At 40.2% G+C, this 144,179-nt stretch overlaps 1 protein-coding gene across 2 annotated transcripts; it reads left to right on the top strand.

The window, feature by feature from the left end:
- Window positions 1-40,560: 40,560 nt before the first annotated feature.
- Window positions 40,561-138,651, top strand: PHF21B (PHD finger protein 21B). Of its 2 annotated transcripts, none has more exons than XM_063446732.1 (13): window positions 40,561-40,878; window positions 97,757-98,041; window positions 115,804-115,896; window positions 119,622-119,963; window positions 120,999-121,121; window positions 121,452-121,503; window positions 124,188-124,264; window positions 124,484-124,535; window positions 131,783-131,805; window positions 132,198-132,356; window positions 133,840-133,903; window positions 135,149-135,252; window positions 136,948-138,651. In XM_063446732.1, exons 1-13 carry the CDS (start codon window positions 40,861-40,863, stop codon window positions 137,176-137,178), a joined length of 1,623 nt encoding a protein of 540 aa, XP_063302802.1. In that variant the 5' UTR covers window positions 40,561-40,860; the 3' UTR covers window positions 137,179-138,651. The 2 variants fall into 2 exon arrangements, with proteins under 2 accessions (XP_063302802.1, XP_063302801.1); XM_063446731.1 differs by having other exon boundaries at window positions 97,754-98,041.
- Window positions 138,652-144,179: the final 5,528 nt, after the last annotated feature.

Raw genomic sequence — 144,179 nt, 5'->3', positions numbered from 1 at the left:
TTTAGAGAATCTACCCCCTCAGTAGTTTATAGAGAAACTACGCCCTCAGTACTTCATAGAGAACCTGCCCCCTCAGTACTTTATAGAGAAACTACCCCTCAGTACTTAATAGAGAAACTGCCCCCTAAGCACTTTATAAAGAAACTGCCCCCTCAGTGCTTTATAGAGAAACTGCCCCCTCAGTACTTTATAGAGAAACTGTCCCCTCAGCACTTCATAAAGAAATTGCCCCTCAGTACTTTATAGAGAAACTGCCCCCTCAGTACTTTATAGAGAACTTGCCCCCTCAGTACTTTATAGAGAACTTGCCCTCTCATTACTTTATAGAGAAACTGCCCCCTCAGTACTTTATAGAGAACTTGCCCCCTCAGTACTTTATAGAGAACTTGCCCTCTCATTACTTTATAGAGAATCTGCCCCCTCAACACTTTATAGAGAAACTGCCCCTCAGTACTTTATAGAGAAACTACCCCTCAGTAGTTTATAGAGAAACTGCCCCCTCAGCACTTTATAAAGAAACTACCCCCTCAGTAGTTTATAGAGAAACTGCCCCCTCAGCAGTTTATAAAGAAGCTGCCCCCTCAGTAATTTATAGAGAAACTGCCCCCTCAGTACTTTATAAAGAAACTACCCCCTCAGTACTTTATAAAGAAACTGCCCCCTCGGCACTTTATAGAGAAACTACCCCCTCAGTACTTTATAGAAAAACTACCCCCTCAGTACTTTATAAAGACACTACCCCCTCAGCACTTTATAGAGAAACTACCCCCTCAGTACTTTATAGAGAAACTGCCCCCTCAGTACTTTATAGAGAAACTACCCCCCTCAGGGCTTCATAGAGAAACTGTCCCCTCAGTACTTTATAGAGAAACTACCCCCTCAGTACTTTATAGAGAAACTGCCCCCTCAGTACTTTATAGAGAAACTGCCCCCTCAGCACTTTATAAAGAAACTGCCCCCTCAGTGCTTTATAGAGAAACTGCCCCCTCAGTACTTTATAGAGAAACTACCCCTCAGTAGTTTATAGAGAAACTGCCCCCTCAGCACTTTATAAAGAAACTGCCCCCTCAGTACTTTATAAAGAAACTACCTCCTCAGTACTTTATAAAGAAACTGCCCCCTCAGCACTTTATAGAGAAACTACCCCCTCAGTACTTTATAGAGAAACTACCCCCTCAGTACTCTATAAAGAATTTTCCCCCTCAGCACTTTATAGAGAAACTACCCCCTCAGTACTTTATAGAGAAACTGCCCCCTCTGCACTTTATAGAGAAACTACCCCCTCAGTAATTTGTAGAGAAACTACCCCCTCAGTACTTCATAGAGAAACTACCCCCTCAGTACTTTATAGAGAAACTACCCCCTCAGTAGTTTATAGAGAAACTACGCCCTCAGTACTTCATAGAGAAACTGCCCCCTCAGTACTTTATGGAGAAACTACCCATCAGTACTTTATAGAGAAACTGCCCCCTCTGCACTTTATAGAGAAACTACCCCCTCAGTAATTTATAGAGAAACTACCCCCTCAGTACTTCATAGCGAAACTACCCCCTCAGTACTTTATAGAGAAACTACCCCCTCAGTAGTTTATAGAGAAACTACGCCCTCAGTACTTCATAGAGAAACTGCCCCCTCAGTACTTTATAGAGAAACTACCCCTCAGTAGTTTATAGAGAAACTGCCCCCTCAGCACTTTATAGAGAACTTGCCCTCTCATTACTTTATAGAGAAACTGCCCCCTCAGTACTTTATAGAGAACTTGCCCCCTCAGTACTTTATAGAGAACTTGCCCTCTCATTACTTTATAGAGAATCTGCCCCCTCAACACTTTATAGAGAAACTGCCCCTCAGTACTTTATAGAGAAACTACCCCTCAGTAGTTTATAGAGAAACTGCCCCCTCAGCACTTTATAAAGAAACTACCCCCTCAGTAGTTTAAAGAGAAACTGCCCCCTCAGCAGTTTATAAAGAAGCTGCCCCCTCAGTAATTTATAGAGAAACTGCCCCCTCAGTACTTTATAAAGAAACTACCCCCTCAGTACTTTATAAAGAAACTGCCCCCTCGGCACTTTATAGAGAAACTACCCCCTCAGTACTTTATAGAAAAACTACCCCCTCAGTACTTTATAAAGACACTACCCCCTCAGCACTTTATAGAGAAACTACCCCCTCAGTACTTTATAGAGAAACTGCCCCCTCAGTACTTTATAGAGAAACTACCCCCCTCAGTACTTTATAAAGAAACTGCCCCCTTGGCACTTTATAGAGAAACTACCCCCTCAGTACTTTATAGAAAAACTACCCCCTCAGTACTTTATAGAGAAACTGCCCCCTCAGCACTTTATAAAGAAACTGCCCCCTCAGTGCTTTATAGAGAAACTGCCCCCTCAGTACTTTATAGAGAAACTACCCCTCAGTAGTTTATAGAGAAACTGCCCCCTCAGCACTTTATAAAGAAACTGCCCCCTCAGTACTTTATAAAGAAACTACCTCCTCAGTACTTTATAAAGAAACTGCCCCCTCAGCACTTTATAGAGAAACTACCCCCTCAGTACTTTATAGAGAAACTACCCCCTCAGTACTCTATAAAGAATTTTCCCCCTCAGCACTTTATAGAGAAACTACCCCCTCAGTACTTTATAGAGAAACTGCCCCCTCTGCACTTTATAGAGAAACTACCCCCTCAGTAATTTGTAGAGAAACTACCCCCTCAGTACTTAATAGAGAAACTACCCCCTCAGTACTTTATAGAGAAACTACCCCCTCAGTAGTTTATAGAGAAACTACGCCCTCAGTACTTCATAGAGAAACTGCCCCCTCAGTACTTTATAGAGAAACTACCCATCAGTACTTTATAGAGAAACTGCCCCCTCTGCACTTTATAGAGAAACTACCCCCTCAGTAATTTATAGAGAAACTACCCCCTCAGTACTTCATAGCGAAACTACCCCCTCAGTACTTTATAGAGAAACTACCCCCTCAGTAGTTTATAGAGAAACTACGCCCTCAGTACTTCATAGAGAAACTGCCCCCTCAGTACTTTATAGAGAAACTACCCCTCAGTAGTTTATAGAGAAACTGCCCCCTCAGCACTTTATAAAGAAGCTGCCCCCTCAGTAATTTATAGAGAAACTGCCCCCTCAGTACTTTATAAAGAAACTACCCCCTCAGTACTTTATAAAGAAACTGCCCCCTCGGCACTTTATAGAGAAACTACCCCCTCAGTACTTTATAGAAAAACTACCCCCTCAGTACTTTATAAAGAAACTACCCCCTCAGCACTTTATAAAGAAACTACCCCCTCAGTACTTTATAGAGAACTTGCCCTCTCATTACTTTATAGAGAAACTGCCCCCTCAGTACTTTATAGAGAACTTGCCCCCTCAGTACTTTATAGAGAACTTGCCCTCTCATTACTTTATAGAGAATCTGCCCCCTCAACACTTTATAGAGAAACTGCCCCTCAGTACTTTATAGAGAAACTACCCCTCAGTAGTTTATAGAGAAACTGCCCCCTCAGCACTTTATAAAGAAGCTGCCCCCTCAGTAATTTATAGAGAAACTGCCCCCTCAGCACTTTATAAAGAAACTACCCCCTCAGTACTTTATAAAGAAACTGCCCCCTCGGCACTTTATAGAGAAACTACCCCCTCAGTACTTTATAGAAAAACTACCCCCTCATTACTTTATCAAGAAACTAACCCCTCAGCACTTTATAAAGAAACTACCCCCTCAGTACTTTATAGAGAAACTGCCCCCTCATTACTTTATAGAGAAACTGCCCCTCAGTACTTCATAGAGAAACTGCCCCCTCAGTGCTTTATAGAGAAACTACCCCTCAGTAGTTTATAGAGAAACTGCCCCCTCAGTACTTTATAGAGAAACTACCCCCTCAGTACTCTATAAAGAAACTACCCCCTCAGCACTTTATAGAGAAACTACCCCCTCAGTACTTTATAGAGAAACTGCCCCCTCTGCACTTTATAGAGAAACTGCCCCCTCAGCACTTTATAGAGAAACTACCCCCTCAGTACTTTATAGAGAAACTACCCCCTCAGTACTCTATAAAGAAACTACCCCCTCAGCACTTTATAGAGAAACTACCCCCTCAGTACTTTATAGAGAAACTGCCCCCTCTGCACTTTATAGAGAAACTACCCCCTCAGTAATTTATAGAGAAACTATCCCCTCAGTACTTCATAGAGAAACTACCCCTCAGTACTTTATAGAGAAACTACCCCCTCAGTAGTTTATAGAGAAACTACGCCCTCAGTACTTCATAGAGAAACTGCCCCCTCAGTACTTTATAGAGAAACTACCCCTCAGTACTTTATAGAGAAACTGCCCCCTCTGCACTTTATAGAGAAACTACCCCCTCAGTAATTTATAGAGAAACTACCCCCTCAGTACTTCATAGAGAAACTACCCCCTCAGTACTTTTTAGAGAATCTACCCCCTCAGTAGTTTATAGAGAAACTACGCCCTCAGTACTTCATAGAGAACCTGCCCCCTCAGTACTTTATAGAGAAACTACCCCTCAGTACTTAATAGAGAAACTGCCCCCTAAGCACTTTATAAAGAAACTGCCCCCTCAGTGCTTTATAGAGAAACTGCCCCCTCAGTACTTTATAGAGAAACTGTCCCCTCAGCACTTCATAAAGAAATTGCCCCTCAGTACTTTATAGAGAAACTGCCCCCTCAGTACTTTATAGAGAACTTGCCCCCTCAGTACTTTATAGAGAACTTGCCCTCTCATTACTTTATAGAGAAACTGCCCCCTCAGTACTTTATAGAGAACTTGCCCCCTCAGTACTTTATAGAGAACTTGCCCTCTCATTACTTTATAGAGAATCTGCCCCCTCAACACTTTATAGAGAAACTGCCCCTCAGTACTTTATAGAGAAACTACCCCTCAGTAGTTTATAGAGAAACTGCCCCCTCAGCACTTTATAAAGAAACTACCCCCTCAGTAGTTTATAGAGAAACTGCCCCCTCAGCAGTTTATAAAGAAGCTGCCCCCTCAGTAATTTATAGAGAAACTGCCCCCTCAGTACTTTATAAAGAAACTACCCCCTCAGTACTTTATAAAGAAACTGCCCCCTCGGCACTTTATAGAGAAACTACCCCCTCAGTACTTTATAGAAAAACTACCCCCTCAGTACTTTATAAAGACACTACCCCCTCAGCACTTTATAGAGAAACTACCCCCTCAGTACTTTATAGAGAAACTGCCCCCTCAGTACTTTATAGAGAAACTACCCCCCTCAGGGCTTCATAGAGAAACTGTCCCCTCAGTACTTTATAGAGAAACTACCCCCTCAGTACTTTATAGAGAAACTGCCCCCTCAGTACTTTATAGAGAAACTGCCCCCTCAGCACTTTATAAAGAAACTGCCCCCTCAGTGCTTTATAGAGAAACTGCCCCCTCAGTACTTTATAGAGAAACTACCCCTCAGTAGTTTATAGAGAAACTGCCCCCTCAGCACTTTATAAAGAAACTGCCCCCTCAGTACTTTATAAAGAAACTACCTCCTCAGTACTTTATAAAGAAACTGCCCCCTCAGCACTTTATAGAGAAACTACCCCCTCAGTACTTTATAGAGAAACTACCCCCTCAGTACTCTATAAAGAATTTTCCCCCTCAGCACTTTATAGAGAAACTACCCCCTCAGTACTTTATAGAGAAACTGCCCCCTCTGCACTTTATAGAGAAACTACCCCCTCAGTAATTTGTAGAGAAACTACCCCCTCAGTACTTCATAGAGAAACTACCCCCTCAGTACTTTATAGAGAAACTACCCCCTCAGTAGTTTATAGAGAAACTACGCCCTCAGTACTTCATAGAGAAACTGCCCCCTCAGTACTTTATGGAGAAACTACCCATCAGTACTTTATAGAGAAACTGCCCCCTCTGCACTTTATAGAGAAACTACCCCCTCAGTAATTTATAGAGAAACTACCCCCTCAGTATTTCATAGCGAAACTACCCCCTCAGTACTTTATAGAGAAACTACCCCCTCAGTAGTTTATAGAGAAACTACGCCCTCAGTACTTCATAGAGAAACTGCCCCCTCAGTACTTTATAGAGAAACTACCCCTCAGTAGTTTATAGAGAAACTGCCCCCTCAGCACTTTATAGAGAACTTGCCCTCTCATTACTTTATAGAGAAACTGCCCCCTCAGTACTTTATAGAGAACTTGCCCCCTCAGTACTTTATAGAGAACTTGCCCTCTCATTACTTTATAGAGAATCTGCCCCCTCAACACTTTATAGAGAAACTGCCCCTCAGTACTTTATAGAGAAACTACCCCTCAGTAGTTTATAGAGAAACTGCCCCCTCAGCACTTTATAAAGAAACTACCCCCTCAGTAGTTTATAGAGAAACTGCCCCCTCAGCAGTTTATAAAGAAGCTGCCCCCTCAGTAATTTATAGAGAAACTGCCCCCTCAGTACTTTATAAAGAAACTACCCCCTCAGTACTTTATAAAGAAACTGCCCCCTCGGCACTTTATAGAGAAACTACCCCCTAAGTACTTTATAGAAAAACTAACCCCTCAGTACGTTATAAAGACACTACCCCCTCAGCACTTTATAGAGAAACTACCCCCTCAGTACTTTATAGAGAAACTGCCCCCTCAGTACTTTATAGAGAAACTACCCCCCTCAGGGCTTCATAGAGAAACTGTCCCCTCAGTACTTTATAGAGAAACTACCCCCTCAGTACTTTATAGAGAAACTGCCCCCTCAGTACTTTATAGAGAAACTGCCCCCTCAGCACTTTATAAAGAAACTGCCCCCTCAGTGCTTTATAGAGAAACTGCCCCCTCAGTACTTTATAGAGAAACTACCCCTCAGTAGTTTATAGAGAAACTGCCCCCTCAGCACTTTATAAAGAAACTGCCCCCTCAGTACTTTATAAAGAAACTACCTCCTCAGTACTTTATAAAGAAACTGCCCCCTCAGCACTTTATAGAGAAACTACCCCCTCAGTACTTTATAGAGAAACTACCCCCTCAGTACTCTATAAAGAATTTTCCCCCTCAGCACTTTATAGAGAAACTACCCCCTCAGTACTTTATAGAGAAACTGCCCCCTCTGCACTTTATAGAGAAACTACCCCCTCAGTAATTTGTAGAGAAACTACCCCCTCAGTACTTAATAGAGAAACTACCCCCTCAGTACTTTATAGAGAAACTACCCCCTCAGTAGTTTATAGAGAAACTACGCCCTCAGTACTTCATAGAGAAACTGCCCCCTCAGTACTTTATAGAGAAACTACCCATCAGTACTTTATAGAGAAACTGCCCCCTCTGCACTTTATAGAGAAACTACCCCCTCAGTAATTTATAGAGAAACTACCCCCTCAGTACTTCATAGCGAAACTACCCCCTCAGTACTTTATAGAGAAACTACCCCCTCAGTAGTTTATAGAGAAACTACGCCCTCAGTACTTCATAGAGAAACTGCCCCCTCAGTACTTTATAGAGAAACTACCCCTCAGTAGTTTATAGAGAAACTGCCCCCTCAGCACTTTATAAAGAAGCTGCCCCCTCAGTAATTTATAGAGAAACTGCCCCCTCAGTACTTTATAAAGAAACTACCCCCTCAGTACTTTATAAAGAAACTGCCCCCTCGGCACTTTATAGAGAAACTACCCCCTCAGTACTTTATAGAAAAACTACCCCCTCAGTACTTTATAAAGAAACTACCCCCTCAGCACTTTATAAAGAAACTACCCCCTCAGTACTTTATAGAGAACTTGCCCTCTCATTACTTTATAGAGAAACTGCCCCCTCAGTACTTTATAGAGAACTTGCCCCCTCAGTACTTTATAGAGAACTTGCCCTCTCATTACTTTATAGAGAATCTGCCCCCTCAACACTTTATAGAGAAACTGCCCCTCAGTACTTTATAGAGAAACTACCCCTCAGTAGTTTATAGAGAAACTGTCCCCTCAGCACTTTATAAAGAAGCTGCCCCCTCAGTAATTTATAGAGAAACTGCCCCCTCAGCACTTTATAAAGAAACTACCCCCTCAGTACTTTATAAAGAAACTGCCCCCTCGGCACTTTATAGAGAAACTACCCCCTCAGTACTTTATAGAAAAACTACCCCCTCATTACTTTATCAAGAAACTAACCCCTCAGCACTTTATAAAGAAACTACCCCCTCAGTACTTTATAGAGAAACTGCCCCCTCATTACTTTATAGAGAAACTGCCCCTCAGTACTTCATAGAGAAACTGCCCCCTCAGTGCTTTATAGAGAAACTACCCCTCAGTAGTTTATAGAGAAACTGCCCCCTCAGCACTTTATAAAGAAACTGCCCCCTCAGTACTTTATAAAGAAACTACCCCCTCAGTACTTTATAAAGAAACTGCCCCCTCAGCACTTTATAGAGAAACTACCCCCTCAGTACTTTATAGAGAAACTACCCCCTCAGTACTCTATAAAGAAACTACCCCCTCAGCACTTTATAGAGAAACTACCCCCTCAGTACTTTATAGAGAAACTGCCCCCTCTGCACTTTATAGAGAAACTACCCCCTCAGTAATTTATAGAGAAACTACCCCCTCAGTACTTCATAGAGAAACTACCCCTCAGTACTTTATAGAGAAACTACCCCCTCAGTAGTTTATAGAGAAACTACGCCCTCAGTACTTCATAGAGAAACTGCCCCCTCAGTACTTTATAGAGAAACTACCCCTCAGTACTTTATAGAGAAACTGCCCCCTCTGCACTTTATAGAGAAACTACCCCCTCAGTAATTTATAGAGAAACTACCCCCTCAATACTTCATAGAGAAACTACCCCCTCAGTACTTTTTAGAGAATCTACCCCCTCAGTAGTTTATAGAGAAACTACGCCCTCAGTACTTCATAGAGAACCTGCCCCCTCAGTACTTTATAGAGAAACTACCCCTCAGTACTTAATAGAGAAACTGCCCCCTAAGCACTTTATAAAGAAACTGCCCCCTCAGTGCTTTATAGAGAAACTGCCCCCTCAGTACTTTATAGAGAAACTGTCCCCTCAGCACTTCATAAAGAAATTGCCCCTCAGTACTTTATAGAGAAACTGCCCCCTCAGTACTTTATAGAGAACTTGCCCCCTCAGTACTTTATAGAGAACTTGCCCTCTCATTACTTTATAGAGAAACTGCCCCCTCAGTACTTTATAGAGAACTTGCCCCCTCAGTACTTTATAGAGAACTTGCCCTCTCATTACTTTATAGAGAATCTGCCCCCTCAACACTTTATAGAGAAACTGCCCCTCAGTACTTTATAGAGAAACTACCCCTCAGTAGTTTATAGAGAAACTGCCCCCTCAGCACTTTATAAAGAAACTACCCCCTCAGTAGTTTATAGAGAAACTGCCCCCTCAGCAGTTTATAAAGAAGCTGCCCCTCAGTAATTTATAGAGAAACTGCCCCCTCAGTACTTTATAAAGAAACTACCCCCTCAGTACTTTATAAAGAAACTGCCCCCTCGGCACTTTATAGAGAAACTACCCCCTCAGTACTTTATAGAAAAACTACCCCCTCAGTACTTTATAAAGACACTACCCCCTCAGCACTTTATAGAGAAACTACCCCCTCAGTACTTTATAGAGAAACTGCCCCCTCAGTACTTTATAGAGAAACTACCCCCCTCAGGGCTTCATAGAGAAACTGTCCCCTCAGTACTTTATAGAGAAACTACCCCCTCAGTACTTTATAGAGAAACTGCCCCCTCAGTACTTTATAGAGAAACTGCCCCCTCAGCACTTTATAAAGAAACTGCCCCCTCAGTGCTTTATAGAGAAACTGCCCCCTCAGTACTTTATAGAAAAACTACCCCCTCATTACTTTATCAAGAAACTAACCCCTCAGCACTTTATAAAGAAACTACCCCCTCAGTACTTTATAGAGAAACTGCCCCCTCATTACTTTATAGAGAAACTGCCCCTCAGTACTTCATAGAGAAACTGCCCCCTCAGTGCTTTATAGAGAAACTACCCCTCAGTAGTTTATAGAGAAACTACCCCCTCAGCACTTTATAAAGAAACTGCCCCCTCAGTACTTTATAAAGAAACTACCCCCTCAGTACTTTATAAAGAAACTGCCCCCTCAGCACTTTATAGAGAAACTACCCCCTCAGTACTTTATAGAGAAACTACCCCCTCAGTACTCTATAAAGAAACTACCCCCTCAGCACTTTATAGAGAAACTACCCCCTCAGTACTTTATAGAGAAACTGCCCCCTCTGCACTTTATAGAGAAACTACCCCCTCAGTAATTTATAGAGAAACTACCCCCTCAGTACTTCATAGAGAAACTACCCCTCAGTACTTTATAGAGAAACTACCCCCTCAGTAGTTTATAGAGAAACTACGCCCTCAGTACTTCATAGAGAAACTGCCCCCTCAGTACTTTATAGAGAAACTACCCCTCAGTACTTTATAGAGAAACTGCCCCCTCTGCACTTTATAGAGAAACTACCCCCTCAGTAATTTATAGAGAAACTACCCCCTCAGTACTTCATAGAGAAACTACCCCCTCAGTACTTTTTAGAGAATCTACCCCCTCAGTAGTTTATAGAGAAACTACGCCCTCAGTACTTCATAGAGAACCTGCCCCCTCAGTACTTTATAGAGAAACTACCCCTCAGTACTTAATAGAGAAACTGCCCCCTCAGCACTTGATAAAGAAACTGCCCCTCAGTGCTTTATAGAGAAACTGCCCCCTCAGTACTTTATAGAGAAACTGTCCCCTCAGCACTTCATAAAGAAATTGCCCCTCAGTACCTTATAGAGAAACTGCCCCCTCAGTACTTTATAGAGAACTTGCCCCCTCAGTACTTTATAGAGAACTTGCCCTCTCATTACTTTATAGAGAAACTGCCCCCTCAGTACTTTATAGAGAACTTGCCCCCTCAGTACTTTATAGAGAACTTGCCCTCTCATTACTTTATAGAGAATCTGCCCCCTCAACACTTTATAGAGAAACTGCCCCTCAGTACTTTATAGAGAAACTACCCCTCAGTAGTTTATAGAGAAACTGCCCCCTCAGCACTTTATAAAGAAACTGCCCCCTGAGTAGTTTATAGAGAAACTGTCCCCTCAGCACTTTATAAAGAAACTACCCCCTCAGTAGTTTATAGAGAAACTGCCCCCTCAGCAGTTTATAAAGAAGCTGCCCCCTCAGTAATTTATAGAAAAACTGCCCCCTCAGTACTTTATAAAGAAACTACCCCCTCAGTACTTTATAAAGAAACTGCCCCCTCGGCACTTTATAGAAAAACTACCCCCTCAGTACTTTATAGAAAAACTACCCCCTCAGTACTTTATAAAGACACTACCCCCTCAGCACTTTATAGAGATACTACCCCCTCAGTACTTTATAGAGAAACTGCCCCCTCAGTACTTTATAGAGAAACTACCCCCCTCAGGGCTTCATAGAGAAACTGTCCCCTCAGTACTTTATAGAGAAACTACCCCCTCAGTACTTTATAGAGAAACTGCCCCCTCAGTACTTTATAGAGAAACTGCCCCCTCAGCACTTTATAAAGAAACTGCCCCCTCAGTGCTTTATAGAGAAACTGCCCCCTCAGTACTTTATAGAGAAACTACCCCTCAGTAGTTTATAGAGAAACTGCCCCCTCAGCACTTTATAAAGAAACTGCCCCCTCAGTACTTTATAAAGAAACTACCTCCTCAGTACTTTATAAAGAAACTGCCCCCTCAGCACTTTATAGGGAAACTACCCCCTCAGTACTTTATAGAGAAACTACCCCCTCAGTACTCTATAAAGAATTTACCCCCTCAGCACTTTATAGAGAAACTGCCCCCTCAGTACTTTATAGAGAACTTGCCCCCTCAGTACTTTATAGAGAACTTGCCCTCTCATTACTTTATAGAGAATCTGCCCCCTCAACACTTTATAGAGAAACTGCCCCTCAGTACTTTATAGAGAAACTACCCCTCAGTAGTTTATAGAGAAACTGCCCCCTCAGCACTTTATAAAGAAACTACCCCCTCAGTAGTTTATAGAGAAACTGCCCCCTCAGCAGTTTATAAAGAAGCTGCCCCCTCAGTAATTTATAGAGAAACTGCCCCCTCAGTACTTTATAAAGAAACTACCCCCTCAGTACTTTATAAAGAAACTGCCCCCTCGGCACTTTATAGAGAAACTACCCCCTCAGTACTTTATAGAAAAACTACCCCCTCAGTACTTTATAAAGACACTACCCCCTCAGCACTTTATAGAGAAACTACCCCCTCAGTACTTTATAGAGAAACTGCCCCCTCAGTACTTTATAGAGAAACTACCCCCCTCAGGGCTTCATAGAGAAACTGTCCCCTCAGTACTTTATAGAGAAACTACCCCCTCAGTACTTCATAGAGAAACTGTCCCCTCAGTACTTTATAGAGAAACTACCCCCTCAGTACTTTATAGAGAAACTGCCCCCTCAGTACTTTATAGAGAAACTGCCCCCTCAGCACTTTATAGAGAAACTGCCCCTCAGTACTTTATAGAGAAACTACCCCTCAGTAGTTTATAGAGAAACTGCCCCCTCAGCACTTTATAAAGAAACTACCCCCTCAGTAGTTTATAGAGAAACTGCCCCCTCAGCAGTTTATAAAGAAGCTGCCCCCTCAGTAATTTATAGAGAAACTGCCCCCTCAGTACTTTATAAAGAAACTACCCCCTCAGTACTTTATAAAGAAACTGCCCCCTCGGCACTTTATAGAGAAACTACCCCCTCAGTACTTTATAGAAAAACTACCCCCTCAGTACTTTATAAAGACACTACCCCCTCAGCACTTTATAGAGAAACTACCCCCTCAGTACTTTATAGAGAAACTGCCCCCTCAGTACTTTATAGAGAAACTACCCCCCTCAGGGCTTCATAGAGAAACTGTCCCCTCAGTACTTTATAGAGAAACTACCCCCTCAGTACTTTATAGAGAAACTGCCCCCTCAGTACTTTATAGAGAAACTGCCCCCTCAGCACTTTATAAAGAAACTGCCCCCTCAGTGCTTTATAGAGAAACTGCCCCCTCAGTACTTTATAGAGAAACTACCCCTCAGTAGTTTATAGAGAAACTGCCCCCTCAGCACTTTATAAAGAAACTGCCCCCTCAGTACTTTATAAAGAAACTACCTCCTCAGTACTTTATAAAGAAACTGCCCCCTCAGCACTTTATAGAGAAACTACCTCCTCAGTACTTTATAGAGAAACTACCCCCTCAGTACTCTATAAAGAATTTTCCCCCTCAGCACTTTATAGAGAAACTACCCCCTCAGTACTTTATAGAGAAACTGCCCCCTCTGCACTTTATAGAGAAACTACCCCCTCAGTAATTTGTAGAGAAACTACCCCCTCAGTACTTCATAGAGAAACTACCCCCTCAGTACTTTATAGAGAAACTACCCCCTCAGTAGTTTATAGAGAAACTACGCCCTCAGTACTTCATAGAGAAACTGCCCCCTCAGTACTTTATAGAGAAACTACCCATCAGTACTTTATAGAGAAACTGCCCCCTCTGCACTTTATAGAGAAACTACCCCCTCAGTAATTTATAGAGAAACTACCCCCTCAGTACTTCATAGCGAAACTACCCCCTCAGTACTTTATAGAGAAACTACCCCCTCAGTAGTTTATAGAGAAACTACGCCCTCAGTACTTCATAGAGAAACTGCCCCCTCAGTACTTTATAGAGAAACTACCCCTCAGTAGTTTATAGAGAAACTGCCCCCTCAGCACTTTATAAAGAAGCTGCCCCCTCAGTAATTTATAGAGAAACTGCCCCCTCAGTACTTTATAAAGAAACTACCCCCTCAGTACTTTATAAAGAAACTGCCCCCTCGGCACTTTATAGAGAAACTACCCCCTCAGTACTTTATAGAAAAACTACCCCCTCAGTACTTTATAAAGAAACTACCCCCTCAGCACTTTATAAAGAAACTACCCCCTCAGTACTTTATAGAGAACTTGCCCTCTCATTACTTTATAGAGAAACTGCCCCCTCAGTACTTTATAGAGAACTTGCCCCCTCAGTACTTTATAGAGAACTTGCCCTCTCATTACTTTATAGAGAATCTGCCCCCTCAACACTTTATAGAGAAACTGCCCCTCAGTACTTTATAGAGAAACTACCCCTCAGTAGTTTATAGAGAAACTGCCCCCTCAGCACTTTATAAAGAAGCTGCCCCCTCAGTAATTTATAGAGAAACTGCCCCCTCAGTACTTTATAAAGAAACTACCCCCTCAGTACTTTATAAAGAAACTGCCCCCTCGGCACTTTATAGAGAAACTACCCCCTCAGTACTTTATAGAAAAACTACCCCCTCATTACTTTATCAAGAAACTAACCCCTCAGCACTTTATAAAGAAACTACCCCCTCAGTACTTTATAGAGAAACTGCCCCCTCATTACTTTATAGAGAAACTGCCCCTCAGTACTTCATAGAGAAACTGCCCCCTCAGTGCTTTATAGAGAAACTACCCCTCAGTAGTTTATAGAGAAACTACCCCCTCAGCACTTTATAAAGAAACTGCCCCCTCAGTACTTTATAAAGAAACTACCCCCTCAGTACTTTATAAAGAAACTGCCCCCTCAGCACTTTATAGAGAAACTACCCCCTCAGTACTTTATAGTGAAACTACCCCCTCAGTACTCTATAAAGAAACTACCCCCTCAGCACTTTATAGAGAAACTACCCCCTCAGTACTTTATAGAGAAACTGCCCCCTCTGCACTTTATAGAGAAACTACCCCCTCAGTAATTTATAGAGAAACTACCCCCTCAGTACTTCATAGAGAAACTACCCCTCAGTACTTTATAGAGAAACTACCCCCTCAGTAGTTTATAGAGAAACTACGCCCTCAGTACTTCATAGAGAAACTGCCCCCTCAGTACTTTATAGAGAAACTACCCCTCAGTACTTTATAGAGAAACTGCCCCCTCTGCACTTTATAGAGAAACTACCCCCTCAGTAATTTATAGAGAAACTACCCCCTCAGTACTTCATAGAGAAACTACCCCCTCAGTACTTTTTAGAGAATCTACCCCCTCAGTAGTTTATAGAGAAAATACGCCCTCAGTACTTCATAGAGAACCTGCCCCCTCAGTACTTTATAGAGAAACTACCCCTCAGTACTTAATAGAGAAACTGCCCCCTCAGCACTTTATAAAGAAACTGCCCCCTCAGTGCTTTATAGAGAAACTGCCCCCTCAGTACTTTATAGAGAAACTGTCCCCTCAGCACTTCATAAAGAAATTGCCCCTCAGTACTTTATAGAGAAACTGCCCCCTCAGTACTTTATAGAGAACTTGCCCCCTCAGTACTTTATAGAGAACTTGCCCTCTCATTACTTTATAGAGAAACTGCCCCCTCAGTACTTTATAGAGAACTTGCCCCCTCAGTACTTTATAGAGAACTTGCCCTCTCATTACTTTATAGAGAATCTGCCCCCTCAACACTTTATAGAGAAACTGCCCCTCAGTACTTTATAGAGAAACTACCCCTCAGTAGTTTATAGAGAAACTGCCCCCTCAGCACTTTATAAAGAAACTGCCCCCTCAGTAGTTTATAGAGAAACTGTCCCCTCAGCACTTTATAAAGAAACTACCCCCTCAGTAGTTTATAGAGAAACTGCCCCCTCAGCAGTTTATAAAGAAGCTGCCCCCTCAGTAATTTATAGAGAAACTGCCCCCTCAGTACTTTATAAAGAAACTACCCCCTCAGTACTTTATAAAGAAACTGCCCCCTCGGCACTTTATAGAAAAACTACCCCCTCAGTACTTTATAGAAAAACTACCCCCTCAGTACTTTATAAAGACACTACCCCCTCAGCACTTTATAGAGAAACTACCCCCTCAGTACTTTATAGAGAAACTGCCCCCTCAGTACTTTATAGAGAAACTACCCCCCTCAGGGCTTCATAGAGAAACTGTCCCCTCAGTACTTTATAGAGAAACTACCCCCTCAGTACTTTATAGAGAAACTGCCCCCTCAGTACTTTATAGAGAAACTGCCCCCTCAGCACTTTATAAAGAAACTGCCCCCTCAGTGCTTTATAGAGAAACTGCCCCCTCAGTACTTTATAGAGAAACTACCCCTCAGTAGTTTATAGAGAAACTGCCCCCTCAGCACTTTATAAAGAAACTGCCCCCTCAGTACTTTATAAAGAAACTACCTCCTCAGTACTTTATAAAGAAACTGCCCCCTCAGCACTTTATAGAGAAACTACCCCCTCAGTACTTTATAGAGAAACTACCCCCTCAGTACTCTATAAAGAATTTACCCCCTCAGCACTTTATAGAGAAACTACCCCCTCAGTACTTTATAGAGAAACTGCCCCCTCTGCACTTTATAGAGAAACTACCCCCTCAGTAATTTATAGAGAAACTACCCCCTCAGTACTTCATAGAGAAACTACCCCCTCAGTACTTTATAGAGAAACTACCCCCTCAGTAGTTTATAGAGAAACTACGCCCTCAGTACTTCATAGAGAAACTGCCCCCTCAGTACTTTATAGAGAAACTACCCATCAGTACTTTATAGAGAAACTGCCCCCTCTGCACTTTATAGAGAAACTACCCCCTCAGTAATTTATAGAGAAACTACCCCCTCAGTACTTCATAGCGAAACTACCCCCTCAGTACTTTATAGAGAAACTACCCCCTCAGTAGTTTATAGAGAAACTACGCCCTCAGTACTTCATAGAGAAACTGCCCCCTCAGTACTTTATAGAGAAACTACCCCTCAGTACTTTATAGAGAAACTGCCCCCTCAGCACTTTATAAAGAAACTGCCCCCTCAGTGCTTTATAGAGAAACTGCCCCCTCAGCACTTTATAAAGAAACTACCCCCTTAGTAGTTTATAAAGAAGCTGCCCCCTCAGTAATTTATAGAGAAACTGCCCCCTCAGTACTTTAGAAAGAAACTACCCCCTCAGTACTTTATAAAGAAACTGCCACCTCGGCACTTTATAGAGAAACTACCCCCTCAGTACTTTATAGAAAAACTACCCCCTCAGTACTTTATAAAGAAACTACCCCCTCAGTACTTTATAGAGAAACTGCCCCCTCAGTACTTTATAGAGAAACTACCCCCCTCAGGGCTTCATAGAGAAACTGTCCCCTCAGTACTTTATAGAGAAACTACCCCCTCAGTACTTTATAGAGAAACTGCCCCCTCAGTACTTTATAGAGAAACTGCCCCCTCAGCACTTTATAAAGAAACTGCCCCCTCAGTGCTTTATAGAGAAACTGCCCCCTCAGTACTTTATAGAGAAACTGTCCCCTCAGCACTTTATAAAGAAACTGCCCCTCAGTACTTTATAGAGAAACTGCCCCCTCAGCACTTTATAGAGAAACTACCCCCTCAGTAATTTATAGAGAAACTACCCCCTCAGTACTTCATAGAGAAACTGCCCCCTCAGTACTTTATAGAGAATCTGCCCCCTCAGTACTTCATAGAGAAACTGCCCCCTCAGTACTTTATATAGAAACTGCCCCCTCAGTACTTTATAGAGAAACTACCCCTCAGTAGTTTATAGAGAAACTGCCCCCTCAGCACTTTATAAAGAAACTACCCCCTCAGTAATTTATAGAGAAACTACCCCCTCAGTACTTCATCGAGAAACTGCCCCCTCAGTACTTTATAGAGAAACTGCCCCCTCAGTACTTCATTGAGAAACTGCCCCCTCAGTACTTTATAGAGAAACTGACCCCTCAGTACTTTATAGAGAAACTACCCCTCAGTAGTTTATAGAGAAACTGCCCCCTCAGCACTTTATAAAGAAACTGCCCCCTCAGTACTTTATAGAGAAACTACCCCTCAGTACTTTATAGAGAAACTGCCCCCTCAGCACTTTATAAAGAAACTGCCCCCTCAGTGCTTTATAGAGAAACTGCCCCCTCAGTACTTTATAGAGAAACTGTCCCCTTAGCACTTTATAAAGAAACTGCCCCTCAGTACTTTATAGAGAAACTGCCCCCTCAGTACTTTATAGAGAACTTGCCCCCTCAGTACTTTATAGAGAACTTGCCCTCTCATTACTTTATAGAGAAACTGCACCCTCAGTACTTTATAGAGAACTTGCCCCCTCAGTACTTTATAGAGAACTTGCCCTCTCATTACTTTATAGAGAATCTGCCCCCTCAGTACTTTATAAAGAAACTACCCCCTCAGTACTTTCTAGAGAAACTGCCCCCTCAGCACTTTATAGAGAAACTGCCCCCTCAGTGCTTCATAGAGAAACTGCCCCCTCAATGCTTTATAGAGAAACTACCCCCTCAGTACTTTATAGGGAAACTACCCCTCAGCACTTTATAGAGAAACTGCCCCCTTTATAAAGAAACTGCCCCTCAGTACTTTATAGAGAAACTGCCCCCTCAGTACTTTATAAAGAAACTGCCCCCTCAGTACTCAGTAAAACGGGACAGCAATGAGCTGTCTTCATAGCAAGCTTGTCTCTGTGCAAGGTGTCCGTTAACAGGGATGAGTCATCAAGGGTAAGGACAGAGGACAAATAAAGTCAGGTCCCATTGGGCCACATAGTAGGCACTAGATTTCTCATGCTGTCCGTGCAGTACCTGGGCAGGATGTGGGGCTATCCTCTTATTCACGGGGGTTGTTCTCCTTCCTTCGGACCCTTCTGTGGAGTGTTTCGGGCTCCAACTCTAGTCACCCCTCTCGGTGTCGGGGTCAGGTCTTTAGCAATTTCAGTTGCTCCTTGTGTTGGCAGTGCCATGGGAGGTAGCTGTAGCATGTTCAGGAGTTTCGCAGGGTCCTCTCCTGCAGACAGGATCAGCACTGATTCTCCGTGGGGCACCACCAAGGTTCCTGACGCTCCCCACCTGTATCTGACATTATGGTCTCGCAATGTTCTGGTGACCGGTTGGAACCGGCGTCGTTCTGCCAATACTGCAAAAGGTAAGTCTTCAAATATTTTTATCTGGCAGTTGTCCACTGTCACAGACGCTTGGCTTCTGGATCGGGCTAGGATGGCCATCTTGACCGCGATGTCTCTTGTCACCACTATTGTGTCTCGTGGTGCGTCCGCTGGAGCGGTTGGGGCCCTCCGGACCCTGAATGCCGTCAGCAGAGGAGGTGCCCTGTCATTCCCTCGCACGCCCAAAGCCTTGGCAACCTTATCAGCGAAGTCCATTAGGGCCTCCGGGTTCACAGTCTCTGGTATCCCTCGCATCCGCACATTTCTTTTGCGGTGCCTAGTCTCGAGAGCGGTGACTGTTCTAGTCAGGTTCCGAACCTGTTCGGCCATAGTTTCCAGCTGTGCTTGGGTCTCAAGTTGCCGATTGTCTCTCTCTCTCCTTCTCTGGTTTCTACGTCGTCTATACGGCGACCCAGTGCGCCGACCTCCGCCTGTACTCCGGTGAGGTCTGATTTCCACACTGCTCGGAGGTCCAGGAGCAGCCTCTTAATGTCCCCTTTAGTGGCTGGGGATGTGTCTGCGTCCGAGTCTGCCCTGTGGTGCACTCCGCTAGTCGCCTGTGAGGCCACGGATCCGTCTTCCCCCTCGTAGTCCTCCGAAATACTGGAGTCTCGTGGTCTGCTGGGGGCCATCTTGGATTGGGCCTGAGGCCTCGGCCCGTCGATCTGCGGATATCAGGTTGGTAAAGGCTTTCTGAGTAGGCAGATTTGCGATTTTTGCGCCCCATCTCTATTGTGGTGGTACTAAGCACAGTTCGGTTCCTGTTTTTGGCCTTTTTCGTGGCTTTTTATCTGTAATTAGAGTCTATGGAGCCGGAGCTCTGTATAAACGCGTCTGGTCAGTTGCTCCGCTGGCCACGCCCCCCTATTAGTACTTTATAAAGAAACTACCCCCTCAGTACTTTATAGATAAACTACCCCTCAGTACTTTATAGAGAAACTACCCCCTCAGTACTTTATAGAGAAACTGCCCCCTCAGTACGTTATAGAGATACTGCCCCCTCAGTACTTCATAGAGAAACTACCCCCTCAGTACTTTATAGATTAACTACCCCTCAGTACTTTATAGAGAAAGTACTCCCTGGCTCCCAGGCAGAGAGTGGAAGTACCCATGTATACAGGTGAAGAGAGACAAAGTACCCCTGACAACTGTTTTTTGAGATATAACCTACAAACAAGGTACCCCCCTTGCACCTAGGTGGATTAAATACCTCCTAGGCGTTCAGGCAGACAGAGAAAGATATAGAAAATATCCAGTGATACCATGGTTGATAAAACACTGACTGGGCAGATAAAATGAATGCCTTGTTCCCAAATATCTATAGAAAGTTCCAGCTGAAACCAAGGGCTTTACGGAAAGTACTACCTGCAGTGGGAGAGCTCTGGAATCTCTAGAATATTGTGCATGTTATCAGTGGAAATATAGAAAGTACCTAGCAATGTGCCCACCTACTATTGTCAAATTATAAAGAATATTATGCGAATAGTACTACATGAAACTGGAGATCTGTAAATATTACTACCGGGCATTTTTGGATTATGAATACTGCCTGGAAATCTATAGAAACTACAGATTAACCCCTTAAGACCGCAGGACGTATTATGCCGTCCTTAATTGGCCGGCTCTAAACGCCGCAGGACAGCATAGTACGTCCTGTGCGGTCTTACCCCCCACGTGGCCGGCGGCACATGGCCGCTGCAGATCGCGGTCGGGGGGCATGCCTGGCCCCCCAGGCAGCCCCCCTGTGCCTGGGGACCGCGGTCTGCAGCTTCTGATCGCAGTGACAGGCTGTCACTGCGATCGGTATTTACCATGTGTCAGCCGATTTGAAATCGGCTGACACATGGAGCCGGCCGCATTCTTCTGCAGCAGATCGCGGTCGGGGGACATGCCTGGCCCCCCAGGCAGCCCCCCTGGGGTCAGTGACCGCGATCTGCACTGTCAGGCTGCAATCAGATCACACTGACAGGCTGCCATAGCCTGTCAGTGCGATCAGTGTTACTATGTGTCAGCCTATTGGCTGACACATGTAACTGCAGCCATTAGCCCCCTACTAGGGTTTGGGCTAGGGTTTGTGCCCAAGTGGCTACTAGAAAAGACTGGACATACCCCATTTTGAATACCCTGGGATGTCTACTTTTTCAAATGGTATGCCATGATGGGGGTAATTTTCATTTCTTGGCTGCCATACGGTCTCAAAGGCAGCCTGGACACTGCAAACTAATCTGACAAATTTCAAGGTGAAAAAGCATAAATGGATAAGCCGTATATATGACCCTGAAACTTTCCAAAACCCCATAAAACCTATACATGGGGGGTACCATGGCGCTCGTGAGAACTTAATGAGCAGAACTAGGAGTGTTTCAGGGCAGTAAACTATATACTAACAATAATATTATTAGTGAAAGTACAGATTTTATGTGAAAAATGCAAAAAAACCAAACAAACACTAAATTTGGCTAGGGTTTGTGCCCAAGTGGCTACTAGAAAAGACTGGGCATACCCCATTTTGAATACCCTGGGATGTCTACTTTTTCAAATGGTTTGCCATGATGGGGGTAATTTTCATTTCTTGGCTGCCATACGGTCTCAAAGGCAGCCTGAACACTGCAAACTAATCTGACAAATTTCAAGGTGAAAAAGCATAAATGGATAAGCCGTATATATGACCCTGAAACTTTCCAAAACCCCATAAAACCTATACATGGGGGGTACCATGGCGCTCGTGAGACCTCACTGAGCAGAACTAGGAGTGTTTCAGGGAAGTAAACTATATACTAACAATAATATTATCAGTGAAAGTACAGATTTTATGTGGAAAATGAAAAAAAAAAAAACAAACACTAAATTTGGCTAGGGTTTGTGCCCAAGTGGCTACTAGAAAAGACTGGGCATACCCCATTTTGAATACCCTGGGATGTCTACTTTTTCAAATGGTATGCCATGATGGGGGTAATTTTCATTTCTTGGCTGCCATACGGTCTCAAAGGCAGCCTGGACACTGCAAACTAATCTGACAAATTTCAAGGTGAAAAAGCATAAATGGATAAGCCGTATATATGACCCTGAAACTTTCCAAAACCCCATAAAACCTATACATGGGGGGTACCATGGCGCTCGTGAGACCTCACTGAGCAGAACTAGGAGTGTTTCAGGGCAGTAAACTATATACTAACAATAATATTATCAGTGAAAGTACAGATTTTATGTGAAAAATGCAACAAAAAAAAAAAAACACTAAATTTGGCTAGGGTTTGTGCCCAAGTGGCTACTAGAAAAGACTGGGCATACCCCATTTTGAATACCCTGGGATGTCTACTTTTTCAAATGGTATGCCATGATGGGGGTAATTTTCATTTCTTGGCTGCCATACGGTCTCAAAGGCAGCCTGGACACTGCAAACTAATCTGACAAATTTCAAGGTGAAAAAGCATAAATGGATAAGCCGTATATATGACCCTGAAACTTTCCAAAACCCCATAAAACCTATACATGGGGGGTACCATGGCGCTCGTGAGACATCACTGAGCAGAACTAGGAGTGTTTCAGGGCAGTAAACTATATACTAACAATAATATTATCAGTGAAAGTACAGATTTTATGTAAAAAAAAAGAAAACACAAAAAAAACCGCTAACTTTGGCTAGGGTTTGTGCCCAAGTGGCTACTACAAAAGACTGGCCATACCCCATTTTGAATACCCTGGGATGTCTACTTTTTCAAATGGTATGCCCCCAATATACTATAATATCCCTTTACTATATTGTATACAGTCACTCCCCCATATACTATAATACCCATTTACTATATTCTATATAGTCACTCTCCCATATACTATAATACCCCGTTACTATATTCTATACAGTCACTCTCCCATATACTATAATACCCCGTTACTATATTCTATAATCACTCTCCCCCATATACTATAATACCGTTTTACTATATTCTATACAGTCACTCCCCCAGTATACTATAATACCCCTTTACTATATTCTATACAGTCACCCTCTCCCCATATACTATATCCCTTTACTATTTTCTATACAGTCATTACCCCATATACTATAATACCCCTTTACTATATTCTATACAGTCACTCTCTCTCCATATACTATAATACCCTGTTACTATATTCTATACAGTCACTCTCCCCATATACTATAATACCCATTTACTATATTCTATACAGTCACTCTCACCATATACTATAATATCCCTTACTATATTCTATACAGTCACTCCCACCATATACTATAATATCCCTTACTATATTCTATACAGTTACTCCCCCATATACTATAATACCCCGTTACTATATTCTATACAGTCACTCCCACCATATACTATAATATCCCTTACTATATTCTATACAGTCACTCTCCCCATATACTATAATACCCTGTTACTATATTCTATACAGTCACTCCCACCATATACTATAAGATCCCTTACTATACTCTATACAGTCACTCTCCCCATATACTATAATACCCTGTTACTATATTCTATACAGTCACTCTCCCATATACTATAATACCCCGTTACTATATTCTATACAGTCACTCTCCCATATACTATAATACCCCGTTACTATATTCTATACAGTCACTCTCCTCCTATATACTATAATACCCCGTTACTATATTCTATAAGTCACTCTCCCATATACTATAATACCCCGTTACTATATTCTATACAGTCACTCTCCCCATATACTATAATACCCCGTTACTATATTCTATACAGTCACTCTCCCATATACTATAATACCCCGTTACTATATTCTATACAGTCACTCTCCCATATACTATAATACCCCGTTACTATATTCTATACAGTCACTCTCCCATATACTATAATACCCCGTTACTATATTCTATACAGTCACTCTCCCATATACTATAATACCCCGTTACTATATTCTATACAGTCACTCTCCCATATACTATAATACCCCTTTACTATATTCTATACAGTCACTCTCCCATATACTATAATACCCCGTTACTATATTCTATACAGTCACTCTCCCATATACTATAATACCCCTTTACTATATTCTATACAGTCACTCTCCCATATACTATAATACCCTGTTACTATATTCTATACAGTCACTCTCCCATAAAACTTTGAAACTTTTTTTTATATAAGTCACTCTCCCATAAATTATATAAAAAAAAGTTTCAAAGTTTTTAAAAAGCACACCTCAAACTTCTCGAATTTTTGTCAACTACAGCAGCTCACCGTTTGTGGAAAACATCAAGGTTACTATATTCTATACAGTCACTCTCCCCATATACTATAATACCCTGTTACTATATTCTATACAGTCACTCTCCCATATACTATAATACCCCGTTACTATATTCTATAGTCACTCTCCCATATACTATAATACCCCGTTACTATATTCTATACAGTCACTCTCCCCATATACTATAATACCCCATTACTATATTCTATACAGTCACTCTCCCATATACTATAATGTGGTGGAATCTCGGTAAAAATAAATTTAGTAGGCCGAGATTACCACGTGGTATGTGTACGTGCATATGCTGACGTATCGGTCGGTTGGTTGCACGTGGCAAAGATACGATCAGTAGTGTACGGAGCATGTGCGAGAATACAGGATGTAGTATTCCCCTCCTCCATTGTGCTGGACAAGCCATGCGGTCAAGCAGGAAGTTAGTTCTTGTTCGTTTTGATTGGTTATGAGAATGTGCGGGTGGAGCTTAATATGGGAGGAGTTATGTGCCTATATAAGGAGCCTGCACTATTGTCCAGGGCTCAGAACTTGTTGTATTTTGGTGACACTAGTCCCTCTGAGTCCCGATCGGTGAACCGAATAAAGAATCTCTTTCTTCCTGAAGAAACCTGTGTCCATCTCTCTGTGCTTGGCTTCCGTCAGTTTCTCCGGTATCATTTGGTGCATTGGCCGGGAAGCTCATCGTTCAACGGTAGCTGAGAAGCAGAGGCGTGAGACGGTCTATCTTTGCCCACGTTCTCTACGGCTGCACCCCTGAACTTCTGCGTGGACCTCCCTTCGTCTCGGCGCCACTGGTCTGTTGTCCAGGAGATCATCGGCCTCTACGTAGTAAGTGCTGGGGTGTCCCCGTCGATGAGTGTGAACTCAGGTTCAGGAACGAGGAGGTAAGACGACCGCTGTTTTAGACGGCGGACCCACTAGGGGTATACCGATTGTGCGGTAGGCCCATAAGGGGTTTGAATTGTATACGGAATCTGCCCCCTCCAGTGACCTCCGCTCAATTGAACGCTCTTTAGTAAGAGTTTGGAGTCAGGAGGGGTTCTGTGTAAATAGCCCTAGCCGGACACCGGTGTCTTGTCTAGACTAGCGTTCTAGGGTGTATAATTTGTTCGCTAGGTCGGAGGGACCGGGAGACTAAGCGGCGTCTGTGTAAATTCGGTCCGCTAGCTCTCAACCTATCTTGGCTAAGTGGGAAGGCGTGTAAATTTGGAACCCACTAGACTTTTGATAGAGTAGATAGACTAAGAGGGTTCTGTTGTAAATTCCGCCCTCTAGTTCGCTATATGTGGTGCTTGGGCAGTGTGGCTAACCAAAACGGATGTAGATAGTTTTAGGTAGTCCATCAAGGTACTGGCCAATAGATTAGTTGGGATTGTATATGTGTTAAAGATTGTTTAGTAGCGTGTATATCTTGTTAGATAGCGTGAGCTCTGCCGTCTAGCGAGACTGTTAATAGTGTGTAGCTGTATTATAGTGCACGGTACCATAACCCTATATATTTACTGACACTGTATATGAATACTAATACTTGTCGTCTATTGCATGTCTAACACCATAACCACTATTAATTGTACTGTGACCTTAAATTGTACTTTGACCTATGCTAACCGTACTGTAACTGCTGTTTGTAAAGACAATGTTACTGGGGTATGTTATAGACGGGTAATTCATATATAGGGAATTATAGCGTGGGTGACTGTATAGTTTCACCAAAGGGCATAGTATCTATTATTTAGTGACTGGTGTAACAGCTGTGTGTGTACGGGAATTCCCTGAGTGTTTTTATTGTGTACGTTTCACTTGGTAACTGTACCACGTGGTGCTGTTGCCGAGGGAACGGGTGTGACCGTTGAATAGAGTGTGTGTATAGTATTCGTTGGAAACGACGCTCCATTGCTAAGTATGGGCGCGTCGGACTCGACGATTTTGGATCCCTTAGGATGTATGTTAAAGAATTTTAAAAAGGGATTTACAAAATGTGATTTTGGGGTTAAAATGTCTTCTGTACGTTTGATTACATTATGCACTAGGGAATGGCCTACTTTGGTTGCCGCATGGCCGCCACGTGGCAGTTTAGATCCAAATCTGGTACAGCGTGTACACGTGGCTGTATCAGGTAGGCCTGAACTTTACGGACAGTTTCCATACATTGATTGTTGGAGGCAGGCCGTAAACGACTCGCCAAGATGGATCCGAATATGCCACGAGGAGCAATGTCGCCTCATGGTGGCCAGGACTCGTTTGTCCACTAGGGCCATGGCTACGCCCATTTTGGACACGCCCCCTGAGTCCGAAATCCTTATGCCTCCCCCTTACTCCTCCTCAGGAAGAGGAAGAGGAAGTGATACAGGAAGCACTACACCCCTTTCCCCGTTGTCCCCATCTACTTCCTCCTCTAGTTCAGAATCCATCCCCCTCATTGCTAAACCTCCCCTTCCGGTACCAACCCCCGTTAAAACCACATATCCTGATTTGGCGCCATATCAAGATTCCGGTCAGGCTTCCTCTAGCCCGGCCCAGAATATTTTATTCACCGACCTTCCCCACAATAAAGCTTCCACATCCCCATGCCTTACTACCCCTCGACTGGAACCCCTAACCGACGCACCTCAACGAACCCCTATACTAACCCGACAACTGACTGGTACCCTAAAACCTAGACATTATCAAATGCCACTTCGTTTGACTCCCGGCGCAACATACCTTAATGATGAAGGTCAAATGGTACATGCTGACTCAGTCTTCGTATACGTCCCGTTCACAACTACCGATCTCTTAAATTGGAAAACCCATAATTCCTCGTACACTGACAAACCACAAGCCATGACCGACCTGTTCACCTCAATAGTCCAGACGCATAATCCTACTTGGGCTGATTGCCAGCAATTACTAATGACATTGTTTAACAACGAGGAGAGGACTAGGATAAACCAAGCGGCCATTAAAGCGCTGGAAGAAGAAGCCCGTACATTAAATCAAGCTAATCCAGCAGCATGGACCACAGCCCATTATCCTAACGCTGATCCCGAGTGGGATGTTAATGACGCAGATATGGTTCATTTAAAAGCCTATAGAGACGCTATAATTGCTGGCATGAAAGCCGGAGGGAAGAAAGCCATAAATATGTCTAAGACGGCTGAGGTGTTACAGAAAAGTGATGAACCGCCCAGTGTCTTTTATGACCGATTGTTGGAGGCATACCGCTTGTATACCCCCTTTAATCCGGAAGCCCCTGAGAATTCCCGAATGGTAAACTCTGCCTTTGTCAGCCAAGCCTACGGAGATATTAAGCGCAAGCTACAAAAGTTAGAAGGGTTCGTAGGAATGTCCATCACCCAACTAATGGAGGTAGCTAATAAGGTGTACATGAACAGGGAATCAGAGAGTAAGAAAGAGGAAGAGCGCAAGATGCGTAAAAAGGCGGATATGCTAGCGGTAGCGATCGCAGGCGGAGATAGACGGGGCCCGGATAGAGGCGATAGCAAGTGGAATAGGGAACCCCTGAGTAGGAATCAGTGCGCATACTGTAGAGAAGAAGGGCATTGGAGAAGCGAGTGTCCAAAAAGAGAGCAGTACGAGAGAGACCCACCCAGGGCAGGATATGGAAACTTTAGAGATAGAGCGAGAGGTAGAGGAGGTCCCGGAGGGAGTAATAGTAATAGAGGAAGTGTAAGAGAAGACAGATATTATCCCGCAGCGCAAAGGTCCCGCGATAGAGAAGACAGGGACTTTGTAGGATTGGCTGACACGGTCATGGATGACTATTGATACCGACCGGGCTCCATCCCCCTTGGCCGAGCGGAGCCTATGGTCGAAGTATCAATAGGGGGAAAAAGGAGTGCATTCATGATTGATACTGGTGCTGAACATTCGGTGGTGACTGATCTAGTTGCTCCTCCATCTGGAAGAACTATCACCGTAATAGGAGCAATTGGAAGAAGTGCTGCAAAACCGGTTCTTAAAAGTCGACAATGTGCATTGGGAGGCCACGTAGTGAAACATCAATTCCTTTATATGCCTGAATGTCCAGTCCAATTGCTAGGACGTGATTTGCTATCAAAATTACAAGCGCAGATAACGTTCCTACCAAATGGAACAACATCCATAAAGTTTAATGGACCTTCAGGTATTATGACTTTATCAGTACCAAAGGAAGAAGAGTGGCGACTTTATACAGCGTTGACTAGCTAAAACCCTAAGAGTGATGAATCCTTATTCAACATACCAGGAGTTTGGGCAGAGAACAACCCACCAGGACTGGCTCGCAATATTCCTCCCATTCGAATTGAACTAAAACTTGGGGTTTATCCAGTGAGCCTACGGCAATATCATATCCCGCAGAAGGCTAAGAAGAATATTCAATCTTATCTGGATAAGTTCATACGGTATGGTATCCTAAAATTCTGTACTTCCCCCTGGAACACCCCATTGCTGCCTGTTCAAAAGCCCGGTACAGATGAGTATCGCCCTGTGCAGGACTTGAGAGCAGTCAATGATGCGGTTGTAAGTATACACCCAGTTGTGCCCAATCCGTATAACCTGCTTGCTTTAATTCCGGGCGGGGCTACTTATTTTACAGTCTTAGACCTCAAAGATGCCTTCTTTTGCCTCCGAATTGCTGCAGAAAGCCAATGTATCTTCGCTTTCCAATGGGAAAATGCTGTAACGGGCTCGAAACGCCAGATGACTTGGACAAGACTGCTCCAAGGGTTTAAAAATTCACCTACCCTATTTGGTTCAGCTTTAAGTCAAGACTTACTGGATTTCAAGTCCATCCCAGGAGAGTGTGTACTATTACAATATGTAGATGATTTGTTGATAGCCGCAGTTACAAGGGAAATATGTCAGCAAGCAACACACGATCTACTACACCTTCTCTGGAAGGCAGGATACAAGGTGTCTAGGAAGAAGGCTCAGTTGTGTCTGCCAACTGTCAAATATCTGGGATTCCATATCTCTGAAGGTCAAAGAATAATGGGGCCAGAGAGAAAAGAAGCTGTGTGCCAAATACCAATACCCAGGAATAGAAGACAAGTGCGAGAATTCTTGGGGGCAGCAGGCTTCTGTAGGATATGGATTCCCAGTTATGCGATATTGGCGAAACCTCTGTATGCAGCTATCAAGGGTACAGAACACGATCCCTTCCTATGGACCCCAGAACAGCAAAAGGCATTTGAAGATGTGAAGAAGGCTTTGATGAGTGCCCCAGCATTAGGTCTACCTGATCACACACGACCATTCTACCTGTATGTACACGAGCAAAGAAGAATGGCTGTGGGAGTATTGACACAGTACTTGGGATCATGGCAAAGACCTGTTGCCTATATGTCTAAGCAACTAGATGCAGTGGCCAGTGGTCTTCCACCTTGTCTAAGAGCCGTAGCTGCAGCCGCCCTGCTGGTAGCTGAAGCCGATAAACTCACTCTGGGTCAAGAACTTTATGTACGAGTCCCACACGCAGTGCAGACGTTGTTGGATTACAAAGGCAATCATTGGTTTAGTAACAGCCGTATGACCAAGTATCAAGCAATGTTGTGTGAAAACCCAAGAGTGCATTTAGAGACTGTCAATACCTTAAATCCAGCTACCCTTTTGCCGCAACCTACTGAGAGTCAACACGATTGTTTGGAGGTGATGGATGAAGTATTTTCAAGTAGACCAGATCTTCGTGACTTTCCCATCCAGAACCCTGATGTCCAATATTATACAGACAGCAGTAGTTATGTGAAAGAAGGGATTCGCTATGCAGGATATGCAGTAACAACGATAGACAAGGTGATAGAAGCTCGGCCACTGTCAAAAGGAACATCAGCACAAAAGGCAGAATTGATAGCACTAACACGAGCGTTACAATTGGCTGAAGGTTTAAGAGTAAACATCTACACGGACTCCAAGTATGCGTTTTTAACCACTCATGCCCACGGAGCTTTGTATAAAGAAAGAGGACTATTGAATTCAGAGGGCAAAGAAATCAAGTACGCAGCTGAAATACTACAACTATTGGAAGCAGTATGGGAACCGAAAGAAGTTGGTATTATACATTGTCGAGCGCATCTGAGAGGCGATGGTGATGTAACCAAAGGAAATCGGATGGCAGATAATGCAGCTAAGCGTGCCGCTGAATCAGGAAGACAGGAATATGTAGAACATATAGCTGCTCTTATACCGGCTCCACTGTCTCAATGGACTCCAGTTTATACAGCTCAAGAAGAAGAGTGGTTAAAGACTGAACCTGGAAAATACCTGGAGAACAAATGGTATCAGTTAGAAGATGGGAGAATAGTTATTCGAGCATCACTAGCGGTAGAAATTGTCCAAAATTATCACAACGGGACACATTCTGGAAGAGATAGTACAGAAGAATCTCTCAGAAAACATTTCTACATTCCAAGATTGTCCAACTTAACTCAAGCCATTGTACGAAGATGTGTAACATGTGCTAAAAATAATGCAAGGCAAGGACCAGTAAAGCCACCAGGAGTTCAGTATATGGGGGGACTCCCTATGTCCGATCTACAAATTGACTATACAGTTATGCCTAAATCTGGTGGATATCGCTACCTACTAGTAGTTGTGTGCACCTATTCAGGCTGGGTAGAAGCATGTCCTACTTGTACAGAGAAAGCAGGAGAAGTTGTGCGATTCCTGCTACGAGAAATAATACCCCGATATGGACTACCCTGCTCTATAGGATCAGACAATGGTCCAGCCTTTGTTCATCAGTGCCTACAACAACTGACTCATATGCTTGGTATTAAGTGGAGACTTCATACAGCATATAGACCTCAGAGTTCTGGTAAAGTAGAAAGAATGAATAGAACTATTAAGAATCAGTTGGCAAAAATGTGTCAGGAAACCCAACTTAAGTGGAATTTGCTTTTGCCTATAGCTCTGTTGCGTATTCGAAGTACACCTACCAGAAGGATGGGTCTCTCTCCTTTTGAAATCATGTATGGGCGTCCACCTCCCGTACTTGGTAACTTAAGGGGGGATTTGAGTCAGTTGGGAGAAGGAATTACCCGGCAGCAGGTTGTAGAGTTGGGTAAAACTATGGAGGAGGTACAGAAATGGGTACAAGATAGATTACCTGTGAATATTTATCCCCCTGTTCATAGTTACCATCCAGGAGATCAAGTGTGGATTAAAGAGTGGAATAATATACCGTTAGGGCCTAAGTGGAGGGGTCCTTATGTTGTTCTTTTGTCTACCCCTACAGCAATAAAAGTGGCCGAAGTAACTACGTGGATTCATCACTCCAGGGTTAAACCAGCAGCAGTAGATTCTTGGCAAGCTACAACAGATCCAGAGAATCCCTGCAAGATCCGGTTAAAGCGCACGACTCAGTCGGAGTGACGAGGAAACCTTGTGGATTACAATTATTGTTGTTACAGAGATTGGTAAGTGAGTGTTTAGACGGCCATAATAACGCCTGTCCGCTCACCAACGTATTAAAAGCCAGGAAAGTCTCGAAGGGACCCCTGTGAAGACGAGCAGAACTCCATTCCCTGCAGCCCTTACATCCTGGAAGCTGAGGTGCCATCGCACGGACGAAGACTGAGGATGCAGCCGACGAAAGAAGTGTTGATAATAATGTTTGTTTATATGTCTTCTTATATTCAGGAAGGTAGAGGTACCGACACTCCTAGCTGTGAGGTTTGCATTAAGACTACTAGAACAGGTAATCATATTTCCCAGACCCTAATTTGGCATTCACAATATGAGTGTAAAGGTGATGTGTCTAGGTGTAGATACCTAAGTATAGAGTATAGTGTATGCCATTTAGGAGTAGGAGAACCTAAGTGCTTCAATCCGGAGTATCAACCCCGTACAATTTGGTTGACCCTCAGGAATGGAGATCCACAGGGGACCCTAATAAATAAAACTGAGTTAGAAATCGTACATTCTTCGGGTGTTCTGCTATTTGATGCATGTAAAGCGATATCAAGTGGTAGAAAGCCGTGGAATGTATGTGGGGATCTTAGGTGGGAGAGAGCGTATGGGTCTAACGATAAATATATTTGTCCCAGTAGTAAAAACAAGTATGTAAGTCCAAGATGCCCAGATAGGGAATATAATTATTGCCCATATTGGTCTTGTGTGGGGTGGGCAACTTGGGGACAGACAGCAGACCAGGATATGATTGTTACTAAGTTGCCTACTCAACCATACTGTAAGTCTATGGAATGTAACACAGTCCATATTCTTATAAATAATCCTGACCAATTCCTAGACAGATATGGTAACTTATTTGGGTTTCAAATATATGGGACGGGTTTGGACCCTGGGACAATATTGTTTATAGGAATAGAGACCGATACTGTAACATCCCAAACTCATCAGGTATTTCATTCTTTTTATGAAGAGATGAGTGTAGATAATAAGATCCCCCATAACGCTAAAAACCTGTTTATAGATTTAGCTGAGAGTATTGCTGGTAGTCTTAATGTAACCAACTGCTATGTGTGTGGAGGTACTAACATGGGAGACCAATGGCCTTGGGAAGCAAAGGAGGTAATTTCCGGTTCTGAGACAGTTGAACAATTAATATCTTCACAAGCCGATTATCAGATGAGTGTTAGAGGTAAATCTGAGTGGAGATTAAAAACCTCCATCATAGGTTATGTTTGCATAGCAAGGAAAGGAATGATGTTTAATACTTCTGTAGGAGAACTAACTTGTCTAGGGCAAAAAGCTTATGATTATGATACAAAGAATACAACTTGGTGGTCGGCTTCAAATGTCTCAGAACCATCTAACCCGTTTGCAAGATATGCCAATTTAAAGGACGTATGGTTTGATTTATCTATCACATCTAGTTGGAAAGCTCCAGCAAATTTGTACTGGATCTGTGGTAAGAAGGCCTATTCTGAGTTGCCACAGGACTGGGAAGGGGCATGTGTGTTGGGTATGCTCAAACCATCCTTCTTCTTGTTACCTATTGAAACAGGTGAGACTTTGGGAGTTAAAGTCTATGATGTGAATTATAGGAAGAAAAGAGGACCCATAGAGATAGGCGCCTGGGAAGATGATGAATGGCCTCCCCAGCGTATTATAGACTATTATGGGCCAGCCACTTGGGCAGAGGATGGTACTTTCGGGTATAGGACTCCAATATATATGCTCAACCGCATTATAATGTTACAGGCAGTGGTTGAGATAATTATTATTATTATTATTATTATTATTGCTATTTATATAGCGCCAACAGATTCCGTAGCGCTTTACAATATTATGAGAGGGGATTTAACTATAAATAGGACAATTACAAATAAACTTACAGGAAACAATAGGTGGAACAGGACCCTGCTCGATCGAGCTTACATTCTATAGGAGGTGGGGTATAAAACACATTAGGACAGGAATTTGCAATCAAATAAGGTGGACTGCCCTTTAGGAGAGGGCAAGAGACAGGTATGTGAGGTATTGGTTAGTCTTGGAGGCCATAAGCTTTCCTAAAGAGATGGGTTTTAAGGCACTTCTTAAAAGATGCAAGACTAGGGGAGAGTCTGATGGCGGTAGGCAGGCTATTCCATAGGAAGGGAGTTGCCCGCGAGAAGTCCTGCAAGCGCGAGTTGGCCGTACGAGTGCGGACAACGTACAGGAGGTGGTCACGGGCAGAGCGGAGAGACCGAGAAGGGACATACCTATGGATCTGTGAGGAGATATAAGAGGGGCTAGAGTTGTTCAGTGCTTTATAGGTATAAATAGAGTTGTTCAGTGCTTTATAGGTATAAAAGGTATAATACCCCCATAATTACTAATGAGACCTCACAAGCACTCAATCTTCTAGCGAAGCATAATACCAGGATGAGGACAGCAGTTTACCAAAATAGGTTAGCCTCGGATTACCTATTGGCAGTAGAGGGAGGTGTATGTGGGAAGTTTAACCTGAGCAATTGCTGTCTTCAAATAGATGACGAAGGGCAAGCAATAGCTGAGCTTACTAGCCATATGGTTAAACTAGCGCATGTGCCTACTCAGGTATGGAAAGGGTATAATCCAAGTAGTTGGTTTGGTAACTGGTATGAGCAGTTTGGAGGGCTTAAGGCATTGGTAGGCGGAGTCATACTGATTTTAATGTTGTGTCTACTCCTGCCATGTCTTATTCCTTTAGTAGTTAGGTCTGTGCAGAGCCTGATAGAAAATATAGTAGAGAGAAAGGCTGCAGCACAGATAATGGCCATATATAAATATGAGGCTCTAAATCAGGGAGAACCAATGCAGGAAGAGGAGTGTTGATGGATTCACATCATAGAAAAGTCTGGTCTGGTTCATGGTAACCTGAGGTATATGCAAACCAAGGTTAAGTGATGCCTCCGTAATTGTGAAATATCAGAGGCATCAAAGGGGGGAATGTGGTGGAATCTCGGTAAAAATAAATTTAGTAGGCCGAGATTACCACGTGGCATGTGTACGTGCATATGCTGACGTATCGGTCGGTTGGTTGCACGTGGCAAAGATACGAACAGTAGTGTACGGAGCATGTGCGAGAATACAGGATGTAGTATTCCCCTCCTCCATTGTGCTGGACAAGCCATGCGGTCAAGCAGGAAGTTAGTTCTTGTTCGTTTTGATTGGTTATGAGAATGTGCGGGTGGAGCTTAATATGGGAGTTATGTGCCTATATAAGGAGCCTGCACTATTGTCCGGGGCTCAGAACTTGTTGTATTTTGGTGACACTAGTCCCTCTGAGTCCCGATCGGTGAACCGAATAAAGAATCTCTTCCTTCCTGAAGAAACCTGTGTCCATCTCTCTGTGCTTGGCTTCCATCAGTTTCTCCGGTATCAATAATACCCCGTTACTATATTCTATACAGTCACTCTCCCATATACTATAATACCCCGTTACTATATTCTATAGTCACTCTCCCCATATACTATAATACCCCGTTACTATATTCTATACAGTCACTCTCCCCATATACTATAATACCCCGTTGCTATATTCTATACAGTCACTCTCCCATATACTATAATACCCCGTTACTATATTCTATACAGTCACTCTCCCATATACTATAATACCCCGTTACTATATTCTATACAGTCACTCTCCCATATACTATAATACCCCGTTACTATATTCTATACAGTCACTCTCCCATATACTATAATACCCCTTTACTATATTCTATACAGTCACTCTCCCATATACTATAATACCCCTTTACTATATTCTATACAGTCACTCTCCCATATACTATAATACCCCGTTACTATATTCTATACAGTCACTCTCCCATATACTATAATACCCAGTTACTATATTCTATACAGTCACTCTCCCATATACTATAATACCCTGTTACTATATTCTTTACATTCACTCTCCCATATACTATAATACCCCGTTACTATATTCTATACAGTCACTCTCCCATATACTATAATACCCCGTTACTATATTCTATACAGTCACTCTCCCATATACTATAATACCCCGTTCCTATATTCTATACAGTCACTCTCCCCATATACTATAATACCCCGTTACTATATTCTATACAGTCACTCTCCCATGTACTATAATACCCCGTTACTATATTCTATAGTCACTCTCCCATATACTATAATACCCCGTTACTATATTCTATACACTCACTCTCCCCATATACTATAATACCCCATTACTATATTCTATACAGTCACTCTCCCATATACTATAATACCCCGTTACTATATTCTATACAGTCACTCTCCCATATACTATAATACCCAGTTACTATATTCTATACAGTCACTCTCCCATATACTATAATACCCTGTTACTATATTCTATACATTCACTCTCCCATATACTATAATACCCCGTTACTATATTCTATACAGTCACTCTCCCATATACTATAATACCCCGTTACTATATTCTATACAGTCACTCTCCCATATACTATAATACCCCTTTACTATATTCTATACAGTCACTCTCCCATATAGTATAATACCCTGTTACTATATTCTATACAGTCACTCTCCCATATACTATAATACCCCGTTACTATATTCTATACAGTCACTCTCCCCATATACTATAATACCCCGTTACTATATTCTATACAGTCACTCTCCCATATACTATAATACCCCGTTACTATATTCTATAGTCACTCTCCCATATACTATAATACCCCGTTACTATATTCTATACACTCACTCTCCCCATATACTATAATACCCCATTACTATATTCTATACAGTCACTCTCCCATATACTATAATACCCTGTTACTATATTCTATACAGTCACTCTCCCATATACTATAATACCCCGTTACTATATTCTATAGTCACTCTCCCCCATATACTATAATACCCTGTTACTATATTCTATACAGTCACTCTCCCCATATACTATAATACCCCGTTACTATATTCTATACAGTCACTCTCCCATATACTATAATACCCTGTTACTATATTCTATACAGTCACTCTCCTCCTATATACTATAATACCCCGTTACTATATTCTATACAGTCACTCTCCCATATACTATAATACCCCGTTACTATATTCTATAGTCACTCTCCCATATACTATAATACCCCGTTACTATATTCTATACACTCACTCTCCCCATATACTATAATACCCCATTACTATATTCTATACAGTCACTCTCCCATATACTATAATACCCCGTTACTATATTCTATACAGTCACTCTCCCATATACTATAATACCCCGTTACTATATTCTATAATCACTCTCCCCCATATACTATAATACCCTGTTACTATATTCTATACAGTCACTCTCCCATATACTATAATACCCCGTTACTATATTCTATAGTCACTCTCCCCCATATACTATAATACCCTGTTACTATATTCTATACAGTCACTCTCCCCATATACTATAATACCCCGTTACTATATTCTATACAGTCACTCTCCCATATACTATAATACCCTTTTACTATATTCTATACAGTCACTCTCCTCCTATATACTATAATACCCTGTTACTATATTCTATACAGTCACTCTCCCATATACTATAATACCCCGTTACTATATTCTATACAGTCACTCTCCCCATATACTATAATACCCTGTTACTATATTCTATACAGTCACTCTCCCCATATACTATAATACCCCGTTACTATATTCTATACAGTCACTCTCCCATATACTATAATACCCCATTACTATATTCTATACAGTCACTCTCCCATATACTATAATACCCCGTTACTATATTCTATACAGTCACTCTCCCATATACTATAATACCCCGTTACTATATTCTATACAGTCACTCTCCCATATACTATAATACCCCGTTACTATATTCTATATACAGTCACTCTCCCCATATACTATAATACCCCGTTACTATATTCTATACAGTCACTCTCCCATATACTATAATACCCCATTACTATATTCTATACAGTCACTCTCCCATATACTATAATACCCCGTTACTATATTCTATACAGTCACTCTCCCATATACTATAATACCCCATTACTATATTCTATACAGTCACTCTCCCGTATACTATAATACCCCTTTACTATATTCTATACAGTCATCCCTCCCCTCCCCCACACCCAGCATCCCACCCCTCCCCCACACATAGCTTCCCTCCCCTCCCCTACACCCAGCATTGCTCCCCACCCCTACCTCCCATACACAGCACCCCTACCCCCCACACACACAGCAGCCCTACTCCCCACAGCACAGCACCCCTACCCCTGCACAGCAGCCGTACCCCCCACACAGCACAGCACCCCTGTCTCACTCACACACACACACCACCCCTCACACACACACACACCACCACTCATACACACAGCACCCCTCACACACACACACACACACACACCACCCCTCATACACACACAGCACCCCTCATACACACACACACACACACAGCACCCCCCCCCCACACACACAGCACACACAGCACCCCTCACACACACACAGCACCCCACACACAGCACCCCTCAATGCCCCTTAAACTACACCCCTCAATGCAGTATGTGTGTGTATTCAGCAGTCTGTGTGTGTGCGTGTATTCCGCAGTCTGTGTGTGCGTGTATTCAGCAGTCTGTGTGTGTGTGTATTCAGCAGTCTGTGTGTGTGTGTGTGTGTGCGTGTATTCAGCAGTCTGTGTGTGTGTGTGTGTGTGTGTATTCAGCAGTCTGTGTGTGTGTGTGTGTATTCAGCAGTCTGTGTGTGTGTGTGTGTATTCAGCAGTCTGTGTGTGTGTGTGTGTGTATTCAGCAGTCTGTGTGTGTGTGTATTCAGCAGTCTGTGTGTGTGTGTATTCAGCAGTCTGTGTGTGTGTGTGTATTCAGCAGTCTGTGTGTGTGTGTATTCAGCAGTCTGTGTGTGTGTGTATTCAGCAGTCTGTGTGTGTGTATTCAGCAGTCTCTGTGTGTGTGTGTATTCAGCAGTCTGTGTGTGTGTGTATTCAACAGTCTGTGTGTGTGTGTGTATTCAGCAGTCTGTGTGTGTGTGTATTCAGCAGTCTGTGTGTGTGTGTATGTGTGTATTCAGCAGTCTGTGTGTGTGTGTATTCAGCAGTCTGTTGTGTGTGTGTGTATTCAGCAGTCTGTGTGTGTGTGTGTATCCAGCAGTCTGTGTGTGTGTATTCAGCAGTCTGTGTGTGTGTACTCAGCGGGCTGTATGTGTGTGTATTCAGCAGACTGTATGTGTGTGTATTCAGCGGACTGTGTGTATGTATTCAGCAGTCTGTGTGTGTGTACTCAGCAGTCTGTGTGTGTGTACCCCTCAGTCTGTGTGTGTGTACTCAGCAGTCTGTCTGTATGTGTATTCAGCAGACTGTGTGTGTGTGTATTCAGCAGTCTCTGTATTCAGCAGTCTTGTGTGTGTGTATATTCAGCAGACTGTGTATGTATTCAGCAGTCTCTGTGTGTATGTATTGCATTTGTTGGAGATACTAATAAATATAAACTTAATTTGATCTATTTATATCATTATTTAAAATTTGTATTATTGAACTCTCTGCTGTTGTGTTCTTTTAAAACAAAAGTTGTTAATTAGTTCGGACAACAGTACGAGTTGTTTTTTCTAAACTTAAACCTCAGTATTGAGGTTTCATTGCCGTGTTGGCACTTTAAGGAAAAAAAAGTTGGCATGTATTGCGGTTTGGGCACTCGGGCTCAAAAAAGTTCGCCATCACTGCTATATTCTATACAGTCACTCTCCCCATATACTATAATACCCCGTTACTATATTTTATACAGTCACTCTCCCATATACTATAATACCCCATTACTATATTCTATAGTCACTCTCCCATATACTATAATACCCTGTTACTATATTCTATACAGTCACTCTCCCATATACTATAATACCCCGTTACTATATTCTATACAGTCACTCTCCCATATACTATAATACCCCTTTACTATATTCTATACAGTCACTCTCCCCATATACTATAATACCCCATTACTATATTCTATACAGTCACTCTCCCATATACTATAATACCCCGTTACTATATTCTATACAGTCACTCTCCCATATACTATAATACCCCATTACTATATTCTATACAGTCACTCTCCCCATATACTATAATACCCCGTTACTATATTCTATACAGTCACTCTCCCCATATACTATAATACCCCGTTACTATATTCTATACAGTCACTCTCCCCATATACTATAATACCCCTTTACTATATTCTATACAGTCACTCTCCCCATATACTATAATACCCCATTACTATATTCTATACAGTCACTCTCCCATATACTATAATACCCCGTTACTATATTCTATACAGTCACTCTCCCATATACTATAATACCCCATTACTATATTCTATACAGTCACTCTCCCATATACTATAATACCCCATTACTATATTCTATACAGTCACTCTCCCCATATACTATAATACCCCGTTACTATATTCTATACAGTCACTCTCCCATATACTATAATACCCCGTTACTATATTCTATAGTCACTCTCCCCACTACGATCACTCTCTCTTGACTTCCCCGGATTTCCAGTTTCCTTCACTTTCTTTACTCACATTTTCCTCCCAACGTTTTGCATCACTTTCTACTCCCCCCCCCCCCCCCCTCTACATCCATCTCATCCTCTAACCCCCCTCCCCTCTCCCCCAACCCTCATTCCCCTCCTTCTCTCTCACTTTTCCTCTCCCCCCACTCTTCTCCAATCTTGCAGCATCCTCCCCACCTCTCTCATCTCCCCACGCTTTCCCCATCTCCTCCCATTTTACCCCCCTCTCTTCCCCCACTTCCCATAACATTCCCTCCCCTGCTCTCCCCGCCCCTGCCTCCCCCCGGTGCCTTTTCCTGGAGCAGGCTAGGAGGATTTGGAAGTAATATTGCGGTGTTGCTGCTGGAGATTAGGACGAGGGTTGAATATTTATGAGCTATCTGGGGGGGGGGACGCACACTCTGTGTGTGTGTGTTTACTTGGCTTTGTTCCTCCCCATTTCCATCAAACTTGAAACATTTCCCCCCTTCTCCCTCTTCTCTCACTTCTTCCCGTGCTTGCTTCTTTCTTTCTTTCTTTCTTTCTTTCTTTTCTCGCTGTAGACTTTTTACTATTTTTTTTAGCTGGCTTTCCTAGATCCTCTCTCCCCCCTTCTTTTAGAAACTAGTTGCACAGATGAAGCAGGAGCCACAGGTAAAAACCTCGCATTATTCGTATTATTCTCTATTGGTACTTTGCTGCTTGCCATGATGTGCTGGGAGAGGAGAACTTTGTCCTTCAGATATAAAGAAATATCTAAGTTTAGAAATGGTGTGTTTCCCAAGGAGTATTCAAAGGGCAGCCAGGAAATCGGATAAAGTCATTAGATGGAGCTCCATCACCCGACTGTTACAATGTATCTGTAGCTAGAGTTCTATTAATGGAACTGGTTTAACCCCTTCCCTCCCTCGGCGACTTTCACAACTAGTGACACTATGTATCCACTGATACATTTCTGCTTTAACTCCATAGTCTGCGAAGAGCCAGTAAAAGTGTTGTTGTGTGTTTTGGTTTGTTGTGCTGCATTGTGTGCCCCCAGCCCCCCAGGCTCGGTAGGTGGGCAGGGAAGGCACATGACTTGCATGGATTCTTTGCTAGTTTTTGTTTTTCGTGGCGTCCATTTTGAGTTGGTCGACATGTTTTTAGGAGGAGGAGAAGCAGCACTTTCTCTGCTGTGACTTTGTTGCTTTGCAGGGATTGCTCAGTGATCGGGGTGGGGGGAGGGTGTTTGTGGCCCCTTTGTTGTGGACTTGACACCTGCTCCAACCGGGGAAAGTTCTGTGGGTTTTAGGTACTGGGTGCTTGGTTCTAGGTGCTGGGTTCTGTGGGTACCGGTTCCTGGTTCCGGCAAGGTGGGGATTTCAGTGAACAGATGCCATGGTGTACAGCCTCCTCCCCCCATGCTGCAGCTCTGACATTACTAGTGACAGGAGACAACTTTCATGTTGGGAGCTCTGTGTGTGTGTTTGTGTGCTGTGACACCCAGTGTGTGTGTGTTGGGATCAGAGTGCTGTGAGACCCAGTGTGTGTGTGTTGGGATCTCAGTATGAGCCTCTATGTGTGTGTGTGTTGTGATCTCAGTACTGTTTGTTAGTGTGTTGTGATCTCAGTGTTGTTTGTGTTAATGTATTGTGATGTCAGTACTGTGAGCCCTCTGTGTGTGTTGTGATCTCAGTATGAGTCTCTCTGTGTGTGTTGTGATCTCAGATTAGTTTTTGTTAGAATGTTGTGATCTCAGAACTGTTTGTGTTAGTATGTTGTGATCTCAGTGCTGTGTGTCTTGGAGAATGTTATGAGTCCTGTGGGGATAGGTTGTGATATCTGTGTGTATGTTGTGTTACTGTGTTGTGATGGCAGTGCTGTGAGCCCCTGTGTGTGTTGTTGAAAGCTGTGATCCTTGTGTGTATGGCTTGTGATCAGTGTTTGTGTTGTTGCCCTTGTGTGTGTGGTTTCGTGACACTCAAGCATTGTAACCGTGAGCAGTTGATTTATTTTTTCTTCTCTGTCAATTGATACTTATTTCCTCCAGAATGCAGCTTTCAGAACCCAACTTTATGGACAGCTCCCCTTCCTTCCACATCCCTCCCCTCCCTCCCCCCTTCCCCAAGCTCACGAAAAAGAGGGGGGGGGGGGAGCTGCCCCTACTTTCAAAGTCATCTCCCTGTCCAGGAGTTGTCATGTTAATGAGGCTTGCACTCTCAGTTTGGTAGTGGAAGCTTCCATTTTGTGAGAAAGGGGTGTTGGTTTCTTCCTAACATGGAGAAACTCTGCAGAGTTTGAGGTGGGGGAAGGGGCCCCATTCATGCTGAACATTACCATTTTGATTGCTTTGATGCAATTTTTTTTTTTTTTGAGGGGGAGGGGATAGAATGGCCAACACTACAGAACACAAAGATGTTTAATCACTGTACGGAATCAAATCCAATACTTTCTTTCTGAGAAGCAGATCTTTCAAGAGTCTGATACCCAGAGCTGCCATTCCTTTCATGGTGGAGAGGAGGGAAGTTGTTGAATCAGGCTTAGTGCAGATCTTTTTTTTCCTAGCTCCACTGCAACAATGCGTTTGGATGCTGGGGCAGTTAATGTGTTTTTATGATTCTTAGTAATGATTGTGAAAGCATTTGTGCAGTCATTGACACCGTGCAAGAATCACAACACAGTTTGTTTTTCTCTTGGTAAACAAATCCGAGTGTGGGTATTCTAGACCCAAGATAGATGCAAAAGATCAGGAAAAGCGTGCGTATGGATTAGTTAATTGTATTGGCATTGGTCAAAGTTTTTAATATAACAGGAGGCTTTTCTGCTCGCCGTACATTGTTATCAGAGTCAATAATCTGCTTCGTTAGCTCTTTGGGAGAAGGGAATTAGGAGAAAAGGCTGGAGTTTTTTTGTATGTATGTTTATACTAACTGCTTGAAGGTCTGCATTCGCACAGTTTTGTTAATTAATTCACAAAATAAAACTGGGAATGTAGAGTGTTGGCTGATGTTTAAAATTATACATATGATTGTAAATCGCTGAGGAGTAAGCTGGCGCTATATAAATACCAATAATAATAATAACTTGGTAAGGAGACATGTTCTGCATTGTAAAAAAAATGGATGGAATTTCGCTTATCTAGGAAACATATTATATTTTGTATATTTTCAGTAAGGCTTCATGTTAGAAATTGATAGCAAATGAAATCTAATTGGCCCTCCCAGGCCCCCTCCCCTTCTTCTCCTATGTTCTGTCACCTCTCACCGTTTTCAGATTTAGTAATGAAATATGCAGAAAACATACACTGTAGGATTACTAGTGCTTGCAGCAGACCATTTATGTAAAGAACAACCGTTCAATACATTTTAAATTAATGTCACCTTTTACCGTAGGATGTAGTTATTCAGATAGTGAGTCTAACTACGGCACATGCTTCTCTGCTCAATAAAGTCATAATTATATCAGCTGTATTTCCCTTTACTATAAAACACATTTATTTCCCGAAGGGCCCTTGAAACTGACACTGAGATGCAAATACCTTTTATTATATTATGTTTCTGCCAGTACATTTACAATTTGCACCGGCCCCCTGTGTGGTTCTTGGAACCATTTCATGGAGAATATTTTAAAGATGTGTGTTATGATTAAGTAGATTCGGTTTGGGAGGATTTGAGATTCACATTGATATTGATATCTGTTTATTGGCAATGATCGTCAATGTATCAATAGTTATGAAATATAACAAACAACAGGTTAGCTACTAGCACAGTGTTTTGGCCTCATGGAAGTGGGGGCTGTAATGAGTATTTTGGTTTAGTGATACTTTGTCCTGGTAATGCCCAAGTCCTAAGATGTAATTTGTCTTGGCATCTTTCCCTATAATTGTTTACTTTGATGTTCTTGTGTCATTAAACAACATTATAACCTTTTCAATACTTGTTCATATAGACATTAATATTTAAAATGATCATTAATTTTTATCTTATCATCTGACCAGTTCCTAATAAGCACCTTTTACTGAATGGTTCACCAATAAACCATTAAGAAACCAACCTTTACAACTATTCCACCATGCACTTAGTTCCTTGTGTTACCTTTGTAAACTATGGAGTGTAGCTGTTGTAAAATGTAGGTAATATTATTTTTGCTGAACTATTCACAGATAATGCTTAGAGGGAGCAATGTACACTATGAATAAGTTTATCTGCTGAACTATTCACAAATAGTGCTAAGAGGGAGCAGTGTGCACAATGCATATGTTAAATACAATCAGCAAGAACTAAAGCCAATCGGGTGTATTTAAATGTGGGATTTTATTTGCAAAAAGTCATCATAGTATCACATAAAGAGTTAAACTGGTCAAATTCTAAAACTAGAGAAATCCTCAGGATCCATTTATCCCCATGGAGGTCGTTCTGCTCTTCAAATATAACTTTTATATATTTTATATTAAGATATCCATAAATGCTATTTTCTTTAGAGAAAATGTTATAATTTTAATGTTTTCTACCTACCTGGATGCTAGCAGTTTTGGAAGAAATTGAAAAATGTAACAATCTATCCAACAGATACTGATATGGAACTGAAAACAAACCCATTTACAGTGGTAAAGGCTACATGGAAATGGGAATTCCACATCACAACCATTTCTCTAAGATGGCAGATTCTTTAAGCAATCGCTATAGCATATTATACAACTGTGTACGTAGGTTTGACGAAAGTTGTTTTGTTTTTTCTTTGCAGTAAGATTAGTTTTAGCTGCTGAGATGGTGTTTTCTGACCACGTGACATTATGATACTGCCAATTGAAGTAGTGACTGGGCTGGTTCTGGTTATTTCACATAGACTTTCATTAGGGCTTTGGAGAAACAGCTGCCAACGACCTGAGCTTTCTAGCATTGTTACACTGCAGCAAAAAAAGTATTGAAATATATATAAAGAAATATAAATTAAATATAATATATATATGTGTATAAATTATACAGCATGTATAGTGCAGGCAATAACATAGCTACAGAAAGCAGTTCTGGAACAGAAATTATAATCTAAACTTGTATTTGCCGATAATGCTCACTATTTATGCCACGTTAGCATTTATTCACTAAGCAGTGAATTGAAACAGTATTGCATAATTCAACCTAAAACAAGTAAGCAGTGGCTGCCTGAATCGAAGCATTTTCCTACTGCACTATTTTTGCCTGAATGTTTCAATTTTGTGTTTAATTCACTGTTTAATAAAGGAACGCTCCAAGCACCATAACCACTACAGCACGCTGTTTTAGAACAGTTTGACTGTTCTGCTTGTGGTGCCCCCCAAAAAGCATTGATTGATGGCTAGGGACAGTCACTAAATGTTTTATTCACAGTTCAAGTGAGAAGTCACCCTCTATTGATTTTTCCCTGTATTGGTTGGTTTTTCTCACTTGACTTGTGAACCAAATAGCGGGAAAATGCTCGTATCAGTGTACTGTAAAATATATAAATAGTATTCATATTCATATTATTATATTATTATTATTATACATTATTTACTGTTGACCGATGATTTCGCTGATGATTTATCATGGACGATATTCGTACGAGCCAGACCATCAAATGAACGAGTGTCAGAGGTCCCAAACTAAATTTCATTGGTGCCAAACCAAATTTTTCTGCCATGCACAAATTTACTGTTTAGTGGATTTGGCTGCTGATAGACAACTCCCATACCTAAAATCCTACTTATCCCATAAACCTCTGTTGTGGGCCTAGAGCAGCTCAATTCATCACCTATGATGAGCGAACAGCAGCTATATCTTGGCTGAATGTGGCTGCATGGGGAAGGTTGTTTAATAGAACATTTTGAGAGCAGGCTCGAAGCAAACATTATTTTTGTTACTTGCATATTTTTCAGGTACATCTGTAGAGATGGATAAATCAAATCAAAGTTAGAACCCACCATGAGTTTTTTTTTTCTTTTTTCTGAATGTATGTTTAGAGAAAGGATATTGTAGTGGGAGTTGGGGAGGTTGGCAATAAATATGCAGTAAGTAGACATATACAAGCATTACTTTTAAACACTTTATTGAGGCTGTAATGTGAATACATTTTGCAGGATGCTGGTGTAGCTCAGTTGGGAACTGCAGCACCAACTACAGAATTGGAGGGCCAATTCCCATTATTTGGAAACCTCAATCACTATAACTACATTGCAGTCTTTGGATTAAGGTCTGAGTTGTGTCCATGTGTCCCTGCATTCTTTGCCTTATAGCAACTTTAAAGGAACACCGTATTCCTAACACTACCGTGTTCCTAATCCTACCCGCCCCCCCACTGGCCATGAAAGGGCAAATAAAAAAAAGTTTTAGGCTTATCGGATTCCAGTGCTAAAGTCCCTCACGCTGTATTGGTCTCCTCCTGCAGCGATGTCAGTAACCTAAAGCGCAAGCGTCACGCACACGTTAGTCCTTCCCCATAGGAAAGCATTGACAATCTGGGAGCCAGCCACTAGAGGCAGTCTTAACTCTGCAACGTAAACATTACCGTCTCTGCAAAACTACAATATTTTCACTTGCAGGGTTAAGGGGACAGGGACACTGCACCCAGACCACTTCAATGAGATGAAGTGGTCTGGGTGCCTATAGTTTCCCTTTAAGTTTCTATTATACAAGTACATGACTTTTTACAGGCTTCTTCATAGCTTTCATTAAGCGTTTTTAGCAGTGAAAAGTTTTCACTTATTAAAGCAAGTCTCGTATTTCATGCTCCGAGTAAGGATATCTTTCAGTGTAAGAAGTTGGTGGTGGATGGATATGCATGTGCCACTTTATTCCTAGATTGTGAATCCCACAATGCAACATATGGCCACACCCTAAGCATTGTGGGATGCTGCATTGCATTGGGCTTGGAGATTAGAAAGACCAAATGAGAAGTATTACGCAATTCTTTTTTTCTTTTTAAATATATAAATTTCTTTAAAATCGTGCAGTTTTTTTTTTTTAGAATTAGGAGTGACTTTTTACCTTGAGCTAAAAGTGGGCTATGGTTTGTGTTATATTCTGGTCCTATGTTTTTATCATTACTGTTAGGGTAGTGATAACATACGTGACTGTCAAGGAGCCTGCCAAACATTGTAAATCTTTTAGCTCATAACGTGTGAACTTGCACAGCGTCCTTGGAAACATTTATGGGAATAAGGTTCCTACTACCAGTGCATGGATGTAGTCTATCATGGGAAGGTATTGGTGAGGGTACCTGGGTTTTATTTATTTTTTTTAAGTATTTTATTGGGTTTTTCATACATGAAACAGTTCCATCTTCATACATGTCACATGGGTTACAAATGTGTTACATACTTTTACCAAACATAACTTGTTGGATAGCATTATCACACCTTTGCTAACTTGTGCACATAACATCTGCCCTCGGTACGAACAAGAGGGTTGATTTTCATTAGTATGTTCTAATTATAACTGTGTTGATGCTCGGTTCTGTGAGTTTATGTCTTGCTACCCAAATTGTTACATAACAGTGTGTGGGGGAATAGGGAGGATGGGGGGGGAAGGAAGGGGCAGGGGGGAGGTCGGTCATTTAGTTGTCACTTTCCATGTATCTCTCTATGATTGCTGTTCAATGTTATTTGCCTGTGTATACCACTTGTCCCATTTTTGCCAGTGTTTTTTCGTTACTCTCAATTTCCCTGCTTCTATTTCATATTTCTTAGTAATCTGTATTGCATTAATACATTGTAGTGTGTCTGGAGGTGTTGTATTCAGCCAACTTTTGCTAATGGCTGCCAGAGCGGCAATAATAATATGATACATTAAGTATTGATCTGCCTTATTGCAGGTTGGTGGCATTATTTGCTGTAAGTATGTTTCAGGAGTATGTGGAAGCGTTTTCATTTGGTGCTGTGATTATGTTCGAGATTCCCTCTCAGAATTTTTTAAGTAGTGGGCAGGCCCACCAAATATGGACCATTGTTCCCTTTTCCTCTAGGCACCTTCAACATAGTTCCGATTCGGTTCGGTCAATTTTATGAAGCTTGGTGGGCACCATGTACCAGCGATATAACACTTTTCTGCTGGTTTCAATATGGGCCGTGTTTTTGTGTGCCATTAGTACTTTTGACCATGTCTCGTCGGGTATGGTACAATTTATGTCTATTTCCCATGCTTTCATAAAGCTCAATTTCTCTATTGTATCTCTTTTTATGGGTATATTGTATAGAAATGATAAAAAATGGTATGCCCAAAAGTACCTATTTTTATACAGCCCTCCAATGTGTTGGTATGTGATGTGAGAGACCAGGGCAAGCTATCTTTTCAAGATGGAGACTCACTAGCAGTGCCCAGAGAATCCAAAAATTCTAATTTAGTTATTCCTGTGTTAAGGTTTTATTCTGCTTTTTAACTGGTTCACTGTTGCACTTAACTTACAATACTTATATGATTAAACACAGCTTGACATGGTACCAGGGACAGCTGCTATCTAGCCTTTGATGCCTGCTTATACAGACCTTTTTAATGTGAGTCCCTCATATACAGATTCAGATGAGAGGTCTGCTTTTGTCCCATTTCCCATTGTTAATGTACCCCAGTTGTTTGCATTTTAGTTGCTTATAAATTCTATTCAGCTGGTGAAAAAGGAATACATATTATGTGCTTGAAATTAACGTGTTACTGGTTGAAAACAAAAAAAAACCTTTGATGATGGCATTGCGTAGTTTTGATCACATGAACGTTGAACATGAAGAGTGGCCAAAAGGAATGTGTTCATGAACTGTTCATGATACAGTGAGTTGTGAATTACCCCTGTTTTAAAACACTAGCATTCAATCAGATGTGTGTTAGCACTATGGAAAACTATACTGAACTATTGCTAATCTGTACTATGATAAAAATAATTTCCATGTTCTAATTGTAATAATATATATTGACTTTCCCAAGTAGGGGTTTTCTATAAAACAGGAGACTTATAGCAATATCAAAGGTTCTGTAAAAATCATGATAAAATAAAGCATTACTGAAAATACTTTAGGTACTAATATTTACTTAGTAAACTGTTTCCATTTCCCTATAAGAAGGGACGATAGCCACATTGCACGCTCCTGTTTGAGGGAGGATAGAGCAATAATCAGGTTAATGTATGACAAGAAGCAAATTGTAATATGAAATCAGACAAGCTTTGTGAATACTGCCAGGAAAGTAATTTCACTAAAAACAATAACCGCTTCATTGTGTGTTAGACTACGCAGCTGATTCATCGAAGTTTTTAAAATTACCCCCAGTCTGATGAATCAGCAACATCTATAGTCACATATATAGCACTGACTGAAAAAAAGCCAACACAGGATGAATTCAAAATGTGATGACTGTTCCCTTTCTTATAGTCATGTTATTGCCTTATATCCAGTTTAGTGCTATTTCAAATCCACTACTTGCTACTAAAATAGTTAAGGCTGTCAGTATAGACCACCTCCCAACATTTCACATGGATAATAAGGGACAATTTAATTTTAGGGGTGAGAGTGGGGGTGTGACCAGGGATGAGCTGATCTGACAGATTTTTATACGACTAAAATGTAATTCACTGGGAGTATTATTGCTGTGGAGCTCTGTTATACATTCAGACACATTACTGGGAGTATTATTGCTGTGGAGCTCTGTTATACACTCAGACACATTACTGGGAGTATTATTGCTGTGGAGCTCTGTTATACACTCAGACACATTACTGGGAGTATTATTGCCGTGGAGCTCTGTTATACACTCAGACACATTACTGGGAGTATTATTGCTGTGGAGCTCTGTTATACACACAGACACATTACTGGGAGTCTGATTGATGTGGGGCTCTGTTATACACTCAGACACATTACTGGGAGTATTATTGCTGTGGAGCTCTGTTATACACTCAGACACATTACTGGGAGTATTATTGCTGTGGAGCTCTGTTATACACTCAGACACATTACTGGGAGTATTATTGCTGTGGAGCTCTGTTATACACTCAGACACATTACTGGGAGTATTATTGCTGTGGAGCTCTGTTATACACTCAGACACATTGCTGGGAGTATTATTGATGTGGAGCTCTGTTATACACTCAGACACATTACTGGGAGTATTATTGCTGTTGAGCTCTGTTATACACTCAGACACATTACTGGGAGTATTATTGCTGTGGAGCTCTGTTATACACTCAGACACATTACTGGGAGTATTATTGCTGTGGAGCTCTGTTATACACTCAGACACATTACTGGGAGTATTATTGATGTGGAGCTCTGTTATACACTCAGACACATTACTGGGAGTATTATTGCTGTTGAGCTCTGTTATACACTCAGACACATTACTGGGAGTATTATTGCTGTGGAGCTCTGTTATACACTCAGACACATTACTAGGAGTATTATTGCTGTGGGGCACTGTTATACACTCAGACACATTACTGGGAGTATTATTGCTGTGGAGCTCTGTTATACACTTAGACACATTACTGGGAGTATTATTGCTGTGGAGCTCTGTTATACACTCAGACACATTACTGGGAGTATTATTGCTGTGGAGCTCTGTTACACACTCAGACACATTACTGGGAGTATTATTGCTGTGGAGCTCTGTTACACACTCAGACATACCAACAATGTGGAGGTGTGTTACTTACAACTAAGGTGTGTTGAGGTTTAATCCAGAAATATTGGTGATTTTTAACCCTGCTGTATTAGTGATTAGTGATCCAGGTGTATGTGGGATTTATAGTAAAGGTATGTTGATGAAATTTCAATCTTGGAGTAATAGTGAGTTATTATTTAGGATTGGGAGTATATCGCAATCCAGGTATGTGAGGGAATTTAATCTGTATATATTGGGACTTTTAATCTGGGTCTGTTATAATTCAATCATAAATGTTGTAAATAATTCAAGGATGTTATAACAATGTAGAAATTGTCACATATGTCCCATATTTACTGTCAGAAACTAAGGATATGCTACGTGAATGTTTATCAGATAGTGCAGTAGTTTGGGAGAGATTTAAGTTAATTATTTGGGATTATTTTACTCGAGTCCCAGTGCCTTTTGTTGGAAATATGTCAAATTCTTCTCCCACCTGTCCTAAGCTCAGCTACCATCTTCTCACTCCTCCCATCAAGCTGCTAGAACATTTCTGATTCTATCAAAAAGGGTGGAATTAAATAATAGGCACATGGAAATCTACAAGTTACATCAAGTTAGATGCACCCATTAAGATTAACACGTGGGATGGTAACATGTATATATATTACCCCTCCTTGCATCATTCTCCCAAGTCACCCTTGTCATCTGTTATCATGTTCTAATCAAGTCCAATATGCCATGCACCATGTTTTCTTTAACCCCTTAAGGACACATGACATGTGTGACATGTCATGATTCCCTTTTATTCCAGAAGTTTGGTCCTTAAGGGGCTAATAGCCAGCTATCTGTGTGTCTACTGTAGGCAGAGCTAATCACGGATTGTGTTTCCATGTTTCCTTCCCCAGTCACCAGCAAATAAAATTAAGACAAAATCATGGCTGGTTGGTGAAGTTCAGAAAATGACAAATTTCAGCCAAACTGAATGAAAAAAAAAAAATCTCTAGAGACTTTATTATAAAATTATTATATATGTCTCCATGTAGACCATGTGATACATTGTATAGAAAAATGAACCTTGAGTTTTGTATTTAATTTATATCGTTATCCGGGCTGGCATACAAGTTCGTATCGAGAAGCCACTGGTCTGAGCTGTGGATTGTATGGTAACTTTTCTCAGTTATGGAATTATAATTAGTGTAGTTTGAAGAACGGGCACGAAGAAGAACATTTTTGCTTTTTCCCGACTGATTATTCTGCCAGCATACAGCACTCTGAAGTGCAAATGTGTGTGAGCGTTTAAAGGACCACTCTGGACACCATAACCTCTTTATCTTATGATGTTAAATCCTTCAAAAACTCTGTTCATGGCACCCATCCCTCTGGCCTCTCTCTATGTGCCGGTGATGGGATGAAAGTGTCACTGGCCTCATTTTGAGATAAATTCTTTAGATTTGTTTTGGTATGGAGTAGTAGCGATAGTCTGAGAGTGTCAGCGGACGCACACAGCATATCTCCATCACACAAGGGAAAGACTTCTGCCTTGAACCCAGGGCTGGAGGAGAAGTCAGACAGAGCTAGGAGAACAGCACTTTCTTGTTAAGCTTTTTGAAAGCGGTTTAATCTCATAAAGTAATACAGCACCCAGGACTTCTAGAAATCATGATGACTTCATTAAGATTAAGTCGTTATGGTCACTGGAGTGTCCCTTTAAGTATTAATGCACGTATATGCATATTTTTATGTGTGAATGTAAAGTGTGAGTGTGAGGGTGTTGTTAAGTAGAGAGTGAAAGAGAGTGAGTGTGAGAGTGTTGTTAAATACTGCTGTGTGTAAGAGAGTGAGTTGGAGTGTTGTTAAATAGTGCTGTGTGTAAGAGAGTGAAAGAGAGTGAGTGTGAGAGTGTTGTTAATTAGTGCTGTGTGTAAGAGAGTGAGTGTGAGAGTGTTGTTAATTAGTGCTGTGTGTAAGAGTGAAAGAGAGTGAGTGTGAGAGTGTTGTTAATTAGTGCTGTGTGTAAGAGAGTGAAAGAGAGTGAGTGTGAGAGTGTTGTTAATTAGTGCTGTGTGTAAGAGAGTGAAAGAGAGTGAATGTGAGAGTGTTGTTAATTAGTGCTGTGTGTAAGAGTGAAAGAGTGAGTGTGAAAATGTTGTTAATTAGTGCTGTGTGTAAGAGAGTGAAAGAGAGTGAGTGTGAAATAGTTGTTAATAAGTGCTGTGTGTAAGTGTCACGGGTGGCGGTACGGAGACCGGGACCCCTGAGGTAACCGCACGCAGGGTAACCGCACGCTCCCTGGTGTTGAGTACCTGCGTTTGTGCGGCTACATACCAAGGCCCTGATGCAGCTACTGCAGATCCCAAGAGCTAGGAGCTAGATGATATGCAGACCTCCCAGGAACTGGATAGGGGGCTCTGCAGCAGACATGTATCCAGTACAGAAACAAGGCAAGACTAGGACAGGCACCTAACAAGAAAACAAGACAAGACTAGAAGAACCCAGAACCGGAGCAGGACAGAAAGCAGAACCCAGGACATGTACACAAGACATGAGGGAAACATGAACAGGGCAGGACAGGACTGTACATGAACTAGGAATACAAGACAAAATAAAACAAGACCAGAGATGCAATGCAAAACAAGAGGAGACAAAACTAAGTACTATATATGTAAAACATTGGAGATTTAGACATACATAAAAGAGGAATGTAGCCCACTAACTGCAGCAAAGTACTCCAATTAAGGTGGAAAACTACCTAGATATGCATGACTAAATAAACAATAATAAAACACACACAGCACTTACCTGCAAGAATGGGCAGAGGACTTGTAGAAACTGCCTGCAGGAACCAACTGAAACAAAAGGATTCATGGAAAAGGAACGGGTGTGGCAGGAACGGAATACAGGAATGAACCCAGAAAATCCAGCACAAAGAAAACCAGACATAGAATAGAAAGTGAGTGTGAGAGCGTGGTTAAGTAGTGAGAGAGATCTGATCAAGTTGAGTGTGAGAGCGTGGTTAATGTTAATGTTGGTGGCTGATGGAGATTCCTCCTGGCTTTTAACTTTTGGCTGTAGCCCCTAAATTCCAGGGAAGTCTGTCAGTCCCTGATAAAAATTACAGTTGTGAGACAGGTTCTAGGATAGGAGCATCCAGCAGGTAATCCTGTATGCTACTATGGTGATTACATCCCAGGTACAATATAGAAATAAACCCCTTGATTTATCTTCTAAATGGCATGGCAACAGGCAGGGACATGGGACAACGTCGCGTAGGCCGCAGGAATAATGCAACTCTAACTCCAGCTGCAATATGTGGGGATACCTGAGCAAAAAGAAAAATAATTCTCTGGGTTTGTAAAGCAGCACTGGGTCACAAACCTTGCTAATAGCTGCGCCTTGACCAAACTCCAGAGGGAAATTAGCAGGTTGGCTGCTGTGGCCCTCCAAATCACCCTGCCAGAAACACACTTTGTAATAATTATTAACCATTACAGACTTTCTCCCCTCCATTACCTAATGGAAAACCTAGCTTACTGCTTTTATTGTTTTCCATGAATTCCCCAGAAGTGAATGTTGTATATATGCTGAAAAAAGCAGCACTGTCAGCGTTCCTTCTGGCGGCCTTTACTAAATCGAGCTGATTGTATCACAGTCAGCTGCCTCTCTTCAACAACTGCTGCGCTGCCATGGCAACGCGCTCATTCATGAAGCAACACTGTAACATCTTTAACAGCTTCTTGGTGAATGAGAAAAGTCTGGTTAATCCATTGTGGCTCCATGATCGCACAGTGTATTTACAGGCAAACACGGTGCGTTCATTATCTCCTATAGAACAGGCTGTACCTTATCAAAGTAACATTCCACGTAGCGTAGAGCTAGCACATCCTCATGGAAACAGATTATTAAAAGACCTGTTATCAAAGACAATTAATGACATGTTGCAGAGAATGCTTTCCCGCTCGGGAACATAGTACACCTGACATATAATAACTTGTTTTCCTTTTACAATTAGCAGTGTTATTTATGTTTATTTTACAACCTCTTAAACAATGGTAAACCATTCCATTACAGCTTGGATGCTATCTGAGTCCAATGCTCCTTAGAATATTTGGGACAAAGGCGTATAATATTAAATACATTCAATCTTCAACATATAGTTGTATAACATTGAGTTACCAATATATTTTCATGTTTTCCCATTCAGAATGTGATTTAAATTCCTTCGTGGAGTCAGGTAAATCCTCTTAAGGCTTACATGTCACATCTCATGAAGGCCACAGTTATTTGAAATTCAAACAAAGTAAATACAGTAATGGAAAAAAAAAACAATTCTATCTTTGAATTCTATCGTTTTACATATCAGGACATAATAACAATCATCTGTTTCTTAGCCGCTTTTAAAATAAGGTAAATACAACCTTAGATGAACAGCAACATATGACATATTTCACTGTGTCAAGATTTAGTTAACAAAAATAGAGGCAACTTGGAGAAGTCATGTGAAAACTAAGTAGACCTAAGTACACCTTATGATTCAGTAGCTTGTTGAACCACCTTTAGCAGCAATAACGTGCAGTAATCATTTTCTGTATAACGTTATCAGTCTCTCACATCGTTGTGGAGGAATTTTGGCCCACTCTTCTTTACAACGTTGCTTCAGTTCATTGAGGTTTGTGGTCATTTGTTTATACACAGCATTTCAGTTGGGCTGAGGTCTGGACTTTGACTGGGCCTTTGCAACACTTTTCATTCTTTTCTTTTTCGGCCATTCTGTTATACATTTGCTGGTGTGCTTTAGATCATTGTCCTGTTGCGTGACCCAATTTCCGGGAAGCTTTGGCTGTTGGACAGATGGCTTCACATTTGACTTCAGAATACTTTGGTATACAGAGGAGTTCATGGTCGACTCAATGACTGCTCAGAGAAATTGCAAGAAACCCAAGAGTTACATCTCAGACTCTACTGGCCTCAGTTAGCATGTTAAATGTTAAAGTTCATTACAAAACAATTATACCATGACTTAACAAGTACGGTTTGTTTAGAAGGGTTGTCAAGAGGAATCCTCTTTTCTCTAAAAAGAACATGCAGCACGGCCTAAGTTTGCAAAGTTGCATCTGAACAATCCACAAGAATTGGGAACAGTGTCCCGTTTACAGACGAGATCAAAGGGGAAATGTTTGGCCATAATGCCCAGTGCTACATGTGGTGAAACACTCCATATTTGCACACACACCTCATACCAACTGTCAAGCAAGGTGACTTGTTTCTTACACTTGTTAAAGCATTGTATAGAGAACTACATTGTTTACAGGACTGCTTTGCTTAAGACATTTTTTTATTCTGTTACGTAAAATGCTTACATGACAAAATAGACGCTATTCAAATAGTAATGTATGTTATTTTTAAACTGACCTTTTCCGTGGCTGTGAGGTAAGTGAAGCAGTGCAGTGGCCTTTTCCACAACAATCCCGATATTCAGCTTAAATTCCACCAAGATACAGCCTGGTTGTGGCTGCCTTTCTCTGACCTGCTATTCGGGGGGCTTTTTAACACTTGTGGGTGAATTCATTAACATTATTTCTTCTTTTCTATTATATCACATATGTCATTAAAAGAAAAGAACATGCAGTGCCTTTTAAAACACACATTTGTATCTAGTGCATGCAAGGGCCCTATTTTGGTCTTATGTCTTAATTGAACTAAGGTTTCCAAGTGTTACATTGAATTAGAGATTCTGTAAGCTTGTGACTCTTTCTATGCAGTTTGTTTGGAATTGTATTCACAGCAAATACATACGCAGCTACACACAAATCTTTTCCGATGACTTCTAGTAGGGATTTTGTGTGTTATTTTTGTCAATGACTGATTGTCTCATTCCGCGTGTAAAGCTTGATTTCAGGAGCTCAGGTCCAGTCATACTATGGCTAGAGCGGCCTCTGGCAACCTTTTAAATGACACAATGGGGGAGGTGTATAAGTAATGATGGTATTTCGAACACTGAGCATTATCCATTGAGTCACATTTTTGCCTTTGTGTTCGTATAAACTGAATAAAGATGCCTGAATTGACGTAATACGTCAGGACAACGTTCTTGTACGGTACAGATGATGGCAAATACAAGCTGAAAATTGCAGCTTAATAAACTAATTCTAAATTGAATTTTTAGAGCAATCCTTTCTATCACTTTTCTTATATAAGTGCTGTCGCTTAGTATATTGCAGTTGCACTCTCTTTTTTTTAACATCTTCAGCTTACACTTAAAAAAGAGACGTTTCTCAAAAAATTCTCATTCATTTCTTTTGATCTCACTTTAGTTTATCTTTGCTTTGCCTTTTTTTTATTCTATTTGATAGAAGCTGTGCAAGAATCTCTTTATGTTGGAAATGACAAGATTCTAATTAGACAGGTTAATATATAGGTGGTAGTAAAACGGTGGGTTCTTGGTGCCTGAAGAGCACTATTGTTTTTTTTTCTCAGACAATTTGTCAAAAACATGGGGATACACTGAGAGATAACTTCCACCATGTGTGCTGGAAAAAGATTTAGTGGTTAACATTTCCTGTGATTCAATGTTAATATGACTTTATAATCTAATCCTATTCTTAGCTATCAGGTCCACTTTAATGTGTATGGCACTGTGGATATTCTGTGTTCAAAGATGTACCACATGTGTTTGTTGTTTATCTGTGTCTGTCTATCTATCTGCTACTCTATTCAGTGTCTTAGTTTTTAAATTCTGGCAGCTTTGTTTAAAATGTCCTTTAATGAACTTCTTTATCAGCATGTAGCTTAGCAACACATTTTATTACATAGGACAGCAGGAGATGCAGTTTGCTACACAATGTAATTTATTCTATTATTTTTTTTTTTATTTTTTACTTGAGAGACTGAAATGTGCAGCATTAGCTGCCTGCAACTAATGGCTACCTAACTCCCTGCTTCCATGAAAATAATTTGCTTAGCCCGTAAGAACACCTATAATAAGGTGTAATAGAGATATGTTACTCTTACACACTATATTTTTGTAAATCTTGACAGAAGGAGTTAGATTGTGAGCTTTGTGTGTATTGATTTGCTCTTCAGTTGGTAATAGGGCTGATTGTAGTTGAGCACGCTGTACAGAGAGCTCTCAGATAAATAATCCTGACTGCACTGGCAACAAAAACAACTTAAAAAAATATTTCACAAATACAACACTTTGGAATCTGGCATTTCATTAGTAGTTAACTCTTTTTGTATCCTTACACGAATCGCATATACCACATTACCTTAGCTTGCAAATTCCCATTTTAGGGTTTATTGTCATAATTTTCTATTCTTTGCCTAGATCTGGAAAAATAATAAATTAAGTTTGGATTGCTGACAGTATACTTAACTCCCGTGGGACATTTTAGTGTCCCGCAGGAGGCAACTTGTCAATTAAGTTTTTGCTTCTTGACGGTTGACCTCATTATGGCTTTCTACATCATATTGCAAGGATAATTAAAAGGTAAGAGGGGACAAGGTAGCTGTAAGGTATTTTATATGTAAAATTAAAAACATTGAAATATAAGTGAAACATTAAAATATTACTTTTATTACAAATATTTAGAGATAAAAATGTCAATTCCAAGAAATCTGTAGAAGTAGGAAGCACATACATTCACAGACACATAGAGGGCAGTGTATAAAATGTGTCTGGTTCGCTTTCCCCTTTGAAAGCATGTGCCATTTTCTTATGTATAATATGGTTACTCTGCTCTTTACACACTGCAGCTTTTTTATATATCCTTATCTGTAGTGCATCCATAAAAAACATCTCCCCAACACTTTTTTCATCTTTCAGATTTTCTACTTCCCCACCCCCGATGATTTTTCTATACACATGTCTCTGTATTGAAAATCATTTGCTGAATCATGAACTAAGTTTCCTCTCTATAGTGCTGTTAGTTCCCAGTTGTTCATGTAAACTCTATGAATAGAGCTCTCTGATACACTCATACACAATGCATATTAATGTAAGTTTTATAGCTGTGGAGCTTTGTGATGCACTCATACAGAATGCACATTAATGTGAGTTTTATTGCCTTGGACCTCTGATACACTCACACACAATGCACATTACTGTGAGTTGTATTTCTGTGGACCTCTGATACACTCACACACAATATGCACATTACTGTGAGTTTTAATGCAGTGGACCTCTGATACACTCATACACAGTGCACATGACTGTGAGTTTTATTGCCGTGGACCTCTGATACACTCACACACAATATGCACATTACTGTGAGTTTTATTGCCGTGGACCTCTGATACACTCATACACAGTGCACATGACTGTGAGTTTTATTGCCGTGGACCTCTGATACACTCACACACAATGCACATGACTGTGAGTTTTATTGCCGTGGACCTCTGATACACTCACACAATGCACATTAATGTGAGTTTTATTGCTGTGGAGCTCTGTGATACATTCATACACACTGTACATTACAGTGAGTTTTATTGCTGTGGAGCTCTGTGATACATTCATACACACTGCACATTACAGTGAGTTTTATTGCTGTGGAGCTCTGTGATACATTTATACACACTGCACATTACTGTGAGTTTTATTGCTGTGGAGCTCTGTGATACATTCATACACACTGCACATTACAGTGAGTTTTATAGCTGTGGAGCTCTGTGATACTTTCATACACACTACATTACTGTGAGTTTTATTGCTGTGGAGCTCTGTGATACATTCATACGCACTGTACATTACGGTGAGTTTTATTACTGTGGACACTCCTATGAATGAGAGACACCAACTCTGTAATGAGGTACAGAAGAATTCAATTTGCAAAACGAATCCGTCATCTCCAGCAACAAGTATAGATAGCTTACAAGTAACCTGTTAAGTGGTGTCATGTTATATTTTGATGACAGATTACACTTTTTTCTTCAAAAACTTTACCTGTGTAATAAGGAAATCTACAGTAAGTCCATTAAAAATAATTTGCATGTGAACAAGGTCATTGAAAGTTGTATGTCTATTGAGCGCCAGGAGGTGGCATGCTTGGCTCAGTATTATATGAGTACATAAAGAAGATTCCGCTTGTAACCTGCTTGATAAGAATACAGCTGCGGAATAGCTAGGAGAACCTTCCAATCCTTTTCATAAATTCCAAACACAGAAACTGTTATTGTAGTCCATGTATGTAGAGTTTCCTAATGCTTTTCTCAAGGAACTGACGAAGGTAGCGCATACTAACAGTCGCAAAACGTTGTGAGTCTTATTAGTGAATAGTTAGCTGAGAGTGACGTTCATTCAGCTTTCTGTCTGATTTGTGAAGCACAGCCCATGCCATACACACATGAATACTTAGTAATTCTTCTATTGAAATCTATGGGAGCAACATGACTGACAATCGTTTTTAGGGATATAATGCACTTCAGGGAATCTTTCAAGAAAAAGCTGAGCCTTTACGGTCTTAGGGTAGACCCTAACAAATAATATTAAAAAAATATATATTTTAAAAACACTGTTCACATGCTTTGACTATGGCTTATGGCTGCTAACAAGCTAATAAATGAACAAACATATTCCTAACGTTAGAACACTTTTCTATTTACAGCCCCTCACCCCCCAAAAAGACTGAAACAAAAAGATTGACAGGGCACCTACAATTTAGTTGTGGCTAGCACTCCTGCACTGGCTGAAATCAACATTACAGATGGTTTCAGCTAATCCTTTCACATAGGGAGCATTGGGCAGCTGATGCGCATGCACGGCCATGCCACACTGCGCCAGTTCGTAAAGATAGATTGTTTTAATGCATTTCTATAGGGAGCATTCGGCGTCTTCACACTCTGCAAAGATTGCAGGAACACTAGAGGTGGCCTCAAGAAGCAATGTAAACACTGTTTGATTTGCTAAATCTGCAGGGACAGTCTCTTTGCACCAGAATACAACAACAATGGTTGTGGTTCCACTAGAGGGCTTCCTGGTTTGAAACGGACCTTTGATTTAATGCTTTCCTATGGGAAGGTCTAATGCCCGCAGGGCAGAGGAGGAGGAGCTTCGACCCAGCGCCGAGGGACGTCGACATAGCGATCAGGTTATTTACTGAGGAGGTTGGGGGAGCAATAGCGCCAGGAATCCAGCTTTGTATTCCTGGAATTTATAGTATCCATTTAATCTGCACCCAGACTACCTCATGTCAAGGAAGTGCTCTGGGTGCAGTAGGCCTTTAGTTTTAACCCTGCGATGTAAAGGATTTGACAGACATGGCATTGCTTACATTTCAAGGTTAAATACATAATACTATCTTCCTGACAGCCACTAGAGGCGCTTCCGCTGTAAGCACAGAGTCAAATTCTGTTCTCCCAGCTTACCTCCAATAGAAACGCAGCCCTTCACACAATCAGAGTATTAGATTGGACATTTAGAAGCGTTAGCTTGGTGATCTTCGGAGGCAGATAAAGAGGCTGCAGGGATTTGATCATTGCACGGGGAAAACAGTTGAATAAAACCTTTTTTCAAATTTCTATTTAGAGTTGGGGGGGAGGAGTATGAATCTAAATATAGAGGTGAACGGAGCTATAGCTCCATTTACCTCTATTTTTAGTACAGGTTTGTATGCCTAACACAATAAGGTTCCTTTAAGAATGTGCTGGTCTTTAGGTTCCAGTAACACCAGGAAAAGCAGCAGTGGTATCATTCAAAATATTTAAATTCTAGCTTTTAGAAATAGATGTGTATGAAACATATCTGGTGTATGATGTAAAACTCTCAGACTTTTTACTGCAATTCCATAAAACACCTCTGTTAAACAATGTAATCCTGATGCTTCAATAAGGCCCAGAAGGCAAACTATATATAACATTTCACAAATCACAAACTAGGAACGTGAATTATATACATTACAACTAACAGAAGAATTCCATCTCTCTGTTATATTTATATGCAGAATCAAATTAAATATACCTTAAAATAAATTGAAATAAAGCCATAGTGTATCAGCCTTTTACATTTTTCTGTTACTGTAAGTGAGCTACTGTACAAAGATATGATTTGCCCTATACTGGTTGAAATTCTAGATTGAGATGCACAACCTCTTTTGAATTCATTCCATACTGGCACCCCAACCTTCTCTGCTAGCATGTTAAAGAGAGATACATATTAGAACTACAGTCATGCCTTCCTTATCTCAACAAGCAAGTCCCAGGAGGTAAAGATGTATGGCCCCCTTGCTGACCCCAAAGCATTTAGTGGGAGGGGAAATGTAGACCCTTTTTTTCTAAGCTGTGGGGCTTTTTGTACTGTGGGGCAGTGCAAAACTAACAAATGTAATATATTTGGGTGTAGAAAATGTGTTTTCTTTCATACATTTTATATAAATAACATTGAGCTGGAGGGCTAAATCAAACGCAGGTTTATATGACTTTGTAAAATTCATTTCAATGCTACAGTATTAATTTACATATTTATAATAACTTTGTGGCTAAATTATATAAACAATCACTAGATAACTTAAATATTGTACAACATGCATTCTTTCCAGCCCTGCAAGCATCTAAGAATTAATCAAGTCAATTGCATAATAACTGTAGTTTCCACTGCCTCGGGCAAAACTTTGGAAAATGGCCAATTTATTTAATGTAAAAGAATTTAAGATGGTCTTAGAGGTTTGCAGTCTCAATCAGTGGTATTGTACTTGGTCATATTTTATATATGAGATATCGGCGGACTCAACGGGACATCTTCACTACGCCCAACATGTTTAAGCCCTGATAACAGATACCTTTTCCTTTTAAACCTTTTTTAATGCTGCCATGCTCTATCTGAACCTCAGGCAATTGTTGTGACTTAAATGAACCTTTATAATGAAAAACTGTAATATAAACTGGTTTATAAAACAATAAAAACCTAATAATCGTTTTTATGTGACTTGATGGATTCGTGAAAAAATACTTCTGGCAGGTTTGTGATAGGTTTATGTGACAGTGTTAAGTTCATTTCAAGACTACTGTATTATTAACAAGTTTTTTTGTTTTGTGACAATTGAGGATGGATTTTACCACCTTCACATACCTTATACATGTAATATGTCTAATGGAAAGAAATGCATTTATATGTAAAAGCAAAAAAATAGTCCATAAAAAGTCATCACTGCAGGCCAACTTTGCTTAAAGTTGGGGATACGTAGATTAAAATACTGCACTATTTCCAAGGTATAGCTTCAGGGGCATCATCTGTGCACCCAAGATAATTTGGTCTAGATTAACCCCTTAAGGACTGAGCCAAATGTACACGTTGTGATCAAAACAAAACGTAAACAAAACCTGGAATTTGACTATATGTCTGTTCAACCGTAATTCACCTCTTTCATATTAAGTGCACCCACACTTATTATATATACTTTTATTCAGGGGGCAACAGTACTTTCATTTAACATCAAATATTTAGCTATGAAACATTATTTAATATGAATAATATATTTAAAAAATGGGAGAAAATAAGAAATGTTGTTATTTTTTTAGTTCTACATGACATTTTAACTGTGAATGTCATAATACTGTTTGCTTTTACTGCAATAAAATACACATATTCGTATTCAGCGATGTCTCATGTGTAAAACAGTACCCCCTATGTACAGGTTTTATGGTGTTTTGGGAAGTTACACGGTCAAATATAGCATGTTAAATTTTTCAGTTTTTTCACATTGAAATTCGCCATATTGGTTACGTTGCCTTTGAGACCGTATGGTAGCCCAGGAATAAGAATTACCCCCATGATGGCATACCATTTGCAATAGTAGACAACCCAAGGTATTGCAAATGGGGTATGCCCAGTCTTTTATAGTTGCCACTTTGTCACAAACACTGGCCAAAGTTTGCGTTAATATTTGTTAGTGTGTGAAAAATCCAAAAAACTAATTTGAATGCCAATTTTGGCCAGTGTTTGTGACTAAGTGGCTTCTAAAAAAGACTGGACATACCCTATTTGCAATACCTTGGGTTGTCTACTATTGCAAATGGTAAGCCATCACGGAGGTAATTTCCATTCCTGGGCTACCATACGCTCTCAAAGGCAACGTAACCAATCTGGCGAATTTGAATGTGAAAAAACTGAAAAGCAAGCCTTATATTTGACTCTGTGACTTTTGAAAACACCATAAAATCTGTACATGAGGGGTACTGTTATACTTGGGTGACTTCGCTGAACACAAATATTAGTGTTTCAAAACAGTAAAACGTATCTCAACAAGTATATTGCCAGTGTAAGTGCCATTTGTCTGTGAAAAATGCAAAAAAAATCACTTTCACTGACTATCATAGTTGTAATAAATTTTACTGTTTTGAACACTAATATTTGTGTTCAGTGAAGTCTCCCGAGTAAAGAATTACCCCCATGTACAGGTTTTATGGTGTTCTGGAAAGTTACAGGGTTAAATATAGTACTAGCAAATTAAATTCCCTGGACTTTCTGCCTGGTTTTTCAGGCAGGACCTGCAAATTGTAATTAATAAAATGACCTGATTATGTAAAAATATTACATAAATATATAAGTAGAATTAATATATATATATATATATATATATATACACATATATATATAAATATGCAACTTTATGTGTGTGTATATATATATATGTGTGTGTGTATACATATATATATATCATTTAAAACATTTTTTTATTTATATATAGGTATATATAGTGATATATACGTATATACTTATGTATATAGATATATATATTATTTTATTCTACATGTATTTTGATATCAATATATATATATTAATATCAAAATACAGTTAGAACGAGATTACACATATATATTTTTACATTATTTATTATTTTTTAACGTATTTACATATTTATTTTACATTATATATAATTATATATATATTTAATCAATATCATTCTATATGTATGTCGATATTAATATATATATATATATATATATAAAATTATATATATATATATATTAAAATACACTGTGACAGTGTATGTAAAAGTGTATATATATATATATATGATCCAAGTATATATTATTTTATTTTAAACTGTTTTTAAACTTGTATTTAACTTTTTACAGGCAGCAGGGGGACTACCTGTCATTACAGGCACTCCCCCTGCTGGCACTGCTATGGACGGCTATTTCGTCCATGTGATCGTGAGGTCCTCGCTAGGACCTCACGATCACATGGCCCAGGAGGGCCGGATCAGAAGCGGGGGGACTCCCTGGGATGCCAGGTAAGCCCCCCATCGCGATCGCCGGCGATCCGGGTAAGTACCCTGGACGGCAGGGACATGCTATGCTGCCCACCGTCCCTAAGGGGTTAAGTGATTTTGCTGCTTAGATCGTTTGTTTAAATTGTCAATAAAAATTGTTTACACCAGTGGATTCGAACTACAAACATTTAAAACAAATCCAGCGTGAATTATCTGTGATATCGATTACTATAGTAACCAGAACAATTACAACTTAAAGGGAAACTCCAGTGCCAGGAAAACAATCCGTTTTCCTGGCACTGGCTAGTCCCTCTCTCCCCCACCCCCCAATCCCCAGTTACTGAAGGGATCCCTCGCCGCTGTCTCCTCCTCCGCGACGCTCCTCCTCTGTATTGCGTCGGCCGGTGGACGAGACTGATCCCGCCCACCGGCCGACGAGACCTAATGCGCATGCGCAGCAATGCCGCGCATGCGCATTAGCGCTCCCCATAGGAAAACATTGAAAACGAATTTCAATGCTTTCCTATGGGGATTTGAGTGACGCTGGAGCTCCTGTGCTATAGAGCAGGAAGTGACCTCTAGTGGCTGTCTAGTAGACAGCCACTAGAGGTGGAGTTAACCCTGCAAGGTAATTATTGCAGTTTATAAAAAACTGCAATAATTACACTTGCAGGGTTAGGAGTAGTGGGAGTTGGCACCCAGACCACTCCAATGGGCAGAAGTGGTCTGGGTGCCTGGAGTGTCCCTTTAATGATGATGTTTTTGTGTCCAAACCATGTCGCCCGCAGGATTTTTAATGTAAACACTGCCTTTTCCGAGAAAGGGCAGTGTTTACATTACTGCCTAGGGACACCTCCGGTGGCAGTCACTCAGACGGTGTGTGTAATGTGTGGTTTTGTCCTCTGGGTGGCCGCCATTCGGGAAACGAACACGTGGCGGTGGCCATCTTAAACTCCCGAACAGCGGTGTTTTGCCGTCGAGTGTCTGGAACTAAAATCGGACACTCGACTAGGCAAACACCGCTGAGACCTCCAGACTTCCATGAATTTGTGTAGAAACTACCGAATGGCCTGCCGTTCGGTAGAAAGAACCCCACTAACAAGGGGATTCGTTCAAATCCTCCCCAGGCTCTATAACCCAGGCAATTCCCTTTTCTGTGACCGACTGCAGGGCCAAAATACATGGAACAATTTTCGGATACTTTTGCCATGCGGTCGGTCAAAACTTTAACCCTCCATAATTCCTGAACCCCTGGTCCGATCTGGGTGATTTTTGGATATGTGTCTCACCCAGATCAGGGCTACCAGGGGATGTAACATTTAAAGGGGTAACCCTATGTTTAGGGGTACATCCAGAAACCCTGGGAATTTGTGTCTGGAATAATGGGATTATGTGTCACACTAAGAGGAGGAGATAGGTGGGAGGTAACTGGTACATTATTGGCTGTGGTACTAATTGTTGTGGATCCCTCCCTTGCGTGGGAGAATGTCTTAAAAGGAGGTTGTGTGAATAAATCTGCAGTTCCTGCTTAACCCTCAAAGTGAAGTGTCGTCTCATTATTGGGGAAGGATTTATTGTATGCTGTTCCAGTTTGACTGCTAGGAGTGTAAACCTATTCGCATGGTTTGTCCTATTCGGCTGTATACAGCATTCAGATGCTTGAGAGAATTTATATGTTTCTCCGGTTCGGTGGTTGTGGTGTCTGCTGCAGTGCTTGGAGTCCTCAGGAAGCGCTAGGAGCATCCTTCAACGGAGGTACCCAGTCGGAGTGCCCGTCGATACGTTACAGGTGCATTGCACATTTTTTTTTCGTGCATGTGCAATAGCCTTCCAATACTTCCCTTGATTGTCAATTTTGATGATCTCAGCCAAGGAGGTGTAGCAAGCTGCGGTGGACACGCACATCGCTGGAATATTAGTATGTTTATTACCTTTATAAAGAGTGCCATGGGGGCCCAGGGGCCTAGACTGTGTTTTTAACACTATAGTGAAAGGGTTTGTTGAAAAGATCACAAAACCCATGTAGTAGATGTTTAAAGGGACACTACAGGCACCCCTTAATCACAATAAAGTGGTCTGGGTGCCATATCCCTGTCATTTTAGCCTTGCAGTTTAAACCATTGCAGTCCTGCAGGAATGGCAATGTTTACGTTGCAGGATTAAAATGCCTCTAGTGGGTGACACACTGACAGTCACTAGAGGTAGTTCTGATGACTATTTCAATCAGATGGTTTCATAGAGACAGTTTGATTGGCGCAGTGCAGTGTTTTGGCATGCATGCGGATTAGCTGAGATTATCAAGATTGATATTCTCAGCCAAGGATGCAGAGCTGGCTGTGGAGAGATCACCATTCTGAGGTAAAAAAAGGTAAGTAAATTAACAATTTCTCCTTACAGGGGGAAAAAGAAGCAGGACACTATAGCGATAGGAATGCAGGTTTGTTACTGCACGTTACTTCAGGACTATAGGTTTCTGTCCATCCCCTTAGAAATAAAATAAATTAAAGTTAACTATTGATCCAGAGCCGGAAAGGAGGTAATGCTGCGGCCTCCGGCTCCACCTGTGGTGATGTCAGCATCCAAGCTGACATCACTCCTGATCTCCTCCAATGCATTGCTTCTCATACCAAAGTGCTTACCGCACTCGGTTCTGTAATAGGAAGCACCTATAGTAGATGTCAATAAGACAGCCAATAGAAATGTGTTTAAACCTGAGATAGACAGAGGTGTATTAAGCCCTGAAATTTTAATGTTGCTATTTCTTCAAAATATTAGAGTTAAAATGACAGGACATCGAGATGAAATGGTCTGGGTGACTTTAGTAAATTATATATGTTCATACAAGTGATAGACTGATAGACTGCCACAGAAAAGGAGGAGCGAAGAAGAGGAGAAAAGGGAGTTATCTAGATGAAACATTATCATGGAACTGAAACAGTAAGTGTTTAGTGGCATTTATATACAAATACAAAAAAGTATATACATTTGTCGTAATTCTCTGACACTGACACATGCATCCTTATGTTATATTTAAAGATATATGTATACATTCACACTTTAATTGACCTGATTATGTAAAATTCGCCTAGGGCTCTGGCCTGCTGGGGCACCCACCAGGATGTTTCCTGGTGGGATACCGGTTCTTGAGCCGCCCCCAGCACCGGGCCGATCTTCAAGGCGCCCAAGGTGGGGGCACCGAGAGGAGCCCTGTCACAGAGGGCCAGGAGGCCACCTCTGGGCGCCCATGAAGCTTTGCTTGGTAAGGCAGAGCAGACTGTCAGTGTGTGTGTGTGTGTCTGTCAGTGAGTGAGTGTATGTATGTCAGTGTGTGTATGTATGTGTGTGTGTGTGTGTGTGTCTGTCTGTCTGTCTGTCAGTGAGTGTCTGTATGTGTGTGTTTGTGTCTGTCAGTGAGTGTATGTCTGTCAGTGAGTGTGTGTGTCTGTCAGTGAGTGACATGAGGGGGCGGCAGAATGGATCTTTGCCTAGGGCGGCAGAAATCCTTGCACCGGCCCTGCAGTTCACACACTACAGACATGCAACATACACATGCAATCACACTGATTCTATATATATCGTTACAAATATGATAAAGTATACTCAATTGAAGACATTTAAATGCCACTGATATGTGCTAGTTTGAAAAAAGAGTTAACATTTTATTTTCCTAAAAGCATTTTGCTGGACTGCAGTTTTTAAAAACTTCCCACTGTAAATTGCTGCCAAAACAGTTTTCTCATTATACCATGAATTATAGTCAGAAAACTAAAGAAAAGTAATGGATTTTTTTATTTATTACACCTTAATAACTGTGTAATGGCCACAGTCATACCCCCTTTCCTCTCTGTTTAATGAAGCAGAAAGGCTGGGATTGGACCAACTCTTGCTCATTGTATAGCCCAGAGCATCTTTTCTTTAGACAGCAGTTAGGTTATATCAGGACTTGACAAGCCCCTAAAGCTAATGAACAATGTCTTCTAAAAATGTTAGCGCTTGCACCTATATTTTTGATTATTTTATATGGCCCAGTATTAATGTGTGAGTGTGATATATATGTATAATTACTGTTGTGCATCATCTGCGTATCTCAAGTTGGATTTTGGAAAGTCCGCTCTTGTCACAGAAACTTGGTAAAATCATGTTTCCACAAATATCCCAGAGCTTCCTGCTTGACATTCAAATATGCACAGAAAAGTATTGTGTTTTAGTCTTCATCTTGTGTATCTGCAGGTACCATTAGCAATCAACGTCTTTTTGTTAAAAAACTATAGCACAGATTGTGATCCAAAAGGACCAGTGACCAGAAATCAGTCATGAACTGGTCCTTTTGGTTCTCAACCCTTGCTTTGTTGCTGCTTGTTTGTGGGTCTTGATGCCTTCTGTATTGCCTTCAGCATGTTAAAGGCATGTTCAGTTGGGTGGAGGTTGGAGGACTGACTCAAACATTGAAGATTGTTGTCCTTCAATGCCTTGAAAGCTCTTTGGTTGGTTTTACTGTTTTAGGCCACTGTCTGTACTGTGAGGCACTGTCCTGCCAATCTGCAGCATGTGACTGTATCTGACCAAATAGTACAGTTCTATAAACGTCAGAATTAATCTTGCTGCCTCCGTCAGTGGTCATGCCATCAGTATACTCTAGTGATCTAGCCTCACTGGAAGCCATATTATACATGTCCATGCCATAACTCTGCCTCCACCATGTTTCACAGGTGATGTGGTATGCTTTAGATCAGGGGTAGGCAAACTAGCCTCACACATCACGGTAAACCGCAAAATTGCAGACGAATTACGCGGTCGCAGCCTAGTTACTCACGTCACAGTGAACCATGAAATCACAACCAATTGCAAGAGCACAGATGAACAACCAGATCGCTGCTTGCAGCAAATGGCGCATTTATCTGTGAGATTGCAGCAACAGCGAGGGCGCAATGGAGGGTAGCCCTGCTAGCAGACAACAGACTAGGAAGGAGAATGCGCCAAGGTGGGATAAGTGAAAAAAGGCAAAATAAAGGGAAGAAACAGGAAATAAAGGGACCTTAATGGAAAAAACCTCTAACTACCATATAGAATAGAAAGCAAGAAGGCAAAAAGGCATATAATAATAAGCAGAGATATGACTAATAGCATAAGTATTAGGGAATAAATAATCAAAGTCCACATAGGTACGTGGAAATACTTATCTGAATCATATGGGAGCCGCAAAAGAAAGAGGAAGTGTTGGGGACTGCCCCTGGGTTTTATAGGGCTGATGTCATGATGGGTGGGGTATGTGGAACACGGTGTTCATTATGGTTATGTAGAATTTGTGGGAGTAAAGAAAGAGTTAAATGCCTTAAAATAAAATTAAAGATCAGTCTACACTTCAACTCATATTGTTTGTTTCAAACCCATTGTGATAGTGAACAGAACCAGATTAATAAATTGTGTAGCTTCCACCTATTCACCCGTGGAAAAATATCAGTAAAAACTTAGCTTTTTTCGGATACTTGCTTCCCTCTAGTCACCTCCCAACTTGGTGACCATATACAACTATTGCAAACAAATCGACCAGGGATTCAGCTTGTATCACTAGAACATAAGCATACAACACAACATAGTGTAATACAGTTAGATTAAAATATTCATTTTATCTTTCAAGGTTGCACTCACAAGTTGATGGATTTTTTCAAGCCCTCAGGTTGCCTCCCCTGTAGTTTGGGGGGTTCCTTCTTTTGTCTGGTTGCCACGCCAACTCCAAATTTAGGAAGTCCACACACTCCCAATGGTTGGTAAAAAAAGGAAATTTATTGGCTTTAAAAGTATAAAAATCAAATCATAAAATGATACTACTGGTCCTACGCGTTTCGTCTCCCTTGGGAAACTTCCTCAGGGACCCAGTATCAAATTTCAGTTAAAACATACAATTTACATACACTGTCAAAACATCAAGTGTACAAATAAGCCTATTTTCCCCCTCCCCTCTCAAACCCTTAAATATGTTCAAGCTGGGAGTTCATTGGTGGTGTGGTGGGCGTTGGTGCAGAATCCTCTTCCTATTGGGCTTTCTATTTGCGGTATGAAGGGTGTCTCAGCTGTTTCCATGTACTTCAATCTTTTTTCGCGGTCAAAATCTCCTGTCCGTCTTCACTTCCGGTTCGGCGCACTTCCGTGCGTTCCATTGTGACTTTGTTAAGATGGCCGTGCGTTCCATTGGATTCAGTAGCTCAAATTTGAATCGTTGCCCTCTGGTGGTCGCCAGAGGTAATATCATGGATATGCATGATGTTAACGTCAATTTAGAAGAAAAAATAAATGGAAGGAGACAACATGTTGATTTGCATTCTTTTTCCTTCAAATACTACATATTTTCAGCATATTTTTCAACCATTTTTCTTCATTTCATTCATCAGTTTGCACTTGTCCTTCCTTAAACCTCTATAAAACTTTGTATGCATTATGCCTCTCTCCTTTGAGTACTCAAAGGAGAGAGGCATAATGCATACACAAAAGTAAATTAATATTTGGAAACATTTGTTCAGAAATGAAGACATTAATAATAGTAATTGTATATCAATAATAATAAAAATAAAAATATTGAGAAAAATTAATATATAAATAGGAGATAAGAGGGTAATTGAAAAATTGAAAAATAGATTATGGTTGTTAACTGTGTTCATTAAAGATATTCATCAGTATGCAATGTCCTGACTATATATAACGAAATAGATATATATATATATATATGTATATAGTGAAAATATGGCAAAATAGGGATATATTTAGTGAAAACCCTTTCAAAATGGGAGACTAACAATTAACATCAAGATCCAATATTAAAAATATAATTAAAGTTTTATAGAGGTTTAAGGAAGGACAAGTGCAAACTGATGAATGAAATGAAGAAAAATGGTTGAAAAATATGCTGAAAATATGTAGTATTTGAAGGAAAAAGAATGCAAATCAACATGTTGTCTCCTTCCATTTATTTTTTCTTCTAAATTGACGTTAACATCATGCATATCCATGATATTACCTCTGGCGACCACCAGAGGGCAACGATTCAAATTTGAGCTACTGAATCCAATGGAACGCACGGCCATCTTAACAAAGTCACAATGGAACGCACGGAAGTGCGCCGAACCGGAAGTGAAGACGGACAGGAGATTTTGACCGCGAAAAAAGATTGAAGTACATGGAAACAGCTGAGACACCCTTCATACCGCAAATAGAAAGCCCAATAGGAAGAGGATTCTGCACCAACGCCCACCACACCACCAATGAACTCCCAGCTTGAACATATTTAAGGGTTTGAGAGGGGAGGGGGAAAATAGGCTTATTTGTACACTTGATGTTTTGACAGTGTATGTAAATTGTATGTTTTAACTGAAATTTGATACTGGGTCCCTGAGGAAGTTTCCCAAGGGAGACGAAACGCGTAGGACCAGTAGTATCATTTTATGATTTGATTTTTATACTTTTAAAGCCAATAAATTTCCTTTTTTTACCAACCATTGGGAGTGTGTGGACTTCCTAAATTTGGAGTTGGCGTGGCAACCAGACAAAAGAAGGAACCCCCCAAACTACAGGGGAGGCAACCTGAGGGCTTGAAAAAATCCATCAACTTGTGAGTGCAACCTTGAAAGATAAAATGAATATTTTAATCTAACTGTATTACACTATGTTGTGTTGTATGCTTATGTTCTAGTGATACAAGCTGAATCCCTAATAAATTGTGTCACTGTCCAGATACTTATGCACCAAACCAAAATGCATGAAAAAAAAAAACCACATAATGGAATAATGCACACACAAAAATAGTGATCATTTAACAATTACATTATAACTCAAATGCATTTCTTTCTTTTTTTTTCTCTGCTTTTAGGGCATAATACTGGTTGGATAAACAGAATAATTTAGAGAATATTTAGCATGACACTGTGATTAGTTATAAAAAAATATAAATGCTTGAAAACCATTCCCCATGGAAAATATTTACACTGTATAATTACACTAAGTGAAACTCTTTGTAGTTGGTTTAGATTTCAAAGCAACAGACTAATTAATGAGATTCGCCTATGTAAAATAAAAGTGGAATTTAAAAACACAGAATAATCATTTTATAGTCAAGAAATGTGAGTTCTTTCCATTCTAGGAGTAGAGAACAGATTCTGACTGGGTAAGTATGCCCATTTCTTGCCTTTAGAAATTAACCATAGCTCTTTTTACAGCCATTACTTTCACAACGGAGATTTATGTAAACATTATACATAAATTAAAATGTGAGATGTGTATCATGTTTATCAGTTTACCTGTATATTTTTATAGATTTAATGTTAATTTATAAGTATAAATGTTTGTCTTTGGATTAAAAATTGTCCTTAGTGACGTTTTCACAAATTGTTTTTATTAAAGCATATTTTGCAAAGACCCCCAAAAGTGACATCTCTGGTCATGGTCTGGTGGCCATAGGGTGCAGGAAAAGGTAGTTGTACTTACCTGAAACTATCCATCGCGGTCACTGCCATCTTCTCTCTGTACATACTCTTCAGCTCCTGACTTCATCTGCTAGGAGCCGCGTCAGTGCTGTGCCCCAACCCCCATAGATCAGATTTACCATAAGACAAAGTAGTCCATATTTTGTCTTAGGATATAGCTTGCGAATGTGTTGGAATTTAAGTGGTATTCAATTGGAGACTTGATTGGTATTTCATAAAGATTGTATTTTTGTGAAATACTGAAAAGTGACAGAACAAATTTAAAGGGATACTATAGTCGTACTATAAGATTAAAGGGACACTATGGTCACCAAAACAACTTTAGCTTAACTAAGAAGGTTTGGTGTATACGTCATGCCCCTGCAGTCCCTCTGCTCAATTCTCTGTCATTTATGAGCTAAAATAATTTGTTTATTTTTTTGTAAATTCTGTTTAGTTTAACATTTCTTATTTCCTACTCTGTTAATAGCGTGCTAGACCATGAAGAATCCTCCTGTATGTAATTAGAATTCAAATTACAGAACAGCAGATAAAAACTTCGGAAGTAAGTTACATCTGATTAAAAATAATACCATTTTGCAGTGCAGGCAGTGTGAGTCACAGCCAGGGGAGGTGTGGCTAGGGCTGCATGGACATAAACAAAACTCCTAAATGGCATTTAAATTGAGCAGTGAAACTTCAGAGGCATGATCTACACATCAAAACTGCTTCATTAAGATAAAGTTGTTTTGGTGACTATAGTGTCCCTTTAACCCCTTAAGGACACATGACATGTGTGGCATGTCATGATTCCCTTTTATTCCAGAGGTTTGGTCCTTAAGGGGTTAATGAAGCAGTTTTGGTGTATAGATCATGCCCCTGCAGTCTCACTGCTCAATTCTCTGCCATTTTCTGTTTATACAGCCCTAGCCACTGCTCCCCTGGCTCTGACTGACACAGCCTGCATTAAAAAAATATATATTTCATTATCAAATGGACACTTTAGAAGTTTTTATCTCCTGCTCTATGTTGACACTAATGCTATGTCAGGCATTCAGCAGTTTTACACTATTTAGTTTTTACCCTTTCTAGGTTTAGTGTCTATATTATTATCCGGCTGTATTTATTACCTTTTCGTATGGTTATACCTGTACTCATTTAAAGTTTCTCCTTTTTGTTATACTTTTTATTATACTTTTTACTTTTTATATTACAACCCTAAAATGAATTTGTAATAATGTATTAATATCCTCCTTTTCAGATCTTTTGATTGTGATTTAAACGTTTTTTTTTTTTTTTTTTAAATGTTTGGCAGCTAAATTTAATCCACAAAAAAAAAAAAAAAACACAGTGGACTCCTATGTAAATAGATAAATATTTTTTATTTGGTAGAATTCATACTTGTTGTGAAATGTAACCGTTAGTTCAGTGATAGTGATCCCTGGCATCTGTTGATATTCTCTTGTGATAACAGCAGCTGAAAAATATACAGCGTAATCCATGAAAATATCATTTTTTACATGTTTTAAAATCATCTAGATAGGATCTGCTGAATGTTAGAACTTTCAAGTGTTCTAAATCATTCTGATGACACTGGATCCATAAGAAGTAGTTATTTTTATTAGTGTATTTCTAGAGCTGGGTAGTTTATAACTTCTAAATTCTAGCCAGCCATATCCTAGTCTGTCTATACATTGTAACTAAAGATGGATGCTAAGCTTTATTAGCAGGAGGATATTTGCTGACACCCCCTTCTCTCTCTTCCCACTCAATTCTATTCCAAACCCTAATTGGAGGAAGAGTCTTGTAGAGGAACAGCTGTCTGCTTAAATAAATGGCTTCAAGGAGGGGCTACAAAATTTCCTGACAGATGGAGTTCTCCTCCCAATTACCAAACAGATGCACCGTTAAACTAAGAACGAAACTAAACCCAAGTTGTAATCCTGTATTTTCACTCCCCATTGCATATTGTAAAATAAACCATTTTGGCCTCTCGGTGAATATTAGCTCCCAGTATCCAAGCTTGCTGGGAGTTACATTCCTCTGCAGGCTTGAAGAGTGGATCACGGCTTCTTTAATGAATTCTATATGTTATACAATATATACATTAGATGTTCTACTTCCCTGAAGTTTGGTTACAGGCACATCTGTGCAACCTTGGCACTTTATGTACAACCGCACGCTAGGCATTATGGGATATTACACTTGCTATTAGTAGGCGTAATGGATGTGTGTGCTGACGCTAATCTTTAAAATTAAAATAATTCCTGTAGATTTGCTAGAAATTTGGTGTAGAAAAAAAACTAAATGAAAAGCTTTATTTGAATGACTATTATTCTTTATATTCAGTGATTGTCACAACCTCCATTTCAAGGACAGGCCTGGCAATAATCTTAAAGTATTTGTCGTCGTAAAGAACTTTGATTATTGTTATAGCTAGTATAAACTGTAGGGGCAAGCCTGGTCAAGCAAAAACTAAGAAATATGACTGCAGCAAACGTCTAAACCAAATGTGTTATGGCACAAATCAAAGGTCGTTCTACAGAGCTGTATGACTGATTTTATCAAACCTTTACCCCTAGTCCCAAGCAGTCAGTCTCTGCATCCTTTTCCAAATTGTACACTTTTTACATTTCTTTAATTCACCTCTTAATGTCACAACACTTTCTTTTCCGTCTCCTTTAGTATTCTTTTTTCTTTAAAATATCATTTTACAAATCCACAAATTTCTCAGTGTCTCTAGCCCATCTCAGTATCCTCTTGTTACTGCTATTCTGCCTTTCTTTCATTTAATTTATTTTCTTGGCCACTAACTGATTGTACTTCTTGTTCAGCCTCCCCACCCCCATTTCTGTTAGTCCTAGCTAGCTCCGAGGCAGGAGAGAATGATAGTATTCCTCCCAGCACAGCCATTCACATGCATGCACACTGATTGTCAACACACACTAATTCCTTCACGCAGGACGCATAGAGAGACGCTTTCAGTACTCCTACCCTGAGTGACTGCATTATTCCTAAATAAATCAGGTGAGAGATGATATTTATTCCAGGGTTTAATAACTGATATAGTTCGTGGCGTCTGAAGTGTTCCAATCACAGGCTATGAAATATTATTTTGCATAGAACACTGAGGGTTTTCTTTTTTTGTATGCAGAATAGCTTTTCCACCCTGCCAACCTCCCCTTCTAAATCATTAGATTGTCTGCTACAGGCCTATTCCCAGATTGAATAGAATAGTTCTGATTTCTGAGTAACAGTGCTAATCTCTCAGAGGAACACAGAGCAAGACATTGCAACCTTTATGCAGAGCGCTTTACATAAATTCTTTGTTATGAAAGTAACATTTTGATACAGTTATTTACTTGCTATATAGTTAAGTATGATAAGAGCAGTTACAGTAAATTATTGAACATATCGGACAGCAATGTGTCATAGAATAAATTGTAGAACAATACAATGTAATTAATTACACAGCGATGCCAAATCAGATAAATGAATTTTGTATATTGAGAATTCAGAGATTTTGGCTCTTGCACTTTATCTATTTGCTCAGGTTCTGCATTGCTACATTACAGACAACTTATTGTGTTTGCATTTGTAAGTAAATTGACACCCAAGTCTAAGAAAGCTTTCATTGCCTGTGTGTCTAAAGTGGTCATTTTCTTTGTAATGTCTTGCAGGAAGAGGTATGTCGTATTCACACATATTTAGAAAACTGTGAGTGAATGGAGATTCTGACAATAACATTTCATCACAGTGGATCATACCCTTGTTGCATGCATGCCCTTTAAACTGGCTGCCGAGTGGCACTTGCAATATTAAAGGAACACTACTGGCACCATAACAACAGCAGTGCACTGTAGTACTTATGGCACCAGAAGTGCCCATGCATAATTTCATTAATGAACATTTCACCTGAGAATGGTTACAGTTTGACTGTAGACTGCCAGGCACTGCACACTGCCTCCTCTTAAAGAACCACTATAGTGCCAGCAAAACAAACTCGTTTTCCTGGCACTATGTAATCCTAAGGTTCCCCCACCCCCCCCACCCTCATAGCCCCCTGGGCTGAATGGGTTAAAACATTTTACCTTTCTCCAGCGCCGGGCTCCCTCAGCCCTGGGGAACTCTCTTCCTCCTGCTGACGTCAGCGCCGAATGCACATGCGCGTCAAGAGCCGCGCACGCATTCAAACCGCCCATAGGAAAGCATTACTCAATGCTTTCCTATGGACTTCAGCGTCTTCTCACTGTGATTTAATATAGTGAGAATCGCGGAAGTGGTCTCTAGCGGCTGTCAGTGAGACAGCTACTAGAGGCTGGATTAACCCTCAGTGAAACATAGCAGTTTCTCTGAAACAGCTATGTTTACAGCTGCAGGGTTAAAACCTGGGGGACCTGGCACCCAGACCACTTTATTGAGCTGAAGTGGTCTGGGTGACTATAGTGGTCCTTTAAGCTTTCCGGAAGCTAAACCCTGCAGTGGCTGCATGTTTAGCCGATTGCTCTCAGCCAATAAGCTAAGCCCCATATTCAGGGATGTATTTACCACAAGACAAACAAGGCATTTGCCTAGGGCGGCACTTTCGGGGGGGTGCCAAAAAATGCCACCCCAAGCTCCCAGACAAATGCCTTGCTTGCCTTGTGTTCTGGGGCTGTCCACCTTACTGTGAGTGAGTGAGTGAGTGAGTGTAGCTGTCAGTGTGTGTCTGTGAGTTAGTGAAAGTGTGTGTGTCTTTCAGTGAGATTGGGTGTGCCTGTGAGTGTGTGTCAGTGTGTGTATGTCATTTTATGTGTATCTGAGAGAGTGTGCCTGTCAGTGAGTGGGTGTGTCAGTGTGTGTCTGTCAGTGAAAGTGTGTGTTGGTTAAACAGTGTGTGCCAATGACTGTGTATCTGTCAATGAGTGTATATCAGTGCATGTATAAATGAGGGCATGTGTCTGTCAGTCAAAAAAGTGGCTTTAACACGTATTTAGATTTTGGGGGTGTCCAAATTTAATTGTGACTAGGGCAGCACAAATCCAAAATACACCACTGCCCATATTACCTAATGTAGCTCATAGCAGAGAGCTTCCACCTGCAGAGAAGTCAGAAAGCGGTACTCGGCGGACCCAGGTAATACCGTTACCTAGTGGGGCTTTCATTGAATTTTACTTTTTAGACATTTTTTCTTTTAGCAAGCCGATGGATTGTTTATGTCTGTATTAAACGAATTAGAATAGTAAAGTAAGAAATGGTTATTTTTCATTAATACTTTTATAAAGCTTAGCAAATATTTATTCGGATCACTGCAAAGATTTTTAGACCTTTCTAATTGACGTTTAAGTGGGCAGCTAATTGCATTCATACAAATCCTGTCCTGCCTAGATCAAATTGCCATCTTGGGCATAGAATCACAAGTTTAATCACTAGAGTCAAAATTGATCCAATACGTGGTAGGTCATCATGGGAAATTACTGACAGTTTATCTGAGCTGCAGTGCACTTCTGTTAATCAGTCTGTAGCTTTATTTAAAGGGACACTATATTCACTAACACAACTTTACCTTAATTAAATAGTTTTGGTGTATTGATCATGACCCTGCAGTCTAACTGCTCAATTCTCTGCCATTTAGAAGTTAAACCACTTTGTTTATGCAGCCCTAGGCACACCTCCCTGCATGTAACTTACACAGCCTTCCTAGACACTTCCTGTAAAGAGAGATCTAATGTTTACACTTCCTTTATTGCAAATCCAGTTTAATGTAGAATTTCTTATCTCCTGCTCTGTTAATAGCTTGCTAAACCCTGCAGGAGCCTCATGTATGTAATTAAAGTTTAATTTACAGGATAGGAGATAAAAACTTTTAAGGTAAGTTACATCTGATTGAAAATAAAACCATTATTTTTTCATGTGGGCTGTGTCAGTCACAGCCAGGAAAGGTGTGGCTAGGGCTGCATTAACAGAAACAAAAGTGATTCACAAAAGTGATTTTTGATTGAGCAGTGAAACTTCAGAGGCATGATTTATACACTAGCACTGCTTCATTAAGCTGAAGTTGTTTTGGTGACTATGGTGTCCCTGTTTCCCAGACGGACTGTGAGACCAGGTGCACTATATGGTGCAAGCATATTCCAGGATCAATTAAATCATCGTGTACTTAACATTTGTAATGTTATAATTATATCCCCATATGAAAATTATTATTTTATAATTTCATATTATGTCATCATAGTAAATGTATTGTTTTATGTCATATCCTCATATTAACATTGTAAATCCCTGCTGAATGTGTTGCTGCTATTTAAAGCCGTTTATAATGATGTGCTATACACACTGTCTAACAGATTTAAGAGTGGTTTCATGAACCCAACAATAAAGTTAAATCCCTATCTGTGCCTACACCAGTGGAAACACTAATAGATTTCTACCGTTCTCCTTCCTCAAACAACAGGAGTCGTTTCTTCCTGAATAATGTGCAGTGTCTCGCTATACACAGTCCGATAGAGATGATTATAATTTATAGAGTGTTAGCGGTTTGCCTAACAGAATTACAGCATTTCAGTATTTTATACCAGGGATTATATGCCTTGTCCTTATTAGATCTTTGATAGTAATCATTTAGTTGTTTAAAAAAATAAGTATTTTTTGTTGTTTTTTTAAAACTTTCAGCAAGCACAGAGTAATAAAAGTTTTATATCAGCTCATGATTGGCTTAGAGTGTCAGCTGACTGCTCTAGCCAATCACTGGTGCCACAGCCTGGCAGGGCTCTACGCATCCTGAGATTCAGAAGCCGGATTCCGCCTGGGAATCCTGGAAATCATTGCTGTGAGCAACCTTTGGGGTTAACTTTTTAAGAATGATTTATCACCTTAAAGAAAGAGTGCGTCTGGGGTGAAGTGACATATACAATCACCAATACCAATTTACAGTGCGTTAGTGGTTATGGTGCCATTTAGTTTGCCTAAACATTTTCAAAGCTTTCTTTACTGAGCTTAGATCATAGGTTGAGAAAAATCAGCCAAGGAAGATCCTAGCAGCAGCTTAGGCTCTCACTTCCGGACGTGACCACACGGGGTTAGAAAATGGTTTGGCTACCTGTAAGTTTTTCTCCCAATCTGTACATTTGCTAGCACAATGTATAGATACTATTTTAGATCCTTTCGTTTCATATAAAGTGGCCTCCTGTACATTTTAAAACTGAATGGTGCACTGTGTTGTTTTTATATATATATATATATATATATATATATATATATATATATATATATATATATATATATATATATATAAATATTTAATTACAGCTTACATTACTTCTCTTTTGTCATGTAAGCAGAATATCTGATAGAAAAAAAAATACCATTGTTTTTTTTAACAGAGGCCATATTTTTTATCTTTAGACTTCTAAATACATGAAATCCATGAGAATGTCTTATTAATGCTTATGATTTTGTACTAATAATGCGTGAGCCCTAATTAATTTGAAGCGTGCACTTATGGTTTATGTATGAGGCCCGCAGCTTACATTGCAGAACTGGCGAGGAAAATCTGATCAGTGGTAAGTCTTATTGACTTTCCTTTTAGCCTCCTCGCTGTGTTATTTAATATGTATTGATTGAGGGAGTAGTGAAAGGGGTAAAAATACACAGTACAGTCTGAATTAGTTTATATTGATATTGTCCTCGGGGTTCCATAGAATATTTATGTATAATTTAAAGTTGAATTAAACATACATGGACTGTTATACTGTTCCAAAAAGTTTCATATAACTGATACCCACATTGACACCCGATGCAATAAAATCAGTTTACAGTATGGGCATTTAAAGTTTTTTGGTATTTTAGGGGTGTGATAGAATAGGTTAAATGCTCATATTTCATAAACACAGGAAAACTAAAACTGGACACATCCGATTAATAGCTAATAGTTCATTATGTATTCCTACAAAGGATGAATTGAATAGAAATAGCTCAGAACTTCCATTTGTGAGTGAACGAAGTCCGGAACCAGGATTTTTTTTGGTTTCTTATTTTTTTGCTCCTACAAAAAATGGAAGACTTTATACCTCATTACTATTCTTGGCCCTTTTAAAGCAGATCTGTCATGTGTGGGTATGGCAGACACGCAGTGGGAGTTAAGTTGTTTTCTTGAATTTTTTGCTCCCCCAGTAAATGTTACATTTGCGCTTACTGGGTGAGTGAATGAGAAACTGTCACTTCTGTGGAAGTGACCGTTATTTAAAGGGACACACCACCACCCAAATGCAAAAACATATAGTTTAACCCCTTAGTGTCCAGACCGTTTTTCAATTTTCTTCCTGTTAAGGACCAGGGCTGTGTTTAGCTGTAATTTTCCTCTTACTCATTTACTGTACTCACACATTTTAAATACTGTTTTTCTCGCCATTCAATGGTCTTTCTTAAGATACCATTATTTTCATCATATCATATGATTTACTAAAAAAACAATTATAAAATATGATGAAAAATTAAAAAAACACACCTTTTCTAACTTTGACCCCCAAAATCTGTTACGCATCTACAACCACCAAAAACTACCCATGCTAAATAGTTTCCAAATTTTGTCCTGAGTTTAGAAATACCCAATGTTAACATGTTCTTAGCTTTTTTTTTGCAAGTTATAGGGCTATAAGTACAAGTAGGACATTGAGTTTCAAAATATATATTTTTTAAATGTATCAATAGTGACATTGTAACACTGTTATCTGTCATAAATATCTGAATCACTTCACATGTACATCTTTTTTTATAGTAGACAACCCAGGGTGTTCAGTATGGGGTATGTCTAGTCTTTTTTAGTAGCCACTTAGTCACACAAACACTGGCCAAAGATAGCATTTATATTTTTTTGTGTGTTAAAAATGCAAAAAACATATATGAACGCTAACTTTGGCCAATGTTTGTGACTAAGTGGCTACTAAAAAAGACTAAACATACCCAATTTACAATACATTGGGTTGTCTTCTTTTGCAAATGGTATGTCACCATGGGTGTAATTTTCATTCCTGGGCTACCATTCGCTCTCAAATGCAACATAACCAATCTGGCAAATTTCAATGTGAAAAAATGGAAAATCAGGCCTTATATTTGACCCTGTAACTTTCAAATATACTATAAAACCTGTACATGGGGGGTACTGTTATACTCGGGAGATTTCGCTGAACACAAATATTAGTTTTTCAAAAGAGTAAAATGTATCACAACAATATCATCAGTGAAAGTGCCATTTTTTGTGTGTGAAAAATGCAAAAAAATGCCACTTTCACTGACAATATCATTGCTCTGATATGTTTTACTGTTTTCAAACACTAACATTTATGTTCAGCGAAGTCTCCCGAGTAAAACAGTACCCCCCATGTACAGGTTTTAGGGTGTCATGGAAAGTTGCAGGGTTAAATATAGTGATAGCAAATTAAATTCTCTGGACTTTCGGCCTGGGTTGTCAGGCAGATCCCTCAAATTGCAATCAATAAAATTACTTAATTATGTAAAAATATTACATAAATATGCACGTAGAATTTAAATATATATTCATATTTATATATTTGAAGTCTACGTGTATATTTATGAAATTATTTATGTAATTATGTATATCAGGGCTGTCCAACCTGCGGCCCCCCCAGATGTTGCTGAACTACAACTCCCATGATTCCCTGGCTATCTTTTTAATTGAAAGAGTCATGGGAGTTGTAGTTCAGCAACATCTGGGGGGCCCAGGTTGGACAGCCCTGATGTATATGATCTATCTATCTATCTATCTATCTATCTATATATCTATATATATATATATATATAGATAGATAGATATATATAGATAGATATAGAAGGCGTGGCTTGAAGTTGTGGGAGGGGCTTGGTTCCCCTTCTTAAGGAGCACCAACCCTTCCCTCATTACCTGTTAGGTCTGGCAAATTGTTGGAGAAAGATCGTCACTTTCGGTTCTTCTCTGACGTCATTTCCTGTTACCGGCATCTCAGTCATCGGCATCCAGGGTCCTGTTACCTCCGGGTGCGACGGGCTGGTGCACCTTAGGCCGGGCGGTCGTCGGGTTTATTCCAGCAGTATTTTTACACGATTTACTACTGGCGGGTTCGTCCTAGAATCGGTTCTTACTCTATGGGCAAATTTTATTCATGCAAAACTCGGTACTTTTCGGGTCATCTTATGGCCACTCGTTTGCCAAACACGGTTAAATAATGTTATACACTGTTATAGGCACTAGAGCGACCTCTGGTGGCTGATTATTATTATTGGTTTACTTTTACATTAATTCACAACCCTGGTGGTCATATAGGTTTTGATGGGTGGCTTTTTCTATTGTTTCTTTTTAAAAACACGGGTTATTACATATAAGGCTGGTATCATTACAGAGGTCAACTATATTTGGGGCACATATTTAGTGGGTAGAATATATGTAGGGAAATTCTGCATAAGGAGCTGGGTTTCTCATAGTAAACTCAGCCTACGGTATAATGGTTGGATGTAATTTTACATACATAAGATGCTTAGCACTTGGGATGATTATTATGGACCTCTTTTATTTCAGTATTTCTCAGCAGTTCCACGGTGGGCAGCTATTCTACCAACTTTCACTGGACTTAGGTCAGTAATCTTGAGTTATTTATTCCTTAAATGGTCACGCAAAACCAGTGTCCTTATATGTGTTTTTTCTGTATTATTAGGTATAGGCATCCTTGCTCTGTTGTGTAATTGGTTCCAGTCCCCTACTAGTGAAGTACTACTGGTAGGTATCAGAATAGCAGGGGATTTAAGGGTCATATTTATTTACCCGTACAAACGTAAATTACTCTTGTAGGTTACTACAGATCGCCTGTACCCCCTTTCTCATACTATCTGGCAACTTGCTCATCGGGTCGACTATTTTTTCCTCCCTACCTACCCTTTTGGGTTTTAGTACAGATATACTGGCATACAATAATAGGACCCACTAGGTATGTTTTTCTGGCCTTTTACGCCTTACGTTAGTGGTCCCGCGAGGCCAACATCCATCCTCATTTCGGAGGTACGGCATCCCCTCGGGCCCATTCATAGCTAGCCGCCTCGCTTGGTTGCATAGAGAGGGCCTCACTTGTCACTCCCATTCTGTCTTATGCTTTTACAAGTCACGGAGAGGCCATCACCCCGCCATAATGCCAATGGCCACGTACCCCACACGAGCCAAATCATAGATAGTGCCTCTCAAAGCCGCTTGGCTACTAGCAGGGCCTCACCTGTCACGTCGCTTAGTAATTCTTCGCCGCTTTGCATTAGTAACAATAGCCAGTTGGGTAGCACCCCAGGTAACATATTATTTTATGTTGTAGCATGTCACAAGTTCCTGAAGGAAGGGAAGATTTGTCCATACCCAGTACATCGGCTAGATCGGTCACTCCGTCTCGGGGTGACGACAACACGAGCCCTGCATCACTCAGGGCATAGACTATTCCCAGGATCACGGCCGAATTAAGGAAGAGAAATATTCCTTTCCCTGCTACGGCTAGGAAAGCAGAATTGTACAGACTATTGAATACACAGACTGATAACGCTGGGGCGGGGGACGGGTCCAGTGGCACCCTGTCTTCAGATCTGCATACGGTTTTGTCCTCAGTCCTGACCTGTTTGTGTCGTATTACGGACAAACTCGACAAAATGGATGCAGATCGCCAGCAAAGGTCGCTTGCTGCTGCAGTGAATCCGGTCGCTTCGGTGCGTTTGGACACCCTACCGGGTAATTTACCAAACAGTATGAAAGACACGCATATCATTAACCCCGCACACATGGTGCCTGCTAAAACAAAAAAGGACATCTTGGAAGGGAAGGATATCAATCTGGTATCACTTCTGATAGCCTCACAAGATGTCCTTGAAAATAAGACCTATGCATATGGGGATGTGTCAGTAGTATTGAAGTCCAGAGATCCCAGGTTGAATCAGAAGCTATCTATTCCAGAATTTGTGCTAGCTTTCGGGATATACAGGGATGTGATATGCTCTGTAAACCCGGATAGGAGGGAGGAATTGGACCTTTACCTCCACAAGCTGGTGGATTTGGAGCACAAGTACGGTGGTACGTCTTTTTATGACTACCACCGTGCTTTTTTCGCAAAGGCGTCGGCCGCCTTATCACAGTTCAATTATCAAGCTGATTGGGGTGTGCTTGATACAGAGCTTTTTTGCCGGCACTTCGCGGGCCTAAAGACCCCAGTTTGTGCCATTTGCTCATCCAACTCCCACATGGCTAATCTGTGCCCTAATTCTCCAGAGGTGAATGCTGTTTTTTCACCTACTAATGTGGTACCCACAGGGAGACCTGGCAGGGTGCTTAAAGATAAACTAAGCCGTGATATAGTGTTCTTGGGTAAATCGCAGGTCTGTAACAATTTCAACACCGGCACTTGCGGTTACAGTGCCTGCAGACTTCTGCATGTCTGCTCACAATGTTTCAGGGCTCACTCCAAGGCGATGTGCCCCAATAAATTATATCCTAAGCAGTACTTATCGTCTCTTCATGTCTCCCTACTGAAAGAGCTTTTATGTGCTTACCCATCACAACATCTCGTTGATTTTTTGGTGGCAGGGTTCACGATGGGGTTTCACACGGGTATTATTCACATGCCTACGGGGATCCTGGAATGTAAAAACTTACAGACAGCCCTAGCAGCACCCGACACTATTGACCTACTCCTACAGAAGGAAATTGACCAAGGTTTCTTGTTAGGCCCTTTCAACTCCCCGCCTTTCGCGGTTTGGAGGACTAACCCCATAGGACTGGTCACTAATAAGTCCTCCAATAAACAAAGGTTAATTCTCGACCTGTCAGCCCCCCATGCATCTCATACCCCAAGTCTAAATTCACTAATTCCATCTGAAGAATTTTCCCTCCAATATGCCAACATAGATAATGCAGTCACGGCCATCCTCTCGGCCGGGGTACGGGCATGGCTGAGTAAAACTGATATTGTAAACGCTTTTAAACTACTCCCTATCCATCCATCCCTATGGCATTTACATGGTGTTAAGTGTCAAGGCTCATTCACTTTTTCACACGTCTCACGTTTGGTTCTAAAAGCAGCCCCAGGATTTTTGATATTTTTGCTGAGACGTTGTGCTGGATGCTGCTTAACGTCTGTAAATGCCCCGCCGTTATCCATTACCTGGACGATTTCCTGACCATAGAAAGTAACCTGGTACCTCCTAGTAACCTCCAGTCAATAACACGACTGTTTACACAATTAAGAGTTCTTATTTCACCAACAAAGACTGAAGGTCCAGATACAATCATCAACTTCTTGGGGGTAGTGCTGGACTCTGTGCACATGCAGGCTAGCCTCCCCAGGGAGAAGATTGAGCGCATCCTGGCAGCCATCGACCTTTACCTAGAAGGAGGCTCATGTAATAGGAAGGAGTTGCAATCCCTGTTGGGTTCATTACATTTCGCTATGAAAATTATTCCACAAGGAAGAGCATTCATTTCCAGGTTACTTAGCCTGTTTCCAATGTTACAATCTGACGTATCCCGCATTACTTTAGATGTACATGCCACCGCTGACCTACATATGTGGAGGGAGTTTTTGCTGAATTTGAACGGGAAAATCATTTTTATCCTGGTTTGGTCAGAGAAGTCGGTATCAGTCTGGACAGATGCCGCGGCCACTTCAGGATTTGCCGCGATTTGGGGCAATGAATGGATGTGGGGTAAATAGCCGGGGGAAATTGCTGAGATCCCCAGGTTTAAGGACACTTCAGCCTTATTTGAGCTCTATCCAATCATAGCGGCAGCAGTTAAGTGGGGAGCAAGCTGGTCTGGGAATACGGTTTGTTGCTTCTCGGACAACATGGCAACGTGCCATATTGTAAACAAGGGACGTTCCTCTTCCCTGACCATCATGCGGTTCATGAGGACTCTCACATGGCTAGCCGCTAAACACAGTTTTCTTTTAACTTGCGTTCATGTGCCTGGGGTTCTCAATATTGCAGCTGATCACTTATCACGGTCTCGGTTTCAGGAGTTCCGGGAGGCTCTACCAACAGCTACCCTTTTACCAACTCCGGTACCACAGTGGCAGGAGATGGTCTGGGACTAAAAGAACTGCTATGTCAAGGGCAACAACTCTCACAGCTCGGTCTTTCCGATAACACCAGGAAGGCATATGGCAGGGCTTTTCATGTTTTCAATAAATTCTTGTTTGACTTTAATGTCACTGACCAGTTTTCCATTGAAACCATTATTGCTTTCATTTCTTTTTGCCACCTTCATCTAACATTATCGTTCAATACCATTAAATTGTATATCATAGGTATTCAACATCACATCCTCACCACTTGGCCTAACAGACAACGCTTTCTGTCATCCTACCAAGTTAAGGCTATACTTAAAGGTATCAAAGACTCCACCCCTATAACCTCACCAGCCAGACTACCCATCCACGATCTATTGTTCCAGTCACTGTCAAATCTACTAGACACCTCACCATTCGAAGCCCAAACTAATCGTGTAATTAAAACAGCCATCTATTTGTCATTTTACGGTTTTCTGCGGCCCAGAGAATTCACCACTACTAGCTATAACTCACCCACCTTCATCACAAGGTCAGATCTGGTAAAGGTTCAAGATCACTATCTACAATCCCTACACCATACCAAAACTGGCGCCAAAGGTCAGACGAGCACTATCCCCTATTACCCCACTAGTAATACATGGTGTCCGGTGGTTTTCAACACTCTTCTTGCCTTTTTTAATATGCTCCGACACAACCACTCCTGTCCTTACACAGTAATAAGCTCACTACGAGCCAATTCATGATGTATTTTAGGAAGTTGTTGATCCGGTTAGGATTGAACCCGGCCAGCTACTCTGGTCACTCTTTCAGAATAGGAGCCGCCACTACCGCTTCTAAAAAGAATATCCCGGCTCAAATCATTAAGATATTAGGCCGATGGAAATCCACGGCTTACACCAGATACATCCCTCAGCCAATACAAGAAGTGTGCCTGGCCTTCAAAACTATGAATATGTAATGTGTCATGTTGGGTTGTAGGACGAATAAATGGTTATCTCTTTTTGCTCTCTTTTATTTCAGGCCTACTTCCTCGTCAGTTCCGGCACACCACAACTGACATTTCCATTTCGCTGTTTGTCTTATGTAAATAATACTACGGCTTATGCCATGACCACAAATATATATATATATATATATTTCATATTATTTTTATTTATTTATATATATACATAGATATATATAATTTAATTCCAAGTGTATTTTGATATAAATATATGTATATTAATATAAAAATAAGTGAGAATAAATTTTATATATATAAATATATATTCATATATATATATATATATATATATATATATACCGTATTTATCGGCGTATAACACGCACTTTTTTCCCCTGAAAATAGGGGAAAAATCGTGGGTGCGTGTTATACGCCGATATTCCATAATTACTTACCTGTCCTGAAGCGTGGGCCGGCTTCACAGCTTGCACCGCGGTACAGGAACTTTAATTTCATGTTCCGGTTTCCGGCGGGACTGAAAGGAAGTGTGCAGTGCACACTTCCTTTCAGTCCCGCCGGAAACCGGAACATGAAATTAAAGTTCCTGTACCGCGGTGCAAGCTGTGAAGCCGGCCCACGCTTCAGGACAGGTAAGTAATTATGGGAGGGGAAGTACACTATGGGAGGGGAGGGGGGGGGGAAGTACACTATGGGAGGGGAGGGGAGGGGGAAGTACACTATGGGAGGGGAGGGGGGGGGAAGTACACTATGGGAGGGGAGGGGGGGAGAATACTATGGGAGGGGGGGAGAATGGGAGGGGAGGGGGAGAATACTATGGGAGGGGAGGGGAGGGGGGGAGAATACTATGGGAGGGGAGGGGGGGAGAATACTATGGGAGGGGAGGGGGGAGAATACTATGGGAGGGGAGGGGGGAGAGTACTATGGGAGGGGAGGGGGAGAGTACTATGGGAGGGGAGGGGGGAGAATACTATGGGAGGGGAGGGGGGAGAATACTATGGGAGGGAAGGGGGGGAGAATACTATGGGAGGGGAGGGGGGGGGAATACTATGGGAGGGGGGGAATACTATGGGAGGGGGGGAACACTATGGGATGAGGGGGGAATACTATGGGATGAGGGGGGGGGGAATACTATGGGAGGGGGGGAAATTTCCTGGAATTTCTTTCTAAAAATGAGGTGCGTGTTATATGCCGGTGCGTTTTATACGCCGATAAATACGGTATATACATATTATATAGATATATATAGATATAATATATAAAAATGTTATTAAATAAAAAAAATATATATATATCATATTATTATTTATTTTACACATGCAGGGAGACTGTCTTTCAGTTCAGGCAGCACTATGGACGCCTATTGCGGCCATGTGACCGCTCTTTCAGAGCGATTATATGGCCCTATGGGCTCCTAATTTGCCAAGGGGGGACTGTCTGGGCTGTCAGACAGTCCCCCCAGACGGAGAGGAACATCGATGTGATCGGGTAAATACTAAGAATACCGCGGACGTACTGGGTACGTCAGAGGTCCTTAAGGACTGTTTTTGTCGGACGTACCTAGTACGTCTGTGGCTGTCCAATCACAATTGTGCCAATGCAGCTCAATAAGAAGTCTTTAAAAAGGAAGCTGCTCTGGGACGTTACAGCCTCTTGAATTTAGTTTTAATTTTTAGAAAATAACAGAACCAGTCGTCTGATTGACAGCCAGGGGGTGTAACAAGGTAAATGTATAAAAGTGCCAATTTCTATTGAAATCTGTACTTTCTGTACAATGAAAAAAGAGGACACACTCTTTTCAAATATAGCACTCTAGCAAGCTGAAGTGCTATAGGGCCCAGAGTGCGTGCCTTTAATGGGTGTTTAATAGAATTTGTCAGGAATTTCATGTTTTAGGCAAAATTAGCCAAACTGGAGAGATTCTCCAACTCAACTGATTTCCAGCATGACTTCTTTGGCCTTACATTTCAAATTCCTCAGTTTGTTCCTTGCAATTCCTGGATTACTGAATGAAAGTGAATGTGAAAAGCTTTCTCCTTAATCTGTGATTATACTGTTCTGCTCCTGATATAAATTATAAAGTTTTTTATTGCTTTACAATTTGATGCAAGTGTTGACCTTTTTATGGCTCTGTGTAATGGTACATGGCCATGGTATGGCTCATGGCACATTGTAAGAGAATGGCAGCCAGACACGATGTGTCATTCCAAGTCACACGTTCCTACAGATTATAGCTGTATCGCAGCTTTAAAATAGGGCAAGCAATCGTGTATGTTTTACAAGCCATGTAACATCTAGAGTAGATTATTTGTGTGAAAACACAAAACCGTACCAGCTACCAGGCTATATATAGCATTGAGTGCTTTTTGTAGTGTAACGTTTTCTAAAACAGCAATGCTTTTTTTCCCCCTCTAGTGCAGGAATGAACTGATTCAGTTTTTTCTCTTGGGAGATCTATAGTAACATCGGCTGGTTTCCCATTCATTCTAAACGTTTCATAAAACTGCTTTCAAGAGCACTTTTCAAGCCGCCTTTAAGCAGAGCTGGTGTGTGTTTAGCTGTTTAGATGTAAAGAAATCAAATTGCTATCTGCAAAAATACACACACACTCCTTTGGACCAGGGCATGCGCAATGCTGGATATGTAACGGTTTACATTCAACTTCAAGCCAAAACTGGGTCACAAGAGTCACTTGGTATTGGCTAATCCATGGAATACTACATATGTTTGTGGACTACATTTCCCTAAATGCTCAGCAAATGTAATGTTTATCATTAAGGTTACACTGTAACAATTTATGTTCATATTGTATCTGGCCTCAAAGCTTTTCAATGTATAAACTGAACACTGTACTCCTGAACGGCGATACAGTGTGCAAATGAAACCCTCTGGGAGTACGTAGATAAGCAGTCTGTTATAGGATGCACACTATGCAAACTCCAGGTACATGTATCCCATGATGCTTAGCATGCAGCGAGCTTGGCATTGTGGGAATGTAGTGCTAGATTGTAATTCACTGTCTAAACACAGTGTTTGTTTGTTCCAGACCATTTTTTTGGATGTCAGGCTCTAATTAATGTTAGGTATTAATTTACGTAACCTCCTTATTCCTTCATGTTTTCCTAATAATAATAATATTAATTGGATCAGTTTTTGGATGGATGTAGGGGTAACATTGCATGCAGCTGCAAAAAGACACAATTACATCTAAGTCACCATTGTACATGTAATGCTGTCACGGAGATCACACACTTTCTTTTCCTTTTTGTCTGAATGTGTGACATCACCAGTTGGCCTGGAAGGGGGTGTGGAGGGAGAGGGGGGTAAATTTATGGTAGTTCTAATAGAAATGAGAAGAAATTAAAAACTGCATTCAATGCCTTGCAAAAAAAAAAAAAACAATTAAAAGCTATAAATATAAAAAAACTACCGTTATTAAGTTATCAATGAAATAATTGAGTAGGTATTATCAATTAAATGCCAGACCATTAATAAACCAAATGTGGGGATCACTGATATTTCCACTAGTCCTTTGTTATCTACTTTCCGTGCGTTGGTTGGAGTAAAATGGAAAGCGAGTGATCAAGAGAAAAGAGTATATATATATATTAATAATTTACAAGTTATTCCAAACTCTATATACTGTCTGTTAGGGATTCCTCTGTGTCATTTATGTCTAAATGAAATGAATCGCTGGTCATTTGCTGTGTGTTTACTGTGATCAGTTATTGCTATAGAAAATATGTTTTACCAAGTTCTCTATTCTGCAGAATACGATTTTCATTTACGAATAAATCATGACGTTCTAATATGGCCTATCAGTAGAAGTGTGTGGCAAAATAAATCTATTGAGAGGGAACATACATTCTATCTGATGATACCGGCCAACTTGAATGATAGTTTGATTGCATATGAAAAAGAAACCTGTGGATGGGTATAGCTAAAGTAACGTCTATTTCATAAGTTTAGACACTGTTTAAGGTTTGTGGTGATATGGTAAACTAGATAAACTAAGGAAATCATAGCATCATCTTTAAATGTAGTATATCCTCTGCAGAATGTAAATTCTAAACTTAGAAATGCAAAGATTCTAGTTATATCTACCTTTATTGTAAAAGTGTAATTTTTAGGTGTAATATTAAGTGGCTTATGTAGCTAATCGGTTGCTGTCCAGCTGTTGTCAAGATTCAGTTCCCATCAGCTGGAAATGCATTATGAGTGTTGTAGTTCGGTAAAAATCAATAACAGAGGCGGCTCTCTAATTAGGCGATTTAGGCGGCCGCCTAAGGCCTTGCGCTGTCTGGGGCATCGTGCCCGCCTAAATCACCTTAGGGCAGACTAACATGGAGGTGGCCCAGCGGCTTGCCCATAATGCCGCCGGGTGTGAGGCCCCTCCAGTCAGTCTGCCCTGATGGAGAACCAGCCTCCAGTCTGCAGCTCCGCTGAGAGTTACCACTGACTGCTGACTGGAGATTGCAAGACTTACCACGTGGTGCTGCAGACTGGAGAGAGACAGGGCGCCCGACTCACATTAAACCCTCCTAATCCTGTCACTCTCACCCCCTCCAATGAGTAGATTAGGGGAGCGGTTTCCCACCCTTACTTTTTTTTACCACAATTACCCTATCACATTAAACCCCCAATCCTGTCTAACTCAACCTTCTCTTACACTGTCGCACACTGTCCCCAACCCTGTCACACCCAACCCTGTCAGTCTGTTCCACTCACCCCTTCGCCTTGCCACAGTCACCCTACCACATAAGCCCCTCCAATCCTGTCCTCCAACTGTGCCACACTCACCCAAACCCTGTCACACTCTCCCTCCAACCCTGCCACACTCACCCTTTCACAGTAATCTAATCCTGCCACATTAACCCCCTTAATCTTGTCACACTCACCTCCCCTCATTCTGTTACACTGCCTCCTCCAAACATGGTACATTCACCCCAACCCTGTGATGCACCCCCAAATACCACACGCAGCCTGTCAAATTAACCTCCTCCAATCCTGTCTCACTTACTTCCCCATTTCCTGTCACACTCCCTCCTCCAACCATGTCACAATCGCCCCCCTATCATTCTCACCCACCCTCATTCTGTCACACTCTCCCCCACAATCCTGTCTCATTTACCCCCTCACCTTTCACAGTTACCCCTTTATTCACCTTGTCACAGTCACAAACTGAAGACATTCATGATACACAGATGCACAAGGTCACAGGCAGCCCCTATAAACACCACACACCGCAGGCAGCTACCCCACACGCATACTGTCCCAGACATACTTATAAAGACATACATTCACACACAAGGATACTATCGGTCAGAAACGCCCTTTCATGCATATACACAGGTAGACAATGCCAGACACACTCAGAAATACACACACTGGCACTAATGTATACATGACTGCCAGGCTATGTAACCATACCCTGCACAGTGTATAAATGATTTGCATAATTGCTGATTACATTTGTTTATTGCTAATTAATTTAGTTTGCAAATTATGCCATAACTACAGTCGGAGTGGCACAGGGAATCGCGGCACTGCAAGCCTCTGAACAATGAATACAGAGACTAGCTCTCTGTATCCAGCTCTGCAAGGTTGCCCTTCAATACAACTACAGCACCTTGTACACACAATGCGACCCCTATTTTATTTTCCACTTTGGGTGTTAGTGGGGGTCTCATGTTTGAGTTTCGCCTAAGGCCTCACAAAGTCTAGAGTCGCCACTGATCAATAGCTATCTGTTGCCTACTGCTAGTAATACAAGAATAAGCCATGGAATAAATAAAATGTTGTTAGCAGATTCATAGGGTGTATATAGAGAAACCGTGCAGAGGAACCCCTGTATTGAACTATGATTCATGTAAAGCATGGAGTTAGTGTCCTGCCATAGCTAGTTAAAGGCAGGTTTAGATTCATTTTTTAGATTCTGGCAAACTGCTTCTGTGAAAAAATGGCATTGTTTAAATATAGAATCTGTTTAACCATATGGATCCTTGTAACCGTAAGGCCCCTCAAGAAAAACACAAAAAGCAAAAAATAGTATTTAATGCCGGCTATAACAGATCATTGCTTTAAAGAGATTGAAACCTTAAAAAGGCTCAGTTTAAAATTAATCACAGTATATATACACAGTGCACTGTAATCCAATCAGAGCTTTCCAGCGAACAGACACAATCACAACAAGACTTATAGCTGTCAAGTTTGGCTCTCCTGCACGTCACAACACATGGGATGTTGTTGATTAACTACACAATGAATGACTGTATGCTGGCATGCCAGTAAGGGAAAACAGACATAATCCATAACTAATACCCAATAAAGAAAGTCTGACACAAAACTGTAACATTGAGAAACAACAAAGACAGATAGAATGTATTCACTAAACTGTGGTCTTGTGGTGAATTTAAAACCAGATATGGTTAGTGTAGGCCAAAATAGCTGTTATGTCCAATAGAGTTGGGAAACCGCCCTAACTCCCCGATATTCTTCACTTGGACTTTATCACATTTAAGTTTTTAGTTCCTTGTGAATATTACTGTTTAGTGAATATTCCCCCTGTGATCTGTGGGCATAATGGTGTTGGGTATCTTGCCACATCACTAGATTTCTCTCATCATTTATTATTCCGCCTGTTGAAAAATATAGGTCAAGATACTTTTACTGAAAATAAATAAATAAAAATAATATATATATATATATATATATATATAAAACACAGGGCAACTGGCAACTGCTAAGACAAGGATGGCTTAATCTTAGCAATAAGTGTCTATATAGTGGTGTGTAGCTGTGTCTATAAGCAGACAAGGTGGCATGCCGTGGGTTCGGAATTAGAATATTGGAAGTTGGTGCAATTGGAAAACCATTAAATATAAAGGGTGATTTATCAAGGCAAAACAGGTGCAAAATGCTGAGTGTTGGGAGACATTCTATTGGTTTCCATGGTGATTGCACCTTTTTTTTTTTTTTTGCTACAAAATAGCACCTGTCTTTGCCTCAGTGAATTTTCCCTCAAATGATTATTCATTTTGGATGATCATTTAGCTGTTATTGAATGGTTCCACCTTCCATAATTCAAATTCTGGGCTAGAATACTGTATGTAATTTATGTAGTTCCATATTAGACATGTTCAACGTATAGACTAAACTACATATTACTATTTTATAATTCAGTTAATTGTTTACATTGATAATGACTGTGAACTTTTGATTTTGTTAAATTATTTTATGGATACAAATGAATAGATTAGGGGAGCGGTTTCTCAATTTTCAACTGTGTGACTTTGTGTGTACCTATATAAGCCACAGTAACAACTATCAGAGCTTGCTCACTAGAGGTTCTCTGTCAGTCTATCTTTAACTAGGCGTTTGAACTCACAGGAGTTCGAACACAGTTTTTAAATTTTGCAGTTATTTTAGTGGGGAAAGTCTGAGTGTTGGCAAGATTAGAAATTTGACTCAGTGCACAGTCTGCTGTATGTCTGCATGCCTGGAAGAGTCTTTTCGGGGTACATACCTCTGTGGCAGGTGTGAGCAAGTGGCTTCTCTGGAATTCAGAGTGGAGATCTGGAGAAGCAAATTGCAACACTGAGGTGGATTGACAATCTTGAAAAGGGCTTGCTGCTCAATGATCAACGTTTAGTGGGGGGCAGGTAGTGGAGTGGGAGGAGATGAGCAAGCTGGGGAACAGGCAGGTATCAGCGAGGTGGCAGAGGGACAGGTACAGTCCTGATTTTGTACACCCCAGCAGATTGGTCTGCTTAAGTGAAGATGTCAGGAGTGACTGTGCTGGAGGAAGCTGCTCCTTCTAACAGCCAAGAAAATAGCTCCTCTATTATAGATGGGATCCAGAATGTAGGAAAGGCTAGACAGGTTGTGGTGGCAGGGGACTCTATTATTAAGAGAGTAGATAGGGTAATCTGCCACTCTGATCACATCAACCGAACAGTTTGCTGTATCCTGGGTGCTTGGGTCCAGCATGTTCGATCAGAGTGTATATATTATTGGGAAAGGCTAGGAATGATCCAAATGTCATAGTCCATATTGGTACTAATGATACATTTAGAGGAAGATGTAGCACGTTAAAGAATGAGTTCAGGGAAGTCGGTAACAAACTTAAGAAGAGGACCTAAGGTGGTATTTTCTGAGAAACAACCTGTTCCGCACGCTACAGTGGAAAGGCAGTGGGAGATTAGAGAGGTCAATGCGTGGCTGAAATCTTGGTGTAAGAGGAGGGGCTTGGGAATTTTAGAGCATTGGACTGATTTTGCAGTAAGAACAATAAAGATGTGGAACTTCCCCCCCCGCTTTTTGTGACATAATTGGAAATGGCTACAATTGTTTGTTTTTTTTTAACCTTCGTTTGAATCAACAGTGTAAAAGAATGGTTGGACTTGATAAACTTACATTTTTTTACAACCTAGATGACTGTGTGTTAACATATATTTTACAAGTTATGTGTTATTAATATGTACTGTCCGTGTGTACGTGTGATATCGCTGCTTTTTCACTTGCCACCCTCTGAACCTTACATGTTTACGATTCTTTGATGTGTGATTTTCATGACATGAATATCATGTATTCTGCTGCCATACAGATCAGGTTTCTCCTTGAAGGAAGGCTCTCTGAAAGCTTGTCATTATAAAACGTTGTTAGTCCAGTAGTGTGTATGTGTGAGTATATCTATATATATGTATGTGTATATACAGCTGTAATTTAATTCATGTCGCTAAACTAACTCGCCTCTTTGTCTGCATGTACCTAGTTAAATAAAAATCAAAGCTTCGCCGTCTCTCTCAATCAGGAAATGATACAGTGCTGCTTCTTTCTGCTTCGGTGTATTATTCTCCGCACCGCGGGCAGCCCAGTTGGATTCAAACAGGAACAGGGACCCTCGTTGTTAGCAATCACTAAAACAAAATGCACGTAGGAGATGGGGATCAAAATTGCCACCTCATTTTGCCCAGTTGGAAGCGTTTCATCAGGGAGGGCTTTGGTTGTGCTGTGTGATGTTAGCCGGCTCTCTCCTGTGTGGGACGAGCTCTGTGAATAGAGTCTTATCTTGTAAGCACAATGCAAATAGAGAGCCAGATGGTGCACTCCTAATATCTGCAACAACTTGGCCCCTTTGTGGCTTTTGTCGGTGCAGGCTGTAGTGTATGCAGCGGGGGGAGGAGACTAGAGTGAAGGTTGGAAAGGACTGGGATTGTATCACTCACTCAGTAATCATACATCCTTGTCTCCTTCTCCGTGTTAGAAGCTGGCGGTCCGGAGCTGTCCTGTGGGGAGTGCGAAGCCCATCCCGCTCATCAAGGCAACCAGCAACCAGGGCATCGCCATCTCTGTTGTTCCGGGCAAAGCTCCGGTCACTATGGTGACTGCCCACCTCAATGGCCAGAAAACAGCTACCGTCTCCACAGCTTCACCGGCAAACAGTGTTGATCCCCCGCAGTCTGCACCTATTAACCTACAGACAACCAGCAAGCTGGTGGGAGGCAACTTAAATATGGCAACAAGGAGAGTCTCGGAGATCTCTCACGCACAGGTATGTACCTTCTTCAGATCAAATTCACCGACTGATACTTTGTTTTATAAACCTTTCTGAGATAAAGTGACAAACAACACTTTGTTATGATTTCCTCACCATCCCGGATCTTAAATTGTTACGAAGGGTTTGCAAACATTACTAGCTGAAATTATTCACAGGTTTTTGCTTGTATTTTGGATACGTTTCAAAATTATTTAACAAACTGATCATTGACACTGATAGCAGAGATTGGTTTGTGTTTGTGAATTTGAGCTAATACTTCAAGGGGTTTTATGATTTTTATCTCCCATGCTGTTGGTGATTATGTGACTTCTATTTTCTTAATTTACTTTTTAGACAGTCTACCTTTATTGAGCTTTGCCATTGATAGTATTATTAATTTTCCTTTTAAACCGGTGATCACTCTGAAAACAGTTATGAAAAAGCATTTCTTAAATATTGACTGACAGAAGAATTCACTGCTTTCTTATATGTTCATTGGGCAGATGCTATGTTAATACATACATGACGTGTGTATGAATAGTCTCTTTCTCTCTCGCTATCTCTCTCTCTATATATATATATATATATATATACTCCCTATTAAAAGAAAGGTAATTAGGCAGTTAGCTATTTGTGGCCCGTTGTGGGATTTAATTTCCAGTTGCTGCATAAACTAAAAACAAACAAAAAGCCTCCAGGTTATTCTACAATTTTCAATTTACGTTTGTTCTGTTGTTGCTGTCTGTAAAAGAAACAGACATGTTAGTGCAGTAATAGAGGCAATCATAAAGCATTAAATTGAATAAATTGATCAGTAACATAATCAACACTTTTGGTTTGTGAAAATGAAATATGTTGACAAATGTTAAGATGCTTGAATGCACTGGTGATCATAGCAAAGGTGAAAATCTACTGCAGAAGAATTATCAAAAATTGCTTCCTATTGTGAAAACAAGCTCTGTACGTGTTGATCAGTTGTTAATGTAGGCATAGAATTGCCAAAGAACATCATACAAGCCTAACCTAACAAGAACAACAATGGAATGTCCAGATTACAGTTTGTTAAATGTTTACAGAATGCAGAGTTCTGGAAAAAAGCCGTATGGACAGATTACATGTAAAACAGTAAAACCTAATGGGACAGTGTTATGGCTCAGACATGTATGGACCCCACTCGGATCCAACTAAATTCCTCACAACACTGGATGATCCTTCATCACTGGATGATCCTTTACCTTGCTGCTGGATAATCCCAGCGGAGCTTTTGGGGCCAACATTGGGAATGTTTTTAACTGGCCATGTCTATCACCAGACTTGAATCCAACCAACCATGTATTTTACTTTCTGAAGATGGGACTGAAAAGGAAAATGTCACAAAACCATCAGGAATTGAAGATGGCTGCAGTGCAGGCTTTAATGGACCCCAATATTACAGGCTGTTATGACATGCAATGGATGTGCAACCATATACACAATCTGGTACTTCGAGATTGAGATTGTTATTGAGTCATTTTGCCATTGTGTATTTTAAATCTAGGCACTAGAATTCCTATATCCAAATGGATTTAAACCAACTCAAGTTAAAGCTAAAAGCCTGCATTTGATCTTTTTAGTCATTGTTTCATTTCAGACCAAGTTTGCTGGAGTACAGATTGAAATAAAGCTTTAACTGGTTTTCTAATACATGGACGTCATTTTGAGTAACGCGAGATGTTTATTTACGAGAAGCTATTACTGATATAAAACAAGCCACAAACCAATATCTTGCTTTTAGGCCGGAACGTGCCGGGATGCCATCCACACTTATAACAACACAACTGTTCTGGTTGATTTTGATTTAGATTCTTACCTTTTGTTACACATCTCAAAATAATTACTTTTTCTGAATCATGATTGTTTTCTCAGAAGAAGAGATTTTATCAGCGACAGTATGCAGAGACCATAACCAATATCTAATTAATATCTAATTATAAATGTAATGTGAATGGTTTTACATAATTATACATTAATGAACCCATTGTTGCTGTTCATGATTTGGATGTTTGCCTCAAGATGAAGTTCAAGTTAGTGGATATATCACAATGATTCAGGAGAATCCTTAAAAGTCTTAATTTAGTGTACTCTCTCATTAATGCATCCAGCTGGATAGGTAGAAATGTTTCCCTTTAACATTATAATCTGAGAAATAGACCATGAAAATTTGTTGAAACTGAACCTGCGTATTAAACAAAGCTTTACGAACATTCAAAGATAATACTGTAAACTAAACTACACAGTGCATCTAACGGAGTCTGGAGTGTCCCTTTAATAATATAAACCCACCCAGTCTAACTAACTGTAACCTAACCTACACAGTGCACCTAACGTGTGTGGGAGCCTGGAGTGTCCCTTTAATAATATAAACCTACCCAGTATAACTAACTATAACCTAACCTACACAGTGCACCTAACGTGTGTGGGAGCCTGGAGTTTCCCTTTAATAATATAAAACCACCCAGTATAACTAACTGTAACCTAACCTACACAGTGCATCGAACGTGTGTGGGAGCCTGGAGTGCCCCTTTAATAATATAAAACCACCCAGTATAACTAACTGTAACCTAACCTACACAGTGCACCTAACCTGTGTGGGAGCCTGGAGTGTCCCTTTAATAATATAAACCCACCCAGTATAACTGTAACCTAACCTACACAGTGCATCTAACGTGTGTGGGAGTCTGGAGTGTCCCTTTAATAATATAAACCCACCCAGTATAACTAACTGTAACCTAACCTACACAGTGCACCTAACGTGTGTGAGAGCCTGGAGTGCCTCTTTAATAATATAAACCCACCCAATATAACTAACTGTAACCTAACCTACACAGTGCAGCTAACGTGTGTGGGAGCCTGGAGTGTCCCTTTATTAATATAAACCCACCCAGTATAACTAACTGTAACCTAACCTACACAGTGCATCTAACGTGTGTGGGAGCCTGGAGTGTCCCTTTAATAATATAAACCCACCCAGTATAACTGTAACCTAACCTACACAGTGCATCTAACGTGTGTGGGAGCCTGGAGTGTCCCTTTAATAATATAAACTCACCCAGTATAACTAACTGTAACCTAACCTACACAGTGCATCTAACGTGTGTGGGAGCCTGGAGTGTCCCTTTAATAATATAAACCCACCCAGTATAACTAACTGTAACCTAACCTACACAGTGCACCTAACGTGTGTGGGAGCCTGGAGTGTCCCATTAATAATATAAACCCACCCGGTATAACTAACTGTAACCTAACCTACACAGTGCACCTAACGTGCGTGGGAGCCTGGAGTGTCCCTTTAATAATATAAACCCACCCAGTATAACTAACTGTAACCTAACCTACACAGTGCACCTAACGTGTGTGGGAGCCTGGAGTGTCCCATTAATAATATAAACCCACCCAGTATAACTAACTGTAACCTAACCTACACAGTGCATCTAACGTGTGTGGGAGCCTGGAGTGTCCATTTAATAATATAAACCCACCCAGTATAACTAACTGTAAACTAAACTACACAGTACATCTAACGTGTGTGGGAGCCTGAAGTGTCCATTTAATAATATAAACCCACCCAGTATAACTAACTGTAACCTAACCTACACAGTGCATCTAACGTGTGTGGGAGCCTGAAGTGTCCATTTAATAATATAAACCCACCCAGTATAACTAACTGTAACCTAACCTACACAGTGCACCTAACGTGTGTGGGAGCCTGGAGTGTCCCATTAATAATATAAACCCACCCGGTATAACTAACTGTAACCTAACCTACACAGTGCATCTAACATGTGTGGGAGCCTGGGGTGTCCCTTTAATAATATAAACCCACCCAGTATAACTAACTGTAACCTACCTACACAGTGCACCTAACGTGTGTGGGAGCCTGGAGTGTCCCTTTAATAATATAAACCCACCCGGTATAACTAACTGCACCCTAACCTACACAGCGCACCTAACGTGTGTGGGAGCCTGGAGTGTCCCTTTAATAATATAAACCCACCCAGTATAACTAACTGTAACCTAACCTACACAGTGCATGTAACGTGTGTGGGAGCCTGGAGTGTCCCTTTAATAATATAAACCCACCCAGTATAACTAACTGTAACCTAACCTACACAGTGCACCTATCGTGTGTGGGAGCCTGGAGTGTCCCTTTAATAATATAAACCCACCCAGTATAACTGTAACCTAACCTATACAGTGCATCTAACGTGTGTGGGAGCCTGGAGTGTCCCTTTAATAATATAAACCCACCCAGTATAACTGTAACCTAACCTATACAGTGCATCTAACGTGTGTGGGAGCCTGGAGTGTCCCTTTAATAATATAAACCCACCCAGTATAACTAACTGTAACCTAACCTACACAGTGCACCTATCGTGTGTGGGAGCCTGGAGTGTCCCTTTAATAATATAAACCCACCCAGTATAACTAACTGTAACCTAACCTACACAGTGCATCTAACGTGTGTGGGAGCCTGGAGTGTCCCTTTAATAATATAAACCCACCCAGTATAACTAACTGTAACCTAACCTACACAGTGCATCTAACGTGTGTGGGAGCCTGGAGTGTCCCTTTAATAATATAAACCCACCCAGTATAACTAACTGTAACCTAACCTACACAGTGCACCTAACGTGTGTGGGAGCCTGGAGTGTCCCTTTAATAATATAAACCCACCCAGTATAACTAACTGTAACCTAACCTACACAGTGCACCTAACGTGTGTGGGAGCCTGGAGTGTCCCTTTAATAATATAAACCCACCCAGTATAACTGTAACCTAACCTATACAGTGCATCTAACGTGTGTGGGAGCCTGGAGTGTCCCTTTAATAATATAAACCCACCCAGTATAACTAACTGTAACCTAACCTACACAGTGCATCTAACGTGTGTGGGAGCCTGGAGTGTCCCTTTAATAATATAAACCCACCCAGTATAACTAACTGTACCCTAACCTACACAGTGCACCTAACGTGTGTGGGAGCCTGGAGTGTCCCTTTAATAATATAAACCCACCCAGTATAACTAACTGTAACCTAACCTACACAGTGCACCTAACGTGTGTGGGAGCCTGGAGTGTCCCATTAATAATATAAACCCACCCAGTATAACTGTAACCTAACCTACACGGTGCACCTATGTTTTTTTTACATTGTTCATTTTCTGTATCTAGTGCCATGGAGTCTGCTTGCACCAGTTATAAACATTGTATGAGTGTAGAGATGCATAATGTGCTTAATGTGTTTAAAATAACATTTCATATTGACCTTTCTAGTGTGTTGTGCTACTACATAACAAGACTCCCTTTTGATAAAAGAAATGCTTTTACTGGGTTTTATAAATTATAGAACATTTATAGAAAAAGAGAAATAAACAGGGCACTTATTGTACATCTCCGCTTCTCTAATAAAGGTTCTAATTTAGCAAATGAAAGACTGGATGAAAGCCAAATATCTTGGTTAAATGTGCTCAGAAAAAGTGCTTTCATTAATAATCTGAGAATATGAACCCTTGAGATGGCACACTCCCAATTACATTTAATTGTCAGGAGTGTAGGGTTTAAAATATATTCAATGGTGCTCTGTAATTGTCCAGCTCATCGAGTGTAATAAAAGTAATATGACTTGGGCGCCTTTTAACAGTAGGTTTAACCCTTTATGGGCCAGAGGTTGTTACATATGAAGAGCTCTCTCTAGTATAAGCTTGCTTTTGATAAATATCCTAATTGTTTACCCCATGAGTTGGAGAGTTAAAGGGACACTATAGTCACCTGAACAACTTAAGCTTAATGAAGCAGTTTTGGTGTATAGAACATGCCCCATGCAGCCTCACTGCTCAATCCTCTGTCATTTAGGAGTTAAATCCCTTTGTTTATGAACCCTAGTCACACCTCCATGCATGTGACTTGCACAGCCTTCCATAAACACTTCATGTAAAGAGAGCCCTATTTAGGCTTTCTTTATTGCAAGTTCTGTTTAATTAAGATTTTCTTATCCCCTGCTATGTTAATAGCTTGCTAGACCCTGCAATAGCCTCCTGTATGTGAATAAAGTTCAATTTAGAGATTGAGATACAATCTGTTTGAAAGTGAAACCAGCTTTTTTTTCATGCAGGCTCTGTCAATCATAGCCAGGGGAGGTGTGGCTAGGGCTGCATAAACAGAAACAAAGTGATTTAACTCCTAAATGACAGTGAATTGAGCAGTGACATTGCAGGGGAATGATCTATACACTGAAACTGCTTTATTTAGCTAAAGTAATTTAGGTGACTATAGTGTTCCTTTAAAACTAAATGTCTTTTCACAAAGTTTGGAAACTCTTCAGAGAAAAGGCAGTGCTTACATTGCCCATAGGGACACCTCCAAGTGGTCACTCCTCAGATGGCCACTGGGGGGGCTTCCTGGCTCAGTGCTGCACAGTAAGCAGCCCTGCCGTTCAGCGTCCTCACGCTCTGCATGGAGACGCTGAATTTTCCTCATTGATTCAATGCATTTCTATGAGGAGGTTCTGATTGGCCAAAGTGGCATTTGGCCCCGCCCTGTGCTGATTTTAGACAATCCAATGCTTTCCCTATGGCAAAGCATTGGATTGGCTAAACATGGGCCATTTTGATGATGTCACAAAGGGGGCAGAGCCAGTGCGGCACTGGAAATAAAGTGAGTTTTAAACTTTTAGAGAGGGGCTAAGGCTGGCAAGCCACCTAAATGGTGCGTTTAGCACTATAGGGTCAGGAATACATGTTTGATCCTTTACCAACGACACAGTAGGAGCACACAATAAAAACGACACAGTATACTGACACCGACACACAGAGTCAGAGAGCACTATAAACATTTAGACAACTGTACACTGTTATGCACACACTACTATATACACACTCATTCAGTTTACACCACACGCTGATACACATTCACAATGTTAAATGCACAGTCAGACAAAATGCACACATTGTAAGTAGTTTATTAGTGATTTAGGGAATTTTACCCTTCCAAATGTTTACTTACTTGGTAACTCCCTGACACGTTTATATAACACTAGGTGATGTTGTGTCCGGCGATGGCACACATATATAATTAATGCAAATGCAAATTAATGCAAATTCGCATGGCCAATATTCCCCCCCCCCCCCCCCCCCCCCCCCCCCCCCCAAAAAAAAAAAAGTGGCAATCCTAAATGGGAGTTGTAGTTTTACAAAGCTGGAGGGCTTACCTAAAGTAACATTTTCAAAATCACGAATAGCATTTAACATACTGTATAACCTGGAACATAACATAAAAGTTTTAATATTGTGTAGTGCACATTTAATCAAATACTATAGCTCTATGCTGTGTAAGGTACTAATAAGTATGAATGGAGAAACAATACACAAATACATGTTCACGCTTTGGATATAATAATAATGATTTAATTTATCTTGAGTATAAAATACATTTTAGAATCGGGGGGTAGGAGTCCTTCTCTGTCAGGAGGTTGGAATTGGTTGAATGATTGGATTGTGGGAGAAGATACACTGTAGAAAGGATATAACTAGGTTTCAGAGATGGGAAATGAGCCTAGGGGGCACAGCAGACCACCTTCAATTTAAAGATTAGTGATTACCTTTTAGTACATCCACTCTAACATGAGTCAGTCTGCTTGTATCTTCTTTTTACTCAAAGTCTTTAAACGTTTCTTTTTTTTTATGCTATTGATGTGCCCCCTTGGTTTGTATCATGTCCCTACTTTGACAGTCAGTGACCAATCTTAATTAAATAATTGGGACCAAATCTCTTTCCCCTATTTCCTGGGAGCATTGCATTCTTGTGTGTGTGTCTTTGTGTAAACCAGAACTCCACAGCCATAAAATGTAAACTAATATGTCTTTAAAGGGACACTATATTCACCAAAACAACTTTATCTTAATGAAGTAGTTTTGGTGTATAGATCATGCCCCTGCAGTCTCACTGCTCGATTCTCTGCCATTTTGGAGTTAAATCACTTTTGTTTCTGTTTATGCAGCCCTAGCCACCCCACCCCTGGCTGTAACTCACACAGCCTGCATGAAAACAATGTGGTTTCATTGTCAATCAGATCTGACAGCACAGTTTGTTTATTTCAGACGTTTTTATCTTCTGCTCTATATATTGAACATTAATCACATACAAAAGGCTCCTGCAAGGTATAGAAGACTATTAACAGAGCATATACGAAATTGTAAATTAAACAGACTGTACTACAAAGGAAGTTTATACATTAGATCTCTCTTTACAGGAAGATGAGTTTAGGGCTGTATAAACAAAATGATTTAACTCTTAAATGGCAGAAACTGCAGGGGCACCAAAACTGCTTCATTAAGCTAAAATTGTTTTGGTGCCTATAGTATACCTTTAAACTACAATAAATGTGTTTAGAAATCAGTCTGGGTAAATAAGATACATTGTTCTAGTTATAAATTACATTTTAGTTGCATACATTGTTATGAGTAAGTCACCTAAAATTTCTCAGAACAGTCCGCCCCTGATCACACCCTCACACCGGCCCCTAATCACACCCTAAAATGAAAGTATCCCTTTTTTTCCACGTGGAATTTTGGGAAGTATACTCATGAGTAAGTACGTGTGCCTGTAATATACTTTGCACTGGCTGACTGTAACACTATCATATTGATTTGTGGTTTACAGAATAACAGGGGGGACATCATGGGGCTCCCGATACATTGGTGTCGCTAATCTGTTTAAATGTAGTATGTAGTGAGAATTCCCAGTCCCGAATTTCCTGACATGTTCATTAGAGGGTAAATGAATGGTGTTTTAATAGTTTCTGAGCAGGTTTACTTTGATTCCGCTGAGCTAGATGCTGTTGCGATCACAGCTGCTCTCAGTGTACGTGGAGCTCAGCGAGTTGTATTCATTTCTTCCTGAGGAGAAAGCTTGATTACTGAAGCTCGCCTTCTGTGGAAAGCTTTATATTCTGGGACAAATGGCTGCATGTTAATAAGGAGGCAAAGTCACGCAGAGCTAGTGCTGCATCAGCAGCAAGTACAGCACTTTCTTATTTTATACAACGTCACAGGAATGTGACACGCTGAGTGCAGAGTATTCAGATTATATGCACCTTCCCAGAATGCACAGTGCCGAGTATTCAGATTATATGCACCTTCCCAGAATGCACAGTGCCGAGTATTCAGATTATATGCACCTTCCCAGAATGCACAGTGCCGAGTATTCAGATTATATGCACCTTCCCAGAATGCACAGTGCAGAGTATTCAGATTATATATACCTTTCAAAAATGTGTGCCCTGGACACTGAATAAATCAGGGCTGGGGGTGTAATATTGCCGATGTGCCCTGGACACTGTATAAATCAGGGCTGGGGGTGTAATATTGCTGATGTGCCCTGGACACTGTATAAATCAGGGCTGGGGGTGTAATATTGCCGATGTGCCCTGGACACTGTATAAATCAGGGCTGGGGGTGTAATATTGCCGATGTGCCCTGGACACTGTATAAATCAGCGCTGGGGGTGTAATATTGCCGATGTGCTCTGGACACTGTATAAATCAGGGCTGGGGGTGTAATATTGCCGATGTGCTCTGGACACTGTATAAATCAGGGCTGGGGGTGTAATATTGCCGATGTGCCCTGGACACTGTATAAATCAGGGCTGGGGGTGTAATATTGCCGATGTGCCCTGGACACTGTATAAATCAGGGCTGGGGGTGTAATATTGCCGATGTGCCCTGGACACTGTATAAATCAGGGCTGGGGGTGTAATATTGCCGATGTGCTCTGGACACTGTATAAATCAGGGCTGGGGGTGTAATATTGCCGATGTGCCCTGGACACTATAAATCAGGGCTGGGGGTGTAATATTGCCGATGTGCCCTGGACACTGTATAAATCAGGGCTGGGGGTGTAATATTGCCGATGTGCCCTGGACACTGTATAAATCAGGGCTGGGGGTGTAATATTGCCGATGTGCTCTGGACACTGTATAAATCAGGGCTGGGGGTGTAATATTGCCGATGTGCCCTGGACACTGTATAAATCAGGGCTGGGGGTGTAATATTGCCGATGTGCCCTGGACACTGTATAAATCAGGGCTGGGGGTGTAATATTGCCGATGTGCCCTGGACACTGTATAAATCAGGGCTGGGGGTGTAATATTGCCGATGTGCTCTGGACACTGTATAAATCAGGGCTGGGGGTGTAATATTGCCGATGTGCCCTGGACACTGTATAAATCAGGGCTGGGGGTGTAATATTGCCGATGTGCCCTGGACACTGTATAAATCAGGGCTGGGGGTGTAATATTGCCGATGTGCCCTGGACACTGTATAAATCAGGGCTGGGGGTGTAATATTGCCGATGTGCCCTGGACACTGTATAAATCAGGGCTGGGGGTGTAATATTGCCGATGTGCCCTGGACACTGTATAAATCAGGGCTGGGGGTGTAATATTGCCGATGTGCTCTGGACACTGTATAAATCAGGGCTGGGGGTGTAATATTGCCGATGTGCCCTGGACACTGTATAAATCAGGGCTGGGGGTGTAATATTGCCGATGTGCCCTGGACACTGTATAAATCAGGGCTGGGGGTGTAATATTGCCGATGTGCTCTGGACACTGTATAAATCAGCGCTGGGGGTGTAATATTGCCGATGTGCTCTGGACACTGTATAAATCAGGGCTGGGGGTGTAATATTGCCGATGTGCTCTGGACACTGTATAAATCAGGGCTGGGGGTGTAATATTGCTGATGTGCCCTGGACACTGTATAAATCAGGGCTGGGGGTGTAATATTGCCGATGTGCTCTGGACACTGTATAAATCAGCGCTGGGGGTGTAATATTGCCGATGTGCTCTGGACACTGTATAAATCAGGGCTGGGGGTGTAATATTGCCGATGTGCCCTGGACACTGTATAAATCAGGGCTGGGGGTGTAATATTGCTGATGTGCCCTGGACACTGTATAAATCAGGGCTGGGGGTGTAATATTGCCGATGTGCCCTGGACACTGTATAAATCAGGGCTGGGGGTGTAATATTGCCGATGTGCTCTGGACACTGTATAAATCAGGGCTGGGGGTGTAATATTGCCGATGTGCTCTGGACACTGTATAAATCAGGGCTGGGGGTGTAATATTGCCGATGTGCCCTGGACACTGTATAAATCAGGGCTGGGGGTGTAATATTGCCGATGTGCCCTGGACACTGTATAAATCAGGGCTGGGGTGTAATATTGCCGATGTGCTCTGGACACTATATAAATCAGGGCTGGGGGTGTAATATTGCCGATGTGCCCTGGACACTGTATAAATCAGGGCTGGGGGGTGTAATATTGCCGATGTGCCCTGGACACTGTATAAATCAGGGCTGGGGGTGTAATATTGCCGATGTGCTCTGGACACTGTATAAATCAGGGCTGGGGGTGTAATATTGCCGATGTGCTCTGGACACTGTATAAATCAGGGCTGGGGGTGTAATATTGCCGATGTGCTCTGGACACTGTATAAATCAGGGCTGGGGGTGTAATATTGCCGATGTGCCCTGGACACTGTATAAATCAGGGCTGGGGGTGTAATATTGCCGATGTGCTCTGGACACTGTATAAATCAGGGCTGGGGGTGTAATATTGCTGATGTGCCCTGGACACTGTATAAATCAGGGCTGGGGGTGTAATATTGCCGATGTGCTCTGGACACTGTATAAATCAGGGCTGGGGGTGTAATATTGCCGATGTGCTCTGGACACTGTATAAATCAGGGCTGGGGGTGTAATATTGCCGATGTACCCTGGACACTGTATAAATCAGGGCTGGGGGTGTAATATTGCCGATGTGCCCTGGACACTGTATAAATCAGGGCTGGGGGTGTAATATTGCTGATGTGCCCTGGACACTGTATAAATCAGGGCTGGGGGTGTAATATTGCCGATGTGCCCTGGACACTGTATAAATCAGGGCTGGGGGTGTAATATTGCCGATGTGCCCTGGACACTGTATAAATCAGGGCTGGGGGTGTAATATTGCCGATGTGCCCTGGACACTGTATAAATCAGGGCTGGGGGTGTAATATTGCCGATGTGCTCTGGACACTGTATAAATCAGGGCTGGGGGTGTAATATTGCCGATGTGCCCTGGACACTGTATAAATCAGGGCTGGGGGTGTAATATTGCCGATGTGCTCTGGACACTGTATAAATCAGGGCTGGGGGTGTAATATTGCCGATGTGCCCTGGACACTGTATAAATCAGGGCTGGGGGTGTAATATTGCCGATGTGCCCTGGACACTGTATAAATCAGGGCTGGGGGTGTAATATTGCCGATGTGCCCTGGACACTGTATAAATCAGGGCTGGGGGTGTAATATTGCCGATGTGCTCTGGACACTGTATAAATCAGGGCTGGGGGTGTAATATTGCCGATGTGCCCTGGACACTGTATAAATCAGGGCTGGGGGTGTAATATTGCCGATGTGCTCTGGACACTGTATAAATCAGGGCTGGGGGTGTAATATTGCCGATGTGCCCTGGACACTGTATAAATCAGGGCTGGGGGTGTAATATTGCCGATGTGCTCTGGACACTGTATAAATCAAAGAGGGGAGTGGATCAGAAAACAATGCATTGTAGTTGTGTTTCTTGTTAAATGTGCTAAATATATGCTGCTAAATCTTCAGTCTCATATTTTTATAAAGGAGTTAAATTATAGCAGACATTTTACATGTGTGCATAGCATGATAATGTATATTCTTTCTCTAAGAGAAAATAACACAATAAGAACACTGTCCAAAAGTTACATATAGATCAGGTGACAAGAGATGGTATAGATCAGGTATGTTCATCGGCAACACATTATGGGCCTTGTAGACCTAAAACAGCCGGAGAACTGACTGTCTATTGGACATCCCTCTTCTATATCTTTCATTTTAGTAAACTCGACCATAGCTCTTTAAACTGAAATTTAAATTGAAGCACTGGGTAACAACATTGCTCAAATCATATTATAAAGCACATTTACTGCAGCTAGACTAGAGTATTAAAAATGCATACAGTATGCCCTAAAAGCAGGGCGTGCATGTAATTCCCTTAATAACACATGCCTTGAACTCAAAAAAGAAAAGAAACGCCGGCACTTTAAGATGGTGACATTTAAATAGCTGCTTGTATATTTGTACATGAAACTCGAGGCTGGTAATTTTGCAAAGTGTTTCATACCAACCTAAATCTTGCAGTCATCGACTGCTATTGTAAAGCGAGCTCAAGGCTGAACACCGTGTTCCGACTGAAAGAAAGAAAAAAAAATGTTGAAATTACCTTAGTAAATATCCATTCATATTAATTTGTCAGCTTTTCTGTTGCCATGGTAATTTCCCCCTGCGTATATTACAATCCCATTCTGCAAAACCCATGTCAGCATCATTGAGTAGCCAAACACAAAACACGCTGATCTTCGGGGAGCGTGTGTTATTGTTCTGGCAGATAAAGCATTATTTTTACACAGAAACATTTTGTATATACAGCAAGGTTTGACGAAAGGCAGAGATCACAAAACAAACAAACCGTTATTATTTACAAACCACTTTCTCCTTCAATTGCTCTTTCACATGTACGATTCATTATAAACAAATACCCATAGTATTTAATGTGATTCCAGGTAATTAGTTACAACTCACTTTACTCGGGGGAAATAGTCACTGTTACGAGCAATAGACTTTTAAGTTCCTCAAGCAAAACAGTGGAAACAGCAGTGACGTTACATGATATATGTAGTATTTCTTATATAGTTTTTACAGTAGTATCTACATTTTGTTTCCAAACATGCCTTTGGTGATTGAATTTGTAATCAGTAAGCTCCATTTTGAATTAATCAGAACCCAGCACATGGTTCCAAGATGCCTAATCTATGTGTTTTCTTGCATACGTAAACATTGAGTTTTGTGATGAGATCGCAGAAATGGCTTCATTCTGTTGACCTTCCCATGTGAATAATCTTTGGATCACTGCACAGTGGGTCAGTGCTCAACTACTAAACAATGAGCTAACTCTACCTGTGGGTTCTATGCTATAGGGGGCTCTGTTTAGTTTTCCTGTCAAATCTGACTAGTTATTCAGGAATAGGGCAGTTCTGAGACACAGCACTGTTTACATTTGTCAGAGAACACTCCCCTAGTGGCCACCAGAGGCCCTTCCTCATTGAAGACTTTCGGTTTTTGAAGTCATAGCCATGTTATGCCAAACATGTCCATTTTTTATCATAAAGAACCATCCGGTTCAATGCTTCTCACAGAGAAGCATTTGCTTGTTCGAGAGAACCCATGTCTTGATGGATAAGATGCACTGAAATGGACAAAAGTCATCAAAACTTATAACTATGGAGCGAATGCAACGAGGTGTCTGTCCTAACATTAGCTTGCAGGTGACTTGTATGGTGTTTTGTTTTTTTAAACAGGTGGAGCTCTGGTAGTATAAACACTTAAATGAACAATCTAATGTCAAAAATAAATATATTTATATACAGTATTGAAACTGTCACCACGGGACTCTGATCAAGGCCTAAGGAGACAAATTTGACAACCAAATGGGTGCCCAATAATTTGAACTTGCTACATTTACTGTTTTTTTTTTTAATTTTTGATTGGCTAAATTAAGCAAACACTAGTTGTGCATTTTAGTTTGTAGATATATTTACACTTTTCACATAAGTCCTTTTCAAATCAGCAAAATAACAATTGCTTTGAAGTGACCAAATGCTTGCTTACAATTGCATACACCCCAACATTGGAATTATGATTATATGTAAATTATCTTTTAAATATATAAATAATTATCACATTTCAATGACTATGTCTACGTAGGAGCACATGCCACTGAACGGTCCATATTCAACCATCATTTCCGTTAATCACGTGGTTTGTGGAATCTATTGTGCAGATAGTAAGAACTGTCTTGTAAAGTCTTGTAAATGATTTCCCAAAAATATCAAGTAACACTTTTTTTTAGACCAAATCATTTTAAAGTTGAAGAAAAGTGCAGCTGTATTACTGGATAAAACCAATTTAACGTGTGCTGTTACACCAATTGGAAGTTTTGGGCTAATATCACAATCTTTTCATTATACAAATTAAGGTTATTATTTATTTATTTTTTGTATATTTGTTATTTTGAAAATACACCTCAAAGACTCTCCAATTATTAAAGTGCGTAACTCATGCAACTGCTTTTTCTCGTTGGTAAAAAAAAAAATGTTTTAAGCTTCATTAGAATGGAAGTTCCATTAATTTTCTGCAGGTTTAGTTTGTAAAATGTTGAGATTAATTTTTATTACCTACATTACATTGTCTAAATGTGCCCAAATCTCAGTTTGGTGAATTCCCTCAATTTGCCAGTGATCACGTTGAATGAAAATGTTCTAAATGAAGATTGCTGTAACGTGCTTGCTATCTCCTGAGTGATGCCTTGTCGCTTGCTAAACTTAGGGGAAATGCATCAAGCATTGCTTGTGAGAGTGTAAGTGACAGGATTAATGATGGTTTTGTTGGAATCACAGCTGGAATATATTGTGTGCAGTTATTTCATCTAACATGGTAATCACTGAATGCAGACCCGGCTAAAGTCAGGTTTATCCTCTCACTTTATGGAAACATTGACTTATTCTACCATGATGTTCCTCACGGGACGTCAGACTAACTACAAGAGAAGACAACACAGATCGGCATTCTCTGTTGGGGTAAAAATAAACTGCATTTAGATTTCTTTTAGAAGAATTAATCCACAACTTAGTAAATTACATCAAGTATAAAAAAGTCAATATACATTTTTAAAGATAGTTTAAAGCACTATAACCACTGCAACCGAAACAGGAAACCTACCTTTTAATTAACTCGCTTTTACTTGATTATATTGGTAATATGCAGCACCCGGTCTCTACCTTCTACCTTAATTTCCCCAATGGGCAATGCGTGTATTTGTATGGCACCAGACAGCTCCCTCAAAGCACAACTCTTAAAAAGGAATCGGGTAGAGTTTGGGTGCTACCAACTACAAAGAAAATCTAGAAGATTCACAGGAGTTAGATCTTATCCTATTATGTGAGCAGAAAGGAGTGTGGCTTGGGACTCGCCAACTGCAAAGAGAATCTAGACAATTTACAGGAGTTAGTCCTCATCCTATGATGTGAGCAGAAGGGAGTTGAGTTTCGGATTCCACCAACTACAAAGAAAATCTAGACTATTGACAGAGTTAAATCTCATCCTATTTAGGGATGCACCGAAATTTCGGCTGGCAAAATTTTCGCCCGTAAATGGGCCTATCCCGTTTCGTCAGAAAACGGGTCAAATTTGCAGAAATAAACATTTTTTTAAAAAATAATAATTTTGTTTTTTTATATATAATTTTTATTTTTGTAGTGCATAGTTTAGCAGACATGCTTGCATTAACAATTCAGATGATGATATATCACAATGAAAGATAGTAATGATAACATGAAAAGTCAAGAATACTGCACTTGGGACGGGGGTAGTACACTATGGGACAGGGAAGAGGGGGAGAACACTATGGGACAGGGGAGGTGGGGAGAACACTATGGGATGGGGAGGGGGTAAAGAACACTATGTGACAGGGGGGGGGGGAGAACACTACCTGACAGGGGAGGGGGGGAAAGAACATTATGGGACGGGGAGGGGGGGGGAAGAACACTATGAGACAGGGGAGAAGGGGGGGGGGGAGAACACTATTAGACAGGGGAGTGGGGAGGAGAGAACACTATGAGACAGGGGAGAGGGGAGAAAAGAACACTATGGGACAGGGGAGGGGGGACACTATGGGACGGGGGAGGAGGGAGGAAATACACTAAAAAAGAGGGAGGAGAGAGGAACACTAGAGTATTTCATATTATATTAATTACATTAATTAAAAAGTCTAATATTAATAAAATTATAGGAAAAAAACTTTTAAAAAATCATTTGTGGGAAAAAGTCATTTTCGTTTTCGGCCAAGGGCATCCTAAATTTTCGGTTTCGGCCCAGAATTTTCATTTCGGTGCATTACTAATATTTGCCATTGACATGGATGTCCTTGTTAACAATGCATAGGAATCTACAGCTTCAGTTAAATAGATATATTCTTAGATTTCCTGTGGGACAGCCTGCAGGTTCCTTAACCCCTTAATGACACATGACATGTGTGACATGTCATGATTCCCTTTTATTCCAGAAGTTTGGTCATTAAGGGGTTAAAGCGTTCCTATCCATTTTTTTTCCTTCTGAATTTTTCTCTTCCTATGCCGCTTGTATCTCAATGATTAGACATTTTCCTTTTCATTTGCCTTTTATTTATGTTTAGTATTTTTTCTTTCTGGTGCTGGATCTCAATACCTGGGCGCAGCCATTTTGTTCTCCTCTGCCCGTGATTCCTGCTCTTTGCCTTCTGTGGCTTTCTATTAACTGATGGATTGTGGGTAAATTAGCTTAGCAAATAAAATTTAACTTTGTTTAAGCTCCTCCCTTTTCATAAATTGCCAACGATCACGCTTCCATGAGAGAACGTGGTCTCTTTTTTCTTATGTATACATGTACAATGCTGCAGAATGTGTTAACGCTTTACAAACAGAGTATAATGATAAAATAATAATAGGCCTCGCGTGTGGCTATGACTCTGAGTTTAGTGATGTTTTGCGTTGCATTATCATTTTTGCAGTAACTGTAACATAATGTAACAAAAGTGTGGACGATTATGTGTTTTTTTTCCTGTCTTCCACAGACGTTGGGAACGATCACTGCAGTGCCAATTAAAGTCCCTCAGGTCAGCTCCTTGCACAGATTGGCAGGGCATGGACCGGCAGTGCTACCTCAGGTAACTGGCGATCACATACAGTATAGTATTTTAATTTTCTATCAGCAGAAGAGCTGGCAAACATGGGGGGGGAGAGAGGGGGGGTGTAGTCTAAAACATCTTGACTGCAGAACGTTGCCTACCCCTGCTTTAGAGGGTAGAAAGTAAAATGATACCTCCGGATGGCAAGGACTACATCTCAGCATATAGGATTTGAGATTCAACTAATAATATAGTAAAGTGGGACTAATAAAGGTATAAAAAGTGGAACAAACCCAAAACTACAGCAGCCATTGGGGAAGTAAATCAGTATATTCCCACAGAGGGGAAAAGGCCTCCATGGAGAGATAATGACCTGCAACCCAGGAACGTTCACACCCCCAGCCTCAGTCCTAATTTCGAGCCAGCACAAAACGCTTACTGATTTGGCAACTCCTAGCACCCAAATTGTTGCCCCAAACTCTTACTGCCAGATGCACCCAATGATGCCAACCTGGATACGCCAGAGGATGTGAGCTCTTCAAAGGGGTTCTTCCCTTTTTGGTTCTCGGCCAGCTGGTGTCAAAGGCTGGATCCCCTGGAAACCTGTGAATGGTGTGCTGTTTGCAATCTGACCTCAATGGGCTGTTGTGATGTTGTACTCGAAGCACGATAATCAAACTTTGCCCAAAAGCGTCTACATGAGTAATCGAATCCCTGAGTTAATGTGTTGCATACAGCAACCATGTTGAAACTTCAAAGGCAGCTATCAGCTCCCGTCTTCCACTCAGGGACTTAAAACATCTCCAGTGGGGACCTGGATATCCTCCACCTGTCCAGGGGGTAGCAGGACGGGACTTGTGCAGTGTCATAATCAAATCGTGAGCAGGGAATCAGCCACTTCCCCCTCCTCGATTGGTCTAGCAGGTCTCCGGCACTAGGTCTGGGGGGCTCCCTCAGTGATCACATGAAAATGCTGGGCAAAGCGATTGCACAGTGTCCCCAGGGCATTAAAGTTGAGTGGGCCTATAAATCGCTTTGACTATTGCTTTTTTAACTTAATCTGAGGAATTAGTTGAATCTGAGGAATTAGTTGAATCTGAGGAACTAGTTGAGGAGCTGTTGCGTCCTGCTTGGTCCACAGTTAGACTCCGGCCCCTCAGTTTCAGTTCTACTATAAGATCAATGAATCTTTGTTATTACTTTAAAGGGACAGTCTAAGAAACAGAATCTTAATGTAATGCTTATGGTGTAAAGAGCCTGTCCTTGCTTTCTGACAAATGTAAGCTCTGCCTTGTTCTGAGAGAAAACAATCTATAATGAATGTGGCGGCGAGGCTCATTTTCCCGTCCGCCCGCACCTCCCACGCCTCCTCCCTCTGTTAGTCCCTACATTGTCTTCCGATTAGATATAAGACTCAATTTAAGATTCTGGTGCTTGCTTACAAGTCCCTACATAATGCTGCTCCAACTTACCTATCTTCCCTAATACACGAGTATGCCCTGTTAAAGCCCCTGCGCTCTGCCTAAGACTTACGTCTATCCTCTGTCCGTACTCGCCTCCAAGACTTCTCCAGGGCTGCACCTTTTCTGTGGAACTCCCTTCCCTTCTCTGTTAGACTTTCACTCAGTCTCCATTCAAAAAATCTTTGAAAACATGCTTCTTCAGGATGGCATATCATTTAAAATGTTTGCAGGTTTTCATCCCCCCTCCCCCCATTACTCCTCTCCTGCATCTGTCAAAAATAACCTACTAAGTTCCCAGTGAATATTTTTCTAGCAACCTATTTCATTATCCCTACTTATACCCTTTGTGTCACTATACCCCACTCCCTTTAGCATGTAAGCTCATTGAGCAGGACCCTCAACCCCTCTGTTCCTGTGCGTCTATTTGTCTAGTTACAATTATGTGTCTGTTAGTCCACCCATTGTACAGCGCTATGGAATTTTGCTGGCGCTATATAAATAATACAATAATAATAATAATCCTATTCTTTCATAAACTATGGGAATGGGCTGGGGGGGACATCATGTGGACACACTCCTGTAAAGTGATTTAAAATCTAATCAATCAGTGGTGTTAGGCAACCAATACATTATCAACTTTGCTGTAATTCACGCCTATCTTTTATAATGTACCTGTAATTATACATGGAGAGGAGAGAGGAACTTAGTTGTGATCTCTCTTTCCTATACATTTTCCAGCAAGCTGCTCATTACAGCACTGGGGGTATTTACTGCATGGTGGAAGTAACAAAACTCCACAGAGATAGCCAGGTGCAGCCACTGTTAATAGGCAGCTGTCTTAGGCCAGCACTGAGGATTCTTGCCGACAGTGGGAGATCAGTGGTGTTCTCATAGACAATGGCTTTTTCATAGGCAATGGCTAGTTGAAATTTTGGACCTTGACTTAACTTCAATACAGAATATATCACACTCCATCCTAAAAATAAACGTGTCATGTCCTTACAGTGTTTTGATTTTTAAGAGGTTCTTTGAAACATGTATTGCTGTGAGGCACTGTCCTATTCAGATTAATTATTTGCATAACCACTATCTAATCAAATATTTTCAGATATGACCTATTAATTTCCCAAACTCGCTAATTCGCTGCCGCACATTTAGTCCCTTTCTCTGTATTGCTAGTTAATTGGAAAATTGTGAATCAAGGCTTGTTCCTGACTTCTAGTGTTCACTGTATTCAAAGGGAGGTTCAGGAAATGGTGGCTCTTGTCCTTGAAGCATAGAAAACACCACAAACACTCCACTTTACCCCTCTCCGTGTGAAAGGCATTCAGATGGACGCACAAGTGTGATTGTTTTGTGGAGATGTTAATTACTATGGTAAACATGACCAGAATCGTTAGAGCCAGCGCCACCTAGGAACTAATAGAAACTGGGCCTAGAAATGTTCTCTCAGTACAAACAATTTGTTTAGCTCTTTGACATAAGAAAACATGTTTGTAAACAAACAATTAGCAGTAGCCTGATCTATTGTTCTACCACTAGGTGGCAGCAGAAAGCAGCATTTTTATACGTTAACATTTGTCCTTCAGTGAACAATTAGAAATATCTTCTGTTTTTAAAGATGCTGGAGCATCATTTTCCTGTTTTATATAGAACCAGAATGAGAAATGCCCTCATGGCTTCTGAATATTTCTTGCCCGAGTTTTCGACCTGATTAATTTACTTCTAATGGCACAATCCTGTGGAAGGAGGAAAGGCAATCTGGGTTTGGACACAAATAGTATCCAGCTGGCCTTTCACTCTATGGGTTCTTTTCATTCTGTTACATAGTTGCCATTGTGTTTTTTCCTCCCAATTTAACCATTTAAATGAAGGTAGGTTTTGCTCAGAGAATCCAGCGATGCAGTAAAGTTTAGCTCAAGGGATGTGATTGATTGTTCCGAATTAGTGAACCGCTCTGAAAGTGAAACCTCATTGTGTCGAAATAAGATGCAGATATGGACATTTAGTGTTGTGTTATCAACTAGTTACTGTAAAACAAAAGAAGTTCAGCTGCTGATATTTGTGGAGATAGAGGGAAATGATTAAAAAGTCACGTTTATACTGGGTATTATATATATGCAATTTTAAAGCTGTAAGTAAATGTGTTGGTGGTTATTTAAAAGCAATTATAGGACAGTGTGCTCAATACGGAGCAGTCACCATGGAAATATGGAATACATTTGCTGATTGCTGCATTTTTAGCCCTGTGCCCTAGATTCAGATTGCACATTTTAATAATGTTTTCTTTGTGTGTTTCAGGTTAGGCCAAAGACTCTGATTCCAGAAAGTCTCCCCATTTCTCCTTGCAGAGACCCTCCATCCAAACAATCACCTATATTTCAAAAAGCCACAGTAGTTAGTATCAAGAACCCCAGCCCAGCCCTTCCTACTGCCAACAATACCGTGAGCCACAAGAGCTCGAATGGCCAGTCGCAGAGCTCGGGAGACTCTACACTGTCCCCATCTCTCAGCAGCGCTGGAGTGGCTTACGCCATAATATCCACCTCACCAAGCAATGCAAATCCCATCAACACCAGCACAGTGTCTATGGTCAATGAAGGTATCAAAGTGCAGCCGCTCCTGATCAGCGCCGACAGTAAGGTGTGTATTGCTGACAGCTGTTTACTGAACAACAATATCACCCTCTGAAAACTGTCACCAATAAAACTGTATAATATTTCACCTAGTTCCTTTCTCTTATCTTTCTTTTTCTTTCCCTCTTCTTCTTTTCTTTTTATCGTTTCACTTTTTTCTCTCTTTATTCTTTATTTATTTCAATACAGTGTGCATGGACTTCTATACTGGCAAAAAAAAATAATAATCAGTAAATTGTACATAAAGTAGTTATGGTCCAGCACAGCCTCATTTAAATTGTGGTTGTTCCTTTATTTGTGTCTGCAACAAACAGGTAACTTGTCACCTTAATACAAGATAATTCAATTAAACTGTTAGCTGTTTGCCACAGTCATCAATGAAAGACACACGTTTTATATGAGGCTGTGCTAGGCCATTCGTTCTTTATTATGTAAGGTAGAACATTTTATATGTAAGCTGTGCCAGCTCTGGACTCGCTTTAATATTTATATTAGATACGTTTTCAAATCGTTTTATATTTTTCGATGACGGTTTCAAATTATTTGTACAAAATATTAAAATGCCAAAACATATATCATATAAAAAAATATGTAATAGTTTATCATAAAATATCAAGATGATAAAATATTTTTCATAATATTAAACATTTAAAATGGAAATGGTTGCATGTTTTACATGTATGTATGTATGTTGCATTAGCCACTTGCTCTTACTTTTCTAGATTATCAGGAATATTTGAAATGTTTATAAAAAATAAATAAAATAATTTAAAAAGCTTATCAAAAATATTACAAGGCCTATATTGGTAGCGGATGTATAGATGAATGTTAATGTTCCTTCCACTGGCTAGCTGGTCTACTTCCCCTGCATTCAATGCTCACAAAATCCGATCCAAACTACTGGCAAATATAATATTGAATCTATACATTTGCTTGCAGTATTGACAAATGTATAGGTTACATTTTTTATAGGTTACATTATTTTTCTTGTTGCAGACAGTCCACTAGTAATTTATTTAAAGGCATGTTGTTCTCATCTCAGGTGATTATTATCCAGCCTCAAATTAAGAGCCAACCAGAAAGCAAAATAGAAAGTAAGAAGCCTTCTGAAGTGGCACCTCAGGGACCGCCAGCTACCAAAAAGAAAACAGAGGAAAATCCTGAGGTAAACAGAAAAACTGCGTAATTATTTGTATAGGGGTGTCATTGGAAACACCATCTAGCTGAGTGGATATGCAGACTACTCACTGTACGTTGGGGTCCGAGTATGGAGAGTGGGTAGAGCCAGTCTAGTTAGGAGCTCATGGGGTCATTAAGTCTCTGATCACCATAGGTAATTATCACGGCAGTTTTATTTTCAATGTAAACAAGTATGCCAGAAAAACGGCCGTAATTATAAACATCGCCAATAATCAGTCATTTACACTGACGTGAGCTACTGCAACCCTTTAACGATGTATTCTGCTTAATTGGCTTTTATTTTCCTTTTTTTCAGAAAATTGCCTTCATGGTAGCATTGGGCCTCGTTACAACAGAACACTTGGAAGGTGGGTTTAATGGGATTTCTCCTGATGGCTCTTAATATTCGTATTTAGCTTTTGCGGAATTACCCAATAAACACAATTAGAGTTTATTCCCTAAACCAGGTATTGCTTAGAATTACAAACAGGCCAGGCTGGAAAAATACCTTGAGTTCTAGAATCTTAAGAATTCTTCTACTTTGTCCTGAAATTTGCAATTCACCATTCAATTTCAGACTATTTCCAATTTAGTTAATAAACTTAAAATGCACAAAATCCTTGGATCTAGAACAAAGGAAGCGGTGTCTGGCATCAAAACTTACAAGGCCTTTATATTACTTTGCAATAATGTCCTGATAATTTAATGGATACATTGAGTGAACTCCTATATTGATTTTTTTATTATAGTATTGTAGGTGCTTTCTGTGGGTACTATATGATATGGTAAAAAAAAACTGCAGAAAGCACCAATGATTGTTCTGAACAACTCAGATATTGTTAAACTACATGTTAATTTCATACTCCGCGTTTAGCCATCAAAGCAGAATTTACAAACATCTTGGTTGACAAGGTTTGTGATTTCTGACAGTAGAATCAGGCACAGCCTGTTTTCAACAGGTTTTTCTTGGCAATGGCATGGGTAAGGTGCCACTTGGTTTCAGTACTGGCACACATGCTCCAAGAGATGGGCTTATTGAATTAACACATGAGGCCAAGAGAAAGCCAGAATTGCTTTAACTGTCTTTATACGTCAATCTCAAATTGCTTTGAAGAAAACCGTGTTTTATTTAGCAGATTTCTAATACAAAAAGAAATGTGGTTTGCTGTCATTTGATTGAGACTATTTCATGGATTGCAGCTTTGTTCTAAGATATTTTCCTTTGTATTGTCGTACATTCTTTTGTATTGTTAGAAAATGTCTGGTTTGTAATACACCATGTGGACTGCAGACTTTGATTTATGTAAACTAGATGAGTTGGCATTTACTTTTACCAAGTCAGAGAACTTGCACTGAATTTTACAAAACGCCAAGGCCCTTAATGCAACTGTCACATCCTGGTGATCATGGCATCACTGTCACTGATTAACAGATAGGACAGATGGGGAAAGTATAGCACGAAACAAATTGTGGCTGTGTGCCCTCTCTGAAGCTTTATTCCTATGTTATGAAAGCACAGAGGAATGGATTGCAAATCAGTGGGTGGTTCTGGCACTCTCTTTTTGTTTTATTTTTTATTTTTATGATTTCGCATGACAATGCCTTATACGTAGTTAAAACGCAATAATAAACAGTAATTTGTCAAGCAAAGACAATATAGATAAGACCGTTTGTGATGCGAGAGGGTTTTATAGGATAGGAATGGTGACACAACATGAGATATAAGTATGGAGGAAATGATTATAGTGTCACTGAACAGCTAGTAAGACCATTATGTAAAGGTAGCACAAAGAAAAGAAAATAAGCATAAACAGGCTTCTAAAAGAGAAAATTATTTATGGGTATGCAACCTTTGGCGCTCCTCATGTTGTGAACTATATTTCCCATAATGCTAGCAAAGCTTCAGGGGAGATGTAGTCCACAACATCTGGTGTGTCGAAGGTTGCTTACCATTGCTATATATTATGGATGAGGATATACAAAACACCACAGGTATAGATCCGTGGCCTATGAATGGCAGACAGGATTTTAAAAGGAAAGTAAGTTAATCTTACATTAAGTATTACCAAGTGAGAGTATTGCGTCAGGAAGTGTTACATACCGGTACCTTAAATACTCCATCCAACATCCAACAAACAGGAGCCAGTTTGCATGACTATTGGTGTAACAGATTAGCACAGTATGTCAGGGGTCTGTTAAACAGCTGCATTAGCACTTAGGGTGTCAGCAAAAGGTGAACCGAGTGGTATAAAACCTGTTGTGTGAATCCAGTGGAGCCCTGAATAGGTATACACTTACCCTTGTAATAGAGAGGGAAAATGTACATCAAATGAAGTATGCTAGAAATAAAAGAATAGACAAAATAGTGTAATACACTCTAAAATGGGGAGTGTATAATGCAGGCAATGGATGCACTCACATGGAGCAGAGCCTTATGAAGATCACACTAGCGGTGGTGTATATACTATGGCGATAACAAGACCTCTGCCTTGAACATAGAAAAGCTCAGAAAAGGGATACAGCAGAAAGAAGCACAGCTTATAGTGTAAAACCATAATACAAATGTTAGGGGATTATAAGGTGCAAATAAATCTCTCTCAGGTGAGCAGTATATTTCAAGACAGAAGAGGTTTTGGTATCGGCATGATATATACTACCACTGGTGTGACCTGAGTCTGTCTTCATGTGGCTCTACTCCATGTGAGTGTAAGAGATTGCCGGTCTCTTAAGCTTAGAAAATCCATAATTATTTTTGTGAATTCCACAAGTAACTCTCACTAAACATATTTAATCTTCTCTAAACCCTGAATTGGCGTCTTCCTGGACAGTGCTGCAGGACAATCTCTTACAATATTTGAGAACATTCTGCGGTTATTGGTAGGCCGATTAAATTATCTAAAAGCCTGATTCCCTGACAGCAGCTCAGGCAGCAATTCCTCAAAGTGCAAATTTACAGTAAGTCCCTGTGAGGATTGTACGAGTCAGGGCTTTATTAACCTGCACATCATGTTACATACCAAACCGTCATGCAAATCTGTTTCTACGGTTACAGAACTCCAGAGCAAGCGTCACGAGCGGAAGAGAAGAAGCACAGCCAATCCAGCCTACAGCGGACTCCTTGAACCAGAGGTATCTTATTAATTACATCACTTAGGATCTGCCACGGGATTGAACCCGCAGGCTCTTATCCTTTCTACTTCTAGCTGTAAACACTTGTAAAACACTCCGAGCCAAACATACGGTGCTATCTGGAATTGTGGACATGTAGATACTCACTTGATGCATTTGCAGATGTTTTATTTAATTGTAGATCTCCATCTCAAGGAAATCTTATTCTTTTCTTTTCAGAGGAAACGTCATGCCTCAAATTACTTGACTAACCCATTCTTATCAGGGAGAGGTAAGTCTCTACCTCTGAGACCTCGTTCTCAATAGTGTCTTAGCTGATCGCTTAAAATGTGTGACATATGGAACATTAATAGAAAACACTGATAATGTTCTGAAGAAATCCAGTTTTTTTTTTCTGTTTTTAATGTTATTTGCAACCCCCACTGTCCTAGATAGTTTAAAGTGTAATGGACATTTAAAATGGAAATGGTTGCATGTTTTACATGTATGTATGTATGTTGCATTAGCCACTTGCTCTTACTTTTCTAGATTATCAGGGATAGTTACTAAAGTGAGAATTCTAAGTAAATTTCAAATATAAGGCCAGAGTAGCCAAAATTAAAGCATAGCTGAATTTTTCTTGTTTAGTTATTTTCACCTTAAATTTGCAACTCACATTAAATTCTCACTTTAACCCCTTAAGGGGTAAAATAACCCTGCTTGTGTTTCTTCATTATTTAATGTCACACTTATATGTGGTTACCATGAAGATAAATTAGTACAGCACAGTCATTAAAGGGACACTCTACTACCCAGATACAAAATAAACAAAATCACTGTTTAGTAGAAATACCCCCAGTAAAAACATGCGTGCATTTAATAATGTATTTTTTCAGTGTGATTATATATAAAAACAGCTTGCAATAACTGCAGATCTCTTGTCTGCAGCCTTTGCAAGCCCTCCCCTTCTAACCCCGCCCAGACTTTCTGTAGCTGTCCAATCACACAATGCAGGTCAATGAGAAGTCTTTGCAAGGCAGGTGCTCTGGGCAATTGCTGCCTCTTGAGTTTATCTCCTCTGAGCTAACCAAACCAGGAAGTAACAGGACCAGTTGTCTGGTTGACAGCCAGGGGGTATAACAAGGTTAATTTGAAAATAAAATTCTATTAAAATATTTTTGTAACATAATATAAAAAGAACACAATCTTCACACATAAAGCTTTTCAGCAAGATAAAGTGCTTTAAGGCTCTGGAGTGTCTCTTTAAGATGTGCACCCGCTATACTCCCATCACAGGCTGGCCCAGATTATTTGGAAAAATGAATTATTAGTAGATGTCTAGTCTGAGTAAATGAAAATAGAATGTAGTCCATCTTCAGTTAAAGATTAAAAGACCACTATAGTATCAGGAAAACAAACTTGTTTTCCTGGCACAATATAGTCCTTAGGTCCCTCCCCACCCACAGGGCCCCCCTCCCGCTGGGCTGAAGGGGTTAAAACCCCTTAGCCACTTATCTTAATTCAGCGCAGGGCTTCCTCAGTGCTGGTGACCTCTCCTCCCCTCTGTCGCCAGCTCCAGAGTGGAGCCGAATGTACATGCGCGGCCAGAGCCACGCACGCATTCAAACTGCCCATAGGTAAGCATTACTCAATGCTTTCCTATGGTTGTTCTGCGTGCTCAATGCGATTTTCGCATTGAGCGTCGCGGAAGCGCCTCTAGCGGCTGTCTAGAGACTGGATTAAACCTGCAATGTAAACATAGCAGTTTCTTTAAAACTGCTATGTTTCCTGCTGCAGGGTTAAAACCTGGGGGACCTGAGTTAATTCTAAAATGGATGTCCGGTGTGAATTATATTTTTGTAATTGTCATGTTATACAAACAAGAAATTCCATCTGGTCTTAGGGCTTTCAAGTGTTTAAATTCTTTAATGCAATGTGTAATGTGGGGATATTTATGGGATAATAATAGTAAACGGTTGAGAATTGCCCACTATTTCAATTCTCAGATCCCAAAGATCGTTATCATGTAAGTGAAATGTATTCCATATAAATAAAATCACAATTTGTTATAAAAATAGATACAATTTATTGTGACAAATTAAATAATAATAATAAGTAACATGCGTGACAATAATCAATGAATATTCAGTATAACATGAGTATGCAATACAAATAGCAATACATTCCAATGGCTGACACAGTATAAAATCTACAACATTAGCTGTCAAGACAAGATTTATGATGGGCTTCACAGAGAAACGAAAGTGAAACTTACACACACAGAAAAGCTTTCTTTCACACAGCTTGCAGCGTAAGGCCATAAAACTTTAGCTAACAGTTAGAATAACCCTTTCAATGCTGGTTAGGTCCTTCTAGGCATATATTATCCTATTTCATGTAATTTTAATTAACACAACATCTAAACCAGCTCATTAGTCATTTCCTGGAACCATCCAATAAAAATAATCTACCAGATTCTACAAGCTGAATTTTAACTTGCCTAAACAGATATTTTATCTTATTTTAGAGCAAATCAATACACCTGGATAAATATCACGATATGCTAACCTGTTATATGTCACATTAATACATAATTATTCTAATTCCATCTGCAGCATGGAATGGTTATAACTATATATTTCTTAGTTAACTAAGATTTCTAAATATGGAAATCTGACCGTGATTTATCCAGTCATATATCATGCTATTAGAATTTTTTTTAAATTAAATTAGATTAATTAAATGAAACCAGTATAATTACCAGTTGAGTAGACATTCTCATCAGATGAGTAGGTAGTCTCAGGAACTGAATGGATGTGTGATTGGTGTGTAAGAAATTCTGAGTGCCCTGGAGTGGATATCTGTCATGGATTTCTCTGCATGGCCTAATCTGAAACCCAAACTCCAACTCACTTCAACTCCGACTCTTTGACTTCGCCCGCTTCCGACTGCTTTGCCCCCTCTCTTCCCTTTCTTGCTTACCTTTTTAAATGGAAAAATTCTTTGTTCGTCACTAGGTGATAGACCAATAGAAAACTGGAGGTGTGGTTACCTTCCAGATAGCAATTTAAGTATTTGGTCTATAGAGGGCAGTCTCGTCCCACTAACATTCCTATCCAGGAAAGAGTTAACTTCTCCTGGTGGCTATTCTGACGTTATTTAGCTTATCTTTATGGTTAATATAATTTAAGTTTACTCGTCAGTTCAAAGGGTTTTCTTCAGACAGTGTGTCTCCAATTCCTGCTGTAATTTCTAATATGACAGTTTGTAAACTAAGTTTCACCTTTCACTTACAATGGGAATCTTGTAAAATTTAGAAAGTAAAATTAATTACTTATCTTCTCTGTCACTAATGTCTGGGTTTAGAATTATTTCTATTCCATTAACATTTAGACAGTCTTCCATCCCCCGTTCTCATTTCTTATCACTTGGTTTGTATATACAATGCATTCTTTAGCTCCGGCTAGGTTAGTCACAGAAAGGATAGAAATTTGTGTCTTTGTTAGCTTGAAATCCAAAATGGAGTCTGCTCTGTTCAGAGTGATTCTGACAATATACATTTTAATTTCTATCATCGCACAAAATTTCTGCCGATATAAATATCCTGACAGTAATTTACTGTGCCTCCATAGCTGAGTATAATTTGTTTAGAGCATCTTGACTGTTTGTGGGTAGAGCACATTTAGATAAAACCAATCTGTTAGTTCTTTGTTCACAGCGTGGGCCGTTTTCGTTCCATTATAGAGATGTGCAGAATAGGTGGCAAACTATTTTATAATGATAGTGGATTTGTATTCTGGGCTTTATTTTGGAGTGTAGATTTTGTTGTTTGAAGAAGCACTAGTGACTATTTAATGCCTAGCAAACAAAGTGTCAGATGAATCCGTTTTATCTTTCAAAGAAGGGTGTTTATTCCAAATGAGAGCTCTAAGTGTGCCGGCCATAAGGAAGGCGTTCATTTTGTTCCTTGCAGATTGGAACTGTGGAACGGCTCCTATTAGGGGAGAAGATTTGTGGCTCTTTTATATGGTGTGCAACTTAAATGTAAGCTAGTGAATATTTCACAGTCTAAGCTTCTTAAGTTAAGATACAGTTTTAATAAGTGGACGTATGATGTCGGCTTTATGGGAACAACAGTGACTGATACTTCAGGATATGAGTTTTTGGAGAATTATTGCTATAAATCTACGGTAAAAAGTGTATAGACAGTTTGAAGGTGGGGATTAGTGTAAAACCCCATACAGAGAAGGAGAGAAAGTATAGCTAATATAAAGGTGATCTCTACATGAAATGGAGAATAAATAAATGGATGCTCGAAATAGAAAACCAAGCTGATGAAAATAACATTTAATTTTCACTGGGTAATAAAAGAGTCAGAAACAGTACAAAGAAAATACATTATACACTGAACAAAATTATAAACGCAACACTTTGTTTTTGCCCCTATTTTTCATGAGCTGAACTCAAAGATCTAAGGCTTTTTCTATGCACACAAAAGGCCTATTTCTCTCAAATATTGTTCACAAATCTGTCTAAATCTGTGTTAGTGAGCACTTCTCCTTTGCCGAGATAATCCATCCACCTCACAGGTGTGGCATATCAAGATGCTGATTAGGCTGGCCACAATAAAAAGCCACTCTAAAATGTGCAGTTTTATCACACAGCACAATGCCACAGATGTTGCAAGTTTTGAGGGAGCATGCAACTGGCATGCTGACTGCAGGAATGTCCACCAGAGCTGTTGCCCGTGAATTGAATGTTTATTTCTCTACCATAAGCCATCTCCAAAGGCGTTTCTGAGAATTTGGCAGTATATCCAACCGGCCTCACAACCGGAGACCATGTGTAACCACACCAGCCCAGGACCTTCACATCCAGCATCTTCACCTCCAAGATCGTCTGAGACCAGCCACCCGGACAGCTGCTGCAACAATCGGTTTGCATAACCAAAGAATTTCTGCACAAACTGTCAGAAACTGTCTCAGGAAAGCTCATCTGCATGCTCGTCGTCCTCATCAGGGTCTCGAACTGACTGTAGTTCGTTGTCATAACCGACTTGAGTGGGCAAACGCTCACATTCAATGGCGTCTGGCACTTTGGGGAGGTGTTCTCTTCATGGATGAATCCCGGTTTTCACTGTACAGGGCAGATGGCAGACAGTGTGTATGGCGTTGTGTGGGTGAGCGGTTGCTGATGTCAACGTTGTGGATCGAGTGGCCCATGGTATCGGTGGGGTTATGGTATGGGCAGGCGTATGTTATGGACAACGAACACAGGTGCATTTTATTGATGGCATTTTGAATGCACAGAGATACCGTGATGAGATCCTGAGGCCCATTGTTCATCCATGACCATCACCTCATGTTGCAGCATGTTGCAAGGATCTATACACAATTCCTGGAAGCTGAAAACATCCCAGTTCTTGCATGGCCAGCATACTCACCGGACATGTCACCCATTGAGCATGTTTGGGATGCTCTGGACCGGTGTATACGACGGTATGTTCCAGGTCCTGCCAATATCCAGCAACTTCGCACAGCCATTGAAGAGGAGTGGACCAAAATTCCACAGGCCACAATCAACAACCTGATAAACTGAGCGAAGGAGATGTGTTGCACTGCGTGAGGAAAATGGTGGTCACACCAGATACTGACTGGTTTTCAGACTCCCCCGGAACTCCCCCAATACAGTAAAACTGCACATTTTAGAGCGGCCTTTTATTGTGGCCAGCCTAAGGCACACCTTTGCAATAATCATGCTGTCTAATCAGCATCTTGATATGCCACACCTGTGAGGTGGATGGATTATCTTGGCAAAGGAGAAGTGCTCACTAACACAGCTTTAGACAGATTTGTGAACAATATTTGAGAGAAATAGGCCTTTTGTGTGCATAGAAAAAGCCTTAGATCTTTGAGTTCAGCTCATTAAAAATAGGGGCAAAAACAAAGTGTTGCGTTTATAATTTTGTTCAGTGTATTTAGTTCCTATTATTTTCGAAGGTGTAGGTTCAGTTCACAGCGGCTGGGAAAGAATTGAAAAAACACCTTAAGCTGGTTCTGGTTGGACAGAAAGAAAGTGATATGCCATGTGCAGGCGCACACAACAAACTCCTCTGCCAGGGTCAGATCGCTCTGCTCAAGTACAAATGCTTAAAAAGCTGAATGAAAAAGCAGTGCTTCCCCAAATAATGTCATTGATGAGGGGGTGGAGTTTGAGTACCGGAGCGCTAATAAGTAAAATGCATGAGATTTTAAAGGTAGATTTTAAGGCACCCGAGGCCTGCAATAACCTATATTGGTCATGGTGCTTGGAGTGTCCCTTTAAGGGCATATTGGCCAATTCATCAAGGCGAGCTTGCAGCATAATGGCATGGCATATCAGGGCTACAATTCAGCCTTGAGGTCGGTTATGTAGACTGTACACTAGCCAGCCTGAGTTATGAATAAAAACTGTGAGTGCTAAGATGTCACTGATGGGGGGGCCAGCGAGTTATCAGCAAGAACCGAACCCAGGATTGAAGCTACCAGATCCAGCACACAGCTGGCTGGAAGCTGGGGTGTAGACTGGTTTAAAAATGCATTCTGCTGAATTCTAAAATGCACAATTACTTCACGCAGTATCTTTGCAACATTATGATTGTAAGATATCCTGCCGTCTCTAAATGCCACAAGATTTTACAACTTTGCAGCAAACTTTTTTTAATTTTTTTTAATGGTTGCTGGCTCAAATCTACCATTCCTTAGCATTTTTAGATGATTCCATTATACATAATAGCACTCTCCTTGCTGGCTGCCCTTCCCCTGTTTGGAAGAAGATTTATAGTAGCTGTGATACATTTCCAGTAATAAGCTGTAACGGCTGCAGTAATGTCTGTTTCTAACTTTTCTGAAGCAAACAGCCGGCATCATAAAAAAAAAAAAGTTTTCTTCCTTATTCCATGTATTTTCTTTTAAAACTATTCCAGGATTATGTAGAACTCTGTCCAAAAAAACTGCTGCTTGTTTAATAAAATGAGAGACCGTATGCTGAGCGCATTGATTAGTTGTAGATTAAAACACTGGATATATGAAGGTTATGCAAATTGCTGGGAGAATGACAAGGGCAGTCACAGCCTCTTCTGATCACTTTGAGACGTTTATCAAAGCTTTTGGGGCCATCACGGCACCCTGCACCCAGCTTTCTCTGCTAATGAAATAAAACCTCATGAAAGTCCTTTAAACTCTGGTCCAAACATATTTTAGTCAACTATTAGGAAAATGTTCAAATTATTGACTGACCCATGTTACCATATTGTCTAATGAAGTAGGACGTGAAAGGGGTTTACTTCCTAAACAGTGCATTAAAGTACGTTGACAGACAACTTGCCAGTTCAGATCTAAATGGCCAGAGATGTTTTTTTCAACCTGTCTATTAAGGTCTACGCATTTCCTCTGTGAACACACTGTTTAGGGGATAAAACTCCCGTGCATGACACCTGCCTAATATCCCTCTTTCATCTTAAAATACTAACCTATTTTTTGCCCTTCTTTTACGTGCTAGCCATTATGGATCGCTGTTGGAAGGTATGTTCGTCAGCTGTGCCCGGTGACAGTATTTTGTGTCTTTTGCATGCATTCTTCCAAAGAAATATAATTTCCTCTCCTGCTTCTCCAGCTAAGAAACCAATTGCAAGCTAGTGAGTTACAGATCCCTCTGACATAAAGGGATTTGTTTAAATACTATAACTGCTATAATCTAACCGGTGCCTGGAGATATAAAGAGCAACTTCATGGAAGTTAAAATGTTTTATTACCTTAATATTAAACCCTAATGTTATATCACACACTCTTATTGGAGGCCCTTATAGTGATCAATAGTGCTCTTAAAACGATTGTGCCCTCTTAATACTCAAGTCATCGCTCAGTGTTATTGTTTTTTTTTATATTTCTAATTTTTTTTTTCTTTTTGTTTCCAGCCTGAGATAATGCATGATGAGAATTGTTCAGCGTGTAAACGTGGCGGAGACCTGCAGCTCTGCAGTATGTGCCCTCGAGGTTACCATTTACATTGCTTGGATGCCCTAGCTAAAATTTCACCCAAAGGAATTTGGGTGTGTCCGAAGTGCCAGCAAAAGGTAAGATAATACTGTTGTATTGGAATTGTCTTGGACAGTGTTATAATGACCAGCACCAATGAAACCTGACTACTGATTTGTTTAATTGTTTTGGAGATTGTTCTCAGATAAAATAATTGTGGGGAGAGTTTCAAACTTATCTTGAAATCCTCTTCCATTTCTCAGTACCAGTATCCCTGGAGCAGTCCATTTTTGGTATTTTCCATGACATTACCCCAAGTTATCTTAGATTATTCAAATGGTTTTATCAGCTGCCATAAATATTATATTTCATGACTGGATTTAACCTGGCAAGCCAATCCTGGCACTGTGACACACTAAAGTAGCTTATGTGTTTAAATTAGACTAGGTTGAAACTTTCCAATATAAGGTACATAATTTGTTAAAAATTTGGAGCCCTATGTTCAATCTGTAGGCATACATAAAAAAGCACTTGTTAGCCAAATATTTCATTTACTAACTCTTACTCTTTATGAACACCCTGTGGGCGTCCTCCAATTCCAATTGAATGACAGGGAATGATGGAGTCCGTTTCACTTTTTTCTTTTTCAACATACTTTACTCAGAACTGACATTATCAAATATTTGTGTAAGTTATTTGTTTTGTTTGTTTATTGTTAATTTTTTTTAAATGGACCTTGCATAAAAAATCTAGATAATAGGATATTCCCCACCGTACTAGACCCCTAATAACTTAATTCGGTAAGTCCTTAGACTTCAAAATAATATAATTTATCTACTGATGCAGTCAACTCAATGTAGTAGTTTTTGAAATTAATTTCTAAATTTCAAGACTCACTATTACGCACTTGTCTCTTTTTGCTAGGATTGCCAGATAAGAGCCTCATAATTAACATGCAAACCTTCCAAATAAGCCTCCTTAATTACTTCAAAGAGCTAGCCTCTCTCCAAAAATATCCTGTAGGCTTCTACCTAAAATAAATGAAAACTTGAACAGTTCCTGCAAGGACTTGGGAACATTTTGATTGAGATACCCTGCATAATGTCTGGGGTAAATAGATTTCACTGTTTTGCAATGCCCTTTACTTCCTCTATGGGGCGCTGTGCATTATGTTTGTTCAACTCCCTTTACATCCTCTGTGGGGCGCTGTGGGGTATGTTTGGGCAGCGCCCTTCACATTGTCAATGGCGTACTGTGCATTGTATTTTGGTGTGGAAGTAAAGGGCGTTGTGGAATGATGAATATGGTTACAATTATGTATAAAGCGCCAACACAGTTAGGGAACAAGACAAGCATTTTAATTCTAAATAATATATGTATGACATAAGGAAACAGTAGGTGAATAGTGCCCTGCCCAAGTCTATCCAATATATACATATTGTATTACTTAAACTTAAATTTCTATAGTAACAAGCAGCAAATAAATTATTCTTGTCAAATATTTGCAGAATATTAGGAATTCCTGTTATTGCATAAAACACTCATATTTATGCTCCTTTTTGGTGGGTTTATGTTTTACAGAAAGATAACGTGCCATGGACTGGGACCCTTGCTGTAGTTCAGTCGTATGTGACACATAAAACAGGTTAGTAGATATCCGTGTTACCATAATTTCACTGTTTTTCGTCAGTTTTATTTCTGGATGCAGCCAGCCGCAGTGACTGGGTTACTATATTTGAATTTATTTTTTCATTGTTCTCTGCTGTTTGTTCATTCACCATCAGGCTAGGAGCTGTACCTCCTGTGGTTTTTAATAACCTTTCTGAACATTACATAGGAAAGTGTTTTACCTGGAATTGTCTATGGCTTTGAATCGGGGTTTTAAAGAGACTATCAGGCTTGTTGCTAGTGGCACAAACATTTTGCATTAAGATTTGTTAACACAATGTGAAGAGGTGGCATACAACCCCCATCTCTACAAACCTTCCAGCCTCAGTGAAACGTGGATGAGTTTGCTTACAAAGAGTGCCTCTCATTTTGCCATGTCTGCGATCACCTCTATAGATTACAAATTTATCTTAACAGGTAATCATCTTCTTTTTTAACATGGCCTTTAAAACTGATTACAAAGTGGCAATACATTGTACTAGCAGCTCACCAGGGCGCTGGTGGTTTGGGGTGTGTGGTTAAATCACTAATGTGTAGGAATCTGATATTTCTGGTTTCCACACAATTACTGTGTTTACTTATTTTCACGTGCATCTAAATGGCATTATAATGGAAGCACAGTTAATGAATACTAATAAAACCTTCTGCAATGCAATAAAAATGTAATTAAACATATATTATTTTTTCTTCTAGCAAATATGAAGATAATGTATTATTCCTTAATTAATTTTTAGTTTGAGTGTGGGTGTATAAACCAGAATATGGCCTGCACAGTGGGGGTGCTGAACTTCAGTGGGGTGGTCTGCACACTGTCAGTAGCGCAGTGTGCAGACTTGCTTTAATTACTCACCTACAGTGAAAATTGTCACTCACGCATTTTCTTGGAAGTCCGACACTTTGAGAGTCTGAATATTCTATGGAAATACACTGTTAAAAATTAAATCTGGAAATTAATTATTTACCTCTGTATCACGTCTTTACAAGTTCTCCTCTGTGACAAACCTTGAGTATTGAATGGTGAGATAGGTCAGTGGATTGGGTTCCTATTTTAGTGTCTTAGAGTCACCAGGTTTCATTTGTGGAATGGTAGTGGGATATTATTGGCCATACCTTTACTAGTTAAAGATTATATTATGTTGTATCTCTCACATTATTACTGTATTTCCTTTGAAGGCTTGGTGCTGGGTGCTTAGATCACTCATTTCACTTTTTTCTGTTTCAGTGAAAGAAGAAGAAAAGAGAAAATTAAAAAAGAAGGAGAGTGAATTGAAAAATGAACAGAGGCAACTGGTAGAACAGGAGCGACAGTTAAATAATGCCATGAAGGTAGGTAACAACAGTTTGCCAAAAAATACTCTTTATTATAGAAAGTAAACAACTATACACAACTCACCAGAACACAAACTGGGACTTAAAGTACTTATTACTAATCATAGCTAAATTGGGACCAACACATATGCCAACCAACCATGTACCAATCATATAACCAAAAATATTGTTTAAAATGTTGGATTTTAGTATTATGCTGTTTGTTTTTTAATAAATACTTATTTGCATCTACAATCACTCAATTGAAACCTCACAACAAATTAGATTAATGAAAGGGAATGTTCTGTAAATAAGGCAAATTATTAATAAATAGTAAGTTATGTAACAAATGATAAATCTTTACACAATATGAAATTGTATCTTCATAGAAGATTTGGAGATGGACATTTTTATTCCTTTTAACGCAGTACTCACTGCAGATTGCTTTCCGATGATGAAAACATAATCTTTCCTGTTTATATGTTCTGATGTAAATAGTTTCTAAGCATTAAGACAGATATCGCATCTCATTGTGAAATAAAGATGTCTCATGTTTGATATATGAAATTGACCATATGGACAGGGAACACCGAAATCTAAATTACTTTTCTGTTTTGGTTAAAGAGAGACCGTCCTTTAAACCAATGACTTATAACCAGTGTCACGTAGCCTGACTTCACCCCAGAATGTGCCATGAACACATTCCGGTTATTTACTAAAATGAGAATTGTTGGCAATTCAACATGAATTCAAATCAAATATCGAATTTAAGGGCTAAACTGGCAGCATAGCTGACCTGGAGACATTTTACAATTCAGATATTTTGTCTTTGAATTTGTCATTCACTTTTAATTCCCTACAATATTCACTATAGATAATAATGGGATTGACTACAGAGTTATAATAGTTTGAATACGATTGTAAAATTTTTAATTTTTTTTAATATTATTATTATAAGTATCTGTATTAAAATTGGGATTTGCATTTGGAAATTTAATTAAAAGTAAGACTGTTTAAATATATCTGTAACTGGAAGCCTTCGTGTAATTGTAACATTTATAACCTGACGATAAAGGTAAAAATAAAATGTTCCTTGGAAACGTTTTTGTCACTGAAGAGTGCCTTGGTCCAAAAAAGGTTTGGAACAGCCACAGGAGGTGTATTTAACACTGCAGTGTGTGTTCCTTCAAAATGTCAGCGTTTTGCATTAAAGAGTTAATAGTAATGTGCCACTTCACTGAGATGAAGGGTCTATGTGCCCTTAGAGGTCCTTTAAACACTGTTTTCAGTATGAATATATGTTAGCAATGTACATATTGTATAGGAACAAATACAGATCAATAGAAAGAAAGTTTAACTTGCCTTAATAATTTACTAAGTTTTATTAAATTAACAAGAATTAACACAGTCTTAACACAGTTTTTCTTTAATTTCTCATGGTTGCCAATATTGTCGAATTAATTATTTATAGAAGTGATAGCCACATGGACTATATTCTTACAGTTGCTGTATAATTTGTATTGATTGATTTGTTTTTACACAGATTCCTTATTTAAAATGTTTTCAGTATATAAAAGCTGTAAGATAGTTAAACATGTAACACTTAGTTTTTTTGTAATTGATCCATTAATATATTCCTGCAGGACTTGTGCTTTGTGCTCTCTTTGTAACCCTATAACCCATCATTATTTTATGCTGCCTTTATTTTGACAGAAATGCTTAGACCTTAAGAATAGCTTGCTGGCCCAGCAGAAAGGGACCCAGTCATCGCTGGAACGCCTCAAAACTCTCATTAGACTTATCCAGAGCGAGCAGATGATTCAGGTCACCATGACAACCACCACCTCCTCCTCCTCCTCTTTGCTAACCGTCCCTTGGATCAAACCATCATCTGCCGCGGCTCCTCTTCACAAAGGCCTGCAGCAATCACAAAGCAACAACTGAAACCGACAGCCGGGCGGGACAAGAACTTTCAGCAAATGTTGCCAAGAAGAGAAACGAAAGAACAATCTGTCTTTTCTAACATACACAGCGTACACAGGCCTTTGTGTACATGCAAACTTGCAAACACATACGTATGGTTTGTAGGTTCCAACGGTGACTATCTGCAAGACAGCAGCTTGCACCACACTTTATGCCGACACCTACAGTGCTTATCACTTTCTTCAGTTCTTTTTTTTACTTTGGCCTTAAAATATTTAAGAATTTTAAAAACGAAAAAAAAAAAATCAGCAAAAAAAAAAAAGAGGGAAATTGAGAAGTTGAATTCAGCTTTCCTTTCCCCCTGTGCGTAATATGTCAAAGCAAAATGAGTGGAAATAAAGTAGATTTAGTTGGAAGGGATTTCAGGATCTATTTTGGGAAATATGTGTAGGAGATTATATAAAGTGTAATAGTTTTTATGAGGGATGGGAAGTCCTACAAGTGAATTCTGCCACATTTATTCAGGTGAATTGTTTAACGGGCTGTTAAAAAATGTTTGCCGATTATACTCTGAGCCTTCAAACAAAACAAGTAATTTTTTTCAGTATTAATGCAGCTGGGATTTGGCAATCTCTGAGAACTGTTTAAACTTAGCGTTTTTGGTGGCGTATTGAAATATTTTCATGCAGACGCTTGTGTATATGCATTCTGAACTGTTTCACAAAATACGACTAGAATCCACCTTTGTTTTTGCAGATCCTTTTTACTTAGTTTGCTATCGATGTATTTTTCTCATGAAGTTTTTTTTTTTCATGAAAGATTTAGCAAAATGACAAAGTGGGTAACTTTGGCAGGCTGGATTACTTAGATTTAGGTAAAATTTACAAAAAAGGGGGGATTTGTCTTTTTTTTTATTATTATTTTTTAAAATATTTTTTTTTCTTGCCAGTACAGACAATAAGCCAAAAAACTTAACTTTTTTGTATTGCATTTTTATTGTAAAATATATATTGTGAAAGGAACAATATGCTCATTTTATTTTTTGCTTGCAGATATATCTGCTATATGGTACAGGAAAAAATACTGCCTCAAGTGGAGTTTCTCATATCAAATATATCAATTTTTGTTAAATATTTTTTTCTATTTTTTTAATTATTGTAGATGGAATTGTTGAGTTGGGAAAGATACATTTGTTTTTTTAAATGCAGCTTCTAGAGACATTTAGCTCAATGACATTTAGCTCAACCTATATATATTGGCACCTACACCCTACGCTAGCTAGTCTTCCTTGTACACCAGCGGTCAACCTAGCCTAGCGCCCACATAGGCACAGAGTTTTCTGACCTAACTTGGATTGCAGCAGTCTGTTTATTTTTAGTATGAACGTACCTAATACCATTATTCGAAAATTCACATTTATTGCAATATTAACTGAAAAATGTGGTGCAGCATTTTTTTTTTATTATATTTTAATAGCTTTTCAGTCTACTTTTTATTTAAAGAGATTGTAATGCTTTAATGTAGCTTTTAATAAAATAGCACACACAGATTAGTTAAAATTTGCATGCAAGCAGTGTGAGATCTGTCTGTTCTGCCTTTTACTTCTCCCACTTTATAACATAGCTGGTAACAAGTGGAAGACTAGACACAGAGAAAATATATCATGGATACATTGTAAATGAGAGGTGCCTCCAGCTCGCAGCTAGAATTAGTTATGGGTTAGACAGTAGGAAACTGTGTGAAGACAATAATGTAAGAAATGCTCTCTCTCTTTTTAATAAATATAGATTTTAAGAAACAGTAAAAAATGAAAATAGACAGAAAAAAATTACAACTTTTCTGTGCATATTTCAACATCTCTAAATGTGCTTTTATTATATAAGCGAACCTTCCTGATTACTGTCTCTATTACAATCAAAATTGTAGTGGTAACGGCAATGTTTAGATTAAAATGAATAGACTTGTCTGAATACCTGTTATTTTTTAAAATTTTACTCGATGTAATGGGGACTATGTATAATATACCCAAAACTGATTCAAAGTGCTACAAATGACACAATCACCATGGAAACCAATAATCCTACGGATTGTGTCTCTTTTAGCACCTTGTACCAGAATTACAAATGGTAAATAACCTCTGAAGCAGCAAACATTTTTTTTTATTTTTTTTTATTTTAGTTTTTTAGCTGTTTTTTTCTTTTCACTTTTTTTTTTTTTAAAGCTGACACTGCGTTACTTGCTTCAAATATAATAGGCTGCTTTTAAATTGATCTCATATTGAGAGTGCATCATCCGCAGTGAATACACAACTCAAGGCAGCTCTACTGTACATTAACATATCACAAGCTTGTGAATCTCGTAATAAAAAAGAATTGCTCTGAAAGACCGCCCATTATTGCAGGCATTACGCAGTCTTTTACACCATTCTCACAGCTCCGGGAGAAACTGTGCAGTACTATACAAATCTATTTTAATACACAACACTGGGTTGACCAAGATTTTTATATTCTTTTATTGATGAACAAAAACAAACTTGATTAAAACACAGTTGTTATACATTGGTTATTGTACAAAAAAAATATGCATTTAAATATGGCTTGCAATGTAGTATTTTTATTTTATTTTTTTCTTAATTATTTTATTAAAATAAAATGTGCAGCTAGAATATGTGAGAGATTTCTGAAGAATTGTATTTGGACTGTTAAAGTAGTTTAATCTTATATTATTTTTCCGTTTACAGGGACAGTCCATTTGATAGTGTGCATAGAAACAAAAAAAGTGTTTGTCCTAATTATGCCAATGTAGTTTTACTTCTCGCTGATGCATTAAAACTTGATTAACAATTTTTATGTTGTTTGTGTTCAGCTATTACTCATGTAGGTGCACGGAAAATTGTATATAAAAAATATAAAATTGAGAAAAAAAATTATGACCTCTTAAGTATTAAATTAAAGGGACACTCCAGACTAAAGACACAAAGTGCTTGCTGAAGTGCTTTATGTGTGAACAGTGTGTCTTCTTTTCCAATTTACAAAAATTTAATTAGTTAACCTTGTTACACCCCCCTCTCCGTGGCTGTCAATCAGACAACTGGACCTGTTACTTCCTGGTTTGTTTCGCTCCATCGAGGCAAATTTAAGAGGCAGCAATTGCCCAGAGCATCTGTCTTGCAAAGACTTCTCATTGAGCTGCACTGGAAGGTTAGTGATTGGACAGCCACATAAAGTCTGGGCGGGGTTAGAAAGGGAGGGCTTGCAAAAGCTGCAGACAAGAGATCTGCAATGCTTGTCAGCTGTTTTTAGGTATGTCTCCAATAAAAAAGATGCATAATTAAATGCGTACATGTTTTCATTAGAGGTACATCTTAACTACTCAACAGTGACATTTTTATTTATATATTTATTTTTCTGCATTTGAGTAGTCAAGTGTCCATTTAGGGTATTAAATTAGCTGCTGTTAAAGTGAACCTGTCATGACATAATTATAATGAAATCACCTTTGTAGGCATAGAATATATGATTTATCATAGGGATAAATATATATTTACAGCAAATATGGGAAACATTTTATATATGTATACGTTACTTATATGTGTTCCAGAAATGCCTTGTCCACAACTCTGTGGATGCAACATTACCGTAACACCATCTCCAGTCCCTCCTTCATCATACCCGAGGTAGATGTAACATTACCGTAACACCATCTCCAGTCACTCCATCATACCGAGGTGGATGTAACATTACCGTAACACCATCTCCAGTCTTTCCTTTATCATACCCAAGGTGGATGTAACTTTACCGTAACACTATCTCCAGTCCCTCATTCATCATGCCCGAGGTGGATGTAACATGATCGTAACACAATCTCCAGTCCCTCTTCCATCATACCTGAGGTGGATGTAACATTACCTTAACACCATCTCCAGTCACTCCTTTATCATACCGAGGTGGATGTAACATTACCGTAACACCATCTCCAGTCATTCCTTTATCATACCCGAGGTGGATGTAACATTACCGTAACACAATCTCCAGTCACTCCATCATACCGAGGTGGATGTAACATTACCGTAACACCGTCTCCAGTCACTCCTTTATCATACACTAGGTGGATGTAACATTACCGTAACACCATCTCCAGCCACTCCTTTATTATGCCCGAGTTGTGAACAGGTTGACCACACTATATGTGGCTTCTTCCTTTACTCTGACATGCTGGCTTCATTGCCATTGCACCAGCATGTGAATTGAGTGATGTTAGTTACTATGTTTCTATACTATTTTAGTCAAAGCTAGAAACGACTAGTGAGTAACCATAGCAACCATCTCGCATGTGCTCTAGTTGCTATGCTGGAGTGCAGGATGACCACCTATATGAGGTCTCGTTGACCCTGTCATTAGTACCTTGGCATAGAGGTCTATGCCCAAGAATTGGTAGATAGTTGAGGAGGAACATATTTTAAGTTGGTTTCCCCACATCTATATATTTACTGGCAATTATGTTAGCACAATATATAAATTACATTCACAGGATTAGTTACTAAGGTGAGAACTATCATAAATTGTAAATAAATGTAACATTTTAGAACAAATACCTGAAATCTGGAAGCATACTTGACCAGGAGAATTTTTCAAACTCAACTGTTTTGGCCTTAAATGTGAAATTTGCTTTGAAGTCCCAACATTTCTTATTTTAGTAAATAACCTTGTTAATGTACTATTCAAAAACGTTGTGTGTGTCATGACAGATATGCTTTGTTTGTCATAATCCCAATATTATTCTTATATAGAAAGCACCATTAACCCTCCAGCAGGCAGACCAGTTTCATTATCCAGGAGTTTTGTGGGTAAAAATAGATTAGACTACCCACACTGCTGCTGTGTTAACAACCGCAGAAATAGTTCAAGGCGGTGCGCTTTTGTGCCTCTGTCAGTTGAACACACAACATCCCTGTATTAGAAGACACAATCCAATGGGGGGGGAGAACACTTTCTTTAATTTTTATTATTATTATTTTATTATTATTACATTTTTGTACTGTGTTAGCACATGCAGTGTGCTCAGATTCTCCTGGACAACTCTTGTATACAGAGAAGTGGCCACGACAAATCACAACGGCCTTCTGTGCAACTACAGCCCGGCTGGCCTTTTCTGCTCTGAACTGACGCAGGAAACTCTACTAGATGACCTGTACCCCATTAGTCTGAGTCTCTCGGCACACAGCACACTTCAACTTGGAGGGGTACTGAGGTCGAGAGGGCTTACTTCCTCTGAAAGACTGCACCCGTAACTTCCTAACACCATAAAACTACAGTAACATGAAGAGATTATGTTGCTTGAAATATCTCTTTAATAGGATAAACTAGGCACAATAATCATTAACTGTGTGCTATAGTGGTTATAGTAACCCGATTCCTCTGGTGGCCTCCCAACGTCAGCTGACATTCTCAACCAATGAATAGTGTGCAAAATTGGAATGCAAATGCATAAATAGCATTGCTATGCAGATCAAAAGGACAGTGAGTGCCCAACGGGACCAGGTGTCAAATCCTTCACAAACAGTTTGACAGCTTACCCCGAGATAGCGCCAAGGACCTCCTGGCACCATAATCATTGCAGCATGCTAGAGTGGTTGCGGCACTAAGAATTTTCCTTTAAGTGCTTATGTTGAGCCATGGTTTCTGCGCACTATTCATGCCGACAGATTGTACATATATTTTTCTTTTTTCAAACTAGCCTTCTGTAAGCAATTTCCATCTAATAACAGTATATTTACCTGGATTTGAAAACCTCAATAATTTGATAAGCATTCTGGTGCTGGGTTTGAAAAGTAAGTGGTTCTGCGTTATTGTCTCTCATTAGCGTCTTGTTCTCTAAGCCCATTAAACCTCTAAAAAAAGGTAAAAAAAATAAATAAACAGAACTCCAAGCTCACAGTATAAAACAGTTTGCTTCATGCTGTCATCTCAAAGCGATGATGAAAGTTAAAAGCATTTTTTTTTTTTGCTTTCTTTTTTGATGTAATAAAAAGCATTAGCCATCTTAGACACAGGTGAATTTCTTTTTTTTTATATATATATATATAATTTTTGAAAATAAAGTATTTTTGTGAAGTGTACTCATTCCAATAGTGACTGCCACAGCACTTTCACTGTGCAATCTCTGCTAACAAACACCAAAGCACTAAGCCAGCTGTAAACTCGTACAGCAGCCGGCCGAACGCCTGTCACGTGTAGTGATTAAAATAATCTTTTTTAAACTAGTCATTTTTAATGAAAATCAAAACACAATTGAAATGTTAACCTACAAACGCAACACTCGGTTAACAGACAGGAGCCAATTACACTGCTCTGCAGGGGGCTTTGATAATTAATGGAGATTAAAAAAAATATGGGGATTTTACTTTCTCACTATGTTTTCATTCTCCTTTATTTTATAAAGGCTAACGGGAGGGATCAGCTATTTTGGAATCACAAAAAGTCTTCATTGTTTTAGGCAATGAAAAACAAAAAAAACACTGTCTGAAAATGTTTTAGAAGAATTGCCAGCCGCGGAATTATTGTCAAAAATTGCATTATATTGGGGATGATCTATATATATATATATATATTGTTTTTATTTGCTATGTTATACAACATTTATCATATTCTAGAGTGAAAATAATCCTATCTGTGAAATTTGAAAAACCTTTCAATTAGATTGCAAGACGCAGTATAGATTTTGAAATATGCTAATTCACTTTTGTCTTCCACAAAGAGAGGAGATTTTTCTGAGAGGTCATCTTTTCTGCCCTATTTCCTTGTACGGGGCGAGCTAAGGCCTGAGGTTAATTGGCAGCGCACGCTGCACATTCCGGCAAAGACCGCAGTTTCAGTCTTTGCTGCTCTTGCAAAGCCAGACCTGTTTAAACTTTTTTTTTACTAAGTTCAATTAATGAGCGATATCACATTAGCACTATTTACTACACACAGTATTACCAGACGCAAGGCTCGCAGCCTGTCATTTTGAGTTAGTCACTTAGA

This window comes from Pelobates fuscus, chromosome 3 (assembly GCF_036172605.1).
Source record: "Pelobates fuscus isolate aPelFus1 chromosome 3, aPelFus1.pri, whole genome shotgun sequence".
Lineage (NCBI taxonomy): Eukaryota > Metazoa > Chordata > Amphibia > Anura > Pelobatidae > Pelobates > Pelobates fuscus.
The sequence above is the reverse complement of the archived record's forward strand: the minus strand, read 5'-3'. Positions and strand labels throughout refer to the sequence as shown.

Excerpts from the sequence above, each read along its gene's own strand:
- PHF21B (XM_063446731.1), top strand. Across the intron at positions 119,964-120,998 it reads TGATCAGCGCCGACAGTAAG|GTGATTATTATCCAGCCTCA; the intron begins GTGTGTATTGCT and ends TTCTCATCTCAG. Across the intron at positions 121,504-124,187 it reads TACAACAGAACACTTGGAAG|AACTCCAGAGCAAGCGTCAC; the intron begins GTGGGTTTAATG and ends CTACGGTTACAG.